The sequence below is a fragment of the Gymnodraco acuticeps genome, unplaced genomic scaffold (assembly GCF_902827175.1).
Source record: "Gymnodraco acuticeps unplaced genomic scaffold, fGymAcu1.1, whole genome shotgun sequence".
NCBI lineage: Eukaryota > Metazoa > Chordata > Actinopteri > Perciformes > Bathydraconidae > Gymnodraco > Gymnodraco acuticeps.
The window spans coordinates 1103674-1225569 of record NW_022989942.1 but is presented as its reverse complement, the minus strand read 5'-3'; the positions used below and the strand labels follow the sequence as shown (position 1 = coordinate 1225569).

General features: G+C 40.4%; 1 protein-coding gene across 1 annotated transcript; it reads right to left on the bottom strand.

Moving 5' to 3' along the window:
* Positions 1-2180: 2180 nt before the first annotated feature.
* LOC117542447 (ephrin type-B receptor 1-like) lies at positions 2181-106519 on the bottom strand. Its single transcript, XM_034210137.1, has 20 exons — positions 106324-106519; positions 61373-61437; positions 60011-60301; positions 59102-59320; positions 58815-58995; positions 52554-52709; positions 45406-45668; positions 41431-41506; positions 40030-40154; positions 31105-31270; positions 30496-30601; positions 29139-29200; positions 28829-29026; positions 20410-20657; positions 18366-18433; positions 17655-17802; positions 16787-16936; positions 10353-10549; positions 10093-10251; positions 2181-7554 (listed from the first exon to the last, which is right to left on the bottom strand). The coding sequence occupies exons 1-20, from the start codon at positions 106415-106417 to the stop codon at positions 7443-7445; spliced, it is 3084 nt and encodes a 1027-aa protein (XP_034066028.1). The 5' UTR covers positions 106418-106519; the 3' UTR covers positions 2181-7442.
* Between the last annotated feature and the right edge of the window lie 15377 nt (positions 106520-121896).

Genomic DNA, 121896 nt, shown 5'->3' with positions numbered 1-121896 from the left:
CGTATTTTGGTGCAAAGTTTACATAAAAGTAACTTTAATGTGTGACAAATATCAAACATGGCAGAATAGGATGATGGGAATACTAGAAATACTAATACTAGACATATTATAACTGTTAACATGCCAGTGTAGCATCCATATTAGCTCCTATAAGTATGTTTCTACAACTTGAACAACAGTTGACTCAGTTGAAAATGTGGAAGTTGCTCCAAGAAATAATGTTATATCCTAACAATGTTAAGATCGCTGTATGTTTCCTATCTTCTACAAAAGTAAACATCCATTAGTTTGAACCACAATGGTGATCTTGAACCAACACCATAATGTGTCCCTCCACTAAACATTGAGTTGTTAACCAGAACAAACCAGACCTTAAGGGCAATTGTTCCTAGTTTGAAAAGATGTAATTAAAAATTTCATGAATAGGCGATGGAGCAGGTGGACCCAGGAGCAGGTGGACCCAGAAGCAGGTGGACCCAGAAGCAGGTGGACCCAGGAGCAGGTGGACCCAGGAGCAGGTGGACCCAGAAGCAGGTGGACCCAGAAGCAGGTGGACCCAGGAGCAGGTGGACCCAGGAGCAGGTGGACCCAGGAGCAGGTGGACCCAGGAGCAGGTGGACCCAGAAGCAGGTGGACCCAGGAGCAGGTGGACCCAGGAGCAGGTGGACCCAGGAGCAGGAGACTGCATCAACAGGAACTTTCAGAAATGACTTTGAATCAAGGTTTTGTGCAGGAAACTAAACATCACAGAACAATGCAGGGATGCAACAAAGACTGATGTAAAAAACATTTAAATACGATTCATCTGATGAAGGGATTACGGGCAGGTGTAGGAATGGGTGGAGAAGTGTAGGTGAGGGGAATGAGGTGATTAGTGAGGATCTGCAGGGGCAAAACTCTGGGAGCAAAAATAGACTAACCAGGCAGATACACAGCAGGCGTGTAGAAGAGAGAAGAAATACCAGAAACAGAAAACTACATTTAGTCTGAGTGCACTTAGATGCCAGACTGTGATACAAAAGAGCAAAAATGGTTAAGCCCAAGAACAAAAACGTATCATTATTCAGTGCCATGGTAATGTCAGTGTAATGTCAATAGGAATAAAGGAACATGTGTAAAGAGGACGACTCATGCTTGGATTTCGAACAGTTTTAAGACAACGATTATGCTTTACGTCTTATCCTTTAATCATAGTAGTAGTGGTAGATCAGGAGACTCATAACAGTTGTTCTTTAAAGGACATTTAACAGGGCAGGTTCATTTTATATGGCTAATTAGCGGTAGGGATATTTGAGGGCGGGGCCTCTCATATGACGCACACCTGCACACTTGCTCGCCTGTTCCACTCTTCGTTTTCCGAATGCCAGGAAGTATTCTTGCCTCGCTTCTGAAGCAAGTGACTCGGAAGACATGTGCTATCAAGCAAGCGTACTCGACATTGAGAAACACCCCTAGTCTTCCTGGGGTCCATATTGGTCCTCAACGCTTAGGGGAACTGTAATGTGTCATTTAAAGTCGTCCTATTATGTGACGGACTTTCCCATTTATACATAAATTATCAGTCAAATCTGCCGGCATGAAAGTGAACCTCATTATGGAGTTACTGTTATTACTTTTCAGAATGCAATTGCCTTCCGTAATCTTCTGAGGAATTTATCGTACAGTGTGTCAGGTGTTTCAATGTTGCCTTCCGGTAGTGAACATTGAGTATTGAGAATTTTGAGAAGCCTCATTATTATTTTTAGAATGAATTAACAATACATCCTACCTTATCTGCCATGTCCCGAGTAGACTCCAATGGACCACACTGTTGTATGTGTAAAATAAAAAGGTTAGTTGCAAAATCTACCATTTTTTTATTACACCAAATTAAAAGATGTTTAAAAAAACAAACAAGGCTTACCTTCCGTTGCCAAAACATTCACTCTATGTCCATGTTACACTGGAGTAATTTAAAGTCCACACAATAACTTTGCAGCATCTCTAAAGCTCACTAATAACACTATTTTCTTATAATATGTACACAATAAAGACTTGTAATGTGTTGATGTTTGTATTATTATAAAAATAGGAATTGCTGAGCTTTAGAGGTGCTGCCAGTCAGATTATGTCAGTTCCTTCATCTCTTTCGCCCATCTTCAGATCATCTGCTTGTTCATTTATTACCAAAGATGATCAGCTTGATTGCTTTGTCTTCTTTATTGACAAACAGTGCATTGTAAATGTAAGACTCAGGAAGTTAACAGCTACAAACTCACACACGCACGATATACAAACATTGTACTGTACACGGAGGAGCACACGCACATTATATTACACACACACACACTCACACCAGCGAGCACACACACAGATGCACGCATACTCACGGTATATTACAGCATTATAGTACATTACAGTGGGCTGCTCCAATAATAAAAGCAGTAACACCTATAACAGTTTCAGGTAAACAGAGAAAGGCAGACTACAGCTGATTACTGAGCTGTTCTTTTTTCAAGAGAAACCAATACATTACACACATACTGAAAACAATGGCAAGCAATAGGAAACTAAATAAATTAAAATTCAATAAAAGTAGAAAAACACTTTTTTCTGCATGTGTCTTTAGCCAGACTGTTTTAGTTATTTGATCAAACACTGTGAATGACCTAACACATGAAGAACACAATACATCTGCCATTTGTGGGTAAAGAAGACCTTGACGTTCACAGTTTTGGGATAAATGCTCTCCTTGAAACCACACTGAAGGGTTTGTGTGATTTAATGTACATCATCAGGAGATGCAAGTCAAAATGTTTTTGAGAAAACATGCATCTAAGAAGAAAAGTGAGCTGTTAGTCAGTGGAGATACAGAGTGGAAGCAGAGTGAGTTGTACAGAGAGGCTTTAGCAGAAGAAAGAGGACGGCTGGGTAGAGCAGGGAGAGAGGGAGACAAAAAAAGAAAGAGTAATCTCTCCACACCCAGCCTCATTTTTATTCAAACACCAGTGTCGAGCTCTGCTTCACCCCCTCCTTTTCCTTCTGTAATATTTCTCCTCTGGCCCCATCTATTCCATATTCCCTTTCACTCTTTCCCTCTCATCTCCAGCCTCACCTACCATATCTATTACACCAGAGCAACAGGAGAGGAGAGAAGCCTCCAGAAAAAGAAATGCCTTTAAAAGATGAATCCACCCTAAAGCACTTAGAGGTGGTGACACACCTCGCATTTCTCTGCCTATTTTGTCGAATATTGTTACTTTTATCCCATTCCGTGGTTAATTGGCCAGAGACAATGTAACATCATGTTGTTATACGCCCACCACAGATGCAGTGGATTCTGAATGGATTTCTCTATCTTACACATCTGCAGTAAATGTCAGGTTTGGGTGTCAGTCCCTCAGTAACAGAGAGCAAGGGCTTTTGTCTGCTGCCATTTGTACCACTATTCAACTGTCGTCCCCATTGAGTGGAACAGCAAACCTGAATTTGAGACTGTGGACACGGATACATGCTAACTTTTTTCAGAGCAGCAAGTTTCCACAAAGGTTCCTGTAACACTAAATCCACAAGATTATGATTATGTTATGTCAAAATAGAGGCATATTTCTATCTTTTCTTTTATAGGGGATATCCACCTTTAATCATGACAGTAGCTCAAAACAGTGCTGTATGGGGATGTGAAGCAAGAGGAGCTGTTTTGGGTGCCTCTTTGTGCATAAAAGTCCCATTCCTTATTCTAATAAACACAGGGATACTTTATCTTGGGTGGATTTGTTAGCTACCCTATCTCAAGAATCCATGTGCTATTGCATCAAAAAAGGATTCAAGGCGGTCTAAAAACAACTCTGGAGATGAGTTAGAACGCTTGTTTCACTCGCATTCATAAATATGAGTTATTCAGGAGTGGATATTTGTTGGTTTAACACAAGGTAAACTGTAATTGGGGTAACAATATTTATCAAATTAAAGGTTATTCTTCATTCATCTTTTTGCAAGCTCACATGCATACTGTAGGAACATGCATCCATGATTTGAAATGGTTTCACACTACTGTAATCACAGATGGTGATAATGTACCAAGAATGCTGCGATAAACTAGATAAAAGTAATGAAGAACACTGGGAAATCAAATCTAACAGATGTCCTGAGTCTTAGAAGGATATATAGTTTTTGTGATACCTAAAAGAGACAAACGATATGCCTTGGTGCTGAACACTGAATACATGCACAGATGCAAATTCAGTTAACTAAATAATCATATTTTTGGACATACTTTCCCAGTGTAAAGTGTAAACAGTGTGATTTACTTTGTAATGTAGCATAGGATGGCACACAGCTGATGTCTGAGAACTATTTTTAAATCTAATAATGGTCTACAGTGAAAAAGCACAATATATGTGCGTAAAATAGTAATGAATAACAAATAGTTGCAAAAATGTCAAGGATGGAGTTTCATTAGAAGCTTGGTGATCTTTCTAACTAAAAACTCTCCATACAAAAAGAGAAGCACTTGAAAAGCTTGATGTCAAACTCTCCACTTTTAATAAAAAGGATTAAAAATGTAATTTAGCCGTGAACTAGGAGACGTGCGGAGGCATTCTGCAATGATATTATCAGGAAGCCTCTGAAATCTTGCTATTATTCATTGCCTCAAAGCGTATCTCAATGTTTTTTGTGTAACATCTTATTTACTTTCACAAACAGAACACTTTTAAAGCATTACGTTATATGCTCCTTTCTTTTATGGGTTGGATTTAGGGTGGATTTCACTTTTAATAAGCACTTCAGAAAAATAACATCAAAAAACAATTTATCTCAGGAGCGCTTATAAAGCACTTAATCTCGTATTAATCTTAGTATATAGTGCAAGATTTACCAATCAATTATCGCATTTTATGCAGCAATGTAAAAGAAAACCTCACATCCGTTTCCTGAGTTATCCTCTCTGTGCTCAAACCAAGACATGTCATGGTATAAATACAAAGCCAACTGTAGATCATTCTCAAACACTGACACAGGGTCAGGTAACCCTCTGAAAGCTCACATCTAACCTTGGTAAATAGAGGAACATAGAGCAAAGGATAGATTAATCACACTTAGCTAAATGCAACATAATACTTGTATAAGCCTGTCTGGGATGATTGCTTTCATTTCTTCTGCATGACATATTTTTTAGATGGCGTTCAATATGAGGATTTGGGCACACTTATCATCTTGCTCTCTGTTAAACCCCCGATCCAGCGCTGCCACTGTTTCTGCTCAGACATTTATTTACAACCATTATGCCTCTGAACCACTGACACCCTCCCAGTTGATCTCAATATTTCCTCATAAAATGTTCAATAAGCTCTAGTTGCCGGGCAACAAATGCAATTTTGGGTAGCCCAAAAAAAGTGGCACATTTTTGGAAGTTTCAAATAGTCATAGACCTCTCAATGTCACAATGCTCCTAAATAAACAGAGTGAGGGCTGCTCCAAACATAGTGCTGTAGGACATGTTAGCGGTGAAACGAGTTGAATGGAAACAACTTAATACTGTCACTTATTTTGTGTGCACGGCTCTAAGGGGATGACAACTCAAAATACAACATCCAATCAGTGCTGCAGACTGGTAATCCTCGGGATGTGGGAGCAAACCCATGACTAGAGGTTTGGGCTGAAGGCTTTCTGTTACAGCTGGTAATCTGCTCAGCGTTCAGATAAAACAGATTAGGCATTCTTGATATTACAGTGTGTCAGGACCGGTGCATCAAACCTCGCATTTCCGCACAGAATCATGACAAACAAGCCTCTGATTCCCTTCTTGACCCTTCCAGCATTTTACTATCTTTTCCTGTTAGTTCCCCTTCTCTGACATGTCTGAAAAAAATCAATCATTGTTGCGTGTGAACGAGTGTTGCGTAAAGGTTGCCGTCCACAGACGTGAATAGGTCACTTCATTTCATTTCATCTGCAATCTGACACAACAATATTAATCACTGATGTCAATCTGGAGGAAATGTTGCTGTCACAACAGAATCTAACAACATGGGACGTGTTCAGCAGCCAGAGAATGAAAAAAGGAGTTGAAACAAAGGCCCCTGCCTGCCTGCTGTCGAGCGATTACCATCTGGACGGCGGCCATACCATCTTTGACAGAAATTAGATTTGTTTCACGCGTGAACAGTACATGAGCATTGGATTTCTGGTTTGTTCTTGTGTTGTATTAATGCCTGACTGGCAGTCGGCTTAAGTGTTTGCAGCCAAATCACAAGAACATTGGATGGGAATACTTTTTCAGCCTTTCAGGATAATCTGGCCACTGCTGTTTCTTCTCAACAGGTGCTCCTCAGCAGCTGGTAATGACTCAATATCCACAGTCTCCTAAGCTGCTTTCCTCTTCTCCCACACTCTCAAGTTGCTTCCCAGATAGGAAACGGACGTATAACACTGCTCTGGTTTCATATTTCTTTATCTGATTTTGGTTTCCTGGTCTATAATTGCCTTTACTCAGAGGGCATGTGCGCTGATTGTAAAACATCATCCATAATGAGTAACCTCTGAATTAAGTATTTTAAGTAGGCCAAGCTTTTCAAGCTCTCTCTGTGAAAGGGTTTATCTTCTTTCTTTTGCTGCATAAAAAGGAGTCAAACACAGCACCATGAAACCTATTTTTTCCATTTTCTTTTGTCTGCAGTCAACTTTAAAGTTTGTTCCAGTGATGAGTCAGGCAGAGGAAGATAATCATAGAGAGCTCACAAAACACCGAAACACAATTAATTGTTTGATGCTGTAGAGAAAGTGAAATAATGAGCAAATGGGAAATACAAATCCCATATCATAATATGTACAGACTCTTCAATATGAAGATAGATTCAAAAAGTCCCATTTAACTTTTGTCTCTCGCCTGGATTCAAATTGTAGCAATTTTCACCAACACACTGAAGCAGTCTCAACGAAACGTTATGGAGATAAGACCGTCTGTGAGGGCTCTCCGGAAACACTGTTTCAAAAGACTCTTTCTCAGGCTTTTAGGCCAGTTTGTGTTTCTGTATATCAATGTCAGTTTTCTCTTCACAGTAGCATGTTTGTGAGATTCATAGTCCTCTAATCATTGATCCTTGAATCAACCAGTCAAGCTGGTAAAAACTGATCCTCCACAGAGATTTGTGATGAAAAGGGATGGTCAGTTGGGATTGTACCCATTACAGTGAGTCCAGACACTATTTTCTGCTTTGTTTTTCCCTCTTGCATTTAGTCTTTGTCAGTTTACTAAAAGGTGTGAAATGGGTCTGTCCGTCGACTCGTAGTCATGAGGCCACAAAAACAGCCACAGTGATTTAAAAACATGTAGAGTGGTTTATATCCAGGAGTGGTGAACAAAAGTGAATGAGGGTAAAACAGACGTGTGAAGAGATGACAGCCTGCTCGCTCAGACTGTACACTCGTCAAATATTTCGTACTGTATCACTCCTCTGTGGTTACACAGATTCCGTAGGAGACTGGTCATCGATGTTGTGCCTCATCGACTGAACACTGGTCAGGATCTTCTTCTGGTGTCCAGCTAGAGCCACTCCGATCCTCTGAAGATCTCTGCAGAAACACAGACAGAGGAACAGATGACGTCTCATTATCATCATCATCATCATCACCATCATCATCATCATATCAACTTGGCTGCTTTTTAAATGAACTACATTTAATTTTCTGACACTGGGGGGCCCTTAATCCAACTATATTTTGGTGGCATTTCTGATCATTGGAGTTAGTCATTGCAGTCAGATTTTCTTGGATATGATTACATCGTGATCCTGGTTCAGGAGGTTTTCACCAGGGGCCAAATGGTCAACATACATTGTCCACTGATCTCCAAAACAAACCGGGTGAGGAAACGTTTAGAGACAATGCAATGCTATGTAAAAAAATCAACAATAAAAAAGGAAATATTCACTTTATGACTCTTCATAGGATCTAAAATTAGCCAGAATGTGTCTGACAAAGTTCAGTTCCCTGCAGTTATATGAAGGTTAAAAAAAAGAAAAAAAGAAAATGTCATTGTGTTGCTTAAATCTGTGATTTATCCATTGAAAGTGTTTAAAATACAGTCCACTGGCATACAGCCAATACTGTATGCACTGATACTATGTGAAAGCATACTTAATTAATCCCTGTGGGGAAACCCATTCTCTGTGTTTGACCCGCAGTGCAGCGCACAGGGACAGACTCCAGGTCTGAGACTGGAGCCTCGGTCACAGATAAAGGCTGGGGCGGGAGACACATCTCAGCTCTCAGACAGCAGGAGGGATGCTAATTTGCCTCCTGTGCAGGCTTGTTTAGGCATGAAAAGCCACAATGGACACACAGTTGAAAAAGCAAACAAAATGCATACCTACAGTAAATTATACTTTATTATAGTAAAACTACCCGTTTTTCTTTAAATGGCACATGGTACAGGAAGAGAAAAGCGGATTACATTTTCTTACTTTTAACACATTCCAGGAAAAAAGAGGGGAAAACACCAGGTTTGCCAGGTGTGAGAAATATCTGCAATAGCTTAAAAAACAATGTCTTAAACATCATCCTTGAGGACGAGGCTCAGGGCCGCCCCATGCCAACTTGGGGCCCCAAGCGACATTGTGAGATGAGCCCCCCCCAACCGAGTGAAAAAAAATGTTTTGGAAACAAAGTAGGCTACTTTGCAAATATAATTCCTGTTTATTATTATTATTATTATCAACACAGTTACTTTTTTATACAGTGAGGTAAATGGTAAATGTGCATGTATGTCGTTCAGTATGCGTTTACAGGTGAATTTACGTCTGCATTTCCTGCCAAATACTAGCCTCAAAAAGATTAAAATATAATGAATGCAAATAAACTACTTCTACTAATAATAATAATCAATTCAATAATATAAATACTATATTATTTTATTATAATATAGCTGTAATATAGTCAAGACAAAACATGCTTATGACATGCTCAAAAACTGATATTTCTTAAATCTGTATTCTAGTTCCCTCTGTCAGCAATGTATCAACAACACACACACATTTCTATCAGTATTTCTCTGTGTTGTGGTTGACATGATGATGACTGTTAGGAGTTAAGGGGACAGGCTGAGCGTCACCATGATGATGACTATTAGGAGTTAAGGGGAGAGGCTGAGTGTCACCATGATGATGACTGTTAGGAGTTAAGGGGAGAGGCTGAGCGTCACCATGAAATGTGCAAATTGACATAAAAATGAATAAAAGGGGAAAAAATGCTCCATGTTTTTTAGGCTGTAAACTTTAACTGTTATGTAAGCCAACTAGACAGACAGTTTATCACTCTTCCTCCTGTACATTAGCAGATCAAAGGCATAACATACTTGAATGAATGATAAATAAAGAATGCTGGAAATAACTGCATCTCCATTAGCCTATATGCTGCAGAGACCGTCTTCATGTCATGAATTGCAGCTGATGTTTTAAGATGGCAATTGGCAATTTGACTTATACAACATTCGCAAGTTGTACATTTGACTCATACAATAACCCACCTTCGAGTGATGCTCTAGTTTCTTCATGTTTTGTTTTTTGCGCCGGACTGAAACTGTCTTTTCACCGACATCTTTTCACCTGCACTAGTGGCCGTATCAAAGCCGTGATTGGTCAGATGTCGATTCATTACAACGGTGTCGGGTTACAGACGTGCTCCCCTTGTCACCTCTCACTCTCGCGGGGGATGCGTGGAGAACTGTGCACAGCAGCTGAGGCCCTCTGGGCGGGGCCCCCTGCGCAAGGCGGGGCCCCATGCAGCCTGCGTGATTGGCCTATAGGGAGGGGTGGCCCTGACGAGGCTGCTTATTGTTACGGCATATTTTATGACAGTTTATCAAGATATACAGTATGGTCTTTCTGGTGTTGCACTAGGTATTTTATATCACATTCAAAATAAGAGGAAATTAGATGATTCTGAGAGATTGTTCAGAGAGACAGACAGGCGTACACATGGACCAGCAGCCAGCCAACCAGCTGCCCTGCCAGTTGTCTGACTAACAAGACAGACTTGGCAGGTGAACAGCGTGAGACGTGCTGGAAAGGCAGACACTCAAAATCAGAGAGGCAGTAAAATAAGTGGACTTACTCGGCTGTGATATCTGTGACGAGTGGCAAAGATGTGAAGCCGGAGCCCAGGAAGGAGTCTCTGTACTGGGTCATCTTCAACGCAGCCAGCCAATCCTCCACGGAGCTCACGCTGCTCAGGTCTGGAGCCCCGCGGTCTAACAAGGGATGATGGGAAGGTCTGAAGGCAGTGGGTACAAACAAAAAGGCAAGGAGCCATTAGAAAAAAGGAAGAGTATAATTGTGTATGTAAATAATACAGTATTATTAATCTCTTCTCACGCAGGAGGGATGTTATTAGTGCCGGTTTTGAGGGATGCAGGATTGCGTATCATTTTGTCCAACATGCTGACGAGATCGGGGAACTTTGGTCGCGAGTTCCTGTCTTTCTGCCAGCAGTCCAACATCAGCTGGTGCAGCACTACGGGACAGTCCATGGGCGCTGGCAGCCTGAAGTCCTGCTCGATGGCATTTATCACCTGGAACACAATGAGGGGGGGAGGGGGCAAAGAGACAAACCCACTGAGGATTAAAAGTCGATATGCACATTGTTTCTGGGTTTTATCATGAGTAGCATTTTCAGACGCAGAGGGAAGCTGTTTAAAGCTCACCTATTATGCTATATTTTAACAATATATTATAGGGCCATATCTATACAAAACATGTCTCTGAAGTGCTTTGCTCAAAATACCAAACAGATCACCCAATTAGCCATGCCTCTGGTATTTCAGTCCTGTTACAAAAATGCTGATTCTGGGTCCGTAGCTTTAAATGTAAGCGAGCTGCTGCTGGCCACGCCCCTTTCCCCATGCAAGCAGTGAGCTCTATTAAGAGAAGAGTGTCTACTCTACGGCAGAAACTCAGCTAAACGCTGCCATGATTAAACGCCATATTATGTTCCAAAGCACATCAAGGATTATTTCTGAAACAGTATGGAGCTCAAACACTTTCTCTCTTGTGGGTTTACCACAAGGTGAGTACCTTTTATATCTGGCTTTTTTACACATATCCTCTCCAGTACAGCGTTAGCTCTGAATGTTAGCGATGCTTGCTAATGTAAACACAGACCATGTTACTTCCAAACATGTTGCGCATTGTTTCCAATACAGCGACGTTTCTGATAGCGGTTGGGCTGTGGGCGGAATGTTGCCAGGAGTTCAACCTAAAGCCAGCCCATATTTTAGTAATGTCGTCATGACCGCAGCAAATCTGGATCAGCTCTGTTGTACCCCCGATTTTAGAGATGTAGTTAAGGAGGTAAAGAGAGAGTGTTGTATTTTCAGACACTTTGTGAGTATCCTTACACACCGGGGACACATATTTATGTATAAAAGACATAAAAAAGAGCATTTTGCATAATAGGTGACCTTTAAGCTAAAAACAAAATCTCTGGTTTAAAGAATGTTAATACCTGCTTATCGGCAAGCAGACAAATGTAGCAAATAGCTGGTGAACATAGCGAAGCATACAACAAGATGTTTCCACAGATCCAAATAAATGCTGATGTTTCTTTCAATCAAATGGATGTGCAACTTCAATGTTAGCAACTGCTAACACATTTATCATTTATCAACTTTATCAACTTTATGAAGTGATGATATGTCAATGTGTTGATGCAGCGTTTCTCCACAGCCCCTCTGTGCTTTATGTTATAATATTAAAAACACAGTGAGAGGGCAGTAAACACATTTTACGGCTTCTTATTATATTACATTATATATTCTTTTGTGTTCCAGGGGTGATGGAATGTGTTTATAATATTGAGATGGATTTTATCAAATCATTCAAGGATTTGACGCTGTAAAGTGATTTAGTGAGCAGAGTCTGTGGGGAACTATTGCAGTTTGAAACTGGATTCAGGTGTAGAGGAGTGTTGGCCTCCACCCACACCCCCATAACCCACACCTTTTGATGAGGAGGCAGAGAGGGAATAAGAAGGAACCTAGACTGCATCAACAGCAGTTTTGGAAATCTAACAGCCATTTTTCCATACCCTTGGGTCCTATGGTGGTATTCTACTGTTTTAACCCACAATAAGGCGATGTGTTGTTTCCTATAATAGAAAGAGATACTGTTAGCTGGGGCATCTAAACTCTCATTTATTTGCATATTTTAATGTACACTTCCCATGCAGTTAAGTTGGTCCGATATGTATTTCAGTAAAAATAAAATTATGTTATTGACATAAATGGGACACAGGACGCACTTTCTTTCTGTGTGTTTCAATTATAGAGGGGACACACTATTTGAAAGAGATGTATTTTCGTCATCAGAGGTCAGTAAATTGCACAAATCATGGTTCTATATATTGCTCAGGATTTCAAAGGATTGAAAGAGGCAAAAATATCCAAAGCTGAGTCCCAGTCTCTTGCTGCTGTTTAGGGGACACCTTATATCTGGAGTTTTGATTTGTGAGCTTCTGTTGGCAGAGAAGAGAGAGTCTTCTCTTGTTTCAGCTCCTTTGTGATTTTGAAAGGTGTATTTCTAAAGAAGAATCTTGCCTTGTTCAGCTTTAATTAAAAGCACAACAAAATAAGAAAACTTAAGAGGATTCAATTTAAATGTGAAAACTTCATCTTGACCCAGCGTGCTGTCGCACAATATATCCAGATATTCATCGCTAAGCAGCAGTGACGCCTGCTGCAGTCTCTGATGTCGAGGCAAGTAGTTTTACACAGAGGAGCTTTTGATTTCATTATTCCAGTGCTTGGCTGAGAAAGATAAGGATTTGTCGAGGCTTTTCTGAGAAAACTTTTAGGCAAGAATTGTGTATTGCAGAGATGAGTGCAGAATGTAATTATCCCGAACATCACAGATTTCCAAAACTCCTTTGACTGATTGAGTAACTAGCTGCCTTAACACTCGTAACAAATATGAAATAAAGGATAAATTGCTGTGATCATTATCTCAAATTATTCGCCCCGTGCCAGTAATGTGAGAATCTTTTTTTTCCGCCAACTCATTTATGCCTACCTTAATTATGATAGTCATAATGTTTAAAACTCACACTGCTGTATAAATTCATTGCTTATTACATGTTCTGTGTTCTTTAAGGATTCAAACAAGATATTTCTTTCAGCTGTTTTCACACATCACCTATCTGCTATCATCTTTCCCAGTGTGTACAAGGTGAACAACATCTCTATAGCATCAGGAATCAGAGCAGCGGTATGGACAACCGTCTGGAGCCTGATAGTCAGCTACAGTACCATCTAATGTATCCATAATTAGGAATATGAAAAAGTACTACCCAAATTACATCCTAAATGATTCATGTATGATTTAAGTAAATGCAACCATTTACTTAAATCATAAATAAATTTGTAACCCAACGGTTACAAATTAATTTGCCTTCTTAACAAGCATTAGATAAGAATGTAGATGCAACCTTCTCAGCACAGTAAATATGAAGCTTCCCCCAGCAGCAGGTTAGTTTAACAAAAATAAATGAGGTTGCCGTGCAAACAGTGGACTCCAGTAAATCACTGCAACTGGTCAAGAAATAGTCACACATTGCAAAACCCCCATTGTTGTTTTGTATAATTATTGTAAACAAATACTTTTTGTACTTATTTCGTGCGCAAGAGGTCCGTACATTTGATAGGTCTTTGTGCCAAGCTTAAGTTCATATTGTGAACGTTTTCATTCTTTCAATTTTGACCTTGGTTGTCGCTGCTCTTTTAAACTGCAACCAATGAGGTAACAGCTGTATGCAATTTAACCACTCTTTGATAACTGATACCTTCCCCTAGTTTTTCTAAAAGCTGTCCTCTTTGCCCTAAATCAGGGTAAGCCAATCGTATCCCAAGAAGGCAGCTTACATCTTAATATAAGTAAATGTTGTTATGTTAATCCAGAAGTAAAAATACAGGGAGTTATCTTATTAAGGTCAATAAAATGTTATTTTCTAAAGTTGTATTTCCTGCAGGTCATTATTTTCCCATGATACCACATTACCTGCACATTATCTTCCATAGTTGACCTGTCCTGCAGCAGTGCTCTGACATGTCCTATACTGCCTTCCTGACAAAATGTGCCATTCTTTCTGTTACTTGATTACCTCTGCCTATTTATAAACTTTTTCCAGCTAACTTTTTTCCTCTTGGACGTGGCTCTTGTGTCCTTGCTGTTATTGTTGACCCAATTTCTTTATTTAAATTATACTTGTTCTGCCTGTGATTTTGAGCTTTTGAGGCCATATCTAAGCTGATGCTCTGTCTGTGACTGTACTGCTGCTGCGTTTTCAATGACATCTGCCTTAAACAAAGCCAAGTGCAATAGAATATCTTGAAATAATACTTCAAAATGTCTTTCTAAGCACTTCCAATGAATTTAAAGTTACCAGCCCGTGTCATTGTTCGAGTAAGCCTCCCGAACAGGAAACTAGGGGGATGCTGTGCTTCTGCCACTGTAAATTCAGCACTGGGGATTTGTCTGCTCGCTGCCTGAACTCTAGTTGACCCCGACACACTTCTCAGACTTTGTGCCGCATAAATTCTCTCCAAGCAATGCTGTCAATCAAAATAGCAACGAGTGTAGTAAAACATCACAGGTCTCTTTCATGATTAATTCATGTCTAACACAGCACCTGTGGTGGCTCTGCTGACAATTTCACCGTTCCGTGATCTTTGAAATCGCTTATGTGTGCGCCTGTATGTGTGTGTGTGTGTGTGTGTGTGTGTGTGTGTGTGTGTGTGGGTGTGTGTGTGTGTGTGCCTACATGAGTGTGGTTCAGTGTGTGTGTGTGTGTTATGTGTGAGTTCAGGGTGTGAGGTTTATGCATAGTTAATGCCCCAGCAAACCCTCGTTAGCTACAGTATAATGGTAACACACACTTTCCCCATCATTATACACTGTCTGTGCCATTATAAAACTGTCTCTGTCATTATACTGACTCTCTGCCATTACCGCTGCACAGACGGCTTCTTTTGCTGAGGAGCAACCATAGGGGAATGAGGGGGGAAGCCGCGAGGGGGGAGGTGAAGAGAGACGGCAGGGGGGAGGTAAGAGACGGGAGGAAGGTGTGAAATATTGGAAATAAATGGCTGATGTTGTACAGCTAGACATGGAAACCGCTCTCTGCTGACCCATACGGGGGTGTGATTTATTTTTATTTGTTAAAATGTGTGTCTGGTATTCAGTCCTAAAGGGCATCTCACCACTGATTACCCCTTCATTAATGGGAAAGCTAACAAGAAAGGAAAACTTCAGATACAGTACAGTTTAATGAGGTTGAAAGCAGGTTACAAATGCTGGAGTGGAACTGGGTGTCTTCAAATGCAGTCCACGAGGGAAAATAGGACAAAACAGCTCCAAATATTTCATTAAAGGTCCCCTATTATACTCTTTTTCATTAATATATAATAGGTCTCAGATATATACAAAACATGTCTCTGAAGTGTTTGGCTCCAAATACCAAACAGATCATTGAAGCATCCCATAATCCCCTCTGTTTCAGCCCTGTTTCAAAAGTGCTGATTCTTACTTTAGATGAAAATAAGGAGCCACTCCCCACGCCCCTCTGAGAGATATTTGGTTAAGAATAACACAATGGTGCTTTAGGAGATTCAGGTGATAAGGTGTGGGGGGGGGGTTACATTGGTTGGTTATTGGCTAATGGTTGCAAAACCTAGAAAAACAAGTGGCCAAAATCTGATCAGCTCATTTTCAGACAGGTTTTTATGTAAATGGCTCAGGGCAAAAGGAGAGCAACTATTTTTTCCAAAAAAAAATCAGAAATTCTTTACACAGAGGGGAGGGGACACATGTTTATGTATATAGTATAAGACATGAAAAAGTGGATTTTGCACAATAGGTGACCTTTAAAGGAAGTTACCAATCACGTTTTCCAAGTCAGCAGGGTTTGGTAAGGTTTTTTTCAGCCAAACATTTCTTTTTTGGAGGCTTGCGTTATTCCAAGGTTCCTCTGTGTCAAAGCCATTACATCTAGTTTGTAAAATGGGATTTGGAGTGCTTTGAAGTGGGTTTTGAGTCAAAACTAACTATAATCTGATTATCACATTTCAGCTAGGTATAGGAACCTAAAAATAAAAAGTGAAACCTCCTTTTCAATGTACTGTACGTGATCCCCTATAGCTTTAAACATTAAAATGTAACACCCAAAAGAAAGGATAGAGGTTGTTTTGTTTTGGTTGTTTTAACACAATAGCAGCAGAGACTGTGCACTTCTTTTTTAAATAATTACTAAAATAGCTAGCCTTAAGGCATACATGTAATGCCAAATTACTTAATTACACCATTGTGATGCCAACAAAGAAGAAGAGGAATACAAAATAAAAATGCTGCAGAAAATGGATCCCACTGGCAGGTAATTGGGATAAAGATGTCAAGGCAATGAGATATTCCCTGAAGAAAAGATCAACAGAAAAAAAGAAACCCCGATTCCTTTTGGACGGATGTTCCAGGAACAAACATTTCTGTGACACTTAAATTGATGTCCTCATTTTCCCTGTGCTTTCCTAGACATGCAGACACCCTGCTGTGAGAGACGGCAAAGGAAACAAACAAGCACAACCCGAGAGCGCGCCGACCTACACCCAACCCCAACACAATGAATGAAGCATGAAAACCCCCCAAAAAACTATCTTTGTGTTGCTCACGCACGCACGCACGCACGCACGCACGCACGCACCAACGCACGCACCCACGCACCAACGCACCAACGCACGCACGCACGCACGCACGCAGTGACTCACATCTTGGTTGCTCATGTCCCAGTAAGGCCTCTCTCCGTATGCCATCACCTCCCAGGTGACTATCCCGTAACTCCAGACATCTGAGGCCGACGTAAACTTCCTGTATGCAATGGCCTCCGGGGCCGTCCAGCGCACTGGGATTTTACCTCCCTGTGAGAGAAAGGAAAAAAGCGAGGGTAAGTGATGCGAAGTCTTGGAATGTAAAGCTCCACACTCATGGCACAGTACTAAATAGAGGCCACAGGCAGCATGTCATAAACCTCCAGGTGAGGACTAAATATTAACATTATGGTCATCGAGAAAAATACAGAGACATGTATGTGAATGCATACTGTTTTGAAACGCAAAGAGATAGCAAACAGTACTGAAAGAAAACTATAAATGAAGACAAAGCAGGTGTTTGAGCCTGTAGTAAGAAGGTTAACATACAACTATCCCACTATTTTTTTATAAAGTGTGAAGACATTGTGCTGATCTAGAGTCAAAGAAAGGAAAGGTTTCTACAGGTTGGTTTTGACTAGGCTTCACTCTCATTTATTGTATCAACAGTCACCTTGTGCGTAAAATGAAATGGTATATTTAAGATGAAGGAAAATGTATTAATGAATTATTGCTACAATATCCTTGTCTTTTAGCTTCTGACTTACTTTCTACATTACCTGTCTCGCTCATTTAAAATGTCATAATATAATAGTAACTATGACAAAGTTTGTGTTTCTTTTGGTTTAATACTCAATGATGTCACTTTTGTATTAAATCTTGCTGCATTTATACAATCACCGCTGTTTATTTTTAAAGAAAGGAATTTTAGCATCAGTGATTCACAAGGGCACATGTATTTCCCCCGTGTGAGTGTGTGGGTCCTCACCAGTGAGCTGGTGTAGGTCGGGTCAGAGGTGTCCTCCTCCAGATATCGTGATAATCCAAAGTCAGACACCTTACACACCAAGTTACTGTTCACCAGGATGTTCCGAGCAGCCAGGTCCCTGTGAACATAACTCATTTCCGCCAGGTACCTGGAACATCAAAAGGATTTATTGTTCCGATGTGTGTGTTATCCGTCGCCAGCTACCTGGGCTACTATAAAAAGCTAATGGGATTTAGTGTGTGTGCGTGTTTGTTATCACTGCCAGCCACCTTTGATCAAATAGGAAAGGGATTTTATGTCTGTGTACATGTACACGTTTGTGTGTTATCACAGCCAGATACCTGCAGTAAAACACAGATAGGATCTAAAGTGCGTGTGTGTGTATGTGTGTGAGAGAGAGAGCAGTGTTTCAAGCTGAAAAGCCTGACAAGTATGTGTGTTCATGTGTGTGTTTTTGTGTGTGAGAGAAAGACATATTTCCAGCTGCTGATGTCAGATTAAGTAGAACACATGATCAGACAGCCTTTTATATTCACATGAAATCTCAATATGGTAGAATTGGTATTGTAACTTAAAAACCTTATTTTACATGATTGAAAATAGTTTCTTCTTCATCTTAACAATAACATGTGTGTGTGTGTGTGTGTGTGTGTGTGTGTGTGTGTGTGTGTGTGTGTGTGTGTGTGTGTGTGTGTGTGTGTGTGTGTGTACCTCATTCCAGACGTGATGCCTCTCAGCATACCCACCAGCTGGATCACTGGGAACTGCCCATCATTTTGCTGTAAAACCATAAAGAGTGACAGGATTGTTTTTTTGTTTCTTTTATCAGAATGTGTTCATATTAGTTATTTGAAGAACATCAAATTCAATTCAGTATTACACATAATAAGTCATGATAGGAGATTTAACCATTTCTGAAGGAATTAAAGCACCTCTTTCAAACCAGATGACAGTTTCATGTTACAAACATTTAAAAGTGGTTAATCTGAAGTCTTATTCAATAACAGAATTTGAGGTTATATCAGACATTTATTTAAAAAGCAACCCAAAGATTATCCAGCAGAAGATGGAAAAACCAACAGAAAGCACACATATCTTCAGGAGCTGCAGGCTTGTTGTTGTTACGAGACATGTTGACGAAACCCAGAACCTTTTTAGCTATTTTACTCTCTTATAAACATCACTGACATCCCTGCTGACATAGTTGCAGTAGAAGTGGTGTGTGTGTGTCTTTTAATTCACTTTGTGCATCAAACTGAGCTTTTGATGCTCCTCTAGCCTAATCCTCTGCAGAGAAAACCTTCTTCTAGACACACACACACACACACACACACACACACACACACACACACACACACACACACACACACACACACACACACACACACACACACACACACACACACACACACACACACACACACACACACACACACACACACACACACACACACACACACACACACACACACACACACACACACACACACACACACACACACACACACACACACACACACACACACACACACACACACACACACACACACACACACACACACACACACACACACACACACACACACACACACACACACACACCCCTCTGGGTCTTGAGGCTGCAAGATGGTCACGCAAGGACAGCAACACCATTGTGATCGATCAATGTGTGTGCGTGAATGAGTCCGCGGATGATTTCTGAGTCAAAAGGGGACCAAACATGAAGAAAGGAAAGGAGGGAAGGATCAAAGGGACGGACACACTGACAGACAGACGTGCAGGAAGAGGAGGAAGGAGCCCAGGAAGGGAGAGAGGAGGAGAAGAGGATTTACTGTCTTTTCTTGAAAAAACCCATTCCTTCTCAACTTTGTTTCCGTTTGGATTGTACTTTATGTGATTTTTGACCAAAGATAAATGTGCTCATAGATTCGGCAAGAACATTATATGAACACGTACAGTATTTAAGTGCTTCTTAACTATTTCACAAACATGATGTTAATGGTCTCTTCATTATTCATACATATGTTCTTCAACACCTTTAATTTGTTTGAAAAATGACACCTACTGTATACAACCTTGTGTTGGAAAGAATGTAAAAGTGCTGTCTCATAACTCCCAAGCTCATTACGGTGCTTTCATTCGTACCATAAGACTAAAAATGCTGATGAGGAAAATTTGACAAAATGTAAAGGTCCAAAATAAGGTGGTAAAATGTTTGATAAATAAATCCTACAAGTACTCTTTTACAAATCCAAGGCAGCACAGCAAGCTCAATTTGCTGATGAGGACTGTGTGAAGCTCACAAATACTCAAATATAAGTCTGCTAGCTGTTTCCGAGATCAAGAATTAAATGTCAAACTCAACTGTTTTATAGACGTTTAGATCAAGCTTAGTACAATATTCATTCTTTTATTGGATGGACTTTCAAAAGCTTCTCTTAACATATATTTAAAAGAAGCTTTTTATCAATGTTATAACATAAGCTATTGTTTTAAACATGTCTTATCTATTTCAAAAATAAATGTATATATCATGTATTTTTATTTATAATTTCTGATTAGATTTGCCTCCTTGCATTCCCGATGTTTGTGATTTGTGGTTCAAGCAGAGTAATTATTTCTGCCCTTCCTCTGCACAACATAAAAAAAGAAATTAAGAAAATATATTTGTTTCAATATAACATAACATGCAGCAGTACACTGTTAAAATGGTTATATCTGTTTGTATCTGTGTGTACAGATGTGTGTTTTTTACCCTGAGAAATGAATCAAGAGCTCCGTTTTCCATGAACTCTGTGATGATCATCGTGGGCCTGTTCTTGGTGACCACGCCCTCCAGTCTGATGATGTTCGGTTGGTCAAACTGGCCCATGATGGATGCCTCGGACAGGAAGTCCCTCCTCTGCCTCTCAGAGAAGCCGACCTTCAGGGTCTTTATGGCCACAGGAATCTCTTTCTTCCCGACCGGCTTCAGGCGACCTTTGTACACCTCCCCAAACTCACCTGAGGAAAACATGAAATTAAAGTATCCTGTCTAAGAGCAAATTAAAAAAGGTACAGTATACACATACAGTTTATGACTGTTCAGATGTTCAAACCATTTAGTGAGCATTCATTATTAAAATCCCCCTTCAATGAGACCAGAAGCAGCATATTGTCCTTTACAGCAGAGAGGTGTTAAACACATAAACACTCTCAGTGGTGGGAGCTGCTCTCTGCACGCTCAAACTGATCTGAGCAGCTTTGCTCGAGCAGATTGAGGTCGGGGGCTTTGCTCAAGGGGACATTGATGGTATTTTTGCAGACCAAAAGAACAACAGAGTTGAATCCCCTCAAAAGCTCGTCTCAGGGGAAGAAAAGGTTTGTAGCAAAGGTGGCAAACAAGATAAAAGGGACAATGCCATTATAATTGTGAAGGTATTTGGCTTTGCACACCGCATCTGATCTGGGTTAAACAAAGGCAGCAAGCAACTGTAATGAAATACATTTTTACATAAAACAAAGGTTAATCCGTGCCTGCAGTTTAATTTGTCAAAAGCATTTTCTACCCCTGTTCATGTGCCCTGAAACATCAATTTTATTTTGTTGTGGTCACATAGGATACCATCTTTTTTGTTAGCTATGCAGGTTAGTAGGCATTTGCTGCCTGAGAAGTGAGCAGGAGTCAGATAGGACTATTATAATGTTTACTCTACAGTATTACAACCTTTCATTATACAGTAATGATATCATCAGAGTTATTGACGACTAAGTTTGTGTTATTATTATTGATCAGAACTCGATCGTCAGACAATGCTTTCCTGTTTTTCCGAACGGTAACACTGGAAGGCTGACAATCATATAGGCCGTCATTGTCATTCAAATACAGGGATAAAGGTGGGCATGTTCAGACCTTCATAGTATTACAAAAGGTTGTTAACTTTAAATGGAAAAGAGGAATGGCAATGAGAGAAGAGAAAGGGGAGTTCAAACCCAAAATGTAACTTAATTAGCTGAAAACACATATTGGAAGGGGTTAAAGTTGTAAGTCAAAAATACGGGAAAAAAACGGCAACATATCAATAAAAAAGTAAAGCCTTTGCTGCTTTATCATCTAATTTTTATTATAAACCATCATTTACAAAATGAACATCATTCTGTATTAATGCATACTTTAAACTAGCAATTTAGAACATCACTTTGTCCTACAAATAATAACTGCAGTAACAGTTCAAGTAAGCAAAAGGGCAGTTTTCTCATAGACTTCCATACAATAGGACAATCGGAAATTGGAGTTGACCTCTGCTGGCAGTAAGAATGCCGATTTGAGCCACTTCACACTGGCTTTATTTTTCAGACCCCAGAGGTTGCCGCTTGGTTGGACGCATCAGTGCAGTGTCCCAGCATGCATTATGTTCACAACAAACATCAAAAAGTGTGGAGGGGAAACTGCCATGGTGTGAAAAATAATATTCTATTTCATGATACTTAGTGTTCCTCACATTTCCTTCCATAGTTTAGTTTTGTTGTTGTGGACTGTTAAACTAAAAGCTCCAGGAGGTTATCTTCGTCGTGTCTCTTCCTTTATTGCTTTCTAAAGCAATGATGTTGATCTGTTAATTGGTTGGTCATGGTTGGTTACAAAATATGAACTCTTCAACTCAGTGTGCAGAACATGTCCTACAGAGCTGGAGAAACAGATGTCTTTTGTAAAAATAAATGCAGCCATATGCTGCTTGGGGACATGAAAATTGAATATCGCTTCAAAATAAAAGTCCTCATCTCAGAGATATAAATCATGTGTGAATAATGGATGAGTGATGGGAATTGGATGACAGGCTGTGTCGTCCTGTCTCACTGTGATCTCTGCTCCACATCTCACCGCTCATTAAAACACAGCTGAAGGAGAGAGGGAAGGAGGGAAGAGAAGGAAGGAGAATAGAACGAGTGTGTTGGGAATAAAGAAAGACTGAAGGATGGAAATCAGACAGTGTTGATGATATGCAAAAAGAGGGGAAGAAGAATGGAGAAATAGACAGAGGAATGAAAACAGCAAAAAGAAAAAGGCATGTTCAGGTGACATCTCACTTTCTTTTCCTCTGAAATAGATTCAATCGAGGAGGAGATGAGAATTCGAAAAAATATTCCTGTTTTTTATTCCAAAATGTTGTCTTGAATCCACTGTATCTCAAGACACACTGTGATTAAATAAGGCCTGTCAGGTTATATATCATTGGTCCTCCATAAATTCAAGTGTTTCAGGATTTAAATAAAGTGCTTTTTGATGAATCACAGTTCTTACAATGTGAGTGATAGTAATAAGGAGAGTGGAAAAGAGGGAGAGGAGGAGGGAGTGAGGTGAGTTATTTTTATCATCTCCTTAGGGTGATCTATTCTTTTATCTTCCCTCCGCAATGTGTTGTTCCCCCTTGATTCTTTGTTTTAGCATTTCTCTATACGCAAACAAACTCTAAAACTCCAGAGGCGCTGAATTACACAGAGAGAGATGAAGATAAGAGGAAGTATCAAAGAAATAGAGAAAGAAGAACAAAAAGGAGACCGTCGGAGAGAGGAAGGAGGAGCTGCGGATACACTTTTACTTTCTATCGCAGCTGGATGGGAGAGATTAAATCGTTTAAGGGCTCAAAGTCCGACCACATTTCATATCACACAGGCTGATATTTTCCTCTCCCTCCCCGTCGTTCTCATCCCTCCTCTGTCACCTCTGGCTGAGGTGACAGACCTTTCCCTGAGAGAAATAAAGCGAGAAACGGAGGGATTACGGAAAGCCTCTCAGAGTGACTCAATAGAGCAAAGCTCTTACTCTCAGCGGTGAGGGTCTGAATCTGGTTGTGACCTTTACCAGCCCGAGCGCCATGGCCATTTGAGATTGGTTGATTTTGGGCCAAAGTAGAACACAAAAGTTATAAGGTAATTGGGGGATGACTTTACAGTTAACCCTGTAAAGCCCCCGGTTGTAATTTTACAACAGTACTTTTAAGTAAAAAAAGTGAGCAAATGTTTTTTTAAGAAAACATTTACATAGTCAAAAGGTCCTTTTGTTCAGCCTCACAATGCTATTGGGTATTAAATGTGTTTATAGGTCCTGCCCTCTGGCCATACACTCACACAACTTCCGAATCTTCAAACGAGCAACATCTCTTTGTTTTATTGGTCTGGAGTTGTCAGATTAAATTAAGATATTTTTGTTGTCATTATTACAATGTCTAGAACATGTACATATTCAGTTTTTGTGGAATACATTCATCAAATTTGATTTGGAGCAGCTTATGCCTTTGTTGCAATATTACATACCTGGGTCAGTGTGGTAGTCAAAAGGTGCATGTGCACCTGTCATTGCCCTTCTTATATGTTCACATATGGAAATAAAAAACAAATATAAATATAATGTCTTTGATAATTCACTATAACTAAGTTCTAAATGTGTCCTTGAATTAAGACCAGCATTGAATACATTAATACATTATTTCTGATAGCAGTATGTGAAATTATATCTCTAGCAATATTTTAAACTCTAGTTGTATCTTATCAGTTAATTAGTTTCAAAAAATACATTTAACTCTTCTCTGGTTCTGGCAGAAACAGTTATTTCTGAAATGTTTTAGTATGATAATTAACCTATTATCATTAGCCAGACAGTATTGTGTGACTTGTTGAACTGGTTGACCTGCATGTGCGGGTGTAGGTATTCCTTTTATTATGATAATAGGCTAAGCCAGGTAGTATTGTGTGACTCAAGTGTACAATGTAAATAGGATTCAGATGATCGGGACACCTGGAAGGGGGTGGTGCATGCATTCCTTTTAGTGTGATAATAGGCTAAGCCAGACAGAATGAACACTTGTTCCACCACCCTATCTATTCCTTCAGGTAATCTAATACAATATAATAACCATATGTATTATTGATACATATTTATTAATTAAGGCGAGACACCCCAGGTGAATAGGGTACATTTTTTAACTTAAAGGTATCAGCTAGAAATTTCTCCAGTTAATTACTTACAATAAGGCAATTGTCTTTTGTATTACAAGTTTTCTGAAATAGCATGTTTAAATATGCAAATTACCATTATCTCATTAAATATGCACATATTTTAACACATTTCAGGAATCGAAATCTGAACTTTGGATATAGCCAGATTCAAAATTCTTGTTTCATTTTGTAGTCATATTAGTATCTAAGGCTTTTACAGAAGGGTTATTGGATAACTCTTTTTATCACTCCATAAATCAGAAAATACTGTCAACAGCCCTAAAATATCCATTGTCGCCATGTTTTTAGGTATACAATGTTGTATAATTCAGGCTATGAATTATATATGAACAAACCCTTCTGTAAAAACCTTCATAATATTGATAGGAATATAACTGGAAGGTTTGGTGTATGTACGTGCTACTGAAGTTGACATTTCGAACTCAGAGTAGGAGAAAAAACTCATTTTGAGAAAACGACCTTTAAAGATTGCAGTGAGGCGCTAGCTAAACCCTCCTGTTCTTTGGATGACAGCTTGCGCATCGACGCACTCCGTGAAGGTATTTCATGTTCAGGGTCATTTTTTTTTTTATAACCTTGCTTCGTGCAAGTGACAATTGTTGTCGTCTTCTCTGTGAACGTTTTTTTCGCCGTTCTTTTGGCATTTTGAGATTTCAATTTCTAGCTGAAAGTTAACCAGGAAGTGTTTTAGCACACCACGTGACGCATCTGAACGAATCACGTTGTCAGAAATTGACACCAGCCAATGAGATTTCGTTTCTTGGTTTAAGACCCCTTTGTGCTTTCACGATTGGTTGCTGATACAAAGGAAATGACCATATTTGGATCCGATGAGATTGTGCAGGAGAGACGGAGCTTTCCAGCGATACCTCTGTTGACATGGTGCACACAGCGGTCGCGGTACTTTATGTTACGTTTGAATGCTAACTTTTGGTGAATTTAGGAGAAATCTACAGACGCAAATAGACAAACTATAGTAAAATAAACACTTAAATGTGTATTTTGTACGTTTTCCTTCCAAAAGCCTGAAAGAAAACATGTTATGGAATCAAAATAGCACAAAATCTCAAAATTGACCAGTACTTGAAAAACGATGTTTTTGCCTGCCGTGTCTCGCCTTAATGTTTCCATTTCAGAATGCCACCAGCAAAGAGAGGTCCTGGATTCAGTGTGCAGGATGTGATGCCATACAAAAAAGGAGAAAGTGATTTTGAGAAGGAATCAGAGGACAGTGACACTGCTATGAGTGAATAAGAGGCAGATGAAGATGCCTGTGGACAAGTGGACAAAGAAAACCAACAACCCAATTATGTGGACATCGAGCCCCAACCAAATAAACACACCAAGCCCTGTGACAGATATCGCTGGCTGCAAAAATATTTTATCAGTCCCAATACTGATTTTTCACAAACATGCAACGCAGCAAGTGTGACGTCCGTCTGTGCTTTTCCGACGACAGGAACTGTTTTTGGGACTACCATTGCATTACTATTTAATCAATGACTATTCATAACAAATATGACTAATGTGTGATTATTATATATCTCCAGTATCTCTCTTTCGCTCGCGCACACAAAATGGCTCGTTCCGCACACACACACAGAGTCGAGCTTTAATGAAACACAGAGACCCAGACGTAATAGTACTGTACTGCATCATATTATTTTCTAATCAATAATTTTTGAAATTATGATTTATTTATTACCATTTTTCCTCTTGGTCTCTCGCGCCCCCCTGGCATACCTCTGCGCCCCCCACTTTGAGAACCACTGGTTTAGGGTATGACTCACATATCCCTAATTATTCAAAATGATCTGCACAAGATCTTGAACTATATACTTAATAATAACCAATGTTGGGAATAACTCGCTACAAAGTAACGCGTTACAGTAATTAGATTACATCTGTCTGTAACGCAGTAGTGTAACGCTTTATTGTTGGTTCAGCAGTAATTACATTACAGTGACTACGCACAAAATTATCTCGTTACTTGCGTTACATTTAATGTCTTCGACTATCTGCATAATGGGAGAACACAAAATGATATCAAACGTCCCTTTTCACATAGCAGAGATAAACAGGCGCAGCAAACATCGTGGAGGAAATGTTGCCTGTTTCATTATTACATCCATGGTTTCCTCGGTGAACTTTCTGAAACATATCGAGCAAGAAATACGTAACGGGCAGCCGCCATCAGACAGGAACACTTTTGCAAGCAACCTGGACCAGTGTTATGATGATGAAACTGAGCTAAAGAAAACACGGCTGATGTTCAAACAAAGAGCAGAAAACAGAGGTATTGTGTTGTCTTTATTAGATTAAGGATTTGTGCTGATCCGGCATACATGAGGTTTAACTTCATTTTATTATTTCTCATCTGATTTATGTTGCATCTCAGGTGATTAAAGAGTAATCCAAAAGTAATGTTACTAAATACTTTCAGCAGTGAGTAACTAATAAGTAAAGTAAGGGATACTTTTTTCTAAAGTAACTAGTAGTGTGTAATGCGTTCTTTGAGTAACTGCCCCAACAATGATAATAACCTTTTTTAGGTAATTAAATTACACTATCTCTATCATGTTTAATACGTTGTTTCTGTCGACTTTCTATATGCGAAAATGTCTGTGGTAATCTATTTAAAAAAAACATGAGTGCAATACAAACTAGAATAATAATAGATTTGATTTTCAAACAAGGACAGGACTACAAGATTAGGTCCCAATGCAGGGACCCAGCTTAGTTAATATTTTAAATGAAGTCTTAAAAGTACTGACTGAGCCGTGGCCTTTAGGAGTCTGATGCTCTGAGGCAGTTCAGTGACTTTGCCCCTGTACTGAGTGGCATTGAGCTGCGTGTTAAAGAGTTCAAAATGTAACATGGAGATGAATGATATATGGCTATGACTTTAAGACCTTGAAATGTTATCACACATTTGATGCAATAATCCACATTAAGTATTAATATCACCTACAGAGTTTAATGATATTCTCTAGTATTTTGTAATCCCAAATTTCAATGCAATTTCATTATTGAAAAAAAGTTGTATCTGAGAAGTTGTTTCTTTTAACACATGTACCTGTAAAACTGATTGGATGGTGATGAGTGGATGCTCCTCTGGTTTAAATGGAGGCACACTGAATTTTGTGATCATATTTATGACCTTGTTTGGTGGGTTTTAGCATATTTTTACATATTTGTTCTTGATGTTTTATGCATTCTATTACGTTTTTTATGAATGTTATGCTAAAAAGTGAGTGTGTTTAGCATCTAACTTGGACCCCTTGGAGACAATAAATCGTTAGTGAAATGATTGAAGATGTTGCATAGATTCAGTATGCAGGGATCTGTTGCTAAAATAAGGCTTTTGATCTTAGCAGCTGTAAAATGTGTCCTTATTTTTGGTTTCTTATTATCTCCGCCAAGGACATTATGTTTTTCTGTTTGTTTGTTAGCAGGGTTATAGAAAAACCTGCAGACCCGATTTTCATTAAACTTGGAAAGGGGAAGAATATGAAATGTTGCTTAAGATCGGAATCAATACGAGGATACACACATTATTTTTCTCCTACGACCACCAAGCTTTCCGAGTGCCCTTCTTGTTTTCATCCTTTTTCCAACCGAACAGCTAACACGGTGCTCCCTTAAAAACTGTTTCAGAGGATGCTCTGGGACTCCATTTCACATCCAACTTTTCTCCGTTTGCCGAACATCACACATCATTTTTACAGTTCAGCTCAGAAAGCCAAAGAGAATGCACGAAGACCGTTTTAATTTATTCCTGTGAAAGTTTTCAGCATGAATAAAACATCTCTCCTGACTTCAAAGGAAAAAAATAAGGCAAAATAATAATTTGGAATAGCACTTTTTCCAGATCTTTCTTATTGACACAAACGCTGAATAAATTCATTCATTTACAGTAACTGCTGTTTCAAGTGACAGTTGGTCTCATTAGAGGAAACCACGGTTTACTTTTATAACGTTCCCTTCAAAGCGGTATGAATATGAACTATATTTTTGTTCTCATTCTATCTTAAGCTGTGAACAAATAGAATGAAGGAACAGTAATATTTGACACACATTGAAATAATCATGGTTATCAAATCAGGGGTTTTGTTGAGTTTAGCTTTTATCTCCATCAGGAAGTACATGAGAGACACTACATCTATGAAAGTCTCTACCTGATCCGATGACTTCCTCTATTTTGACACAGGAGGGGTCGATTTCCTTGGCGAACTCCCTTACTGCCTCGTTGGGGTCCTCATAGGTGAAGGGGTCAATGTAGATCTTGACCCCCGGTGAACTATGACCATCAGACATTGTGGGAAAGGTCACAGTAGGGGTTGGCCCGCTGAACATGTCCGGCCTCATTGTCACCTCTGAGGAGAAAATAAGAAAGTCAAAGAGAGTGAAATATAAACACTGTTTTGGAAGTTGGTGTGTAAGCATTTTTAAAGCTGGAGCTCATTAAAGTGTCAGCACTGGTCGTACCTCCTCCTGCGTTGTACTGCTGCAGCTTGTCACCGTACACACTCTCCTTCAACTGCCTCCTCCTGCACACAGGAATAACACAAGAGCGGTTTGGGGGGATTGAGAAGAAAAGGTTGCAGAAAAGTTAGAAATATAATTGGTTGTCTTCTCTTCAGCTGAGATGGGGTTCAAAATAAAGTCTTCCTTTATGTCAAAAGAAATCTGCTTAAGACAAGAAAAATGACTTTTAGGAATGCATTAGTATTTGGTTGCTTGTTACTTGTTACTGTGTTGTCAGCTTTGGTCCCGTGCTTTCATACGAGAATGGAACCAAATAAATGCACTGTGTTTTTGTTGTATGTGTCAACTTCACAATAGACGCACACAAGAAGATAGAGACAGCCTTTCACTAGCTGTTGGTGGCAGGTCATGGGGTCACAGAAACTTTGTAGTATTTTTTATAATTCCTGATCTACTTTGAAACCATTGGGGAATAAAAAATACATTATTTAAATGCAAAGCCTTACATTTAGAATTGTGTTTTCTACGAATCATAAACAAATTGACATTTTTTAAAAGGAAGCTAAGGAATACTTTTTCCTACATATGCCATTTCATATGCATTACCGTATACATTTTAAGATAAATCTACTATAACAGTCCTATTTAATGAGTACATGTACAGCATGCAGCAGTATGTAAATCTAGTTTATTTACTTATGAATAAAAAAATGAAAATAAATGTTGTTTACTGTAACAAAAAGCTGACCAAATACACCAGACAAAACCCAATACATGACTAATGTATAAGATCATTCTTGACTTTGGGAAAAAGTATTTATAAATATAATACAATTCTAAACTCAAGTTACATTTACTACCTGTCAACCTGATCATGTGGCTCAGTCATTATCCCATGACAATATTTATAATATAATATTCTAATAAGGAATCCTCCTCACAATCTTAAATTAACTTGGTTAGCATTCCAATTTAGCTGCTACTGCTTCAGGGTCCTGTAGCTGTGCATGCTTGGTCTCTGTCACGTTGTAATGGCTTTTCCTACTCGGCAATCAACATGTTTTCTGTCCAAAAGGGCCAATAAATGGTTGGGATACTGAGCGTTTACACTTTTAATAGTCTGGTCGTCACCCTTATATTTTCAATGATTTGTTTTTCACACATTAAAAACTTTTTTTAAATATTGCTATTAAATCCAATCACGTCAAAACATATTTAATACCTCGATCACGGACATTTTGACAATTACAATTATGTAAAGTATGTAACAGGCAAACACGTGAGGCAAACACGTGAATGCAGCATGTGTATCTGTGTGTGTTTGGGTGGACAGTATGTAGGTGTGTGTGTGTGTTACCTGGTACAGATGATGCCAATAGCAACCAATGATACGATACACACTCCACCAACTAAAGAGCCTGCAATCAGAGAGAGCTGCTGTCCAAGCTCTGACTTATACTCATCTACAAAAAAAACACACAGACACATTGAAAATATATAACATTTTTTATATTTTTGAAAAATACAGTTTCCCTTGCTAACATGTAATTTACAAGGCTTGTTTTAACACACACACACACACACACACACACACACACACACACACACACACACACACACACACACACACACACACACACACACACACACACACACACACACACACACACACACACACCACACACACACACACACACACACACACACACACACACACACACACACACACACACACACACACACACACACACACACACACACACACACACACACACACACACACACACACACACACACACACACACACACACACACACACACACACACACGATGTAATTACTTCACAGGGAGATACTGCTCTTGCTAAACATCTCACATCCCCCTCTCAGTGCTCCTCTCTGTTTTCCCTCCGCCACAAAACCCCCAGTGACACACACACACACACTCCAGCCACCCACCTACTTACCGTCGGTGAGCGTTTGGAAGAGCATATCCTTGCTGTAGGCACCATATCCAGCCACAGTGCGGGCCCTCACCTGGACCACGTATCCGGTCCCTGGCCTCAGACCCTCCAGAACCACATTGGGAATCTTGCTCTGGACCATTGAACTGTTCAGTGATGAGGACAGGGACTGAAAGGAAGCATTGAAAGAGATTAATATGTTTCACAGCGAGACGGCAGACAATAACACTTCTACAGTCACAGATCCAGTTCCAATCTGTTAGTTTGTCACACTGAGAATGACTGGTATACATACAAATACAAAATATATTTTTCTATCACTATTGTAGAAAATGTCTTTAGTATTTGTATGTGTACCAGCCATTTTCAGTGTGACAAACCAACAGTAAAAAATGTTGCTCCAAATTTAGATGGAAAGATAATGGAAGTGAATTACATTTTGTTTTTCTCAAATATTTTTTCCAGAAGCATTGTCCAAGAGTTATCCACATTCCCTTAGAATGAATGTGTTTTATTGGAACTACTTTCTACTGAAAGAAAATCAATGGAACATTTACTTTATTCTCTACACAAAATTGAAAAGCTTTTTGTGTCTTCGCTGCTTTATAGTTTCAACTCTCCATCACGTCCAGATTGGAAGTAGTGTGTTCTGAATAAATTGTCCCTATGAAAGTTGGTGATAGTAAGTTCTACAGAGTTACTGGGTCATTGTTTCTGGGAAGACACATTGCCATTACTTTTTACTTTGTTCAGAGTTTTGTGCACCACAAATACAATTCCATTTCCTCCATTTAGCCAGAGTGGTGACAGAGGAAAATACAAAAGGACATCATTCAAAGCCCCGGCACATACAACCTTAACTATTTGAAATGCAAGACACCAGTATAAAAAAAAGGTTTTCTTTCAGTCATTTTGTCCAGATTAACCTTCCCCATAGTTCTTTCATCCATCTCCTTCAAATAACTGGGTGATAATGCAGTTAATTAGTTTTTGTCCACAGAGAAAGATCTACCGGAGCATCTGGGCCTCTTGCTGCTCCTGAGGTGAATCAGGCTAAGCTACAACCTTTTACCTCGATCTTGCTACGCTGTCCTTCTATGCTTCTTCTCCCCCATTTCTTTAAGATAAGAAGAGAGAAGAGTTTTTACTGCGGCAATATTGAAACGGTCCAGAGGGAACGACAGATATGGTGTGGGGAAGGCTTGAAAGGACGGGGGAGGGATCCATGCTGTGAGGTTGAAGGAGGTGGAGGGGTAGACAGCAGAGCGAAGAGGAGAGGAACAGAGATGAGGACGGTGATGAGGAGAACAGTTCAGGAGGGAAGGAAGTGTAAGGGTGGAAAAAGGGTGTTATCAAAGGAGGGCATGCACATGAATACAAATGGGTTAATCATGAGTGTCTTTTTATTAATGTTATCATTGTAAATCTTAATTACATCCCCCTTGATCTTCTGGAACCCCTATATATATGTCGTTGCTGGCTATTTTTATTGGCACTTTAAAGAAATAAGATGTTTTATGTGATGTACTAGTGTGATTCCTGTGTACACAAAGTACTTTGGTGTACTGTATCTAACATCAATAGGCTATAATCTTATTTTATCTTTATATTTAATCCTTTATCTGTTTTTTTTACTGCATATATTTTATTTCATTCTATTTCAATGTAAATACTGCTTTATTTTACTATATTTTTTCTTATTTTTTAATGTTATTATAGTGTTCTTAAAATAGTTCTCTATCTGTGTTTTTTTTATTTTACTTGTATGTATGCACCACGACACCAAGTCAAATTCTTCGTACGTGTCAACCTACCTGGTAATAAACCCGTTTCTGATTCTGAATTGCTAAACTTTTTAAATACTGTAGAAAAACTGTCCAGAGTCTTCTGTCCAAATTAGGACACAACACATGGACAGCTACAGAATGAGCTGGGAGAAAATAATAGAGTTATACCTGCAGAAAATGGGGGTAGTGTGTTGTGGTGGGGCTTGGATTTGAAGGTGTGTGCAGTGGGGTGGAGGGGGGCTCTATGCTTGCCACAGTGAGAAGGTTAGGGGGCAACCCATCTGGGAAGGTCTGGAAGCCAGAGATAAGTATTGAGGGAAAATCCTGCCTCCCTGTGCCATATCAAATTTACAACATTAAAACCTCATTATCTAAAGAGTCACTATGAGGGGAGGGAGGGGATGAAGGTGGAGAAATGGCGGTACAGTTCAGCTGTCTGGTAAGAAAAACCTGTCCTCTCTCCAGGCTTATCAAACCGCTCCCTGAGGACTTCTTCATTTGAGCTAAAATTAGTCGCTTCATTTGGTTGGCTTGTCTTCAGTGAAACATGTAGTATTCCTCCCTTCTTATGATGTATATCAAGGAAGAAGAATGAAAAGGAGAAACAATGAAAGAACTCATAATGGCCAGCTTTTGATTCTTGGTCTTAATTGGCTTCCATGTTAAATAATGTTAAAGCACAGGCAGCACTATATAAGGCCGACTTAGAGTAAAGCCGTTGCCCTGATTTTGACAAAGAAAGTTTTTTATCAGTGACAGTCAGACTGCAGCGACAGAGCATGTCTCAGCGAGTGCAGCTCTTCACACTCTGTCCTCTACTCTAACTCTAACTCACTATAATTGCTCTCCGAGCTGCATGATGCTCAACTCTCTCCCTCTGCTTTTCTCCATCCTTTCCTGGAACTTTGCTTAAAACCAAACTATGGGATGAAGCCCACCCCCCCCCGCCTCTTGAGATGTATTTGTATTGTTAAGGTTTTATTTTTTCTGTCATATTATTCCCCGGTCACCTAGTACTTCTATTCTTTTTTAAATAGGGTTCACAGCATGAGCTTTCCAGGTGATTTCCTATAATATTGTGGATAGTCTCACATTTAGAGAGCCTCTCTCCTGTATACATACATTTCTTGTTTAAATAAGGTTTTTTTTTAAGCTACGTGTTTCATATAAGCATTTTCTGATCCATCACCTTCATACTGTACATACAAAACAAAGAGTTGTCTCTTGGTAGGATTCACATTACATTACGAGAGGGAACACATTTAAATAGTTTAAGTTTAAGTTGAGCGCTGTTGTTTATGTGCTGTTGACAGTCAACACTTTATATTTGAACTACAGTTCAAGAGCTCTGCAGAGTTGAATCTGCAGTGTTTTCCCATGAACATAAAAACACGTTTTGATAATGGCATTCATGCATTTCACAGCAAAATATATTTGTGAATCCTATTTCATGAATAAAAAGAGGAATGAGGAAAGATGCAACTCAGCTTTCATTATACAAAACCTTTGACAGTGAATCTGAGTTGACTATTTTAGTAGCATTTCAAAATGTGTGAGTACCGTAAGATGGGAATCAAATGTTTTTGAATATAATACCAAAAATATTATATTCGTACTTTATGCATATACCAGCATACATCAATGTTTATGCTATTAACCCTCCTCTTATTGTAAAGCGACTTTGAGTCTATGAAAAGTGTTATAGAAATACAATTTATTATTATTTCATTTAAAGTTGAAAAGTTATCAAAAGCGTAAAAAAAAACATAAATGCAAAAGAGTATAATAATTAACATTAGAATAAGAATGAATATAGTAATGAACAGTTGTGTCAGTGCTAGTTACAGGATTAAAGATATTAGACTTAGCCCGCAATGAACCAAGAGAAGAAACAACAATAGTAACACTAAAAACACTTCCTCTTCCCCTTTGCCACACAGTGACAAGATAGTCATATGGTGTGCTGCAAAAACAATTGGACTCGATGACTTTGGAGGGTTTTAACCGGAAAAATAGATAAAAGAAAGCCAGCTGCGAATACACTTGAGCCTTTACAGTTTGTAGTTATGATGTTATCTCAGTATTTGATCTGTTATGGAGGCACCAACTCACTGTCAGTATTAGAAAGGAAGGAAGGATGAAAGGCAGAGACTAGCAGTGATATCCCAAAAAAAATGCCCAAAACTATTTTCTTCTCTTTAAAAAAAAAGAAGGAGATAAATGGCAGGAAATCAAATGTGGGCTGTGGATGAGGCGGCATGTTGTTCTTTCTGGTGTACAGTATCTCACACAAACACTTGTAGGTGCTTTACACTTAGTTTTTAATCTGTTTGCAGTGAAAGTCTATCTGTTTTCGCAGCCGTTGGCTCTGCTTCTGAAAAGATTTGCTCAGCTTCGGGTGATAGATACGCTTTTAATTTAACTTTCAAGCTCCAGAAACATTGCTTTCCACTGACTCAATTACAAAGAAGACAAGATATGCAGTCCCGGTTTGTCCCCTCAATGGAGTTCTTTTTATGTCCCGGAGCAGCAGTCTTTGAGGAGAAAGCAATCAGCTCCTTCACGTTTCACCCCTGAATCTGAGGCACTTATTGATGACCTGGAATTGACATTCTTTGTGCCGGATAGTTTGATAATTGGACTCTGGCAGTGAACTGTTTTGTACCTTCAATCTGCTGGTACACACTAGTAAGGACAATGTCCACTACAGGGCAGCTGGAGGGTTAAAGTGCTTCAGTCGGACAGTATTTTTTACGGAGCAGAGGAGTAGGACATTTGATTTCAGGAGCATCCACAATAGCCAGTAAATTGGAGCTTCTTTCCCCTCGTCTTCAAGTGATTCAGCTACAAAACGAGCTTCCAGTGCTCTCAAGATGTTGACATACACGACAAGAAGTGAGGCGACATTTTACCATCATATTCACTCTCTGATCTCTTTTGCAAAACAGTGAAAACAAGCCAATTAAATAGGGTAAAACATCTGGAGAGAGATCTGCTGCTTCTTTGCATAAAAAGGAGCCGGTTGACGTGGTTTGGGCATCTGATAAGGATGATTCCTGGGTGCATCCTCTTGAAGGATTTCTGGCCAGATCAAAACTGGCTCAGTAGGAGACCCTAGGGTAGAACCAGAACACGCTGGAAAGATCATATCTCAGCTGGCTTGAGGTGCTGCAAGAAGTTCGTCTTGAAGTCTTGAGACTTTTCCCTTTGATTCTTATACCAAGTAGCCAAGTTCTCAAGAGTTTGGTTTAAGGACATACTGTACAGGCACTTCTCATCTTTTGATCATTGGCAATGGCAAAGAAGGTTTCATAAATGAAGGTTTGAAATAAAAGGCAGTCTGTGATGTCGTTTGGCAAAGATTGAGACACCAAGGTCAGATCAACAGTGAGCTCAGGAGATGAATGTAGGAAAATCATTTCACTCAACAAACAATGCAGCAATATGAGTGGCTGCAGTCCACAAACACTACATTCCTCCCAATGGATATTGGATTATGTGTGACAATTGAGCCTATGGTGAAAAACTGCATCCAAGCTTTAACATGATATCATGAGAGAATGAACATACATATTCAGGACATGACAACAGTCAGGGTAACATTTTGTTTTTGTATACTGTTATTTTGTATATATTGATTGTTGTGCTTTTATGTATCTCTTAATGTGTGCATAATTATGTATAAGTGTGTCTGTTGATTGTGATACTGTAGGTATATACATATTTTTATATATATTTGTATTTTGTATTTGGGATTGTGGGAAACGGTATTTCAATCTCTCTGTCTGACAATAAAGTTGACTTTGACTTTCCATTATTGTCTGAGGTATTTTTTCCTTTTAGAAATATAATAGTGATATGTTGACGGTACTAGACAGTAGACATACAATATGAGTTGCTTGACCATTTAAAAAAGGTATTAATTGGATCTCCCAGAGCCAACAGACCATAATTAGATTCCATTTTGCGTCATACAGCTTATGAAACCATGGCCCCTTGAACTAAATCAGTTGTTCATGGAAGAAAGATACCCAGCTTTGTAAGATACAATAAATCAATAAACCTTTCTTTCATAATTTAGTTGAAGTGATGTAAGCTTACTGTTTGACAGGACCTCACTGTGGCCAGTTATTAATGAATAGATGCTCTTTTTTTAAGAGTACAATTGATGTGTGCTGGAACAAAGAGAGGCACTCCGTCACCGTGAATCCCTGTCAGTTTACGACAGGACCCAAGAGATATGAATTTGTGACTCTAAGATCAATGGAGACTTATTAGGAAATGACATTGTATAAAAGATAAAGCATGAACCCAACACTTTCATTGACATAAAGTGCGAGTGGGAGAGAAAATACATCAATAACAGCAATTATAAATCCAAGCATGTTGACAGGTGTCTGCTGTCCACCGTCCTTTAATAATCCTCACGTCATATCAATGAGGAGCATTCACCACATCCATCTTCTTATATAATGCCAAGTGGAATATTACAATAATTAGACATTGAGTGATTGGTATTATTACTTTGAGAGACATTGTTGTAAATGGACACATGTAACAACCGATAAGCCACACACACCACATCTGTCATTGTGTCACATTTTTTTGTTTGCACCACTAAGGTCTTACAGTGGACATTGCTGTACTAATGTAATCATTTCAGTTATTTGGATAAGTAGATGAATAAATACCTCACACATTATGATAACCTGATTCAGCAACACAAGTGGGAATAACTCCCACACACTGTGTTATTTAAATTAGGTCAACTCCAGTTGTGCCGTCAGGTAAAACCTAAAATTATTCTTGCATGCCTTTGCATTGCTGTATTATTCCACACATATTATGGTTATTTTATCAATGAAAAAAATGCTTTGATAAAATGTTGAATACTGTTACTTTGATCTAATTGGGCGTATTTATTTATTTCTATTCATTTAACTCTTGGAGGGTCTGGGTTGTTTTATAGATCTTTTTGTTGTCCTCTATTTGTGTTTGACAATATTTTATTAAACATGTATTAAATGCTTTATTTATTTTGTAAAGGAATTGACATTTTGAAAATACCCATTTGATTATTTTGCTAAGAGTTACCTGAGATCATTGTTACCACTCCTGTACAGGTTTGTTCATTATGAAAGTGGAGCCTGAAAGCAGTTAGCTTAGCTTAGCATAAAGACTGGCTTACCTGGCTCTGTCGAGAGGTAAAAACATCTGCTTACCAGAACTTCTGAAGCTCACTGATTAACCAATTATACCTTGAAAAACTAAGTAACTGTCAACAATGTTTTTACAACAACATGTAAGCAGCACCCGGACTAAAACCACCAGATTCAGAGACAGTTCCATACCATAGGCAATAAGACTGCTAAACACCTGAACTGTTGAAACAACATCCATAACATTCATCTGCTACTTGGTAATTATTTATAGACTCTTATCGCACTATTTCACTTTCTTAAACTATTTCTCTTTTTGTATTTTCAATTTACTTGCACTATATTTTTCTGTGTAGCTGTGTTGAACTGTTGGAGAAGCCTGTGACCTAAGATTTTCATCGGCATAACTACACTGCTATGTTCATATCACAAAATAAAGAACCTTGAACCTTGTGGTTTTACTGGACGGTAATGTGCCCCAATATTTATTTGCCAATGAAAAACCTATAAACAAATAATAGTGTGTAACATTTGGACGAGCAGCTTAGAAGATTTTAAACCATGGACTGAGCCCATCTAGTTGTCCACTTGTATCCAATCGTCATGCTAAGCTAAACTAAGCTAAGCTAACTGTTTCCTGGCCATTGCTATTCAATGTGCACAGGTTGCAATTTTTTATTAAGTACAATAACTTTCTTTGTCCGATTACTTGGATGACAACATGTACGCTTCTTAGGATGTTTTATTCATCTGACCTAATGTTTAGTGATCCTTTGATTGGTTAGTTTACCCATATAGGCCTACTGTATTAGTACAGACCTAATGAACTGAACATGGGCAGACATATTGTAAAGGATCAAGCATGCAGTATTATTTCCCCTTATTATTAAAGTTCTGTATGAAGCAGTGAGACTGTTGCTGCTTCTCCTGATAATAGATGACTCCGATGTAGTTGATATTGATTCTCTTGTTTATATCGACTCTAAAGGCCCTGTCACACTGTCCCGAAATTGACACCCGATGGACACACGAATATGGAATTGTGAATTTCGCACGAAGATGGCCCCGAACCACACACGAAGGCAACATTTACATTACATTTAAGACATACAACTGCAATGAAAGTACCAAAAACAATTGTGTTACAGTACTATGATACTGTACTGATATCTTCAGACTTTGTTCTTTACTTTATCCGTCGTTATATGTAGAAAATATTACGTTTTCTCCGTAATGTTGTTTCCATAACAACAACAACTTCCTGTCAACTGTCCTTCAAAATAATATATTATATCCTTTTTAGTTTCACAGAACACAAATTGGGTTATTTACATAATATATTTACATGATTTTGTTGTGCAATAAAACAACCCGATGGACACACGATAAAGGAAATGTTCAAATTCGGCTGTGATCGTAACAACATCGGGCCATTCGTGAGGGCATCTTAAGCCTTCGTATGACCGCCGGTGGAGTTTCTCAGGCTCCGGCAGCAACTTCGTGAGCGGTGGCAAAATCTTTGGCATGCCAAAAAATTGCCGAAGGACCTTGCGAAGGTTCATTTTCGTGTTGAATTCGTGTGTCAATTGTGCCCTTCGTAAGGCCATCGTGAGGGCATCGTGTTATCATCGGTGCCATCGGGCATTCGCCCCGATCAGAGTGAGGGTGAATGCACCGATGATAACACGAAGATGACACGATTTTACAAGATGTCCTCACGAGTGCCTTACGAAGTTGCCGCTCACTAAGTTGCTGCCGGAGCCTGAGAAACTCCACCGGCGGTCATACGATGGCTTAAGATGCCCTCACGAATGGCCCGATGTTGCTACGATCACAGCCGAATTTGAACATTTCCTTTATCGTGTGTCCATCGGGTGTCAATTTCGGGACAGTGTGACAGGGCCTTAATGGATTACTGTCTGTGACCATAACAGCACAGAAGCTCAGACAAACACACACAAACATTAATCATCCCACTCTACCTTGTCAAAGTATAGTATCTCGTAGTCGAGGATAATTCCGTTGGGCTGCTCGGGCGGTGGCCATGACAACGAGAAACTGCGACTTGTTGAACTCACTTGGTGCATTATGGGAACTACAGAGGGAGCTGTTAAAAAACACACACACAAGCACACACAATCAATTAGGCAGTTAAACTATTCGCTTAAATGCTTTAAACCCATAAATATGGAAATATAGTGTGTAATGTAATGAGATATTGCCAAGGGTTATATACACCCTGACGAGAAAAATGTTAACGCATCCAGCCTCGTTAAAACAAATTACTGCACTTGTCACTGATGGGGAAGCATGAGTTATGTCTGCAATGCATTTTCACCCATAATTTTAAGAACCAGAAGCTCTTGGCTATAATATATGTTCATGGTTTTGCCTCCTGGATCGTTTTACAAGTTGTTTTTCATCACTTTTGTACAGTACTTCACTTGAGAGGCTGCACTGAAGAGAGGAAGACTCGAGGATTGATACTACACCAGGTAAAAGTATCAAATTGATGTTCACTATATTGAGAATGTATACATCTCCCAAAGTCATCAGGGGATCATAGGCAGACAAAAAACTCAGTAAATGCTGTGATTCCTCAAAAATTGAGTACTTCCTTTGTAGTCATAATTTGAGTGAGCTGTCACCTTAAAAAGACTCATTTCAACTTTGTCAAAATGTATATTTTACAGGGTTCGCTGTATGTCGAGTGAGTTCCATGTCCTCAGGCAGGTCCCATGAAATACACTCAAACACGTTGCATAATTTAAACCCCCTGGTGCAATAAACCGGAAAATAAATCTGTTTTTGTCGAGTTCTAAAAGATTTCAGGGATAAGAGAGTTCTGCATCCGGCAGCAGTTACAAATGCGTTCAGAAAGCAGCAGGTGACAATGGATCATGTTTCGATTTGGAATGAGCCTGGGTTGTTGTAGATGAGGTAAATTATGTGTTTTCCATCTGAGCAAAGCGGCTTTTAAATCTAAATTTGGTAGCAGTGGAAATATCACTTGTGTCTGTCTCTATAAAGTATTGATTGAGCTGTAACTCAGCTCACTTTATAGTCTCTGAGAATTACAGTGTCAGAGACAGAGGGAGGGGGGATAGAGAAGGGAGGACAGAGAGAGGGGATACAGGCAGAGAGAGAACAGAGAGTGAGGGAAAGAGGAAAACAGGATGAAGGCTGTGAATATGCAGGAAAGACAGAGAAGAGGCGACAGAGACAGAGAGAGAGATGACAAACTTATAACATGTTTTATGAATAAAAAAAGCTGCAGCTCAATTTCCTTTATCCCCCTAGCCACCCCTCGCATAATCCTCTGTGCCCCAGGGTAGGCTTACACACACAAACACAGATGTTTGCACACAGTTTTCCGAACTCACCCGCCTGATTGGTTGTAATGTTGATTGACAGTTGTTGGGCGGGATAAGGGCTTTTGTTGGATACTCCGTTGACTGCCTGTAGGGTAAAAAGTGTAATGGTCAGTTTATCAATCTTATAGACATTAACCCCCATTGTAACTGTTGCTAGGCCTTTTTTTCATCTAACAACAATTTACAACAGTAGCACATTTTACACTCCCAAGTAATCCCTAAATCAATAGTTCCTTGATTTGAGGTGGAGATACACAAAAGGAGGTTTCTCATTTCTCAGCAGCAACACATTTTACTGTATGATCTAACAACTAAGGGGCAATTTCACAAAGAATGTATTGTGGTCACTAACAGCACGATAAAGTGTGAATCCTTTGCCAGTGCTATCTTCTCTGTCTCACTGTCCTATTCTCAAAAGATATTGCGCTAACGACACTATAGCCTACATGCTCAAAACGTTTTACTGAGTGCAATTGCAATTTGCAATCAGGGAGATGGAGGAAATAATTCCTTTTGTGTTTCTTTTTCTTCTTCTTCTCATGTATTCTCTCAGAAATGTCACGTAAAAGAGTTGTGTTCATTTTCTTTTTACAACACTTCTTTAGACAAATGAAGCTTAGCGCAAGTTCAACCAGGAAGACCTTCTTTACTCATTCATTCACTATTTCCATGTTACTACTCTCTCTTCTCAATAAGTGATCGGGGGCGTCACTCCCCAGCTTAACCAATCACTTCGCTCTATTCTCACAAGCCTATCATAGTGCTCCGCTAAACTTTTTAAATCTGCTCTCCCCTCTGACAGCTCTCATTCCAGGTGAATCGGCGCAACCCTCCTCCACCCCTCTTCACCTCCCGTCCATCTGAATCCAGGGTCAAGCTAAGCCACTCCTCTTCAGACCGACCCCAGCTATCCATTCACCACCACCAGTGTCAAGACCCCAGGGGATTTCATCGGATCGGTTCTACCTTCCCGAATGATATTCCTGCAGAACGGGGCCTAATCGCCAAAACTCCTTTACATTCATGTGTATTTCTGGCAATAAATATGTACTCTTACATCAAAACTGTCTCTCCTGATTGAACTGTCACTGCATTCCAAAATAAAATGACATTGAGTCCGGCTACAATCCCTGCTAATCTAAACACTGCAAAGTCCAGGCATGATGTACTTTATAGCCTAAAAGCGCTTCAGTTACTATCAACGCTCTAAAGACGCTATTAATTTCACTGTAATTCCTTGGGCTCTAGCTTAGTTTTTTGAACGAGGCTCGTTTGAATACAAAAGGGACATTTTAAGAAAAATATGTTATCTTAAATAGCAAAGGAACATCTAGGCGCCATTTGCTTGCTACACACTTAGGGGTTAATTTCACCCTTATGCGGGGGCTTTAAGGATTACACAGTTTGATTTGTTTTCTATTTGTGAAGGTTAAGTGGCCCCAAAAGATGTACAATCCTCAATTGGTTGAAAACTCATGAACTGATGTTAAAATTAACTGCTTTAATGTTTCCCGCTGACACATTTTAAAGGAAAACCTTGTCAATTAATGTTAAATACAATATATCATTAACTTCTCCGGTGAACATGTAGGAGACATGGAAAACATCACCATTATTATTATATTTTACTATAGAGGTATTGTGTTTTAGGAGAATAATAACATTGTAATATCCAGCTATTATTTATGAATACGATAACCCTGTTAGGCTGCTTAGCTTACACACTTGAACAAGCAAGACATTATATATATTTTCTGCTTTTGGTGGAACATGTATTTTATTTTTACTTCAGTGTAGAAAGGCTGTAAATGTTTTCAAAAACTGTCTCAGTGTCTTTCTCATCTCACCAACACAAAGGCACAATTAAATGGTTCCGAGTGTGTTTAAAGACCAGCTAATTATCTGCCACATGTTGTTTGTCGTGAGCTCAGTTAATCATTTTGACGGTCGGAACAATGTCTTTAGTCGCAGCAAATCATTAAACCAAGGCGTAGCAATTAGTACTGATAGCTTAATGGCTTACACCAAGCTCTAATTCTATAATGTTGTGTTGTTTCTTTATCATTTCACATTTTATTTTATGTTTTATCTTTCCTTTTACGTCTAAAAGGATTCAAATATATCAGTTTGCCAAATGTGTCTACATTGCACCACTAGTATTTTAAACAGATAGTTATTGCATCAATACAGAATAACTTTTTTGATGTAACCATTTGGAAGAAACGGATGGATGTCTCAATGGATATTCACTTCCGTGTGACTGCCTTCGGGAAACACATCATATTATAATCAATACTTTCACAATCAGGACAGTGTTTTAGACATTCATTTATACATCATTATAGATGTATACGTCCCATCTTTGCAGCCTCAGTATCCTTGAACACCACGGGGAATATCTGGCAGCAATTTGCATATTAAAACACGAGTTGACAACACACTAGTTTAAAAAGTATAATTTTTGTATAGTTTTTATTAAAAGGTATAACGATTTTTTTGAGAAGCATCTTCATATTTTGTAAACATGAATGTCTTCAACATTGTGTAGTAGTGTGAACTATTTAAGGAACTATCCACTGATATACTCTTCATCTGTTCTGCAGGCTTGGTATTTGTTTTTTCCAAGGAGTGTTGCAGCTTGAATATCCTTTATTTACAACCGTTACAGAAATTAAATTGCAACCTTGACTTTTAGAGCTATGAAGTATTGTGAATAATTGAGTAATTAGCAGTGTTGGGACTAACAAGTTACAAATAACGCGTTACTGTAACGCCGTCATGTTGGCAGCAACTAGTACGCTAACGCATTACTTTTTAAATCCAGTAACGCAGTTACCGTTACTACATGGTGCGTTACTCCGTTACTGCGTTAGTTTTTTAATATAGTCAACAGCCAGGCGAACAGAGATGAGAACTGTACTTAAGTACTTGAGTAAATGTACTTAGATACTTCCTGTGTCACATGCGGAGACGGGCTGTGGGCGTGTTTGTGTTGTTTACTAACAAGACTATCATGGCGGCGGCGGAGCTCAAGTCTAGTTTCTCCACCTGGAGATATTCTCACTATTTCACTTTTGTCGAGCACAAAGAAAAGAACGTTTCTGTTAAATGTAAGTTGTGTCTTGGCGGGTCAAAGATCCTATCTACTGCCCAAACCAGTCATTCAAATCTCTTAAAACATCGGCAAAAACAACATGCTGGGACGAAGCTAGTAGCTAAGACCACAGAGACTCAGCCGACGCCACTCCACCTCCACCTAAGCAACAGCGGCTGGATTTTAACCAAGGGACTGCTGGCCAGGGAAAAGTCGATAAAGCCATTGCACGGTATGTTGTAGAACACATGCAGGCTATTGCTACAGTGGAGTCACCCGCTTTCAGGGAGCTAGTTAGCATGATAGCATGTCCGGCGGCACACGGCATATGGGACGGAAAACTTTTTCCAACTACCTGGAGAAAGAATATACAAAAATGGAAAGCCAGCTAATATCGATGCAATCCAGATAGCATATAATGCATGTCAAGTTGATCAACAGATTGTATTATTCTCCAATGCAATAACAGTACTGAAATGAAGGCTATAAGGGCATTAATGGGAGACATTTTGTCAAGTAACAAAAACGTTACTTTTCACAGTAACGCATTACTTTGGGATGTAAGTAACTAGTAAAGTAACTGAGTTACTTTTGACATGAAGTAACTAGTAATGGTAACTAGTTACTGGTTTTCAGTAACTAGCACAACACTGGTAATTAGAAATCAATATTGTCAAGATCGACAAAAGAGAAGCAGGGTGATTTTTGATAAATTTTTTCAAAGGTTCTTGTGATTCATGAGAGCCATTGGTGTCCATTGCAACTGTTGTGAAACCACAGAAAAGGCATGTTAACTTTCAACACATTTAAAGCCTAAAGATTGTGGTACTCCAAATAAAGATTTCCATTCGAGCCTCAAAAAAGCCCTTCTCTCTGTGCAATGGACCAACCTGAATTTCGAAGGTGTATGATGTGTGGGCCCGCAGCTTGCTGATCTCCACCATTGTTTCCTTTAACCCTTGCTTGCCCGGAATAAATGCCACGCTGTCGTCACACGGCTGACACGCTCGGCGCTCGTTGCTATGGCATCGGCGGCACAGGACGTTATACGACAGGTCTTCACGGTGCCCGATATCCCGCGGTGGGTGCCACTCCACCATCACTGATGTCTGGTTGACGACTGAGACCACGTTACGAGGAGCCGAAGGGACACCTAGACACAGATGATTGGATGTTAGGAATTGAAAAAACACACGTGAAGCACGAGTTTCAGAATCTGCCAGATTAACCGTTCCACACCTGGATGCAATCAAACTTCATTATGGTCAGCACTTGAGAAAATAATTTGCATTTTCATTAGGCAGCGTCTACTTATGTCTGACATATGGATGTTTTTTTTATTATCACAGGATGTCTGGTATTTTATAGCAAAGCAAGCTGTTGTGAAAGCAGAGAATCACTGCTTGTTTGGTGTTAGCTATTTTTGGAAACGTTTTAGTTGATATATTATTACAGTAACAAAGGACAAATTATATAGTATCACACTGACAGTAAAGGAGATATCTGATAGGACAGGACATGTATGCAATCATATGCTGGAGTATGACTGTCCTGTTATTGTTTCTTTTGTGATGCACATTTTCTAAAATGTTATAGAAACATTCAAAAAAATGAATTAAGGAAAATGCTGGATTAATTGTTTTGGGCAACCAGTGCCTTTATTGAAGTTGCAGTGGAAAGGGGGAGACAAAAGGGATGACACGCAAAAAAAGTGTTTTGGAAAACCTCAGCATTGGTACCAAGCCCCAGTACATAGGTCACCATCTCTACCAACTCATAAGCTATCATTTAATACAAATTAAAAAGGTATATCTAACATCCGAACACTCCTTACAACTCTTGTGACAACAGAAAAGTACATCTTCCATCCCATCTTGTGATCTTTCTCTTCACCAGATGTTGCCAGCATTATATTCTACATTAAAGTACGGACAGTGAAGCACAATACTGGCATCAAAGTGAAGAATCACATTTTAGCTTTAAGTGAGTGCTCCTTCAAGAAGTTAACCAGGATTCTTGTGTTCACTGAACAGAGAATATGAGGATGATAACTTTACTTCACTGACACTGCAGTACTGCTGCTACAGATGTGGAGAACTTTTACAACCCTGTCTCTCTCAGTCAGAAGGTGACCTAACAGCTCACCACCAGCCAGATAATCTTTTATTCTGTCACTATTCATTCAGTCACTCAGCTTCAGTCTCTCCTTTCTGTCTGCTCATCTCTTTGATCTGAGCAGAAACTCTGGCTTTCAGGGTGTTACAAACACACAGACAGAGTTTCACAAGGTTAAACCTAGCGAGTTCAATTCTCCTCGACTGTTCGTGCACATCACAAAGACCTACACAGACACAACAGCACAACGTGTGGGAACAAGAAATGAAAGCCATATTCAGCCTTGGCATATGTTACATATCAGTTTCATGAGAAACGTCTGAGATGGCCTGTGGAATAAATATATAATGAATGTGTGTGTGTAATAGACCCACACTGCAGAATCACAGTGCTAACAGAGTGGCAAGTTGAAAAAATCAGCAGCATAATTAACAAGCCTGCAGAGAGAGGACCCGCCCACTAACTGTGCATTCATACAATAATCATCACAAATACTCACTTGATCTGAATAGCATTACTATAAAAAAAGGCCTTATCACATTTTAACTGTCAATTTGTACTGCTGCGAGGAATTATCTGTACTGCAGTCCACCACTTTACTGCACGTCCTCACTGTGCTGGGAGTGGCTTTCACAGTTTCAATCTGACCTGTACCCAAAATACACTTAAAAAAACACACACACAGATGCAGTACTCACACACACCTCTTCTGTACCTGGAAATGATTTTCTGTGAGGTTACTATATGATTGAGTTTTTACTAAATAAAATTAAACTGATGCTCTTCCAGTCATACAGTTAAAACCCACAGGTTTCATAGTATTTGTGTTAAAAAGGAAACCTTGTGACTCAATGTGTGTTTACCCTTGAATTAAATGTATCAAGGTAATCTACAAAGCTGCGTAGGCTAAGTAGGTTGACACATAACACCTTTTCTCTGGCAAAGTAGATGTTCTTCTCCTGTCAGCATCAATTTGAGAATGCTGCAGCTTGTTGAAGGTGAGGCTTTTCACGTGCTTTCTCTGTTGTCAGACAAGGTTAAACCCATAAAGTGTTCCATAACCACTGTGGAAAAATCCTTTCCGATTTCCCATCTGCAATAAATGATCAGTTGCGACACATGCAATGAGAAAAAGTTTTTAGTGTAAGATCTGAAATGTGTGGGTAATAGTTCACCCTGTTTATTGCCTCTATTGATGTTTTCACGATCACTATTTTACAACAACGATGATTATACCTCTATGGCTTCTATCCCTCTGCATTTGACTTTCTCGTTCAGAGAGGAATATTTAAATCAAACTGAAGCAACTGGACCACTGTTGCTGGAACATTTTGTTCTCGATATGCCTCTAGTGCGGTTTGTTATTTATTTATTTTTTGCACTTTTATTGTCATTACACAGTACAGGTACTATGTAATGAAATGGTTTCTCTGACCCATCCTAGTGTTAGCAGCAGTGGGCTGCCATTATGAACGGCACCCGGGGAGCAGTGTAGGGAACGGTGCCTTGGTAGCACTTGGTCTTGCCGGGACTTGAACTGGTGACCTTCCAGTTGCCAAACTAAGTCCCTATGGACTTCGCCACCACCGCCCATGTGAGCAAAAATGCAACCAACCCAAGGACTGCGGAATATTATACAACGATGATGGGGACTTTCAATACTGATCTGCAGTTTGCATATCAGCCTCGTATTGGAGTGGAGGACGCCATCATCTTCCTGCTGCACAGAGTACACACACACCTTGAGAAGGCAGGCAGCACTGTGAGAGGCATGTTTTTTGACTTTTCCAGTGCTTTCAATACCATCAGACCTGCCCTGCTCAGCAGTAAGCTACTGGACATGTAGGTGGATGCTCCACTGGTGAGCTGGATAACCAACTATCTCACAGCTCGGCCACAGTACGTGAACCTGCAGAATAACACCTCTGACATTATATTGAGCAGCACGGGCGCTCCTCAGGGCACGGTCCTCTCTCCCTTCCTGTTCACAGTCTATACATCAGACTTCAGACACTGCTCACAGTCCTGCCATCTTCAGAAATTCTCAGATGACTCTGCCATTGTGGGCTGTATCATCAGAGATCAGGAAGCTGAGTACAGGAGTGTGGTGGACAGTTTTGTGGTGCGGTCAGAACCATCTGCAGCTCAACGTCACAAAAACTAAGGAGCTAGTGGTTAACTTCAGGAAGCGGAGTACCGCCCCAAGCCCAATTACCATCGTGGGCATGGATGTGGACATTGTGGACAGCTACAAGTTCCTGGGTGTCCACATAGACAATAAACTGGACTGGAGTAATAACACTGACGCCCTATATAAGAAAGGCCAGAGTCGCCTGTATTTCCTCAGGAGACTCAGGTCCTTTAACGTCTGCAGCACTATGTTGCAGACGTTTTATGACTCGGTGGTCTCCAGTGTGATCTTCTTTGCTAGTGTGTTGGGGCAGCGGGGTGAAGACAGCTGATGCCAACAGACTCAACAAGCTCATCAGGAGAGCAGGCTCTGTCCTGGGAGTGGATCAGGAGTCGTTGGCAGTGGTGTCGGAGGGGAGAATGCTGAGGAAACTTCTCGGCATTCTGTGACAACGGGTCTCACCCCCTGCATGCCACACTGGTTTCCTACCGGAGCACTTTCAGCCACAGACTGAGATCACCGATAACCACCACACAGCGCCACAGGAGGTCTTTCCTCCCAGTGGCAATCAAACTCTTTAACTCTTCACCCCTAAGTAAAGGGCACTGAGAACTTCCACACCAACACTATGTGCAATATACATATCAAGATAATTAACATCATTGCAATACACTCGCTGCTATATATATAACTATGTGCAATATTATATTAATATTATTAGTATTATTAAAAATGCTATGATAACGTGCAATTACGTAACTGCCACTACGTTTTATTTTTTGCACTACTAACTACTAAATACTGCTAATAATAATAATTGCATTGATTGTGTGACCATCTATGTTTCTATGTTTCTACGTTTCATGTTGTCTGTGGATGTTTAATTGCTCTTTTTGCTGCACTTTTAGTGTACAGTTTTGCTGCTGTGTTTATTGTGTTTATTGTATTTTGTTACTCTGGCACAACAATTTCCTTCGGGATGAATAAAGTCTTATCTTATCTTATCTCTATAGTATATGAATTTAATTGTCTTTGTTTTTTTCTTGCCAAACAGTCACAATTTCCACCTAATATGAGACCACATGTCTCCGATTCATTCAGTTGTTTACCTTTTTTTGATAAAACTCACGTTCAGAATCAATTACTTCCTCGTTATCTCTTTGTGAGCATCATATAAGATTACAAAAAAAACAATAAAGTGCTGGGTGACTTGCTCAAAGTCCTCATAATTTGATTTCCCTAATGGGAGTATGTGAGGTGCTGATGATGCAGCAAAATTAGATAGCACAGCACATACTGTATGACCAAATGTTAACACCTTTTTGGTCATTTGTTGTTGTTTAGTGTTTCTTTGTTATTAATATATTTGAGACAAGCAGGTGGGAAAACAAGGCTTAAAGCAAGGATTGGACCATTTTTGTTGTCGTAATTCACACTGATGGTTAGGGGTGGGCGATACCACAAAATCTGGATTCGATCCGATACCAAGTATTTCAGGGCCAGTATCGCCGATACCGATACCGATACTTTTTTTAATGAAAAGCGTCTTATGTACTTTCATATAGGGGAGAGCTGCATGACATGATTTTTGAGCTGAAATCATCATAAATAGACTAAATCTGAATTCATTTTCAGTTTTTATAGACAAATACACGTTTTACTTTTGCAAATTTAAAGTGCAAACATGAAAAATAACAATACAAAGTGGCCATATAGCGAACTGTCTTCTTGCACACATCACAGTTCGCTAAGTTTTAATTGCCAGTTGTGAAATTGCTCCACACAACGCTGCTCTTTCTCTCAGCCATCATGCGCGTGTGTGTGTTGCACTCGCGAGTCGCTGGCTGCTGCTGTCCTGCCCTGCTGGCTGCTGTCAGTCAGCTTGATAATCGGCGTTCAGGCACGGAGCCTCGAGGAGAAGAGGACAGCAGTGGAGAGAGAAGAAAAGAGCATATACTTGTGTTCGTCTGCACATAGTTTTTTGAAGAAATTGACGAGTAGAGGAGACGAGAAAAAAAGTATAACAGTATCGATCCTATTGGCTCTAGTATCGATATTTTGAAACGTAACGTAATATCGGAAGTATCGATATTTTGGGATCGATCCGCCCACCCTTACTGATGGTTGAATTTGAAGATTGATTGCGGCTGCTGTTAGCACCTTGAGAGCGCAGATATCAGCCACTTCCTGCTGGCTGATATCACAATAGGTATTGCGCTTGTATATATGTCAAATGTAAGACCTTTTAAGACCTTTTTTAAGACCCTTTCCATACATTTTAAGACCTCATCGCCACTTCGATATTTTAACCGGTTACCTTGGCGACACACTTTACCTCACATTTACTATATACAGTATTGATTGTCCTTCCTCCTTATCTTCCAACCATTTGGACGCAAACTTGCATTTCCCCATAACGATGTTGTTTAACAACCGGCGTAAACGGAGCTTTGCGCGCTATCAAGCCGTGAGCGTGCGATGTCCTGTTCAGATGACGTCAAATCCAACGGGATGCCATAAATAAACTACACAGAATCACACTACACACCTACGCAATGATTACATTCAGGCACACTGTAGAATACAACCTCTTTGGACAATGGATATACTTATTGAAAACAAGCTACAAAATGTAATACCTTGGAAAATGCCGTCTAATACTTTTTAATAGCCTTAATTTTGGCTAAATTGATTTATCAACTTTTAATACTTTTAGACCCCACGGACACCCTGTTATATCACTCTCCCATCAGCTGCGTCAATTTGTCTTTTTTTGCATTTGTTCATGTGGCAAATAATAAATGTTACCGTTTGCACCAATGGCAGAACTAAAGCAGAGAGAAAAAAAATGTCAGACCACATGCAGTGAGGAACTCCTCTAATCTTCATGAGAGGAAATTCAAATAGAATTTGAGTGTTCTTGCAATGTGGCTCATTTGCATGAAAAGGGGGCATTTTCATCAAATGTATGCATATTACTTTAATATGTGCAAACAGCACAGGAGCACTGAGACTCTATTTGCTTGACAGTGCAGGCAGGGGTCCATTTCACCGTTTGCAGGTGCAGTAACTCACTGCCTTTTTGTCATATTTGATGAGGTTCAGCAATCCTTTTGTGGATTGGAGCAAAGACTGTTTTTGGGTTACCTTTTATATATTCTTCAGGCAAAATGTTGCAAATTCATTCATGAATGTAAGAAAGTAAAATAATGAACTGCCCATGAATGAACCAGAGCTTTTTTTAGCTTTGAAAAACATCAAGTTGTATCCAGGTCACCAGGACTTGCACAAGCACACACAGTGTACACAGACTTATACACACACAGTTTCACAGTTTGAGACTAGCTTCAGAGACAGTCCAAAATGATTCATGTCTCAACCTACTTACAACATCTCTCAGTGGAACTGAGTCTGTGTTTTTCAAATTCTGTGCCTTGCCTCGCATAGCAATACAGCCTCTCCAACACACTAAACACATATTCACTTCAATGGAAAGCCTGAGGAGTGTGGCAGAGTTATTACTTACTGTTCCCCAAATCCCCAAAAGACCAAGGGGACATTGCGGCACACTCGCATCTGAATGAGGTGCATGAAATGATGGCTGGAATGATAAATCAAAGAATATATTGTCCTTTAATTTAATGAAGAGAAATTGGACTGTCAGTGATGTCAACCACTGATGTGTTTTAATATGTCAGCTGGTGGTTACTTCAGTACAAGATTGTCCCAAAGCATAATTACAATCACATTTCTAAGAGATTTTTTGAGTTAGTTTGACAGAAAGAGACTCACTTGTGCACACGTCCTCTGCTTTGTCCATGTCTCCACGGTAATATCCGTTGCGGCATCCACAGAGGGTGGCGGCCTCGATGGTGGAGCGACTGTTGAGTGGACATTGCTGACATAAACCTGCCCCCTGGAACGACTTAAAGGTGCCCTGTGGGCATGCTGAAGAGAGAGAGAGAGAGAGAGAGAGAGAGAGAGAGAGAGAGAGAGAGAGAGAGAGAGAGAGAGAGAGAGAGAGAAAAAAAAAACACATTTAAAAAAGATGAAATGTCAGCCTCCTGAACATGCATGAATCAATGCATCATGTAAGCTCTGGTTGTGCGCCTTTTGTTTGTCCTGATTGTAAGGCATTCGGCAGTCTTTGCTTTCCAAAGACTTGGCCCCGGTGGAGTTATTATCGGTAGTGTAAGGTTGACCATTCACAGAAGGGGATTTTCTGAGAATAGCAGAACATCATCCTGTTCAACCAAGATAAACAAAAACATCTTGTGTACGTCTACAGTGACACACTGATTATCCACGGTGTAGATTATAGTTTCATTTCTCGGGTTCGTTTATCTGGGTCACAGTTGTTTCTGCCCATAAATATTAACTAAGTTATTCTTCGTGACATAAAACACATATCAATTCTTAAAGATCATGTTCCCAGTACATATACTTGTATTCATCTGGGAATGGCTTGTTCTGATTATACAGTACATGCTTGTTATTCAGCTTTTATATGAACCTGGACTTTCATCATTTGCTGTGCAGTCCACTTGGGTAAGAGGAGCCAAATAATGGAGGTCTGAGTCAGTGTTTCACTGACTGAAGTTAAGGTAACGGCTGTCTCACATCCACAGTGTTAAGGCTGCATGAAGGCCCTCCCTTTTAGTTCATTTAATGCCAATGCCGCATGTCTTGTTATGTGTCCCTCTGCAGCCTTGAATTTGAGGAAGAAAAGAGCCCATTTCTAAAGCAATTACACTCCTCTCAGCTTTGTGGTTATCTCCACTGGATCTTGTGCATTTAATACCCATCTGTTACAAAATAACCTCAAGTTTCCAAGGTTTTGAACCAGTAAGTTATAACTGTGTGTTTTGCATTTTTCCCTGTTCATTCAGGGGTGATCTTCAGGAAACTTTTTAACAAAAATAACAGTACAGAAAACAGTAAAATAAACATCGTCATCACTACTGGACAGCTTCAAAACTGCCCATTCACATCACCAGAAAAAAAACACATTCTGGGATGCCACCAATATATGCCAATCATTCCCTTTTTCCCGCTAGTCTGCAGTCAGTGCGTTTGCTTTTTTTATTTTTCGCAAGCCTTTTCAAAGCAATAAAGCTAAATCTTCCATGGATAAAATGTCAGACCAGAATCATGACTGCTGTTTTAGTATTGAATGTGCAATTTATATATATTATATCTGCTCTTTGAACAAAATAAGCACGGTATGATAGTGCTGCCGATCAATGACAGTCAGGTCTCTGTTACCTCAAATATGTTTTTGAAACTGGTTGTTTGCTGGGAATATTCATTTAACCTTCATTTCGCTAGGAGGGTCTCTTGAGATCAGAAAACCTGCTTTTTCGAGCAAGTCCTAGCCAAATGGTTAGCATAGTTTACAAATAATGAACAAAGCTCTCAGAATGCTCGATCTAATTCAAACTCAAGGACAGCTACGAAACTGTTAATCTAATCAGTTATAGGCCTGTTTTTAGTGTAGAGTCATTACAATTACGTAACCTGTTTCAGGCATTTTGAAACAAGCTCCTGTTACTCACTAAACATTTCGAAGCAGGTTATTGATTGAACTCTTCAAAGCTCCAAATTGTGCAAAAACACCATCACCACAGCTGCACTTCTACTACTGCTGACTGCATGACTGACAGCGGAACAAAAACAAAGTATTTAATCTAGTTTGAATCGGCTAGTTTCATAATTTGTATTCTAGAATGACACTTGTTTTCAATTCGTGCCTTTTTGGTTACAGCAAATCATTCAGATTTAGGACTCAAAGTAAAACAAGAAAGCCTAATGAGAAACACAGAGGTGTCACAAAAGAAATTAGACAGAACAGAAAGCTCTGGCAAAAACCTGAGTGAAAACCAAATGAGGTTACTTTCTTCCAGCTTTGATTAATCTTTAGCACTTTGTTTTCCTTTCCTCTGCTGTAAAGCAAATGCACTTTATTTCCGTGATGCTTGAGATGCTTCAAGACCAAAATGCCAAACGTGTTACACAGATTTATGGGGAAGGCAGAGGAGGGGTTGCAGAAGCAGGCTACTGCTAAGTCCATTTAGACTGGAGTCCAAATGATAGCATGGGTTGAGTGAAATAAGTAAATGAGACAAAGTGCTAGCAAGTTAAGAGCATCAGAGTCTCACTTAATTAAATGCTAAAGGTTTAAAGGGTTGGGCAGATTGTGTTCAAAGAGAAAACATGGGGGAAACAAAAAAGCTGATGCTCAAACACTCAAAATAAATGAATCAGAGGAGAATGAAACTGCTGTTTTTATTTCTCCCTCTCAGTATCACTATTTCTGCAGTATTGCTCTATTGTGTTCACTCTCCTGAAATGTTATACAGTAGTTATTTCTTGGTTTTTGCTGATGCATTTGTTCTAGCATGATCTACGGTGGAGGATGCTTTTCGTTGCCTCTGTGTTTTACTGCAGATTACATTGTGCATGAACCACAGAGCTTGAAGAAACTACTCGGATCTCAGGTATGAAGTACACTTCATCTCATACAGCGGGACTTGATCAAGCTTGTATTAAATTAACATCTTTACACATCGCTGGCCCCAAATGATAGTGTGGTGTAACCATTTAATCACTTTGAGAACTACAGATCTGCTCTCAGTAGAGTGCAGATGCTTGCAGTTGCTTTAATGTTGAATTGAACAAATTTAGATGATTGTTTTTTTGTCAACCAGGAATTTCCCGCCAGAGCTGAGCCGACCCGACTGTCTATACTTGTTGCCTTATAAACTCTGATTGACTGAGAACCCTTGGAGGCCAGGCTGTGTTCATGTTGTCAAAAAGTAGAGGTTAAAACATTATCTCACTTCTTAATTTACTGTGATTTGACAGTTCTTCTTAATTATAAATAATATGTATCCTAAGTTTATCCATCCCACGACTCTCAGAGACGTACATACCTAGATGCATAGAATGAGAGCACATTTAGTTTAAATTTGAGGCTGACTAGTTCAGCTGGTGATTGGCTGTGTAAAGACAGACAGAGAAAGCTCGCGCACACATTCTAAAAACAACAGACAAAGCAGCTAAAATTCATATACAATAACATCAGCCCAAAAACAGAATAATAAGAGTCAATATTGAACTTCAACTCTTAGTGGCCAGAACAAGGACTCCAAATAAATGATCTGTAAAAGCAACTGTTTGCTAACTCAAGTTCGCCCTCACAACTGATGATTGGTCAGTGCTTTGCCAATCGTTTGTTAGCCAATTAAATTATTTATTTCTGTTTCTATGAGTAAAGAGCAGTTGAGCCAACCTGTACAGTAGATTAAGGTGTTAAGATGCCGACCATGACTATGCATCATCCCAGTTTAGAGTCTGGAAAGGCAACACCAAATGCGACAATGTAATAATGGATGACCAGTACTCCCCTCCGGAAAGCAGGTTTAAAGCTTTCAAACTAGTTGCAAAGTATGTATATTACTGGAAACGTTTTATCCATTATTCCTTCTCCACTATTCTAATACTCAGCTAGTTCGTATATGTTTACCTCAATCTCCATTTTTATCAGAAATGCAAATTCTCCTTTTGCTCTATATGTCCATGTTACTTTACATGTATTTTAGTTTCTTTATATTGAGGCATTCTTTGAAGTCATCCATCAATTACGTGCCTTGTGTGTGTGTGTGTGTGTGTGTGTGTGTGTGTGTGTGTGTGTGTGTGTGTGTGTGTGTGTGTGTGTGTGTGTGTGTGTATTGAATAGGCAGACAGACATCTGGCTTGTCAAGGTCATTTATTCAACAACCTTGCTCATACATGTGGAGCGTGTCACCATGGCAACACGTCTCTCCAGTTCTCTCTCCCGCTCTCTCCATATCTTCACGCAAACACAGAGTAGCATTTGTTTTGTGTCACTGAATTCAAACGCACACCAATGATCAGAAGTGGACGTCACTATTGGTTTATTGACTATGGTTTTGGTTTAAGCCGTCAGCATCTTGTGTTTTTTTGGAACCAGAAGTAATTCAACAAGGAGGAGCAAAGTTCAACTGAGCACTGAACAAGACATTATTAGGCCAACAAACTGTTACACTGAACTTTCATGAACTGAGAACCGTATTGAAAGGGCTAGAATTGTGAAGCTAAAATCATAAACTTTAGGAAATCTTTGCTTTTCCTAGGGTAGTCGGGTCATTTTCTCATAGACTTCTATAAAAGTCAGACTTAACTTAAATTATTTATGTATATATTTAAGAGAATACAAGTTTAAGGCACTTCCTCATTGGCTTTCTTTTTGCAGAGCCAGAGGTTGTACAAATGTATTTGCTGTGATTCAGTTAGATATTAATAGCAAATTTTGGGTCGAGAGAAAGGCGAAAATGAAAATGCTTTTGAGGATGAACTGATGCACCTCAGAGGGCAGAAAAGATTATTCCCTCCGTTTCTCTGTTTAATGCCAGCTGTGTGGAGTCACACAGCAACCAAACAACTCTAAGAGCTGTGTCAGCGCCACAGCAGGAGTACTTTGAGTGTATTCAATGGCAGTGCTGATATTTGTAGTGTGGTGCATTTGAAGTAAGGGTCTATTTGAACATTTTACCCCCCCTACACACACGCACAGAAACAAACACACTTTGAGTGCTTTGATGTTGGGCCAGTTTTGCCGGATGGCAAATATGCTGGTTTGGTGCAAAATAAATACAATCTTTGTGGCCTAACACACACACATGCACACACACAAATATGCAAAACACAACCATCTGTTCTAATAGTGAGTCCAGTTTCCTGCCAAGTTGTTATCAACTAATGGGCAGAAGTGCACACCAAAAAGATGCCAGCTCGGTGAAGACAGTTGACAGAGGCTCTGGCCCGCAACATCTTAAATCACAGTTTAAGAACAAAAGTCTTGAAAAAAACTCATGTGGAAGGTACATGCCTACAGAAACTGTCAATTCACGACAAATCAGTCAGTTAGACTTTTTAGTACAGCTGAGCAATTTAAACCTTATCGAAACACTAACCGCAATGGACATTTTGTTGTTAATGACATTTTAACTCTATATTAAAATATTAATATATGTTTTAAGATATATTGCTTGACGACAAAACCCAGCTCCAACACAGAAATAATGCAGTTTCTAATCAATCATATGGCAGTGTTCAAGCAGCGCACTTCTGAAAGTACAGTAGGTACAGAGGGACTGGTAAAAAACAACACTTTCTTTTCATTTATATTGGCATAAATAATCAATTTATCACATGATGTGAAAATTGTTATTGTGATAAAAGGTGTTGCAATATGTAATTAAGAGTTTTGTTTTTCAAGGGCAACAATAATAAGATCAGTATCTTTCAGACCAAAGGAGTCGTAAGACTTTATACTTCCACATTTCACAGTAATTATTTCCGCAGTGCAGTCATCATCACTGTAATATTGTCAGCCTTAATCACTGTCTCACCATGAATTGTGTCTGGCTTAGCTTTTACCAACTAACATATTCCATGAAGAAAAAGTATTACTGTGAAAATTGACACTGACACCAAAGGCAAATCTAACATTTATTGTGTTTCACTGGAGAAATAATTATATTCATCAGTCGCTTCCATCTTCTCTATAACTTGTATCTCTCAGTTTTTTTATTTTCTGTCCTTGGTTTGTCCTTTTTTTTACTTTCTTGCTAGACCAACTCTCCTGAGGGCTCTCCTGCTTTACTTTATTTTCATCCCTTCCTTCCTTTATTCCTTCCTACCTTCCTGATGCCCCTCCATCTCCTCGATCCTCTCTGGCAGTTCAGGAATAATTTGTGGCAGCCTAATCTGCCTTGCACCCTAAACTAATTAACATGGGATGGAATGGATTCACTTATCATTTCACCACATGTATCCACGCTCTCACCCATTACATTTGAATGTTTTAAGTGTTCATTACTGTGCAATGTCCCTGCCAAATAAATGATTAAATAAATAGTTAGCCTTTACTACAATATGAAACGCAAGTGCGACAAGGTCATCAGAGCAGGTTTAAAGAAATACAAATATAAATAATTTTGCATACATAGCATTCATGCACAGATTTACCTCTGCAAACGTTGCCATTGTCCGGTTCAAACCCCGCCTTACAGCTGCAGCTGCCGATGGGCACCATCCACTCCCCATCTCCGTTACAGTAGAGCTTTATGGGCACGTCGACTTCCTCAGCATTGGGAATACAACTTCCTCTAGCGATGACTAATGAGGTGGACTCTGCTCCAGTCAGGGTCTGTATAGAAAATCATAAGAAATGTCTACTTGAATGTCTGTATACACCAGCAACTACACCACATTCTGATGATAATAGCACACAGTTTTCAGTTTCTGGTCCGTACCTCTGGGAAAAAAGCGAAGTTCTGAACCACGCTGGGACATTTCTTGTAGAACACTCTGACAGCCAGGAGGGACATGCAGGCTCCAAGATCCTGGAAGGCCAAGTGGAAACCTTTGCCTTTGGACAACGGTCCGAAACTCCTAACTTCTGTGTTCACCTTCATTAGTCTTCCCCCAAAATCAACCTGGGAGAAACTCTCATCTGCTGCGATGGTGTCCACCTTACATTGACATACAGAGAGAGGGAAGGTTAGCAAAGCCAGAAGAAAGCAAGGGGAGTTAAAAAGGGTGTTACTGTCCCTGATCTTTTGTTATTACTTTAGATACAATTATATTTGAAATATTTAGATAAGTAATGTTTGGTATTTTCTGTATAATACAGAATAACCACATTTTTCTTAGAGTTTAGTAATGATTTGCTCTTTATTTATGTAGTGAACCTTGACAATAGCCCAGAGAAGGCTGCGAGGAGATTTACAACACTGGGAAAAACACAAACACATGCAGTTAGATCTTTCTAGACTTTGATCAATTAACCTTGTGGATTCTTAATCAATTTGGGAATAGTGAAGTGTTTTCTTCTGGATTGCACATTGTCAACTGACTACTTTTCATGGACTAATAAAACAAAAACAGCTTTGTGAATTAGCATTTTTCGGATAATCAAATAGTTTTTTTTTTAATCCAGTATACTGCCCGTTTTAGTTTTCCCGCATTTACCACTATAAACGTGAGAAAAGACATGAGAACATTTGAAATGAATTCAAACGATGACCATAACATAGTTAAACAGAATCAGCATCTTGGGTGTGTTCAGTGACATTGAGTATCATTGAAATGTTATTTTGAAAGGCACATTTTTAGTGTGGCAAATACTTCCAAAGCCAGCAGCTCTTCATACTTTGCTATACCTTAAGGAAAGGGGCATTGGCCCAGTACTCCATCCCTTTGATGCCCTCTGACACGGCCCTCTCAGTCTCCAGGTAGTACAGGTTGAAGGTCTCCTTGCAGGAGCCCAGGACGCTGGGGATGGAGGCACAGTCGCGGACGGTGAAGCGGATCTCCACGTAGATGCGCTGCGCCGCCCGCCGGTCGATGTAAGTCGTGAGAAGCCAGTTGTTCTGGCTCGGCTCAAACACGTTGCACACCTGGTACGTCCTGATGGTGTTGAGGTTCTCATCATAGCCGCTCACCTCCTCCCACTGGTGTGTGTGTGTGTGTGTGTGTGTGTGTGTGTGTGTGTGTGTGTGTGTGTGTGTGTGTGTGTGTGTGTGTGTGTGTGTGTGTGTGTGTGTGTGTGTGTGTGAGGAAGGGGAACAGAGGAGGGATGAGAGGGGAGGAAGTAGGGGAATAGGGGAGAGGAGAGGCCAAAATGATGAATGGGTTTACCAAGACCTGACACAAATTAAACTTTCTCTTTCCCTCCTCCCCATTTTGTCTCTCGCTCTCTTTTTGTACCTCTCCACTTCCCTCCCTACTATACTTTTTTTCTCTCCTCTCACCTTTTTTGAAGAGGGACAATCATTCATCACAATTAGAGCTGCTCACCTCTAACACACATACACCCACAGGCAGCAGACCATTGTTACCGGCTAGCAGCCAAGCCAGCATTTATAAAAAGAAAGAAAGAAGAAAGCCAGTTAAAGAACATATCCTCTTTAATTCTATATTCTTTTTTATTTTACTCTGTTTTATTAATCTGTCGACCCTTTTAATGTACACCTCCGTGATTCTCTGGAATCCATTCAACTCTGCATCAATAGCGATGTATTGGTGTCACCTTGTGACTGTAATTAAGATTGTGACGGAGTCCATAATGGAGCGCCGCAAGGTGTACTCAAACTGTTTTCTCCAACGGTGCACACACTTGCATACACCTATTAGGGCTGTGCAATTAATCATATTTTAATCTCTTTATTTATTGGTATTTATTATTTTGATATTATTTATTTAAATGTAGATATCAATGTATACATTTTACTTATTTGTATTGGTTTTTCAGTTGAACTATACTTAAAGTTCAGGGTAATCAACTGTTAAAAACATACTGTTTAAATTATTTATTAATTTTTTTAAGTTCAATAAATGGATGTTTTCAAAGTCAATGAACAATCATATTTAATAATCGTTCGTGATATCAATATTGACCAACAATAATCGTGATTAGGATTTTTGCCATAATCGAGCAGCCCTAACACCTATACAAATGCATGCATATACCTCAAACACACACACACAAACAGACCCAGTACACCTCTGCACGTTGTTCTTACCCCATTGGCAGGGAACGAGATCCAGCCAAGCTCTGCTGTGGCCGTCCTTGTATCCATCACTGTCTCTGTGAGACAAAAGGGGGAGAAAGACAGAGAGAGGTGAAGGGAGGAAGCTGCAGGAAGAGGACAGGTATGAGTTTAATTAACAGTCAGCTCAGGCACCAACTTTACTGCTGCATAGTGATGCGTGTCATTGGTGTCATTATTTGTAATGCTTCTCCCAACCCTATCATAAATACATAAGGAGCCTCATATAAACCATAATAAATAATCATTCCTCTGGCTAAGTATTAAGAGAAGTAACAATGATACACAAAGGTAATACAATTACAAACAATGGTATCATTTCCATCCGTATTCAATTCATTGTTCAGTGTTATCTTCTACACATATGTAAAATAGTATATTGAAATCCTGGTATAGAGTAATGAGGTCGTTTGATATAGTAAGACCACCGTGTTTGCAGCCGGCCTGGTAGAACAAGTTTGCAACACTAATGGACGTTAGCGACAGAAATCAGTTAACAACAACCTTTGAACAGCTATAACAGTTAGCAACAGAAGGCAGTTAGGAGCAGCAAGAGCAGTTACAGAAAGCTATTTACAGCAATCATTTCTACATCGAGTAGAGGGTGAAGGTGTCGGCAGCGGTGGTACTGTTTCAATTTCTGGCTATTGACTTGCAGATTAATTTATTGATTTAATAGAAAACCATATTTTTAAAATGAACACCGGCTCAGCAGAGCAGGTGCAGAACAGGAAATGACCTTAAGGCTTGTTGGGGTCCCTTCGGGGGTGTACCACGGATTCACTGTCATGTACAGAAAAGTTATAATTCACAGTTAGACCTATGGGAGCATCAAATCGAGTAGAAAAACCCTGATGGAGCGGCTAAGAAAAGCATTTGTATTTCATATGTTTTTAGCCATTGAGGGGCAGGCCCATGCATATCGTATTGTTTGTAGCCTTTATTTAACCAGGTGAAAGCCCCTTGAGATCAAAAGATCTCTTTTTCAAGGGTGACCTGCAGCACATTAGTTACACATGTAACATAAAAACAACAGAACAACAATAAGGATGACATACAACATAATGTACAGGGTACAGTTTACAAACTCTATTTACAGTGACAGGTACCATGAGTATCAAACAGCATGTCACCCAGCCGAGTTTTAAAATGATGCAGGGGAACCAAAGTGCTCAGTTTTAAACATGTTTGCAGACTGTTCCAAGTTAGTGGAGCTGCACAACTAAAAGCTTTCTTCCCTAAAACAGTCCTAGCACTTGGCACCTATGAACGATGCACAACTCAATCTGAGAAGCTGTTTTCTTTACTTACAACCACACACAGCTCATACATAATAATAACCCTAATTGCCTTATTTAGACATGTTTGTGAAAGTGTGAAGTAAACTCATGGTTCAATAAACAGCAGGCATAGTCAAAATAAGGCTGGATAGAAAACTGCCAGCGCCACAATTGCTTTTATATCCAGAAATGTTGAAACTTTGCCTGAGAAATGTATTCTGTGATCGACTTTTGTGAGCAGCTTGACAGCCTGACCCACTCCTGACATATGGCTTATGATCTCTTCAATAGGCGCTTTCACACTGCGGTACTTTTCCCACAAAGGTTCATGTGAACTTAGTTCATGTGAACTCTTTTATCGCGTTCACACCAAAAAGAGCCGGTACTAAAATTAGTTCATGTGAACCTTTTTACCCCCTCGAAAGTCCCTGCTAGAGAGCAGAGAGCTGCTAGAGAGCAGGGACTTTCGAACGGCTCTTTTGTGAGAAAAGAGCTACATTTCTGATTGGCTGGGCGGATTGCAAACCACGCCCCGTAAAACTCCCAAAAAGTTTTGTGAAGCCGCCATTTTATTATCCTCGCATTAGCATTATTAGCATTAGCATTAACCCAGCGCAGAAACGCAGAGAGACTAACTTATGGCAACACAAAATAAAACATGGGAGTGGTGGAGATGAGGAGGTGTCGGCGTTCTGGCGATTTACTCGGAAGGCTTCAGTAGAAGCTGCTGGGAGTCCCAGCAGCTTCTACTGAAGCCAGTCCCTAACTCCGGGGACTTCCGGCCGGGGACTTTGGGCGGCAGTATACGCCGTGAAATGGTTTGCGGCCTGCCAGTAAACCCAAAGCAGAAGAAGAACAAGTGATGTCAGCGGCTTCATTTGCCTAATCCACCCCCAGGGACTTTTTCCAGTGTGAACGCGATCTGTACATGAGAACTAAAGAGTTCTCATGAACTAAGTTCACATGAACCTTTGTGGGAAAAGTACCGCAGTGTGAAAGCGCCTAATTTTACCATTGACCCACAAATAATGTATTCCATTTTATGGGGGAGTGACAGTTTGTTATCTGTCATCCACCTGCATACATTAAAAAGTAATACACTCCGCATACTTTAAGGTTGTATCATTATGGAAACCAGCATTGCAGAGTCATCTGCATATAAAAACAGTTCACATTGAGTGGAAGCCTTGAGGTCATTGAGAAATAATAGGCTTTAATTAAATAATAATTACATACAGGTACAATCAGTCATTGGCAACAACAGCAATTAAACAGACAACCCTATTGTGTGAATGTGTGTGTAGCTATTAGCTGATCTGGATGCCTCTGATGACTTCATGTCCTCAGCTGAACCTCACAATGATCTGCTTCAGTAACCTCACATTCAATCAATCAATCAATCAATGTTTATTTATATAGCCCAATATCACAAATGTTACATTTGTCTCAGTGGACTTTACAGTTTGTACAAAATATCAGTATGACAATACGACACCCTCTGTCCTTAGACCCTCACATCGTACAAGGAAAAACTTCCGGAGAAAACCCACAGTTTAAAGGGAAACATGGGAGAAACCTCAGGGAGAGCAACAGAGGAGGGATCCCTCTCCCAGGACGGACAGACGTGCAATAGATGCCGTGTGTAAATTGAAAAGATAATACATTTGCAACATAGGTAGTCCAAATGTTTGGAAATGCATGTGTGTATAATAGGAAGATGAATCCACGAGGATATCCATCCAGGACCTATGATCCAGGACCACAGCCAGGATTCAAGATCCAGGGCAGATCCAGGACACAGGACCGCAGGATCATCCATGACTCCGGATCCCGGCGTATATAGACACCAAAAAGAAAGACATTTGGGGAAGCTGGGTTAATCGGAACATGAGAATACACAGGTATAGACAGAGAGAAGGAAGAAGTAAGATGTCCCCCGACAAACTAAGCCTATATCAGCAAAACTAGGGGCTGAATCTAATCAGCCCTAACTATAAGCTTTATCAAAAAGGAAGGTCTTAAGCGCACTCTTAAAAACGGATAGGGTGTCTGCCGCCCGAACACAAACTGGAAGCTGATTCCACACATTCTACCCTGACTCATACATAACACCACAGCTGGGTGACCCACTGATACACACTGAACATCAAATACAGTACACACCCACACACTCTTAGGTGGCAACACTAATGAATGGAAGAACAACGAACCAATTGACTGCAAAAGCACAAATGGCAAATGAAATGATTTTCATTCTGTGTAAATCTTGATACATTGCTGTATAAGAGCCAGGATAAATGTGTTCTGCACCTTTCCGTCTGCTATGAGCAAAGCCTGGCAGGCTGGGATTTGGAATATGAGAGAAAATGACTAATGGGAGTGATCTGGCAAACAGTGGTGGCAAATAAACTGCATTTGACAATTGTTGGTGGTTAACACATGTCATCATTAACCCAGATTTATAAAGAGGCAAAGGCTACCATACACAGGGCCACCTGCGCATCAGGACAGATAAACATTCACATGCCTTCAGTAGAAATTGGGGTTCAGTATCTTGCCCAGGGACACTTTGACAAGCTAACCAGAACAGCCGGAGATCAAACCACATACAGTCTGTTTGGTGGACAACCAATGTACCTTCTCTAGAGCCCCAACAACACATAACACCTATGATGATATTAATTACTTAAAACTGTTAAAAAATAATACATATATATATTTTTTTAAATCCCGATTTCTCCCTTTCTCTCAGTCAGTTTCTGCCCTCTCCTAGGTTACTTGTAGATTAACTTAGCTGCTGTATGCAACATGCACAGCAAGACAGGATGGGATGCCAAAGACAACATAAGTGAGTTGTTGAGCTAACACAGAGGCCTTTGTCATAAAACATGGTGCGAACATTCGACAACATCACACCACGAGGGAGCTGCAGGCAAACATCCCCCCTTGATCCTTGACATGCTCTCTTCCTCCTGCACTCTTTCATTCTGTCACCCTGCCTCTCATTATCTCCTCCCCTCCTCATCCTCCTACTTACATCCTCCCCACCTTCATCCTCTCCTTCACTCACAGTCTTTTATCTCACCCTCTACCTTGGGTGCTTTTTCTTAGTCAACCAGCGAGCCTAATTACAGCAGAATCCCCTCTTTCAGCTTTCCCCCGGGAATCAAGGTCGTTTGAGAGAATGAAATGCTTGTCACGCGAAAATGTAGTCGTCTATAAACAATCTTGGACCAAAGCTTATTCAAACGGTGACAATTGTCACTATCTAATTTGTAGCTTCGGTGCGTTTAGTGGCATGTTGTCAACAAAAATGTTCAAACACCAGTGGAATTTAAACCCAGTTTATTTATGCCTTGTATATTTTTGCCTGTTCAGATGTCTTTGAAGTTTGGGTAAAAACAAATTAGGCTAAAAAGAAAAATGGAAATGTAGAGAGCAATCCACAGTGTTGACAGAAAATATGTTAGAATAGCTCACATAGTCTTACAAGCTGTACCTTGCAGCAAAGTCTTGCAAGAAGGCAGTGGATTCAGGGCTTTATACAGTTGAACCATGCCACCATATTTCAAACAAAGGGTTTACGGGAATATTCTCGGCAAACGACACACACACTTTGCTGCTAATATATTTGTTGGAAATTGATTGCACCATCATGCCCAGAAACTCTTGGGAGACCGCTGTGATTCATCATTTTATGTTATTACATCACGCTCACAGCCTGAGCATGATGACCCGGGAAATGAATGTGAAGTGTAAACAATAAAAAGCCTTTTGTTTTTAATGGATCTAACTTCCTATTTTAAACAGAATGAACATAAATAAATGAGAAAATAAACTACAGCAATGTCTGATCATGTATCTGGGCTGGGGCTAACCATATTTTTGTATTATTGATTCATGTTTTTTATTGAATTGAAAATGACAGCATCACCACATAAAGCAGAATATTCTAACATTAAAAAGGAAAATGGCAAAATGCTCTTCATAAATACTCCAAAAGCACAAGGTAGCATTCTCTAACAGCTTGTTTTTTAGACAAAAACCCAAATATATTACATTTGCTGTCATATTGGACAAAGAAAAGCATAACATCCTCACATTTAAGAAGCTTGAACAAACAATTGTTTTGGATTTTTGGCAAAAAAAAACTGTACAACCCTTTTTTTCTTATGACCAAAATATTTGCAAATCATTATTTTCCACCTGCAATTAATAGACTAATTATTGTATTTACTTAATATCTTTGTACAATAAAAGCACAACATAACAAAACCATATCAGCAAACATGCCCTGTGAATCCTCAGTTTAATGTCTAGGCTGGGCTTATTAGAGTGCATCTACTCATCAGTCTAATTAACAGCACACGGCACACACTTCTCTGTGTATAATAATGTGCACACTCCGATCAGCCTAATTCATTTTGACATATTGGTGGCTGTGATAGGAGTGTGCCCACCTCCCCCCGCAGTGTCACACCTTCTAAACCACTGAGCAAAAACCAAAGCCATTTAATGGCAGAGGAAACAGCAGGTAAATCTGTGCGATATTGTCGCAGTCAAAGAGGCTGTTAAATCCTTGTTGTGGCCCGAGAGGGAATAATAAAAGTGTTTCCATCCCAGACTCTGAATTAGAAGTTATTCCATTGTTTCACTGGCTTGTCCTCTTCCCCTTCTTTCATGTGTGTGTCTGTGTCTGTGTGTGTGTGTGTGTGGTCAAATGGCAAGTGGGGTCAGTTCATCTGATGCTAATTAGTCTACTGTTCAAGACTGCAAATTAGTGTTGATTTATAAGCCTCTGAATGTCTGTGTGTGCACTGTATGTGCCTCTAAAGCAGTGGTTCTCAAAGTGGGGGGCGCGCCACCCCTGGGGACGCAGAGGCATGCCAGGGGGGGCGCGAGAGACCAGGAGGAAAAATGGTTATACAAAAATAAAAAAATAAAGATTAAATAAAAAAATAAAAAATCATAAATTTAAAAATTATTTATTAGAAAATAATATGATGCAATACTACGATGTCTGGGTCTCTGTGTTTCATTAAAGCTCGGCTCTGTGTGTGTGTGTGTGTGTGATGAGCCATTTTGTGTGCGCGAGCGAGAGAGAGCGCACCGGTACCGGAGATCGTTGTTGTTAGCTTCTGGTGCTAGCGAGCTACGCTAACGGATATAAGGAGTTTTTTCAACAACAAAGTGGAAGAGAGTCCTCTCCTGTCAGACTGAGAGGCTCAGTGAGCAAAAGGACTCTCTCAGTGTTTAGATAGTTAACTTTAGTCTAAGTTATCTCAGTGGGTCTCAAATGTTTTGGTCACCATTAATGTAAACAATTATTTCCGAGGCACACGTTTATATGATCATTATAGTTATACAAAAATAAGAGAATACATTAAAAACAGGTATGAAATATGATATGACAGTAAAACAAGAATAAAGTTTAAAAGAGTGATTTGTAAAATATCCATAAAGAAAAAGTAAATCTGTTTACAGTTCTGTTTCATAGGTGTTGAGAGGTATCCATAGATCTCTTCATTTTGCTCTCAAAGTGCACCAGATTGATGCTTTTAACTTAAATATTTAAAAATAAATCTTCCCGGGGGAGCTTGCCCCCGGACTTCCCTATGTGAGGTCCACACACCACCTATACAAATAACACTTGACCCCTGTTTACCTGCTTGCCGTGAGCTGATTATCGAGCCGTCATTGTAACTGTCACACTGTGTATTTGCGTGGGGAGTGTTGCAGTAGAACATTCCACTGTAGCGCCCGGTACATTAATGGGAAACCCTAAATGTTTGATCACCCTCTATGAAACATCAAGCTACCCCACAGCACCCCCAAAACAAATCTCTGGCGCCGTCACTGAGCCTGACTATTTGTGTTGGGGGGGCCCAACTTTTTTTGTTCTCAAAAGAGGGGGCCTGACAGAAAAAGTTTGAGAACCACTGCTCTAAAGGAAAGCCCATCATTACGCCTGGGAGCATTATACTCGTAGTTAAGGTGTCACAGGAAAATGACATGCAGACGCGCACATACTCAGCAGCCAAACACACGCTAAAAGCCCTCCTGGAGGGAAAGACGTCATGCTGCCAACAGAGGCAACCGCTGACCAATCAGGCGTGGATGTGAAATGGCAGGGCATCACGACACACATTCAGAGGCAGATGTTCACAAATCACATATATGTAGGCTATAAAGATACACACACTTTCTCTTTGCAGGAGTAACGCAGAGCAGCCTTTTCTCTTATTCCAACCCCCAAAATCAATTATGAAGACAATTATGAGGCAGTGCACACTGCTCTGACATTCTAAAAATAAATATTTTACACATGGTACCTTGGTGAACATATTATTCACAGGAAATGGTGTAATTAATATTAAACAGGAAGGATAGCTTAATGAAAAATGGCTTGCATAAAAGGTACAAAAGAAAGTTTGTTAAAGTGTTCCTTTCTCCATCCCCCCCCCCCCCCCCCCCCTTATTAGGCCCACAGGAGCTCCAGTATTATTCAGTGCTATACTCTGGTGTCTCAAACTCAGTTCCCTTCAAGCTACACTTTGGCTTGTACACAGCGTGCAAAGTGTCACCTGCTAATTTTCACACCGAACATATTTCTGAAGTACATGCTAATGAGCTGACCCTGTTCTCTTAAAAGAGTCTGTTCAGCAGACCAAAAACACATTGGATCAGCAAAAAAAAAGACTTAACTATGCAACAAGAGTAGATTCACACCAGGAGCTGAGGTTGTTGTGAACAAAATCACAATGCTGCTACAATATCATGACACCTTCATGTAGGGCTGCTCGATTATGGCAAAAATCATAATCTTGATTATTTAGGTCAATAATTGATATCACGATTATTCAAAACGATTATCCATTTACTTTGAAAACATCAATTTATTGAAAACAAAATGTGAACAGTATGTTTTTAACAGTTGATTACCGTGAACTTGAAGTATAATTCAACTGAAAAACCAATAAAACCAATAAAAAAAAAATGAAATAAATAATCGTTTTATTTCGATGTTGTTTTCATAATCGTTGCAAGCCAAAATCGTAATAGCGATTAAAATACGATTAATTGAACAGCCCTACCTTCATGTCATACTATAAAGAGGGTGTTTGGATTTGGTGTATTTTATCCATTTACCCATGTCAAACTAACACAAAACTGTTTCACATGCAATTTGAATGTATTCTTATAACCATCAAATTACTATATTTCTAAAGGAGCAGCAGCAGTTCCACTTCAAAAGTAATGAAACTTAGAGTAGTACTTATCTGTATCGTTAGTAAATCGGATTAAAGCGCATGTTATACTGTATGAGAAATTGGTTGAAATGTCCTGATTTCTAGTCCCTAGTCTGAATAAAGCGCAAAAGAAAAGCCTCTTTCAAACTCCACACTTCCAGTTAAATTGCATTTGTTGGGTAGTGAATTCACCTTCAGCCCAAAAACCAGAGCCCCTAAAGACTTCACACCTGTTTTCCCAGGCTGAGAAGTACTCACATTGCCATAAAACAACGTGTTTCAGATTGGTGGAATACCCCTTTCAACTGTCAATTGAATACTTCTTTAGACATCATTAGCAAGTATGTCCATCTGAGGTTTTTTTGCATCCGATGTATTTTTTGATTTCTCCTGCTATATGAACTGTAAGAAACAAATGTGACTCACAGGGCTTTTGGTTCCATTGTATTTTAAATATAATGTCTGTTTATTTGCTTTTCCACCATGCAGGGACTTGAGGTATGTACCAATTCTGGGAAAGGCTATTTTGCCGCCCCTAATGGAGGCATTAGGTTGTTCAGGTAAGTGTAATTGAAAGGACTTTCTGGTAAAGGTCTGCCTTTATACTTTTATTTGATTGCTTAAATGACCTGTGTTGACAAACCTTACTGGCTCTTTGCGGCAGTCCATTGGCTGTTTTCCCTTTCTCCTTTTTACTAGATGTAATGCTTTTTTCAATAAAAGGCGCGTTTGTGCCAAGAGCATAATCCTGATGATAAAATATTCCTGTGTCAAAGTTCCACTTGAAGTTGCTGAATTGCTCTTTGTGGTGTTCAGCTTTGCTCTCTGGTTCGTGGCTGCTAAATTAGGTGCTACGCCTCTTTAAGCATTTTGGTTTCAGCCGCTGTCAGCTCCACTCTTATTTATGCACATTTAAAGTCCTTTGACCACGAGAGGTAATTCAAGCACCTCCTTCCCCGCTAACACTGTAGACAACAGCACAGGGATCATTCTGAATGGAGCAGTTAACACTTTCTTCAAACCAATTTCCCTTCTGTTTTACTGTGATACTTCGTTATGCAGTGCATGGTGTTCACTTTAAAAAACCCACTACAAGGCCAGAATTACAGAATATTCTTTTTCTTCTTGATTTTCTGCATCAATCAATAGCTACATTGTTTTGTGATTTTACATGTGGAGCTGTATCAGTCTCACATGCATCTACGTATAACTTTCACTACTGCTCAATATAAATAACTAGTAACGTGATACTTTTGTCTCCCTCTGCAGTACCATACACTGCTCAAAGATGATACTCCTCAGTTGTATGACAATAATGCGCCATGGTGATGCTGTTGTTGTGTACAGCATATGTGAAAAGTTGTTGTCTGATATACTGTATGGAGGTGATATGTTGTTTTTTGTCATTGTGAGTACGTGTAACTATTTATAAATCTTCAAAGCATGCCCAACTTTTGACCCTTCCATAACACCAACCGAATCACCAGCAGCTATCATGGGAAAAAAACCTTCCTGACAACAGGTGACAAACTGATGATAAATGGGCGCAGATTTAAAGGCATTCCTCCATCCATCACACTCATTTTAGACGTTTCCAGGCCAAATACTCCCAGAAAGCAGTGTGCTCTCACAGCTACAGATGTGTGCACGAGTGAAACCACTGTCTTGAGGTATCAGATTGTTTTTCTCTTTGCTGACAAGCCGTTGTTGTGAATGGAAGCTTGGAGAGGCCACACACACACACACACACACACACACACACACACACACACACACACACACACACACACACACACACACACACACACACACACACACACACACACACACACACACACACACACACACACACAACACACACACACACACACACACACACACACACACACACACACACCACACACACACACACACACACAACACACACACACACACACACACACACACACACACACACACACACACACACACACACACACACACACACACACACACACACACACACACACACACACACACACACACACACACACACACACACACACACACACACCACGTCTTTGCTTGTGCCCCTTATTTTCTCCCTCAGTCTCGGATTCCACCCCTCCTCTCATTCTCTCTTATATCTGTTGTTAACAGCCTTGACCTAGACAATTTGTAGTGTCATGATTTCACTTTATGAAAGAAGACATGTGCTTCGTGTTCGAAAAATACATCATATCATCGTTGACCTACAAAAAAGATCTGAAGAACCCCTTAAATCAGACCTGATACCCATGCATTTAAGGTACTCCATCAATGCTTACACATAGCTGAATAATTCTTTACAGTATAGTTTTATAATTTGTCAATAGGACATATTATATGTTAGATAATTCAATGCAAGGAAAACAGGGAAGACCTGTCAACACAAAACATGGTCTTTAAAGATGCAAGGAAGGTTTGTGGACTCAAACGGAAGGTGTATATATAGTTCGGCAGAATATGATTGCTCGTCACAGTATGGCATGTCATTATAAACGCAGCTGCAGCTTTGTACGTTTTTAGACAATAGGGTTTCACTGTAAAACAATTAATAAATAACTAGGTTATTGTCTTTCAGAAAAAAAAACGGCACGACAATAAAAACGAGAACATATTGGATTCTTATTTTTAGAACTGAGCCCTGATGAAGCCTGTCGTTCTCTCTCTTTCTCTCGGGAAGAAAACTTTTAAACTGCCACTACCACAAAAAGAAACGTGCACACACACACACATGCACGCTCGCTCAGAGACACAAGCACTGCGTGAAGCATCCAGTCTGTCAATGTGGAAGAATCCTTTGTGCCTTTGTGAGTAACACAAGGGGAACATGCCTCTAACTGACATGCTGTGTTTTAAAGGAGAGTGTGTAGACGCCACATGAGACATCGTCACATGCCGGATCGCTTGCTAACGTGAATGTTGAGTGCATTGATAGGACGTGTAATTCAGAGGGATACAGAAGTGGACATGGGTGAGACTGATTTAGCTTCTGTAGGCACTAAATACACGTTGTTGTGCCAACTATGGAACATATGGTGAATGGGATTGGCAGCCATTAAAAAAAACTAAGGACGTAGGTGTGATGGGGCTAGAGGACAATGGATATATAGGCTTGGTTTCTGTGGTCAAGTTTTAATGAGTGCTCAGTAAGCTAGGTGAGCTGTTGAACTTCTCAGAGAAACATTTAATTAATCCTGAAGCCAGAGAAGCACCAATCTCAATAAAGGCCTTATTTAGCAGATTGGGTTATACAGTAGTTGCCAGATTTAAAGTGCTTCACAATAAAGGCAGTGTCTGGCCTTTACTGGTAAACCTGAGGTGTTCACATGTCTTTAGAAGATACAATAATCACAAAGCATCTGAATAGGTTCAATGCAACAAGGAAACATTGTGAAGGTTTGAGGAACAAAAAACAGCAGTGGATGAGATTACTCGTTATCAGCTGAAGTGATTACCACACTTCCGTCCTCCTCCTCACTTCGGACCAACGCCTCTGCCATACGGCAGGAGAGGGAGATCTGCAGAATATTACCTGCTCTTACATTGCACTGTAATAGTGATTAAGTACCCTTCAACATGGGATATAGTGGGGTTCAATAGGTGATGGATGCTTTGAGGATCAAATATAAAGCTAAATGGGCACCACAGTGATTTAATATTGACTTTCAATAACGTTGGAAACCCACAAGAGAGGGATTAAAAAAGGGACGCTCAATATTGAGGCAGCTGTGGCTGTGATATCCTGATGTTAAGTCACTAGTATGGGTCCAGCTCCAAAGAAAGCCGAGACCTTTGTTTCCCATAACACATCAACATGATCTCTTGTGAACACCAGTTGGAGACTGTCAGGATCTTGGTTCCGTTTTTAACCCTGTTTTATGCAAACAGCTTTATGAAACACATCTTGGTTGCTTTTACCGTAAGTTTAAAAAAATAAATAATTGGATATGGGAGGAATGGGAATACCCAGAGGCCGCACCCTCTGCCAGCCTTTCACGAAACAAAGCTTCCCAAACCTTTCAGCGATTCATGCCGGATATGTACAGCGTAGGGCACTGAAGAACGATGCTGTACCCTTCAAGTAAATATTGCTTAATTTAAAGTAAGTGTCTCCTTGCTGGCTGATATAATCAGGAGAAAACCAGTCTAAACTCAAATCTTCTGAAACAAACGGGCGTGTAATGATTATGATGCAGAAACAGGGACGTGCACAGGTACGGGCTAATGTTGCCCGGGCAACGGCCCGTTTGGCCTTTTTGGCTGACCTGCCCCTCTGGAGAGGGCGAGAGTTTGTTTTTCTTTTTTCTGTTGTGGCCGAATCAACATGATGAGCCCACAATTAGTATTGTAGCGTCTCGCTGCGGGAAACACACTTTGTCAGCGCTGTCATTTGCCGGTGCGTTAAGACCACCTCAGTGTCAGATTTTGGAAACTTGATTTTGAGTTGTCTCATGGCAGTTAGGGTATAAGGGACAAACCAGGGGACTTTACTTCCTCTTGATATTGTCGGTTATTTACAAAAAAACACCTAAATATAGCCTACTTGTTGTTATTGTGCTTCTGTCTTTCTGTGTCTTTTCATCTGTAAACTCGCTCAACGTGCCGCTCGCTCTCTTTTCTTGATCGCCCTCTCACGGGTGAACAGTTCAATGTCCCGCTTCATTGTAGTTTGACCATCTCCGTTATTAAGTTATGGAATACTAAATAAATAAGTAATTAGATACCTTACCGTTACTGCGCTCATAAAGAATGATAAGAATAAGGATAATGCGTATTGAACTGGTTTCATTAATTAGTGAGTTTATTTAAGGTAATTAGTTAGAGGCCCTATTTTATCAGTATGTCTGGACTGCACAGCATTTACAATGGTCAAACTACATTAGAACAGAATTGTCCCCATGTTGTCTTTAATAGTTACTAACAATAGATATTTTAATGAGATATGGACCGCAAAACAAAAAATGGCCCTAGTTTTCATTTTTAAAATCAAGTCACCGAATGCAAGTATCGCCTTAACTTATTTTGTTACTGTTCAATTTAGTTGATGGTCGGGGGGAGGCCCTTTTTCCAGTTTAGAGCAATAGCCCCTCCAAATGTCTGTGCACGTCCCTGTGCAGAAATGCATATCAACTGAACTTTTAGTGTCTTCTGTTTGATATTCAGAAACTGCCACTTTTTATATGACATCTAGAGTAGAAGAGGCAACAACTTCAACCGTCATAAAAGTCACAAACTCACAAAACTGGTAACTACTAATTCCAGCAGGGCTTTAAAAGCATCAAGAGATTTCAAATGATTTCACTGTGTGTGTCTAAGGCCTGCCAGTCAGAAGTGAAAGATGAGTGGGACACAAAACCAGAAGAGGCAGAGCTGAAAGTTACCCATTGAAGCATAACGGCTCCAAACACCAACATTTAATCTCCAAGCCCCCAACATCAAAACCATAATCCCCCACATGTTTCCTCAAATCAATTTTAAGTAAATATGCTTCCATTTTATGTTTCTTTTGCATTTTGACATGTAAACTGACATTCATTTAGAAACCCACGCGGGCATCCATCAAGTGGATGCCCAAAATAATTGTATATGAGCTTTGCAATCAGAAAAATCCTGATGGAAGAGGACTCAGTAGCTGAATAGAAACCTTGTTGAAAGGAAATAGGCCACAGTGTGTATTAAGTGTCTAAGTACATCTACACTGCATCTCAAACAGCGACAAGCTCATCCTATTCACAAAGAGAACACCCACAACAACATTACAGCCTCTTAAGTGCATTGAGGAGACTGAAAACTAAGTTGAACAAAAAAACACATCTCCAGAGTGTTGAAGACTGCAACAAGACAACCTTTTCAGCCAAGCCTACCATTAAAGATCTATTGTATGAAGGTTGAGTTCTTCAAGTAAGCACACATTACACTTGGAGGAATATTGTACTAAAATAAACAATCATGAATTGATTAATGATTTGAAGTATACAATGCCAGAGGGAAAAAGGCTAATAAATATACATAGTCAAAAAACTAGATGTTCAGCTCATGATTAAAAATAATTTGTCCAAAAACTTGAGTGTCTCGAATAAGTGAATTTGTGGCACAAATATTTCCTAAAGATGACATGAACATGTGTCCTTTTCTAAAATTATTGCTACCAATTATTTCGCTGTAAATTAAATGCCACCCCAATATCCCTGTTTTTTCTTGTGTTTCTCAAATCCCTGTATCTCTCTCACTCTCCTGGTTCCTAGGTTCCTGCTCAGCCTTCAAGCCTGACATCAATCAGCTCATCACCTCTATCACTCTCCTGGCCCGCTGCTCTTCCAACACACCTGCCTGCCCATCACATATCCAGCGTATCAACCCTGGCTCTTCTCCGGCTCGGTGAATGATTGTCTTCACGGCTGAAGTGGTAGCTACGCTCGGACCAAGGTGTAAACTCCATCAGATATAGCTTTCCTTGTTAACCAAGTCATTGCTTCATTGTTTCCTGTGCTCCAGGATTTATGTTGGCTCGTGTGCTCATCTGCCTTAGCCTCAGGTTATTGAGCCTGTGGCCTTACTGTCCCGACCCAACTCTTGTCCTGATATGATGTCAGCATCAATGTTAGTTGTCAAAGAGGAGAGACAATTCATGTTGCACTTGTACAGCTGTAATGGAGTTCTTCTTTGTGTCTTTCATCATCTTTCATCTTGTCCTGCCATACATGTCAAGAAGAAGCAAGGATGCAATTTTCGTGTCCAACGATAATAGAACCAAAGCATTCTATTAACAGCATAATGACAATAGCACAGACAAAGACCAGTTCATGTATCTTAATGACAATAAACGCCTTTGTTTAGCTGAAACTATCCTTATAAATGTCATTCATGTTCCTGTATCAATATCATGTGGTTTTATAAAAAAATATAGTAGGATTTGTGAATAAGGTAAATGGTTTTATCTGCCAACTTCAACCATCTGTAAAACATTTGGACAGACCTTAGCAATTATCTTTTTTTATTTGTATTAAATACATTTGTGTTGGTTTTCCAGAACAAACAACAAGCCTTGTGTACAAAAGATGGCAGGTACGTGGTTAGTATCCAGCAGTGAAATGTCAAGGTAATCTGAACATACATTTATAATTTGCTTTACTGACATTCTGTACCAGGACAAGCGTGGCCTGACAAGCCAATCGATATTTCCCAAATTCAAAATACACTGCAAAGCCGATGTACCAGTTTTAATTGAACACCATCCCCCCACCATACAGATGGGATGTAACAAGCTGGCTCAGGCTTCAAGCATTATATTGTTAACCAGGCTTTACCTTGCTTGGCATAAAAGAGGTTGTCTAATCATCTAATTTGTATTCTTAAAAAGGCAGACCATTAGTCACAGATCTGTTTATCACATGTCAGCATGTGTCTCCGCTGGTCTCCCCGGCGACAGCCAGAGAAAGAGAGAAATTAACAAAGGAAGAGGGATATATCAGCTGACCACATGCCACCATGCCTCTGCTGTATCTCCCAAGACAGTCTCCAGCTATCAGCGGGTCAATCTGTTGACAGATGTTCTGCCCAAACCAGCCTGGAAGACATCCGCTCGCTCAGAGAGACACCTTATGCTAACTCAGGGTGTGCAGCATGCCTATGAGACACATGCTCACACAGTATGAAGCTTGGTCATGTCAGGGTGGAGCCACACACTTCCAGACTCAGTGTAGACCACCAATGTGAGGGGAGGGTAAGCACGGCCCAGAGCAAGAAACCTTTGCGAGCAAAAGGCAACAATAGGTTAGTGTTGTCTACAGAATACAGACCATATCTTTTTGGTCAGAATATCCATTGTCTCTAGTTCTCAGAAATATTATTTCATGTTTAAAACAATGGAGGTTATCCAAAGGGAAAACAAACAATTAATCAGCCCAATTTGATCAATTACAATTATTTTAATTGTCAGACATTCTCTGGAAACATCTTTTCAAATGTGAAAAGTTACTGCTTTTCCCTATTTAGTTGTAATAATGTAAACTAAGTTAACCGGTTAAAAATGCCTTGTTCATATAAAACAACACATATTGGTAGAGAAACTTAACATTCATCAACAGAAAAATCAAAACATGTCACATTGCTTGGCAAACTCTTTAATTGCTAACCAATTTTTTCCAAACGAAAACATGCCTACCCAGCCACAGCCTGTTCACCCTGCTGCCGTCTGGCACAGATACAGAAGTATCTGCTGCCATACCACCTGACTACAGAGCAGCTTTTATCCTCGGTCTTTGAGACTCCTCACCTCCACAATCTACCATGAATACATCACATAGAAGTGTCTGTTTTTGCTGCTTTTACATATAACAGAGACAACTGCCTTCCATCCACTGCAATGCCATAGCACTTGTTGGAAATGGAAACGGTTTTGTGAGTGATTTTTGAGTCTATCTTCCAATACAGATTTTTTTTTTGTAAAATGCATGTTTACAAATTTGAATGCAACTTTGAATGCAAATCTAGTGATCCAATGAACTTTGATTCTTTATAAACAACCACAATCTTTGGAATCAAAGTAATATATATTAGTGGGTTTATCATGGGAGGCATGTGTGAGTTAGTGTGCTGGTATTAGGATCAGGGGGTCACAGGTTCAAACCCCACTGCAGTCAGCATGTCGTTGTGTCCCTGAGACACTTCATTACATTACATTACATTGCATTTAGCTGACGCTTTTGTCCAAAGCGACTTACAATAAGTACATTCGACCAGGAAGACACAACCTTGAAGAAAACAGAATCATATAAGTATATCAGGTTTCATAGAGCCAAACATTTCAAGTGCTACTCAACTGGCTTTAGGTAATCCAGTCCTTTATTGGTATAAAAGTGCTTCGTTAATCGTTCTAACGCTCGAAGTGGAGTCGAAAGAGATGAGTTTTCAGTTTGCGCCGGACTTCACCCCAAATTGCTCATGTGGGGATTGCCCACAGTATTGAGTATGTAAGTCGCTTTGGCTAAAAGCGTCTAATATGTAATGTAATCAAAGAAAAAGGGGATTCGAAGACTGATTAATTTGTAAAATGTCATATGCTTCTATGAAATGGTAATAGCAAATAATTCCACATTGATTTTGTAAGTAATTCTATAACATTTACCATTTTAGATCACCTGTTTCTTATTAAAATGCACAGAGGCCACTTCAACATTTGGGTTTGTGCTAGCATCGAAAATACATGAGAAACTCAAACCCATCACATTTGTGTCACAGAGTTCGGCAAAAGGGCAGCTGTACCGTGGTATGCCACAGCTATTTTCTGAGTCAGTGAGGATGATTATGTAAAATCTGCATGCAAGTTAAGGTAAACCAAGCATACCTAAACAATTTCAGCAATGTGTGAGAGATGTGTGGCCGTGGGAGAGGAATTTAAACGTTCCTCCTTGAGGTAGAAACCTGAGCAGGATCAGTTGCTGAGCGGGGGGCGGCAGGAGAGATGGGGGTTACATTTAACTACAATGTTTTGGTATATAGCATTTGCAATTTCTTAAGAGTTTACCGTTGTTTTTGTTTTATGTCCATGTCACTTTGACGGGTTCCACACTCATGTGCCTTGAAGATGTTGTGTTTGAGAGCAAAAAGTATGGCTTTGTGCCTGAGTGTGTGAGGGTCGTCAAAGTCAAGTGTTGGTGTGTAGTCAACCACATATGTTCGCTTGAGTACACACATAATGTACACACCTGCTGTCATAGAGATGTGCCTGTGTCTCTTTCTGAATCCACCCTGAGGGCTGCAATACAACAGCTGCATCCAAGTTCACTTTTCTTCTGTCTTCCGTCTCTGCTTCCCTCCCTCTCCATCGCAACCTCTGCCCCATTCACTTCTGCCTTTTCCTTTCTGTGAGTCTCGGAGGACAGTTTGCCAGTGTTCAACTTTAAATTGGATCCCCAACTGAGTGTTGCTCTCTGCTGTGGCTTTCCTAAATCTCTTTTAAAATAAATACAGTGCACTCAGAGGCAGTGAAGTAAGAGTTGTACACGTTGGACTCCATCATGTATCAGGCATCACCTAAGAGAAAGATACTGCTAATATATGGTAACAGTTTTTATCAATGTCATCCGTTAGGGCAAGACTATGTTTGTGAAATATATTGCTTAGTTTTTGACAATATTCATACTTGAATTTGAATAATGGACAAAATTATACTGAAAACAATGTGACGTTTATCATGAACATTATCATTTTTCTTTAACTAGCTAAATTAGCATTTCAGCACTTTTGATGACAAATAATAAGCTCAATGATCAACTGGAAAAAATAGACCTGAAATAAAATGTGTGTTAAGAATACCTTTTCTTCTGTAGTCCTCAAGAGCAAAATGCATACAACATTTACTTTTACAGTACATTTTGATGTTAGCACCACACATTAGCCTTGGTCTGCTATACTAGAAATGTGTTAAGAAAAAAGTATGTAAGTCAATGAAACAGTGTTGTTTTATGTGACTGCATTATACAAGTTTCCTTTTTTTTTTAGGTAATTCACTTTAATGTCATAGCTCCTGACAAATTCTGAATGTACAATTGTAGTCAACTGAGAGATGACTGAACGTGATTTAAATCTCGCAAAACAAATGTCTGCTGTGTATATGATTGGGATGGCAGAGTGTAAACCAAAGATGTTGTTCCAGTGAAGATATTATACAAACAATCAAGTATTGTGTACGCTATTGTGTGTACTCCAGGCAAGGACCCAAATAAAAAATGTATTTACTCATTGTGAGGTGAAGAAATGTGTTTCAGCTCAGAAGGGTCCAGCTGGGCCAGAGGCTTAAAGCGCACACACAGCATTGTATGTTTGCAGTATAGCTGTATTTGTAAAGTAAATACTAAATCTGGCTCATCTCCGCCTGTTCCTCCCATCTCTATCTTTCCTCAAAGACAATGCCTTAAACAAGGGCCAGTTCTCAAAGTCCATATTTGCAATCTCAGGTTCATTAGCGAGAGCTTTGCCTATTAAATAATAATAACATAAAAGGCATATATAATTTGATGTAAAATCTAAAGCTGACACACGTGTAAAAATGCTGATGGTTCCTGTGGGTGTCTGACATATGTATAACTATGTACGTGTTCACAGTTTTATATTTTAAATTTCACAGTAGTCAGAAATTGCCGGTTGGATTACAGGCCTGCTAACAGCCACTCAAACACCAAGAGCTTGTTAAAATGGCTCCCCTATGGGAGGGACCTGACACTTATTGGCTCTCTGCTGCGATGTCAAACTGCACACGTCTAATCACTGGGTTCACCGTCTCTATATGCACAACTTCTTTCTTTAACTCATTTTCTGTCTTCGATCCATCTTTTGCTCTCTCCAACTCTCAGGAAATCTCCTATCATAACTGATGTCACGCAGAGTAAAACTGTCAAACTCAAATTGCTCCCGTCGAGTTTTTGCTCTGCCCTGGTTTTTGCTTTGCCCCAGTTATACTGAAAACTAATAAGGAGAACAAAAAGAGAAAGAAATACAATCACACAAAAGCCTGAAATGTGGGGTCATGATTAGGGCATCGTTCATGCCTCTGACATTTTGACTGACAAAAGCCGTCACTCAAGAGTACACGTGTCGGACCTGAACAATAATCTTCCTTTTTCCTGCGGTCACTTTCTTTCTCTTCCCGTGCCGAACAAGTGAACGCCCTGCTGCTCCAGCAGAGCGGCTCTGCGGCCCGAAGAACAGAAGCCTGTGGCTGTAAAAGGCAGGTGTGGATAAAACCAAGCAAGTGTAAAAGTGCTATTAAGGAGCACTGGCGCTTAAAGAGCACCTACTAAATTGATGTAGTTTAAACTAGAATAGAAACACCGGACAAGGGTTCCTCTACTCCAGGGGTGGCCAACCAGTCAGAGGTTAAGAGCCACATTTTTTCTATGTTACTGCAAAGAGCCACATCAAACACACAGTCACTGATACCGCTTGTTTCAGTTTTTTGTTTTCTGGAGACAAGATTTCAACCACGTCACTGATGCATTTTTGTGGCATTGGGATATATATTTTTTAAATCCTCTGGAGCAGAGAGAGGAGCTGTGGATTATTGTTATTGATTAATGCATCAGTGTTTCTTAGGGTCAAAAACACTAAACCCACAACTTAAGATGAAAGCGTTTAGTTTATTTAATAAAAGAGCACATGTTCAATGTGAAAAGTGACAGTAGTTATAGATTATTTGCAATTTGGTGCTACATATATATATATTTGTTTTATTATATATATAACACCTTCAATTCCAGGGGGGGGCGCGGGGCTCCGTTGGCGGGCAGCGCCCCTCTAAGACAATGGTAGGGGAAACACTGGATAGTGTTTAATCAACGATAGGTTTCCCCCCCCTCAAAGGTGATTGGTTCACTGCATCGCAGGTATTATTGTGATTGGCTCTTGGGCCACATCAAAATTAGACGCGCTGTCATCCTCTCATACTGACACCTGACACCACACATACACAGTAGGGAGAGCCGGGACGAAAGTAACACGGGACGAAAGTAACGGAGCTATTTTATCCGAGCCCGAACAACTTTGACCAGCCAAATTACGTCAGAATTATCAGCATTCAATACTTAACAGACCTACTAAATATCAGGTTTAACTGTCAGTGTTGTCACGATACCAACATTTTGGTTTCGATACCAAGTCAAGAATTGCGATTCCGATTATTTTTCTTAAAAAAAGGGAAACAGTCTTAAATGTAATTATTGTGCTTTATTTCACACCAGAACCATAACCATAACACAAACTTTTAAACAATGAGAACAATAAATAAAATAAATGACAAGAATTCGTATTAAATAAAATTAATACATTTCTTACAGACGGGCCTCGTGGTGTCCGTAGGCTTGCCCTCACTGTCAGAGATATAGCTAAAATACATCGCTTCTGGCGTCTTTTTTCTCAACAAGCCGAGGCGCAGCGGCAGTTGTACTCCCACTTGCAGCCATGCTTCTGGTTTTCTCACATGCTCTGGCAGCTAGCGCGTGCACGAGAGAGGGGAGGGACTTAGAGCGTGCTTGAGAGGGGAGGGACTTAGAGCGTGCTTGAGAGGGGCGGGACTGCAGGCACGGCTGCAGTGCAGGGAGTGGAAGCAGAGCGCTGAACACACACGGCTCCTATTAAAACGGCGCTTTCTCACCGGAGTACTTTCCCCCGTCATTCTTAAAGTACCGATACTAATGAAACGGAGGAATCGTAACGTTTTTAACGGCAGGGTATCGCGGTATACCTTTCAAGTATCGGTACACCATGAAACACTAGTCAGGAGTCAGTGTCTCTCCCCCAAACTCACACATATAAAATTCGATATGAACTGAAGAGCCGCATGAAACTAGGCAAAGAGCCGCATGCGGCTCGAGAGCCGCGGGTTGGCCACCCCTGCTCTACTCGGTGCAGGTAGAGAACTGAAATTATAAGAAGTGGTTTTGACAAAGAGATAAATAACTTCTGACATCTGCAGAAACAGTGATATATTTAATTGATTCAACATTCTTTCATAGTTTTCATTTGATCCTTAAGGTCGTTTATAGTTTTTTCAGGCTTTTCAAATTGTGAAGATCTTATGTTTTGTTGTAAATACATTTTCTTCACTGACAGTTGCTTTGTGATTCTTGTAATTTTGAGGGAAACACAAAGAGGGGATATTACTAAAAAGATTGTCATTTTGAAATGTATTAAATATAGTTAAATAGTTAAATAAATTACTGAATCATTATGTTGACTTTCAGACCATTTACATAGAAAAAATAAATATCTATAAAAACAAACTAGAGGAAAGGGAAAACCCAAAAAAAAACATAATAGGGTCCCTTTAAATATAAAATAGAATGATCAATTGACGCCCATTGTACTTCCATATGAGGTCCAACAACATGCCAACTAATGGGCGAGTATAGCTGTCATGGTTTTGGATTTTTGTTTTCCTCCTTGTGTCTTGTCTGATCCTACTCCCTGGGTCCTTCTCACTTAGGTTAAATGGATTCCTTGCGTCTAGTGCTGCGTACCTGGACTCACATTCAGGTTCAGGTCCGGACTCAAGTCCAGAGGTTGGAGGCCCCGCCGTCACCTGTCTCGCCGGGGGTCCTGCCAACTCCTTGTCCTCTTCCGCCGGGGGCCCTGTCTACTCCTTTCCCTGTTGCGTTGGTGGTCCAATCGACACCAGCCCTTGCTCCATCCGGGGTCCCATTGACACCAGCCCAGGTCATGTCCAGGATCCCGTCTACGCCTGTCTCCGGTGCCTGTCCGGTCGACACCGGGTCCTGTCCGGTCGACACCGGGTCCTGTCCGGCCTCCGGAGCTGTGCGGTCTTTGCCCTCGAGCCCGGCCTCCTGAGTGCCGCGGCCTTCGCCCTCAAGCCCGGCCTCCTGAGTTCCCCAGCCGTGGTCTTCGCCCTCGAGCCCGGCCCCCTGACTCCTCGAACTCTGCCTTGCCCCCGGGCCGTCCGCCCGAGACCCCCTCCTCGAACTCTGCCTTGCCCACCCTTCTAGAGGTTTTGAGGGGGGGTTTCTGTCATGGTTTTGGATTTTTGTTTTCCTCCTTGTGTCTTGTCTGATTCTACTCCCTGTGTTTGATTTCCTGTCATTAGTTTCCCTCCTGTGTCTGATTGTGCCTCATTGTGTTCACCTGTTGCCCTTGTGTTTCTGCCTGCCCTGCCAGCTGTGTCTTGTCCTGTGATTACCCTTCTGTGTATTTAATCTTGTCTTCCCCTGTGCTCCATGTCGGTTCGTCATCATTTCATGTCCCTGTCACCTATGCTTGTCCGTGTCTCCTGCCTGTTTCCGTCTGTAAGTTTATTCCTGTCTGTCGTGCTCCCCGGTTTTGTTTCTGTTAATTAGTTTCTTGTTTTTTCATGCCTTTGGCCTTTTTTTGTATTTTTTTACTGCACTTGGGTCCTATTTTCCCCAATCCTGACAATAGCGTAGTATGGGCCAGGCTGTTCAAAAACCTTGCTTTTGATTACATTTTGAATATTTGTCCATGTATTTTGTCCCCCGATACTTGATTGATGTCCTTTACTTTAGATTAAACAGTGACACAGTCCTTCATTTCCAGTGTGGCTGTGAGACCATATGCCCACGACAGGAACCCTCAAGAGGCTGGCACCGTGCCCACTCTCAACCAGCTAATAAATAATGGGCCATTATGTTCAATCATATGCTGAGATGAGATGTAAAGGGTCTAAAGCTCAGAGTTGCAGTAGGCATACATATATTATGCATACAGAATAGAACACAAGGAGTGACTTTCAATACTACTGCTACTGTATATCACCATTAGATAAACAGCAAAACATTACTATCTTTAAAGATGCTTTTAAACAACTTCACGTCACATCTTCTGTCTTAACACATGTAAAACAATGCAGTTAATAATTGTCGGTGTACAGAGGAGGTATAATCAACATCTGCCTTCTTTTTTTTAATCTTGTAAAATTGTTGCAATCTTTTTAGCAATCATTGCTTCCTTTATCCATAGTATGCCTTTGAAAAAAGGTAAAGGTCATTCAAAGTATTCTCCTATTCTCTGTTTTTAATCTCCTCTCTGGTCAGTAGGCAGAGCAGTTGGAGAGCAGCCTGTGGACAAGATTAAATAAAAGCATTTATTTGTGTGTGCTAAATTATTTAGCCTTTATCTTAAACAAAGGGTAATTGATTATATGGCCTACCTCACATGTTCAAAAATAGAAGACAGAAACTAAAGCAGCATCCCATTGAAGTCTGTCTAATATTGATGTGTATTGATGTGACTCTTTGAGCTGAAGTGACAGCATAATGGACCCAAGCCAAAACAGACATAATTGTAGGTGAAGGATTCCTTCATTCCTTTTGTGCCCATCATTGCTCTGTTTCAATTATAGTCTCATATCAGGGAAATATAATCTATTCAGACTGGTTGTTATGCAAATAACCTGAGGAGTTTGGCTGGCGAAGCGTTTTATAATGTGCGAGCCTTCTGCTTCTCACTGCAGTTGAAAATCAATTCACACTTTTTTAAACATGTCAGCATTGGCAGCTGCAGTAGAGATATAGTGATTGTCGTTAAATGTTGGTAATAAAAGGTGCTTTAGATGCTGATTTACTGTTGTTTATATAATCAGTATATGCACAGGGCAGGTTGTTTACAGCAGGGCCTCTCCTCTTGTATCACAACACTTTCTGGATGCCTATACTGTAACCTATATTCATCCCCTCAGAGGTCACACACCAACAAAGATTTCCATGTCAAGCATAAAGCTGTTTAATCCCCTCTGCTCTACTGAGAATTTTAGTATCTCCCAGCTCATTGGGCCCATTTCACAAACCATTTCAACATGTCTTCTTAAAGGCCACTTGCACAATGCATTATGGTCTATAGTCTATTCTTTTTCATTTCTATATGCAAACAACAACTTGGTTGCAGTCAAATTGTCCAAAAAGCAGCTCCCATCGTCTTTTCCTATCCACTGTTCCTTGATAAAGTAACGTTCATATTTCTCCTTTTGATCATTATAGTGTCGAACAGGGGTTTTCAAAGTGTGGGAAGGTGAGCCTCCCCTCAGAGAACATAAGAACAGCCGCGCCCCCCCTCCCAATTATTATTGCTATTATTATTATTATTATTATTATTATTGTTGTTGCTATAATGCAGGGGTATTCAATTGCATTTCAAAGAGGTCCAGTAAGAGAAAATGAAGACTGTTTCTCTCCTCTTGTCTCTGTGTGTGTGTTTGAATCTATCGTGCTGACTCACTGACTGCACCGATTTGATTGGCTGAGTAGCGTCACCTCCTTAAAACATTAATAACTTTTTATCTTTATGTTTTAAACATATTGTATAAAACTCCCCCACTACTTGGACTATTCCTTGTACCCCTCTAGAATAAGCCTGAATGGTCTCAACCATATTGCATCAGTAACGTGCACTTGTTGTTATAACAAGATCGCAAGGACAGTGGTAGCGATCGTAAAATTGATTGTTGTTCAGTTTGTGTGTTGTGGACAGTGGCGGCGCCAGGGTATGGCTGGGGTAGGCTACAGCCATACCAAGAAATGGCTTAGCTCCACCTTAGCCCCACCATGAAAAATGATGTTAAAGTAAGCAAAATAAAGTCTGCCAACTCGCGGAGTAAATTGCACAGACAGCAGTTAGTAAGATTGATTTCGGTAGCCACTTGTCTGGAAATACCGAAGACTAGAAACGGTTTTGAAAACTTTTGTCACGTAGTGATCGTCTCTCAATAGAACATCTTTGATAATGTCTTGTGGCCAATCAGAATCACGATAACGGCGTGGTGTTGTTGCAGGAAGTCCCGACGGAGAATACTTTTGCGGTAGTTAGGGGTGTAACGGTTCACAAACATTTCGGTTCGGTACGTACCTCGGTTTTTTGGTCACGGTTCGGTTCGGTACGTTTTCGGTACAGCAGAATTTTTTTTCACAAAACAAAACATATATATATATTTTTTTATTATTATTATTAAACTGTGAATAATGTATTCACTCAAATAAATACAAAATATAATAAAATAAACATTAAGGTGCAGCATTTCGATGAACTGAAATAATCTGTATTTGAACTTTACTGTAGCCTACTAGTACTAACAAAACATAAACTATTAGTTTTGGGTTTTTAATTATTATTAAACTGTGAATATTCACTCAAATAAATACAAAATATAATAAAATGAACATTAAGGTGCAGCATTTCGATGAACTGAAATAATCTGTATTTGAACTGTACTGTACTAGCACCTAAGCAGCCAGTTTGACATTAGGACTTGCTTGTCATTGTATTTTCATGTTTTTTTAAAGAAAAATTAACTTGTCCACATTGCTTGCCGAAAGGGCAGATCTGCTGGCACTAACAATGTCTCCTGATGTGGAGAAAACCCTCTCGCTAGGGACAGAGGTAGCAGATACAGCCAGGTAGCGCTTTGCTAACATGGCAACATAAGGATATTTGGCGTTTGTAATAGCTTTGGCTCGGTCTGATCTTTTTGCGAGTGGTGGAGGCTTAAATGCTAGTGGGAGTTGGGTTTGCACTTCAGTCTTTTTTCTTTTGGTACCGGTGATATTCACGTTCGGGTGATGCCTTTTCAAGAGTGTGCAAGTTTGATGTATTGCCAGCCGCGTAACCAATTTTAGTTGAACAATGCCGAAAAACAGCTTTGGTTCAGTCCACCTGTCTTTGTCCGTCATCCTTGTACGTAACTGTGAAACCAAACTGTTCCCAAACCGGAGACTTTAATGATGCTGGAGGATTTTCGAGCTCAACTTTATCTGCGTTCGCCATTAATTTTTGACAGTTCCTCAAATTACTGACTACATTTGAACGCATCCCTCTGACCAGCTCTCATAGTATGCCTCTCATCCAATGAAATGACTTGCTCGCTCTATGACGCGTTGAACCCAATGTGAGCAAATTACTCTGAATGCTGCGACGCAGCACCTGAGATTACTTCCAAAAAGTTATTCACGTTCTCAATTGTTTACGTTTAACGTTATATTCGTTCGGTACACTTCGGTACACACCTGTACCGAACCGAAGGGCCCGTACCGAATAATTTCGGTACGGGTACGTGTACCGTTACACCCCTAGCGGTAGTGCATCTCTATATACATCGATACAACATTACGTGTTGATAGAAATCAACACGTAATGAAATAAGACCCCACGGTTTGATGATTGACAGGTGTGTGGGCTGTCTTTCATTTTGACACACAGAACAATGGGGGCTATCCACCCTTATCCACAATGTAAAGTAATTCACACAGCCTCTTCCCTCTTCTCTGTTACCTCATTCACACCAACGCAACTCCGGTTCAAGCTCTGTGCTAGAGCTTTTCAGGTTCAGAACCGGTTCTTCGGTTTAGCTCCGGCTCTTTTCACACTGCCCAGAGTCCGACTGGTGCTGCGTCATTGCGTCATCGTTTGCGTCATGACGTAACCGTTTGCGTGCCTGCTTCATAAAGCCAAACCGCGCGGAAACCCCTCACAGCTGACACCGACAACAACAACAACAATGGCCGATTGTGCTCCAGCTTCCTCTGTAGTCTGTACCTCTTCGGAAGACCAGATTCCCAGTAGGTAGCTGGTCTCTTCAGTGGAACACTGCTGCTTGTTAAGTTTCTCCATCGTTGTGTACAAACTGGATAAAACGCCGGCTTTTTGTTGTTGTTCAGGAGTTGATCCCGCCCCTGCCCCCACCTCGACGTAAGCGTGACGTATGTTGTGCTTTTGCTCTGGCCGGACAATTTTTTGGTGCTCGAAATGAACCGGATTCCGGAGCTAAGAGGCTGCTCCGCTGCGGTGTGAACAGGAAAACCCGGTGCTTTTCAAGCTCCAGCTCCGAACTGGCCCTGAAACACCGTTGGTGTGAATGAGGTATCTGTGAGGAGCAGCAGGTTCAGCTTTCAGAACAAAGTAACAAAAAACTAAAATGGCATTCATTTTTTTTAAATATGTCGTGTAGTAATAGATTTATTTATTTTTCTTCTCAAGAGAGTACCAGAATGTGTATTTTATGTAAGTATTTCAAAAAGTCTCCTGGGGGAGAATCCCCCCAGACCCCCCTGCAGGGGTTGGGTTTTCAGCATGTCAACTCTTTCACTTGTGGGGAAATTGCAGGATTGTCTCGAGGTCGCCCTTTTTATTTACTACAAGACAAATGTGCCTTTTTATTTCATTCAATTTGGATTGAGACGGGGAAATAATCTAAACCTCACGCGTGGCGTTTCACTGTCAATGGGGGTGATATAGCGTGTATGTAATTACATTGCAAATACTGACTTGAGCCCCACCACTGTATGGGTTAGCCCATAGATTACCCAACAAAAATACTCTGGCGCCGCCACTGGTTGTGGAACATGCGTGTCCGTGCACGAAAATATACCACACACCCAATTACAATTGAATGTTCAATTCACTACCCTGGAAGTTAATAAAGTTGTTAAAGTTGGAAAAGCCGTTCTTCCTTGCATGTCAGTCACCGACACCTTCTTACAGAGGACAGGCAAATCTAGCTACAGCACGACCCATATTCGTACGACGTGTTCAACACATATTTTTGTAACATTTTCAACATTGTGGATACCAAGGGTGTAACTTTGGTTTGAGAAGTGGGGGGGGACACAAAACAGGGGGTCCTCCGCAATGAAACATTTTCTTAATTTAATTCCATTTCCTGCCTTCCTACAAACATATTAGGGACTATAGTGTTAACAAATCCATGAAAAATGTGTAGTGTATATAATGAGTGTGCACTAGGGGTGTAACGGTACATGTACCGAAATTATTCGGTTCGGTACACGTGTGTACCGAACGAATATAACGTTAAACGTAAAAAATTGAGAACGTGAACAACTTCTTGGAAGTAATCTCAGGTGCTGCGTCGCAGCATTCAGAGTAATTTGCTCACATTGGGTTCAACGCTTCATAGAGCGAGCAAGTCATTTCATTGGACGAGAGGCATACTATGAGAGCTGGTCAGAGGGATGCGTTCATATGTAGTCAGTAATTTGAGGAACTGTCGAAATGGCGAACGTAGATAAAGTTGAGCTCGAAAATCCTCCAGCATCATTGAAGTCTCCGGTTTGGGAAAATGTTGGTTTCGCAGTTACGTACAAGGATGACAGACAAAGACAGGTGGACCGAACCAAAGCTGTTTGTCGGCATTGTTCAACTAAAATGAGTTACGCGGCTGGCAATACATCAAACTTACACACTCATTTGAAAAGGCATCACCCGAACGTGAATATCACCGGTACCAAAAGAAAAAAGACTGAAGTGCAAACCCAACTCCCACTAGCATTTAAGCCTCCACCACTCGCAGAGAGTTCAGATGGAGCCAAAGCTATTACAAACGCCAAATATCCTTATGTTGCCATGTTAGCAAAGCGCTATCTGGCTGTATCTGCTACCTCTGTCCCTACCGAGAGGGTGTTCTCCACAGCAGGAGACATTGTTAGTTCCAGCATATCTGCCCTTTCGGCAAGCAATGTGGACAAGTTCATTTTTCTTTAAAAAAAACATGAAAATACAATGACAAGCAAGTCCTAATGTCAAACTGGCTGCTTAGGTACTAGTACAGTTCAAATACAGATTATTTCAGTTCATTGAAATGCTGCACCTTAATGTTTATTTTATTATATTTTGTATTTATTTGAGTGAATATTCAGTTTAATAATAATTAAAAACCCAAAACTAATAGTTTATGTTTTGTGAGTACTAGTACAGTAAAGTTCAAATACAGATTATTTCAGTTCATCGAAATGCTGCACCTTAATGTTTATTTTATTTTGTATTTATTTGAGTGAATACATTATTCACAGTTTAATAATAATTAAAAAAAAAAATTTTTTTATGTTTTGTGAAAAAAGATTCTGCTGTACCGAAAACGTACCGAACCGAACCGTGACCTAAAAACCGAGGTACGTACCGAACCGAAATGTTTGTGAACCGTTACACCCCTAGTGTGCACACTTATCTACTATCCTATCCATGTGAACCTGTTTTATTTGTGATGACCTCACATCCTCTACGGGGGTCCGGGGACATGCACCCCGGGAAGATTTGTTTCTTTAAATTGAAGTTGAATGCATCAATCTGGTGCACTTTGAGGGCAACGTTAAGAGATTTATGGATACAGCTCTCAACACTCATATGAAACAGAACTGTATATATATTTCAATAATCCAAAAAACATTAGAATATGCTCACAACCAATAACAAATCATTGATAAACTCCTCTCTCCTATCTTTATCATACCTAGTCTGCATTCTTTCTTTTTATTTATGCATATTTGACTAATCACTCCCCTTTCAAACTGTGTTTTTTATTTTTGTACTGACCTATAGTACACATTGGAAGGATTTCTTAACTTATTTTATATTACATAGATGGAAATATTTGATTACATAGATGACCAAACCGTTTGAGACCCACTGAGATAACTTAGACTAAAGTTTACAATCTAATCACTCAGAGTCCTTTACCTCCCTGAGCTGACGTTATCTCTCTCAGTCCGACAGGAGAGGACTCTCCCTCTCCTTATTGTTGAAACAGCTTCTAATCTCCGTTAGCTTCAAGCTAGCACCAGATGCTAACAACAACCCCCGTAACTCTCTGTCTCTCTCTGTGGCCGTTTCTCAATCTCGAGGATACTGGCTTCCAAGCCAATATTTCAAGGATGCCACGTCATCGAGTGCCGCCGAAGGACTGTTACAATCTCCAGCATACTTGGAATTCCACCGAGGCCGCGTCCTTGGATTGGGGGAAATTTCGAGGCTGCACATGGGTAGACTTTGCGTCCTTAAAATCCCCACAATGCTTTGTGCACAGACCAATTTCAAAAACCCTTGCGGAGAATGGCTGAACCGACGCAGCACACATTTAAATGTAAGTATGTAGTGGCGTAGAACATGTGTTGGTAAATATGTTACTTTGTTACATTTATTTGTTATCACCAAAAATGTGTTCCATGAAAGTAAAGCAAGTTCATAATTAGATAGACATCGTGAGGTATTTATTTTCGGTACAGTTTATGTTGAAACCGTTAGAGAGTGGCAGAGAGAGTGGCACACTTGTTAGCCTGCCCTGTTCCATTCTTCTTCGTTTTCCGAAGCCGTGGCATTGAAGCATACTTGCTTCGTTTCTGAAGGAAGTGACTTGGAAGTACGTGACTACCAAGCCAGCATCCTCGAGATTGAGAAACGGCCTCTGTCTCTCTCTCTTTCTATCTCTCTCTCACAAGATGCGCTCGTGCCACACACACACAGACGCTCCTCCGTGACGATGACCGCTTAATAAACACATTTGAAAAGTGGGGGGGACACAAATGGGATTTTGAAAAGTGGGGGGGACATGTCCCCACTGTCCCCAGTGGAAATGACGCCCATGGTGGATACCAGAGGTCCCGTTAACCGAATATTTTCCGTTTTTTTAACAATGACGGAGAAATCTGAAAGCAGTCCGTCATTTTGACAGATTAGAACAAACTCGTAACAGCGCCAAAGTTTCCCCGCAGCGAGGCTCCGGTGTTATGCCGTGTTATGCATGCCCTCCAAAAAGGAAATCATACCGTTTCCAAACCTAACTGTGCCGTACAAATCATTGAAATGTCTGTGAGTTTTGGCTTTACGCTGTGCATGCTCCCGCGAGGTGCAGCAGCTATGCATAACACGGCGCATGTGAACTGTCCCCCCCCCCCGTTGACAGTTCACGAGCATGCTCCCCCCCCCCCCCCCCCCGTCAGAGTTGTGTAAAGGCCGACGGGTAATTCTGGATTTTGACAGAAGTTTTACGATCCTGTCCGTCAAAATGACGGGCAGCGAAAAAGTCTAGCGCAACCTCTGGTGGATACATCCTTATTATGCTCCCGGCAACACACTGAATGTCAACTTTGCCTCCTTATTACACTCACCCCTACTTTAGTGGGAACAATGAGTCTGCGTCTTTGATGCACACAGGAATAAACGCAGATTATCCTCTGGCTGCAGCCTTGACCGGCACTTGCTTTTGATCAAAGTCAATGCGGAAAACCCACACTCACACAGGTAGGTGCAGGTGAAGGGAATGAGCACTTTTACAGCCTTTTTGGCGAGGTGGGGGAACTCTGTCTCCACAGACAGCCCAAAGTGTGCAAATGTCACTTTACTCGTCTTTTTCTGCGCCTCCCCTGAAGCTCTCTTGCACCCCACAGGGGAGGCGCATCTCACACTTTGAAAACCGCTGGTGTAGAACAGGGGTGCCCAACCTTTTTTGAACCGAGAGCTACTTTTAAAGTTGCCAGTCTGCCGAGATCTACCAGTCCAAATAGAGAGGCGTAGCCATTACTGACAGCCTACTACCAGGTAAATACACACTTCTACTTCGTATAAAACTGACCTTTGTACGATTAATACCTCATAAAATACTGCAGATCCTTTATCTTACCTCTTTCTAATCTACACACATACAAGTATTTAACTGAAGTTACACAACAGTGTTGTTGATACAGAGTTGGAGTGTACTCACACGTCACATACTACAGTGGGTAATGTTTTCAAGAAACATTGAACAGTGCTGCCACATATGACACGGGGAACAAATAAAAGACTCTGAACCCTTTCTTTGCCATTATATAAAAATAGTGTTGCTACAAAAGTATAAATTAGGCTTACTAATAAGACAACTCAGATCTGAAGCTACACAGGAATCTGCTGCCAAAGTGCAATAAAAGAGACAAAACTAATAGAATCAAACCCTTTTTTTGTTGCATTTTAGTAGATTATAAAAATAAATGCCTTTTTAAAATAGCAACACTAGTTTCTTAACCTGAATTGATAATAGACTATAATCAATTTAAACAGAACAGATCTTAATGTTTGCATTCTTATACAATTTTGTACAATAATTATCATGAATAAGTTCAAACAAACTAAAACTTACAGCTGATTAATAACGGTATCTAACTTGAGTTTTTATTATATCAAAAACCTGTTGAAATGCTACTGTTATTTTTACTGTCCCCCAAAAGCGCGTCGGCAGCCTCTAGGAATGCTTCTTTCACAACTTCGCCGTCTTTGAAAGACTTCATGTGTTTCGCAAGAACGTGACGGACACGATAAGATGCTATGGTAGCAGCCTTGCTCTTGTTGTTGGGCCTGGTGAAAATGGACTGCTGTGCATTTAGCTGTCCTTTCAGGCCCCTCCCCTTTTGGAGCGTAGGGCAGAATTAGGAGGGAATTCCGTCTCATAGCGTGTGTGCACTGTTTTGAAATGCCGCTCCTAAATTACCCTTCTTCGATAAAGCCACGCTCGCATTGCAGATGAGACAGAAGGACTTTGAATTGGAATAGATACAAAAGTAATCATCCTCCCACTCGGAGTGAACATTATATATTTTGGGCTTTTTTGCTTCTGCCGTAATTGCGGTCTTGTGTGTGTGCGGACTGTCACTCCTGTTGACACGGACAACGTCAGCGAACTAGTGCCCACTGCCCACCAGCCACGCCCCGACACATGGGGTCACGCCGGCCAATCACTAAGCTTTGATGCGTTCAAGTGCATTATTCTGGTACAGGAAGATTATGTTACAGGACATTAACGATAAAACAGAATGTTGTTGTTCTATTTTTAGACACATCTCGCGATCGACTGGGAATCTCCCTGCGATCGACCGGTCGATCGCGATCGACAGGTTGGGCACCCCTGGTGTTGAACATTCAAAACAAAGCACTTTGACAAGTTACCCCATAGATTGTAAAATGCTTAAAAGTACCGTAACTTTCACGATATGCATTTCCCCGTCATAATCGGTTGTTTCCGTGAACGGCCGAATGTTGTGTCACGGTAAATGTTGCAGCCGCAAGGCATTGTGGGACAGCATTTTCTCCTTTCCTTTCGCAAAGGAAGGTCCAGTGTTTCCTAATCTAAAGGAGGTTATAAAGGAAGTTTCTAAGCTCCTTTCCTATCATCTAGAGCAGTGGTTCTCAACTGGTGGGTCGCGGACCTGTTTCGAGTGGGTCGCGGATGTGTGAGTGAAGAAAAAAAGAATTTGTGAAAAAAGTCAAACTTTTATTTTGAAGGTCTGATTTTCTAACGCTGTGCATGCAGTAAGCGTTGGACTGGAAGTACCGGAGACCATAAACGGTTTTGAAAACTTCTGTCACAATAAAATGTGTCATTTGTCAGGTGCTTCAGTATTTATCAGTAAGTTTTCTTTTTAGGGGGGCATTAATATGAAGGCTAATTTTCGACAGTAAAGGTATGCAATGTGTCATATATTATTTGTTTTGCTGCTGCTCTACCAATAGGCTATGTTGTTAGTCTACTGTAGAATATACATTTGTATTTACACCTAGATTTATACCATCATCATTATAAAATCGTCTTGAGAGGAATAATATGTATGCAACTAACCGCCAGGCATGAAATAGCATAATAATGTATATTTTATAGGGGTGTAACGGTTCACAAACATTTCGGTTCGGTACGTACCTCGGTTTTTTGGTCACGGTTCGGTTCGGTACGTTTTCGGTACAGCAGGATTTTTTTTCACAAAACAAAACATATATATATATTTTTTTATTATTATTATTATTAAACTGTGGATAATGTATTCACTCAAATAAATACAAAATATAATAAAATAAACATTAAGGTGCAGCATTTCGATTAACTGAAATAATCTGTATTTGAACTGTACTGTACTAGCACCTAAGCAGCCAGTTTGACATTATGACTTGCTTGTCATTGTATTTTCATGTTTTTTTTAAAGAAAGATGAACTTGTCCACCTTAGGCGCATTCACACCGCAGTACTTTTCCCACAAAGGTTCATGAGAATTTAGTTCATGAGAACTCTTTAGTTCTCATGAACTAAGTACAGATCGCGTTCACACCGGAATAAATCCCTGGGGGTGGATTAGGCAAATTAAGCCGCTGACGTCACTTCTTCTTCTTCTGCTTTGGGTTTACTGGCAGGCCGCAAACCAGTTCACGGCGTATACTGCCGCCCAAAGTCCCCGGCCGGAAGTCCCCGGAGTTGGGGACTGGCTTCAGTAGAAGCTGCTGGGACTCCCAGCAGCTTCTACTGAAGCCTTCCGAGTAAATCGCCAGAACGCCGACACCTCCTCATCTCCACCGCTCCCATGTTTTATTTTGTGTTGCCATAAATTAGTATCTCTGCGTTTCTGCGCTGGGCTAATGTTAATGCTAATAATGCTAATGCGAGGATAATAAAATGGCGGCTTCACAAAACTTTTTGGGAGTTTTACGGGGCGTGGTTTGTAATCCGCCCAGCCAATCAGAAATATAGCTATTTTCTCACAAAAGAGCCAGAGGTAAAAAGGTTCTTATGAACTAATTTTAGTACCGGCTCTTTTTGGTGTGAACGCGATAAAAGAGTTCTCATGAACTAAGATCGCATGAACCTTTGTGGGAAAAGTACCGCGGTGTGAATGCGCCTATTGCTTGCCGAAAGGGCAGATCTGCTGGCACTAACAATGTCTCCTGCTGTGGAGAACACCCTCTCTAGGGACAGAGGTAGCAGAAACAGCCAGGTAGCGCTTTGCTAACATGGCAACATAAGGATATTTGGCGTTTGTAATAGCTTTGGCTCGGTCTGAACTTTTTGCGATTGGTGGAGGCTTAACTGCTAGCGGGAGTTGGGTTTGCACTTCAGTCATTTTTCTTTTGGTACCGGTGATATTCACGTTCGGGTGATGCCTTTTCAAGAGTGTGCAAGTTTGATGTATTGCCAGCCACGTAACCAATTTTAGTTGAACAATGCCGACAAACAGCTTTGGTTCGGTCCACCTGTCTTTGTCCGTCATCCTTGAACGTAACTGCGAAACCAAAATGTTCCCAAACCGGAGACTTCAATGATGCTGGAGGATTTTCGAGCTCAACTTTATCTGCGTTCGCCATTAATTTTCGACAGTTCCTCAAATTACTGACTAAATTTGAACGCATCCCTCTGACCAGCTCTCATAGTATGCCTCTCGTCCAATGAAATGACTTGCTCGCTCTATGACGCGTTGAACCCAATGTGAGCAAATTACTCTGAATGCTGCGACGCAGCACCTGAGATTACTTCCAAGAAGTTGTTCACGTTCTCAATTTTTTTACGTTTAACGTTATATTCGTTCGGTACACTTCGGTACACACGTGTACCGAACCGAAGGGCCCGTACCGAATAATTTCGGTACGGGTACGTGTACCGTTACACCCCTAATATTTTACTTTCATTTTTTAATCATAGTGAGTGATGTTATAAGCTTCAATTACATCAGGGATTCACTCCTATCCAATATCGTATAATGTGTATTCTCTGTGTCATATATTGTGTGGTGTTTAATGCCAAACATCACTGTGTTTCTTCCTCTCCAGTATCATCTTCTCAATAAAACATCTTTGCTGAGGTTTTTTCGAGTCTTCTGGCCAATCAGAATCAAGATTGTTGCCGGAAGTCCCCACGGAGAATAACTTTGCGGTAGAACCTTTATTATATATACAGTCTATGGTAGAACTATTCTTTATACATCCATGGGTACAACTTCAGATAAAAACTAGAGAATGCAATTCCTGAAGAAATTGCAAGTGGGAATGCTTTATGCTGAAAATCTGACACTAAACTGCTATGCTGAAATGTAATGTGTAAGAAGAAAGTGAATAATTTAGATTGAAATTATACATGAACACTGGGGGCTTGAATTTGTGATGAGAGAAGAAAAAAAAGTAAAAAGGCTTGGAATAGCAGCAGAATATTTGAACCGCAAACTTCTGAACTAAGTTGACGGCGAATGATCTGTCGCCATGGCAACGGCATTTGATGACACCCCATAATATGCTTAGATGCGTTGATGGCTGCATCGTTACCAAACCTGTGAAGTTTTGGGGCGTTTGGAGCAGTTTCACTGAAGTTATGAGAAAACTGTTTCATGGCGAGCATTGTGTTGCCATGGCAACAGCATTTGAAGGAATCTCAAAACTGTCCCGTAGATGTCTTCACGGCTGGACTGTTGGCAGTGAAGTTTTAGCACTTTTTGACAATTTTCATAGGAGTTATAAGTTGAAATGTAAGAACAATAATAGACTTTATAAAGAAAATTTGACTAAATGCTGTGTATGTATTTTGAATTTATGGTTTAATTTTAACTAATGTTTGATTTGTTCAGTCAAAAATGTTCATTTATGTCATATGAAAATGCTGTCATGCAAGCCTGTTGCCTCACAGTAGGCCTATCGCCATGTTAATTCAAAGATTAACTAAATATAAAGATAAATGCATTAAGAATGATAAAGATGGGTTTATTATTATTATATATATATATTATATAAAAATTATTATATTAAATCTTGTTTTTTGCCTTAATCTATGGTCTGTGTCCTTTCGTTCATCCATTTACACCTATAGGGACCATTCTATTTGTCAGTTTGAAGACCTTGCTGCACTAGCAACCTGTTAGGGGCTGGTGACAGAAGAGGTTACCAGCCCCTAATATCATAAGATAACACTCTTTGGTACATATAAATAAGGTTTTTTGGGGATTGGTCTCCTAACTTTAATAATGACAGAAAAGTATAAACATACCTTTTGGATTGTTCCTTTCAAATTTCATTTCCGCCTAAATTGTATCAGTGTTTGATTGTATATTTTACAAAGATGGACAAAGGTATTGGTACAAAATGTGCTTTAGTGTATGCTTTGCCTCACCCTGAACATATAAACCAAAGTTGGTGACATTCTGATCCTTATTTCCAGATATACACGTGATAAGGTTGACATGGCCCCCTTCAGAGGAGCCTACATTTTCACTATTTTCGGTTATGGGAAGGTTCCATACATCAACCAATTTTTTTTATTTTGCAGTAAAATATTTGTATACAACAATCCGTTTCATATATTACAGATATTAAAGTAATGAAAAAACATGGTTGTGCTTTGTTCTACCTCGGGTAGGGGTATCTCGATAACTAAAGCCTTTTTTGGGGGTTTGTTCCTCTACTATCTCTCTCTCTTTGGCATATGATGATGACACCCCATAATTGACAGAGCAGTTGAGGGCAGGACCATTAACCATTATCTGAAGTCTGCTGCTCTGAGCATGTCAGTTGGAGCGATAACATCATCGTGTTCCATGAGACAGGTGTTTATATTTGAGCTAACGAGATCAAAGGTTTCCATTGTTCTGAATGAGAGATGAACCTCTTACATGTGAACGTTTTGTGGAAGAACCGTAACAGATATCTGTGAAATTTCAAAACGTGAAGCATGTCAAGGAAGTTGAGTATCTGAAGTGTAATTTGTGTGTACTTTCGGGTTAATAATGTGGCCTTTTTGGCAGTTTAACTAAAGGTGTGCAGCTGCTGCTGTGAGGAAATATCAGCCTGAAATTACAATGGGCTTTAATGGAGGAATGTTGAACGCTTTTGTCACTTCATGCCCTCAACAGGCATTTTGTTTAATTATTTTTTGCTTAATTATTTGTCATTTTTCATGCTATGAGATGTTTTCCTACGTCTGTCATGAAAAATTATGTCTCAGGAATGTAGGGTTTGGGAATTATGGCAGTTTTAAAAAAAAATATGAAGGCACATTTCAAGATTTCCTCCACTCTAGCTGTGACATCACGCACTCTAGTTAATGTTAAAATGTGAAGAAAACCTCTTTAACAAGGTCTGAACAATGTTTAATATCTCAAAGTAAGAATCAGATTTAAAAGTTGTTTTACACGAATAATGTCAGAAAGATGTGCAACATTTTAAAGTTGGAATGAGGTTTCTGAGTGAAAGTATGAATGAACAGTTAGCAATTGAATCGCATGAAGATTTGTTGAAGTCTGAAGATTTTCTCCATTGACTTCAATGTTAAAAATGTGATTAATTATGGGATGTATCTCTGGAATTATGAAAGTTATGAATGAGAAAAGTAAGAGCCTGCGATTCCCGACCGAGCTGAACGTTTTGATGTTTGAACGGAATTTCTGTGATGTTCAATGCGGGAGTAGAAGAGGGCCAAAATACCGGCGGAATAATAATAATACACTTTTCGTCCGTAGAAGAACAGATAGTTGGAATGCTGTTAACAGCATTCCCACTAAATGAACACATAATGAAATATGACCCCTGGTTTGATGATTGACAGGTCACAGAACAATGGGAGCCATCTATCCTTACCCACAATTTAAGTAAGTCACACAGACTCTCTCCTCCTTACTCTTCTCTCTGTGTGGAGCAGCAAGTTCAGCTGTCAGAACAAAGTGAAACACAAACAATGGCATAAATTATTATTAATATGTCGGGTAGTAATAGATTTATTTATTTTCTTCACAGAGTGTACCAGAATACGTAGTTTATATGTTAGTATTTCTAAAAATCTCCTGGGGGAGAATCCCCCCCAGACCCCTCTGTTGGGGTTGGGGTTTGAGCATGTGCCTTTTTATGTGATACAGTTCAGCATTGATTCCATCATCTCATTAAACCTTTTTAAAAGCATACTTTGGTTCTGTGAGGGGATATAAGGGATATATGCACTGTACTTCACTTTCATTCATATTGTATTCTGAAAAGCATATATATATATATATATATATATTACTGCACGATTTTTTGTTGAATAGATTTCAGTGGTTCAAAATGGTGGGTCGCGATTTATTGACAAAGTAAAAAGTGGGTCCCGAGGCCTGACCAGTTGAGAACCACTGATCTAGAGAATTCAAACGGTTCTTATCATGGCTGCCACTGAAGTACTTCCGGGTCATTTCCCTCGGTTAGGAAGGTTCCTAGCATAACTGACAATTGGACTGCAACCCAAGTCAGGTTGTATACCTCCTTTAGGATCAACTTGCTGGGACTTCAATTGAGAAAGGACCATGCGATCGCAAAAACACATTTAAGAAAAAGGAAACACGGGACGATGCTGTTAAATGAGGCCAAATGTTTTGGTCTTTGCGTTCACCCCTTAATGCTCAACATCATTTCCAACAGGCAGCTGCAAAAATGCCTCAAACTGATCATACAATTGCAGAGCACCAAATGATAGGCGGGAAAAGTTGGCAACTATTTGGTGAACATATTGGAGCATTACGAAGCTGAAGATTGAGATATTTCCCTCAGGAGTTGTTGGGGAACCAAACCGAGGTCGAGTTAAGTTGCCCGATACTCAAAAGATACTTTCCAACTCTCACATTTTGAACGGTCAAATTCTGCAAGAATAATGAAAAATACCTAACAGCATGCCAGGCAGGCCTTGCAAAGTCTGAATATATAATTATTTGGCCAACGCATTGCAGGGTTCTGTTCATACAGCACTAAATGAAAAATGCTAGGCGACTCCAAAGGATTTAAAATATTTGTAACTGGACTCGGATGATTTGAAAATGATGATCTTTGGTTGACTGAGTCTTGCACTAATGGACTTGAGAATTGGAACTAAAAGACCACACTTAAAAAACACCTACTAAACTAAGGCCAAAGATATAATACAGTACATAACTATTTTTCATCCAGAATCCACAGCAGACACTCAAACATTTGATATTGAAATTCTGTGAAAGGTATGCAGTAAAAAAAAGTTATCTTTCCTCAGTAATTGACATGGCTCAACACAGCAAGTTTGTCCTCAAATGTAACAAGAGGATCGTTGAGTTGTGGGAAAAATCACAGCCAATGTGTGAAGATAAGGATTTATTTTCCCACTAATAGAACGTATTAATCACATCTCAGTAAACATTGAGGGTGTTTTGTTAGAAATGACTTCCTGAAGCACTGAAAGCTGTGATATTGATGTCTGACAGCCTGTGGGTACAGAGAAGCATGGTATTAATGCCAGACTGACTCATCTGAAATTGCCTCTTGATGCCCAAACCGCCGTGGGAAACACACCACCAAAGCCCAGGACTCTGAGTTTCTGTGCAAACGGTAAATATTCTCACAGGTTTCAAGTACCTTACAGCAGAAAATGTATTCTGAAAAACTATAAAAGCTACGTGGAAATAAATATTTAATACCAACAGGATGCCCTGAGGAAAAATAGCAACACTGGAGTAAAAACTGGTGAGAAGGATCTTCTTCCAGGCTCCTAGTTTTCCCCAGTTCAACTATATGTCTGTCACACATTGATAACCTGTCACCAGATGAATATAGAAAGCACATCTTTAAAACATGAGCTGGCAGAGCATGGTGCAGCGTACAGTATGTGCATGGTGTGTGTGGCAGCAGCAGTGCTGTCAGTGTATGTGCAGCAAGTCATCTGCATATCTCTTTGCAATAAGTGTGTGATAGCTTTCCCTGAGGAGATAATTTGTTCATCATTAGTTGCACACACAAACAAATTGCAGCTCGTCATGTTAATTCCGGCATCTAAAAACAGGATCTAGGCGCTTTAACCTTTAGCGTTCCCAGAAGATGACAGATGGGGCACCACACGTACGTGTACAGGCTCCGGGGAAAAGGACAAAAATAGTTTACATGTAGGAGCAGAAACGATATGTGCAGGTTTATCGTGTGTACAGTCCATATTTTACATGTAGCCATACCTTAGCAGCAACCAAACTCGCGGTTTCTAAATTAAATAGCAGCTCTTACATTCAAAAAGTTGAAAGAAATTAACTCCTCGACCTCTAGTCGACACTCAACACGGACACAAATCAGCAATTTCAGTGATTTCAGAGCCTGCTGCTGACTGGGTGTTTGGTGCAGACATGACTTTGCCTGCCACCCCCCTCCCTCCCTCCCAAGGCTTGTTTGTGGGATATGTAGCACTTATACCCAACAATATCCGCTGGGTCAGGGTTGGCATTGACTTTCAAAATGACAGGGTCAAATGCTGGATTACTGTACTGCATTGTGGGTTCTATGAAAGAGAGTAAATCCAGAGGGAATGTAAAGGTCAATGCATTTGGGCAGCCATTTCAGACTACACAGAGACAGCAAAGTGAGTGGTAGAGTGATTTTTCTTCATCAAAGGAAACTCCCCCCGTATTCTAGTCCAAAAATCTGAAAGAGTGCCTGATTTCGTTCTTTCAAAAAGCTGCTGTCTGGCAGGTACTGACCAGGTAGCTGGGTATGATCAAGATGAGAGATTTCAAAACTGGCACATTTCTTATTTCAGTCAGCCGGGTGAGGGCATAACTACATTTCAGAAATGGCAGAAAATCAGAGGAAGATAGGGGAAACTAGTATGATACTTGACTTTGAAAGCAAATTTAAGCACAACATAAAGTACCACATTGAGGTTTTGCTGCTTTTTTTAACTGTCATTTCACAGGACACTAAATATTTTTGGAGTTTTCTATAAGGTCTGACAAAACAATGAATATGAAGACTCCTTCTTGGGATCCTGAAAATTATAATAATAGGCTTTTTTCATACAAATGGTTAAAAAACATAATCATTTTAATTTATTATGAAAATGTGTTTATTTGCAGCCGAGTACTGAACTATAAAAAGAGCAAGCCTTTTTAAACAATTAATTCACTTTCGAGCAACATGTGATCAGAACCTCACTAATATATTAAAAGGCTTTCATTTGTTCTAGTGTTTTTATTTTACACATGGAACTATAAAACACTGCAGGTACACACAAACCACCCCTTGATTCATTAAATTAGCAGCAACAACTTTGATATTCCATTATTACGGTGAAAATAAAGTGTGGAAGTGTGCAGATGGGAATATGAAAGTGTGCACCGAGCGGCAGTGACTGTCAGCAGAGGGTCTATTTACACCAACACTCACTTGAACATCAGTTCATTAAGCACCTACTAGCCATGAAAAGGCCACCGTGACCACAAAACAACCCCCCACCCACACTGTACATATTTGTCTCTCCTTCATCTTAACCTCCTACCTCTCGCCCACACACACACCTTTCTGTGTAATCAAAGTAGACCTACCCTTCAACACATTTACATGTCTCATAATGAGGGAAACTTACTGCGCAGCCCGTCATTACACGCACCATTAAAACACAGCAGTAGACTAATCTAGCGCTTCCATACGGGACAGCAGGAGGAGGAGGAAGAAGAGACACGATAGAGGACAGGGGAGTGTAAGCTAAATACAGCAGGAGGTAAAGGCGAGTACGCGGGGAGTAGCAAGCCGGAAAATACTGGTAAACAAGATGTAAGGAAATAAGAAGAATAGGAGAAAGAGGACCTTAAGGTGGTGGAGCAGCGTTGCCATGAGCAGAAGGATATGCTTTGAATTTGAGTAGCATTCACGAAGAACAGAAAATAAGCAGTTAGCATGGGTGGAGTGAGCTAGAAACGCAGCAGGTGAAGAAGTGAAGTGATGCATGGGGAGGAAAAGCAGGAGGAAAATACTTGAACGGGAGCAAAGGGAGAAACAGTATGCTATGTTTTGGAAGGAGAACAAAACGATGCTTGAGGAAGAGCAGCAGGAGTATAATTTGTTGTACCACATGGAGGACATGCTTGGACAGGTGCAGTTCCAGTAGGTGATCTTTGGGAATAACAAGCAGGAGCAACACACAAGTCATAGTAATGTTTTGGAAGGAACACTGGAAGGATCAATAGTAATGTAACGGAAGAGGAGGAGGTAATAGTGGAAGGATATAAATTCTTAGGGGTGAGCAACAGAGTAGATGCTCTGAGAGGAACAACAGGAGACTGTAAGATCAGAAGAAAGAGCAGGTAGAAAAAGGAGAAGTAGGACAGCAGGAGTCAAATGTGATGCTCGGAAAGGAACAGAAGGTGGAGCTTAGGAAGAAGAAGCAGCAACACAGTGTTTGAGGAGAAATAGCTGGAGCAATGCTTGCAAATGGGCGGCAACAGGTACAGCGGTCTACGAAGGAGCAGGAGGAGGGATGCTTGTGAAGAAGCAGAAGGAGCATGAGTTGATCATGTTTTGGGAGAAGTAGCAGAATGGCATACTTGTTGAGGTGCAGCTAAAGAAGCAGGAGGTGGCGTTGGAGGATGAGAAGGAGCAGCAAGAGCAGCAGGAGGGGATGTTGGACGATGAGAAGGAGCAGCAGGAGCAGCAGGAGTCAAATGTGACGCTGGAAATTGAGCAGTGGCGGTGGGAGAGACTTTAAGAGAAGCAGCAGGAGAATCAGCTGGGAATGCTCGAGACGAAGCAGGAGATCATACTTGTAGACGGGCAACAAAAGAGGCGGAAGGTGATGTTTGCCAAAAAGCAGGGGGAGATGATGCCTTAAAGGGAGGCAGGGGGGGCAGCAGGAGGTTATGTTGGGCATGAGGGGGAGAACCAAGGGAGGGGGTGCAGCTACATGGAGTGACTGAGCACCTGTGAGCTATAATTATGATTCACGTTGCTGCTCCAGGTGAGCAGCAGGGGGGATGTAATAGCGCCATCACAGTGCACTGGAGAGGAAGAAACACAGTGATGTTTGGCACTAAACACCACACAATATATGACACAGAGAATACACATCATAAGATATTGGATAGGAGTGAATCCCTGATGTAATTGAAGCCTAAAACATCACTCACTATGATTAAAAAATGAAAATAAAATAAACATTATTATGCTATTTCATGCTTGGTGGTTAGTTGCATACATATTATTCCTCTCAAGACGATTTTATAATGATGATGGTATAAATCTAGGTGTAAATACAAATGTGTATTCTACAGTATAGACTAACAACATAGCCTATTGGTAGAGCAGCAGCAAAACAAATAATATATGACACATTGCATACCTTTACTGTCGAAAACTAGCCTTCATATTAATGCCCCCCTAAAAAGAAAACTTACTGATAAATACTGAAGCACCTGACAAATGACAAAATAAGTTTATGTTGGTCTACAAAAAGTTAAACTGTGAGACTATTAGAACAATGGTTGTTAGCAGTGGGGCAGCTTGAATCACAATTAGCCTAAATGAACAGTGAAACATTTAGCACACCTACCTTCGACTGCGCACACCGAACTCAGCACACAGAGAAGAACCGCAACACAAGTGGCCCGCATGGCCAACATGACTCCCCGCCTGTACTCTCGCATTATCCGGCTGACAGTAGAGAGAAAATCCCACAGAAACACGCTGTATTCCTCTTGTAAACAGTCACATCGCAGCCCTCAGTGTGTGTATGCTGCACCGGCAGTCAGCGGGGACTGGAGCAGATACACTGCAGCTGGCGCTGGGCTCTCTCGCCTCTCACACCTCTCTGACCAATCAGGAGACAGCATGGCGGATCGTAAACCAATCACCCGTTCTGTTCCACCTGACCCAGACTGAATGTTAGCCCCCACCAAACCCGGCATGGTGGCTTCTGTGACGGGACAGTGACCCCAAGTGGTCAAACTGCAGTACAGCAATACAAGCATCAGACTCCACTCATATCTGTGTTAAAGCAAATGAAGCTAATTCATGTTTTCTGTATCATTATTTTTATTCAAACGGTTACATTTTCACTACAGTGATTAGTGAAGGTGTATCTTCTCTTAAACTGAGAAGTTAAACATTGATTCAGGACATTTGATAACATATTGCACCAAAAGTGCATCCACATAAAAACAAAGCACAACTCTTCCTAAACTACCATAGTTTTCCTGCTTCTTCTGCTACATTTATCATGCCTTCACAATAGTTCATGTTTTTATGTAGTCTCCTTAATAGACATTAGGCAATACATGATGTATGTTACTTATTGATCATCATGGAGATTTAAAATATAAATCCTTAGCAAAAACTATTTTTTTATGCTCAAATAGCACAATAATATTAGTCATGTTTTTTTATATTTTGCATCTATGGTAATCTACATGTATGAGTCACATTTTTCAACCAATGGAAACATGCTTTCCCCAGCATGTATGTTCCAGCCTGTCCTCCTCCAAATAACGACCAAATAGGTCGATTGTTCAGCAGCTTATTACGACCTATAGTCACGTTTTAAAGTTTAGCATCTCTAGTGGTCGTGTAGGAAACAACAATTTGCGGCATATGGGCTGATGCTCCCATTGATTGTAAACACTCCAGAGGGTCGTATATTCACATATAAACCTCGCTGGAAAATCCTAAATTGTAGAATAGTTTGGCCATTAAAATGCTTTTTGATTTGATTTCTAGCAAGAAGTGTATATTGTACTTTTAGAATCCACGTCCAGTGGATGTGTAGGATCTATAGTTTGATCAATAGTGAGCCGTCAGGGCCCTCTAGGCCCTCTCTGAGGGCCTAAGATATTCTAAAAAATAATATTTTAAAACATTAAAATATTGTGGACCTCCATGGGACCTTATTTCGGGAAAAATTATGTATTGAAGTTCGACACGGTGAACCATCAGATCCTCCTTCGCACTCTCCAAGAACTTGGAGTTTCAGGCTCTGCACTTTCCCTCCTCACCTCATACCTCAAAGACCGTACCTACAGGTTAACTTGGAGAGGGTCCGAGTCCGACCCTTGTCAATTAACTACAGGGGTCCCTCAGGGCTCTGTTCTTGGTCCCCTCCTCTTCTCCTTGGACACAAACTCGCTCGGATCAGTCATGGTTTTTCATACCACTGCTACGCTGATGACACCCAACTAATTATGTCCTTTCCCCGCTCAGAGACCCAGGTCGTCGCACGCATCTCTGCTTGTCTAGCTGACATCTCTCAGTGGATGTCTGCTCATCACCTCAAGCTCAACCTTGACAAGACTGAACTGTTTTTCCTTCCGGGAAAAGATTGTCCCACTCTTGACCTGACAATCAACATCGGCACCTCTGTTGTTTCCCCGACTCAGACTGCAAGGAATCTGGGTGTGATCCTAGATAACAAACTGTCTTTCATTGCAAACATCGCTGCTACAACCCGTTGCTGCAGATACACGCTTTACAACATCAGGAGGATACGTCCCCAGTTGACCCAGAAAACAACGCAGGTTCTGGTCCAGGCTCTCGTCATCTCACGCCTAGACTACTGCAACTCCCTCCTGGCTGGTCTACCTGCATGTGCCATCCGACCTCTGCAGCTCATCCAGAATGCAGCAGCTCGTCTGGTCTTCAACCTTCCAACATTTTCCCACACCACTCCGCTCACTTCACTGGTTTCCGGTAAATGCTAGAATCCACTTCAAGACACTGGTACTTGCGTACCATGCTGCGAATGGATCTGGCCCTTCCTACATCCAGGACATGTTTAAACTGTACACCCCAGCGCGTGCACTACGCTCTGCATCAGCCAAACGACTCGCTGCACCCTCGCTGCGAGGGGGACCCAAGTTCCCATCAGCAAAAACACGTGGGTTTGCTATCCTGGCTCCAAAATGGTGGAATGAGCTCCCCATTGACATCAGGACAGCAGAAAGCCTGCACATCTTCCGGTGCAGACTGAAAACTCATCTCTTTCGACTCCACTTCGAGCGATAGAATTACTAACAAATAACTGCTAACACAGCACTTATATACTAATAAAGGACTGGCTTACCTAAAGCCAGTTGAGTAGCACTTGAAATGTTTGGCTCTATGAAACCTGATGTACTTATATGATTCTGTTTTCTTCAAGGTTGTGTCTTCCTGGTCGAATGTACTTATTGTAAGTCGCTTTGGATAAAAGCGTCAGCTAAATGTAATGTAATGTAAAAGTCTTGGCTTTCAGAATATGAAACTTTTATTTCCAAAATCACACGATAAATTATTTTTTGAAGACTCTCAGCAGAGGACAAACAATTAGCTGTGAGAGAGGAGAGGAGACTCAGGGATTCGACCAAAGACGCTGCTGGTGAATATTTGTGGATGTATTAGTCTGTTTTAACCATGTTTGATTACATGTATTATAGTCTTATGAAGTAAGAAGCTATAATGTAAGATGCTGGAATAGAATTTACTTTGTTGAGTTGCATTTACTTTTGATTAGATGTTAGGTTTAATTGTAACTTGATTATGGAGAATAAATGAAAGTGCTTGTTAAAGGATAGCATGTTTTTTTATTGAAATGTTTGTTTGCCTAAAATGAATGAAGGTATGTTTTGTTTTAAAGGTTTTCAACCTAAATGACTAAATGATGCATCAAGAGGCTAACAAGAGGCTGAATGAAGCAAAAAGGAATCTGCCATCACTGAAATAAAGAGGAAAGATTCAAGTCTGAGTTTTCCCATGTGTCCTTTTGGAAAGAATCAAGCCATTTCCAAGTTTAGGCAGGAGTCAATCAAACAAACCAGATCACAACTTGACATAAACAAAGTCTTGGAATTAAGAATATTAAACTTGTTTCGGCAAATTCAGATGATAAATACAACTTTGAAGCTTGTAACGGCATAATTACAGGCGGAGAACGGAGTAATTTGACGTCACAGAAGGCTTAACAACAGCCGGTGTTTCTCGTGAGTGTTTTCCCCGGGAAACACACACAAACACGTATACACACACACACACACTCACACTCGCGAGCTTCCCACAGACCAGTAATCCAAACGAAAATATCTTCCCTCCGTAGTATTTTGATAATTTGCTCCGCTAATAATCAATCAGATAGATGGATTCCAGAGAAGACGAAACTTTAAAGGCCTTTTCTCAAAATGATGACTCGGTGACATTCATTATATAATGGGACATATTTTGCTTAATATTTGGAGTACAAAAACAATCCAGATATCATTAGAAAGCTAGGAATCTACTCTTTCCAACAGTGTATACAACTCAAAATGTGTCTTCGGGTCACTGCGACTGATTTCGATGGAGCAGGTCACATGATGTTAGTCAATTTAAAAGAAAATTGTGCCGTACAACTTTTAAATAAGACTTTTTTTTGTGTGAAACCGCTCAGTGAACTACATCTCTGGTCCCGCACAACAACACACGTCACCAAGATGGCCATCACTACTGTCTTGCCAATTAAGGGATTGACTACCCTCACTATCACCACAATGAAACACATCCCGAAGAATGTCATGCAAAGCTGCCTGGCTGCCTGTCTTCCTTTTGATTCTCCCTGAACTGCCTGATATTTTTAATGTGCAATGTTAACTATTTGTGCAGATAGCATGAAGTAGAAAAGATTGCCGATGCTAATGTAGCGTTAGGGTTAGCATGTCTCCCGCGGGGGCATCCGGGCTTAAACGGTGAATTATAGAATGATCACACCGGTGTGACAGTACTCTTCAAAGGGTTCACGAAATATGACTACTACTCTTACTGTTTAACATTTTGGGTTACTTAATGTTACTTCATGTTAAGGCTAATACAAATGACAAGGCTAAGGCTGTAATGCTAACTAACGTGCTTGCTACTAGCTAGTTAGCTAACTTGATCCAGCCACTCCTGGTCCGAAAGAATGCGCAAGACCCATTGTTGGGATGATTACAATTATTACAATTACAACAACATTATTGATTCGAAAATAATATGATACAGTACTATTACGTCTGGGTCTCTGTGTTTCATTAAAGCACGGCTGTGTGTGTGTGAAACGAGCCATTTTGTGTGCGTGCACGAGCGAGAGAGCGCACCGGTACCGGAGATCGTTGTTGTTAGCTTCTGGTGCTAGCGAGCTACGCTAACGGATATATGGAGTTTTTTCAACAACAAAGTGGAGGAGAGTCCTCTCCTGTCAGACTGAGAGACTCAGTGAACTAAAGGACTTTCTCAGTGTTATCTCAGTGGGTCTCAAATGTTTTGGTCACCATTAATGTAAACAATTATTTCCGAGGCACACGTTTATATGATCATTATAGTTATAAAAAAATAAGACAATAAATGAAAAACAGGAATGAAATACTATATGACAGTAAAAAAAGAATAAAGTTTAAAAGGGTGATTTGTAAAATATCCATAAAGAAAAAGGAAATCTGTTTACAGTTCTGTTTCATATGGGTGTTGAGAGAGGTATCCATAGATCTCTTCATTTTGCTGTCAAAGTGCACCAGATTGATGCATTTAACTTCAATATTTAAAAATAAATCTTCCCGGGGGAGCTTGCCCCCGGACCCCCCTATGTAAGGTCCACACACCACCTATAAAAATAGCACTTTACCCCTGCTTACACATTACTTCATTGTAACTGTTGCGGGTACGTTGTGTATATGCGTGGGGAGTGTTGCAGTAGAAAATTCCACTGTAGCGACCGGTACATTAATGGGAAACCCTAAATGTTTGAGCACCCTCTATGAAACGTCAAGCTACCCCACAGCACCCCCAAAATAAATCTCTGGTGCCGCCACTGAGCCTGACTTGTGTTGGGGGGCCCCGACTTTTTTTTTTCTCCAAAGGGGGGGCCTGACAGAAAAAGTTTGGGAACCACTGACATAGAATGTAGCTGCATTTACTGTTGAAGTAGTTGAATGGACTGCAGCTTTACATTTTACTCTCAAAGGAAGATGAGCCATAAGGATAGTGGATTTCAAGATGGCGCCTGTGTCGGGCCGGCATGCCGCTCCCTCAGCTATCTGCCTTTAGCTATCCTGTTTTTGTTTTATGTTTATCAGAATGTCTCTGCTCTGCTCGTCTATGATCGCCAAGCTCTCCTCCACCTAATGCTACGTTCACACCGGACGCGATGTGAATATTCGCTTCGCTCTAAACGCTCCTATCGCATCGCTCTTGTCGCTCGAGTTTCACCGCGGATGCCAGCTGTGTTTACTCGCATCATTCAAACAAGACGCGCTGGCTCGGGAGCTACAACTACAACAAAATGAACATATTTTACCGTGATTAAATTGTAATACACGTTTCCAAATGATGCCGATGTAACAACATACTGATACCGGTTAGTAAAAACCATGAATTAATGCTTGACAAGTCTGCAGACAAGACGGCAGGCGAAAAACCTTTTAAAATGCTTGTTTTCTGAATGGAGATTGGGTCGACCAGGCTAAGCTAACGTTGTATATGCTCACGCCACACTCATAACAACGGCCTACAGACATAAATAAACCAGCGACTGTATTCGCCATGACACAGACAGTCTGTGGTTTGTTCTTGTTTAACTTTTGTACAGTTTCTGAACAGATATGAGGAGCTGTGATCTCGGTGTGCTAACTGCTAACAGCTAATGGCTGATGTTTTCTGGTTGAACGTCAGTGACGGCAGGCTGAGATCCTCACCGCTGATTGGCTTCCGCGAGAACGCGTCACGTGAATTTGACGCCCGAGTTGAAAAAATTGAACTCTCGCGTTTGACGCGGTCCCCTTCAATCGCCTCAATCGTGTGATTCGCTCCGCGTCCACCGCTTCATGCGCGCCGTTGGAGCGAATTCGCGTCTGATCGTGTCTCTGCATTGACTTTACATGTAATCGCGCCGCCCCCAAACGTCGCATCGCGTCCAGTGTGAACGTAGCATAAGACCCTCACTGGAGTTTATACTGCTGCCCAAACCTATATCTGGCAACCGTAAATCGACTCCCCCCCCCTCTACTGTCAGATATTCCCACCCTACCTGCGCCGGTTGCCCTGCATCCTGCCTCACCGAAAGCGCTTTAGATGACGGGGAAAGCGTGGTGGAGCGCATGTCCATCAAAAAGCACACCTGACGGCTTCTTCTGGGACTTATCCACGCATCAGATGTCATGGCCCTCCCGCTGCACGCCATGTGATGGATCGATGGATTCGCCCCTGTCTTTCCGGAGCTGCGGCCTCTGCTGGGCCCGCTGGCAGCTCCTCCTGCCCGACTGACTGCTCCCGGTCCGCGCGGCGTTCAACACGCACATCTTCGTCCGCTAAGACGCACTACACGTTCGGCCAGCCCGGAGAGAAAACTCTGCATGGCTTTGCTAAACGCTAGGTCAATAGCAAACAAGACGTTCCTGTTAAATGACTTCTTCACCTCTCGTGATCTGGATTTGATGTTCCTGACGGAGACCTGGGTCCACACTGGCGAGTGTGTACCGTTTTCTGAACTTCTTCCTCCTGACTGTACTTTCTTCAGCTCCCCCCGTACCACCGGCCGTGGTGGGGGCATAGCATCAGTGTTTAGAGCTAATCTCCAATGCCGATTGCTTCACCCTGTAACTAGCTATGCTAGCTTCGAGTTGCAGCTTTTTGAACTGAACCCGGCCTCGCCTATACTCTGCACAGTCGTGTATCGTCCACCAAAGTCCAATAAGGATTTCATAACTGACTTTTCTGACTTTCTGTCCGGGATCATGTTGAAATATGATCGTGTTTTGATCTGCGGAGACTTTAATGTCCATGTGTGCTGCGAGTCCAAACCTCTGATTAGGGACTTTTTAAATCTCCTCGATTATTTCGATCTCATTCAGTCCGTGGCTGGCCCAACACATGATAAAGGACACACCTTAGATTTAGTATTATCGTTTGGCTAGCCATGCCTTTCTGGTGTACCAGCTACGTGAGAACCCTCGTTGATACGTTTTGTCTTTTTCACGAGCTTGCTGCGATATATACAAATCGGGTTGGTCCGGTCCAAGGTCTTTAAGCAACAGTTTATCTCCCAAACTTCTCCTTTCGAAAGGATTGGAGATTAGCTCTTGAACGGAATTGGGCGGGGACCGAGGTCCGGCGACTCCACCTGCACACAAAGCCATTCTCATCCAACTCATCCAACACCTTGGTCACTCACGTGTCTAAAAAACAACTCACGTCAACGCACGTAAGCAACGTGGGCGCCAACGTGAGCGCCCTCGTGACCAAAATATTTGACGGCGCTGATTGGCTGAAATTATGTTTCGGCGGCACAGTTTACTATTGAGACTTTTGAAACGTGCTGGTTGCTGCTGTTTGGCTCGGGGGCTCCTTGCACGGCGCCTGGTAATGATAAACTAGTGCCACGGGCAAGGCCAGGCAGGAAACATGTGACTTATCAGTAACTTTAGACATCGTAACACAATTTATTTTAAACGAGATTTTATTGTAGATTATACATTTTACTGATACCAATTGTATGATATTTACCTTGTTCATTAAAAATAAAAATATAAAATATATATATTTTTTAAATATATATATTTTTATTTTATATTTTTTTATATATATTTTTTTGTATGTGGGAAGAGGTGGGGCGGCGCCCCTAGCACCCCTATGGGCCGGCCGCCACTGACTTTGGGGCAGAAATAGGTTTGCAGGCTCGCTATGGCCGTATCATAATCATCAGCGTCTCCCGTTCCTGGCAGCGTGTCAAATATGTCATACACGTCTGACCCAGCATAGTGCAGCAATAGCGCACGTTTTTGTGTATCCTCCTTCATGTCTAATGCCACTAGGAAGTTGGTGAATCGTTTAATCCAGCTTTTCCACCTCGAGCCTACAGAGCTGGGTTCAGTGTGCACATCAAACTGCGGGAAATGTGGGAGATTGGCCATGGTGCGTCCTGTGGATGGCTTGGCTAGCTTGTTAGCCTTATGTGTTAACCAGCGTAGTTCGCTTACCGCTTATCCAGAATTGTGGATGTTTTATTTCTCTTCCCTCATTCTGGGATGTGTTGCGGTATCCTCGTCGCCAGTTATAGTGTTATCCTTTTGTATGTGTATCTTGCTTTATTGTAGACAACTCAGGAGACAGCGAGTATCGTTACCTGTGCTTTATTCACGCTCTGTACTACATCATAACTGGTGTCACACATATAACATTCCAGGTATTCACAACTCCGACCAAAGAGTATGTCACAACATTACAGCGTCCTAAAACCCGGAAGTAAGCTGCGCATGGGTTCCCTCAACAAAAAAGCAATGGGATTTCTCCATAGGATTTTGGAAAATAGCCCGAAATAAGGTCTGTGGAAAACGAACCTGTTAGATAAATGCACGTTTTGTTCAGCCGGATAATATCCACATGTCTACCCTACTTTTATAATTTTCTAATCATAAATCTAATCGATAGATTTATGATTAACATAAGTTCGTTCTTGATGGCTCATGTCAGCAGTGTTGGGCAAGTTACTTCCAAAATGTAATATATTACATATGACTTATTACTCTCTTTTGAAAGTAATAAGTTACATTACAATATTACTGTCTCTGAAATGTAATGAGTTACACTACTTTGTAGTTACTTTTGAGTTACTTTCACCAAAATAACCGCAAAAGAATGGCTAGGTATTTTAAACGCTAAAATGTAGTTTAGTGCAGCTCATTCTACATCCAGTGAAGGGCAATGTGGTGTAGCATAACAACTGTGTAGGCCCTTAAGGCTACTAACAACTTGTATTACACGGCTTAGTTGAATACTCGATTCTGATTGTAAATGCTTAACATGTGACACGTTGTTAATCCAGTACAGACCACTGTCAAGGACTATAATGAAGGTTGCTAAGGAGGATCAAGAAAGAGAAAGGAAAAGAGGTTAAAAGACGGAGCACTGGACGTCAGATAAATCACCAGAAGAAGGCAGACAGGAAGTAAACAATAACAGGACACGGAATGGGCTCTGTAGTTTGTTTAGTATATGGCCATGTACAGGCCCAGTTCCAGAACAAAATGACTTGGGGTGCCTCTGAGATTACAGGGGGCGCAGCAGTAGTAGGTTTACATGAGCAATAGTGGCCGGCAACAGCAATGAAAAATAGCATTGATGGTCCCCAATGAACAGATTATGGCATTTGTTATGTTTTGAAACCAAGCAAGTGAGAACATTTCAAGTGAGTTAAAAGTGCAATCCTGAAATATTTCATATAGTCCAAAGTGGACTATGGCAAAGAAAAGCACAAAAGCTTCAAAGCTGTACTGATAAAACAAATGAGAACATATTGTAAATGTTTACCAAAACAAAACACAAGTCTCATAAGAAGCATCTAAATGACCCCTGAGCGAAAAATGCTAACGCACTTTGGCACAGAACTCAAGATAAAAGTACCCTGATTACTTATCGTAGCTGCACATACAAGATATCCGATTAAAACTGAGGTTCCTCAGATTATTTAGGTATATAGTATCATCACTGAGTGATCCGAACTCGGACAGGGGAAGCAAACACAGACATCACAACACGTACCTATACGTAGCTTCTAGGGGAGATGTATCACCGTAGCTGTCAATCTGATCAAAAGACGTGTTCAATGGCATTAAAATGAGAAAAAACTAGGTCTTGAACGTCTCTGTATAAAACATAATTCCATTTGTATGTAAAAATCGCAGAGCAAAAGTTAGTTGCTAATGGTAGCCACCATTAGCCGGCTGCTGCTTCTGGTCTTGGCTATGCGGCAGTCCAGCCCAGTCCAACACACACACATTACCAAATAAGGAGTGAGAGTGACGCGTAGCCAAAACCGGAAGCTGCATACACTCTGGTGGCTACTATTAGCAGCTAGATGTTGTGCTCCGATTTGTACATACAAATGGAATTATGGATTATAAACAATTGCTTCAAAGCCACAGATACATTATCAACCTATGGATCAACCGATTCAGCCGCGTTTTTTCTCGTTTTAATGCCATTGAACACGTCTTTTGATCAGATTGACAGCTACGGTGAGACGATCTCCCGTAAAAGCTCCGTAAAAGGTATGTGTTGTGATGTCTGTGTTTGCTTCCCCTGTTGCGAGATCGGATCACTTAGATACTATACTTAAATAATCTGTGGAGTCTCAGCTTTAATCGGATATATTGTATGTGCAGTTTCGATAAGTAATAAGGGTGTCTTTATTTTTTAATTCTGTGCTAAAGTGCGTTTGCATTTTTTTTTTTAAATGAATAAAACCGCACGTCCCTGCGGTGTGAATATCGCGCATGCGCATATCGCGGTTATCGCCATGACACGTGTTACCTTTTATTACTAACGGTATCTCTGCACCGAAACCGTAGTTTCGAATACACACTGGTGGTTTCTGACTTGGCTCGTTGTCAGCCGGTAACCAGCTGCCGAGACATTTCGAGGGGAAAAAGGATGGAAACGAGGCGTTCGGGTGCCGTGGGAAGAACCCCCGTTTATTCACGTTCTTCAAGCTATATTGACACTGTGTTCTGTTAGGGAAATAATTGTCATAGACGCCAAGATGTGACATACAGGACCAACCCTGACGTCTGTTTACCTCCTTTAAGGACACAGGCTGCTTAGCCAATAATGTTATTGTTCCCATTCTGTGACCGGTCAATACTGGGTCACAGATGGTCTGTGTTGTGGGTACACTGGGACACTTCCTTCTCTGTATTTGTGGACTCCAAGGTGTGAAATCTTCGAGGTCATAAGTGTCCGACGCAAGTAACTCAGTGTTCCCACACTGTTTAGGCTATCTTCTCAAATATGTTGTTTACTCTCTGCGAAACCAGTTAGATGGGCTGGCAAGAGAGAGGCTCTCCAGAATTGACGTGGCAACTCTACCGTGAAGTCAGAACCTCTGACTCTTGGACTTGTGATGTGAATCCTCCGGCCGTTAACTCCAAATAAACCACCAGTGTTTGACATCAAAGCTACTGCTCCTACCGTGTCTCCTTCCTGAGTCGGTGACTCCCACTGCATAGCTACACAGAAGTTTCCTCTACAAATTGGCGTTGTCGGCAGGATGCCAACAGATCTTCAGATTCTGGTAAGTGTGATTTTCAAATCTACTTTGGACATTGCCTTATCAGAATCTGTGATTGACGGTATCCTAAAATTACCTGTGAAACTGAGCGGCTGTGTTTCGTTTTGGTTAATGAACATTTGGGGATAATAAACCCAGGGAATCAGTGTCTGGGGACTCAGTCCTGGCTGATTTCCTCTGTGTGTGCTGCTCGGGACGGAAGTGCCATACAGGCATGCACAGCTCATGTTTAAAGAGACCTTAAAGAAAGGGCATCAGTGAGGTGGAGCTTCTGTGTGAATTGAAAGCAATACAAAAGATTTGTACTGGACAAATCGCCGGATTTTGAGGGTCTTAGTGGCCAAACATAGCAGTTGAAAATAAGCAGCCAGAGATATTTACTGCTATCACCTCTCTGTAAAAACACGGCTCCAGCTGCAGCCTTGCGTGTGTGTGTGTAAAAGAAACCTCACCGTGTGTGTGTGGGGCTGGAGCAGTGCAGGCTGAGAGGAAGAAAATCACAGTTTTTGTCTAGGTTTTAACTCACAGCACCACCGTCCTTCAAACGGGACGGTCTAAAAGCACTCGTTGTTTAGGACCGCTTTTCTCATGGGCCAGCGCGAAGTGCGTGCATCACCCGATGCGCCACGGTTCTCTGGAGCAGGTGGCGGTCAGGAGTGCATACATAAAATTATAGGCTAATTGATCAGAGGTGTGTAGTGGCAAGCAAGCATAGGCAAACTGTGTTTCACCTTGAGGTGAACTCGATAGCAAGTATATATAGGCTGGTCGTACGGACTACAGTCAACTGAGCTGTTGTTTGGAGAGAAAGGGCAGGGAAAAAGTCTGTGGGCTCCGATCGGGGGGGGCACAGCGCCACTAGAAACAGATAGCCTAGTGGTTGTCGCAAGAGGATAAGCTTAGTTATCGCTCTTGGACGGCTTTCAAGCACCGATAAATCACTTGTATACAAGGGTGAGGCGTGAGCAGACGCCCACTGGAGATAATTCCACACCCCCTCTAAGATCTCTCTTAAATCCGGACTAAATTGAGCTGGATGAGCTTTGCTGTCGCGCTGGTGTTTATTACGAGTTCATGTTTTGTTTGTCTGATTGTTTGTATGGGGGTCTATATTGGTTTGTCCCGCCGTCTTGTGTATGTTTTGTAACAACTAATAATGAATCAGTCCATAGCCAGGGTAAAATGAACTAAACTTTAGTTATCTCACCAAAAGTAAATGACTTGAGAAAAATAAAAAGAGTGTTTTTATGTCCTGCCTGTGAGTGTGCAGGGGAAAATGTAAACAAGAAGCACACTGTTCAGGGTGAGCGCTAGGTGTAAGAAGAAAATAAGATTATATTGCTTTAAGAATCCATTCTTAAATGGTATTGCTGGTATGTTAAGATATCTTTGTGACCTTGTATAAACCCTATGCCCCGTCCTGCGCCCCGAGACCCTCAGAGACCTGCCTGAGGAGATCAGAGTTGCAAAATCTGTTTTTGTAGGTCAATGTTGTATTATTTGTTTCATTTATTCTTAATCTATGTATTGTATAGTAATAATGAATAAAAACGTAATGTATTGGACACATTTCGAAACAAAGCAGATAAGACAGAACTAGACATAATACTAATTGTTGTTGAAACCTTTTGCGCTGTTGCAGCAAAATGGAAACTGTGTTAATTATGCTATTCCAACTGGCCACTGGAATCAGGTAATTAATATAAGTTGAAGTTCAATTACAGTTTTAAAAATTGTTTAACATTCTTTATTAAACTGCTTCAAATTATTTCTAGTATCAACCAATTGGTCTCCATAGACAATACTAAAATTAAAATAGTTGTTAAACTACTGACAAGTTTTCTGAAACCGAGCTTATGAACAATAGAGTAAAGGTTGCTGGTTAAGCCAGGATCAATATATTTGTTGAAGTTTTTATTGTGTGCATAATAAATGTGTTAAATTAATTGAGCAATTCTTTAAAAGTATAATGTTGCAATTTATTTAAAATAAGTAATTACAGTTACAAAATAGGTGTTGTTTTCCAAGGGCCTCTCTTTCACAGGCACTTTGAATCATAACACTTCCAAGTCCTACAGAGATCAGTATCACTTTATGTTGCAAGCCAAATCCAGGGGTTCTACTCGAGCCCAATTTTAAATACCATAAAGAAAAGTATTGAACCCAGCTCGAGCTAAATGTCAAATGTATTTAATTAATGTGCAAGTGTTTTGATTTATTTAAAATGTTCCAGTCTAGCTTCCTTCGAGTTTAGTATAAACAACAGATTGGTTCTCATAACATTCTCACTGCTGTGCTGTCCCAAATGTTTTAAACCTTGGGCAGATAAGCACACACACACACACACACACACACACACACACACACACACACACACACACACACACACACACACACACACACACACACACACACACACACACACACACACACACACACACACACACACACACACACACACACACACACTTTGGATGAGTAATCACTTCATCCAAATTGTAAATTGTTGCCTTCTTTAAAGTTATTAGTAATTCAAGATTAATTATTAAATTAAATGTGGTACATAACATATAATAAACAAAATAACTTTGATTTGATCATTTTGTTCACAACATTAGACCTTGTCCTCTAATCTCTACTAGAATAAGATAAGTGTGCATGTTTGGGTGTGGAACACTCCTGTAATGTACCTAATCTTCTTATCCTTTTCATTACAGAGCTGGGGAAATGGTGTATTGCTTAGATTCGGATCCGTGCAAAGTCCAATTATGACTGACTTTAGTTCTAATGTTAATTTGATTTCAACCCATAAGGAATTATTTAGATTAACTCAACATTTCACATGATGGATTAGTGCTCCACATTTTTCCCACTAATTTGTTGTGCAATTAGGCCAATGGTAAAGAGAGACATTGATGACCTTGTGTCCCTTTTGTTGGTACGTGGTTCCATTCTGTCTATGGCCTTGGACGATTTCAATAAGAATCACCCAGTTCTGACAGTCCGGCTGAGTGCAGTCACAGAGATGCTATGGCTGCTCTACATGAAATGACATTAATGGTCTGGTCCGAGAATGGACACCATTCCCTGCTTCCAGAGACAATGCCGCTCCTCAAACTGAACAATACTGTCTCACGTGGGCCACTCCCCCCACCAAGCCATGAACTGAAAGCTTGACATCTGCGTTGAACACCTGGAAGCCTCCCGGTCACACCAGCACCAACCCTTGGGTCAGTCAGATGGGACTAACGGCTTAACTTAGGGCATTTGGTTCAGAAATATGACTCTCGTTACCGCAGAGTGGGTTGTTTTTTTAAGGCTATTCATACTGCTATGCAGAGGATGCCTGTAGGTTGGCAAGCTGTTAAAAGCCCCTACTATTTTTTAAAATAGGCCTAATGTCAGGGGCCTCTTAATGTCTAGTTCTACATGTATTCACATTATATGGACAATGTTTTCCACCTGGTGAAACTAAAGGCTGCACGGTACTCAGGCTACAATACGACCATTCTGTTCTGCTCTAACGATTCAATTGATATATTCTACATCAAAACAATTAGCTTTTATTGTTTCCAATGATAACGTCATTTTAAGTGGAGGAATGCAAACCTGTTTTCAAATGTAAGGTTTTGAATGTGTTTGACATTTCTCAGTAATAACACCCTCAGACACCCACCATCATTTATGCTATGCTTTCAGTGGTAACTCAGATGTTAAGGGGAAGAAGCTTTTCCTCCCAAATCAGATATGCTTTGTTTTTTTTAACAAAGGTATGCATTTCCTGCATAATATATGTTTCTCACAATTGTTTGTTTTTTTGTAAGCTGCACACAGGTGATACTGAGTCTTCTCGATTAATAGATTATAAACTACACCATGCTTAAATAGACTCCTAAGTTATTATTTCATATAAGACATATGTAAGAAAGGGGAGGGAAGAGTCAATTATATTGAGTAATTGATTTTATATTGGAACATTTATTTCTCAAACCTGTTTTATGGAAGAGAAAAAATATTTCTGATAAACTAATCTTTTATCAAACGGTAAATGGTGAATTAATATAACATTTAGAATCATTGAGAAAGGGT

Excerpts from the sequence above, each read along its gene's own strand:
- LOC117542447 (XM_034210137.1), bottom strand. The coding sequence starts at position 106,417 with ATGCGAGAGTACAGGCGGGGAGTCATGTTGGCCATGCGGGCCACTTGT. Across the intron at positions 40,155-41,430 it reads CATTACAACCAATCAGGCGG|CTCCCTCTGTAGTTCCCATA; the intron begins GTGAGTTCGGAA and ends GTTTTTTAACAG. Across the intron at positions 16,937-17,654 it reads CGACCTACACCAGCTCACTG|GGAGGTAAAATCCCAGTGCG; the intron begins GTGAGGACCCAC and ends TTTCTCTCACAG.